Source organism: Esox lucius, chromosome 4, assembly GCF_011004845.1.
Source record: "Esox lucius isolate fEsoLuc1 chromosome 4, fEsoLuc1.pri, whole genome shotgun sequence".
NCBI lineage: Eukaryota > Metazoa > Chordata > Actinopteri > Esociformes > Esocidae > Esox > Esox lucius.
The window spans coordinates 3,842,512-3,986,690 of NC_047572.1; the positions used below are offsets into that span (position 1 = coordinate 3,842,512).

General features: G+C 41.1%; 1 protein-coding gene across 3 annotated transcripts; it reads left to right on the plus strand.

The window, feature by feature from the left end:
* The first annotated feature begins 33,077 nt into the window (after window positions 1-33,077).
* On the plus strand, window positions 33,078-96,739 carry LOC105029316 (cytokine-dependent hematopoietic cell linker). Of its 3 annotated transcripts, none has more exons than XM_010902609.3 (17): window positions 33,078-33,353; window positions 65,316-65,348; window positions 89,837-89,990; window positions 92,616-92,668; window positions 92,792-92,846; window positions 92,983-93,045; window positions 93,440-93,474; window positions 93,938-93,957; window positions 94,060-94,137; window positions 94,520-94,541; window positions 94,725-94,749; window positions 94,830-94,911; window positions 95,009-95,034; window positions 95,503-95,600; window positions 95,829-95,906; window positions 96,161-96,316; window positions 96,500-96,739. In XM_010902609.3, the coding sequence occupies exons 2-17, from the start codon at window positions 65,346-65,348 to the stop codon at window positions 96,650-96,652; spliced, it is 1,101 nt and encodes a 366-aa protein (XP_010900911.1). In that variant the 5' UTR covers window positions 33,078-33,353; window positions 65,316-65,345; the 3' UTR covers window positions 96,653-96,739. The 3 variants fall into 3 exon arrangements, with proteins under 3 accessions (XP_010900911.1, XP_010900913.1, XP_010900912.1); XM_010902611.3 differs by having other exon boundaries at window positions 94,905-94,911; XM_010902610.3 differs by lacking the exon at window positions 65,316-65,348.
* The last annotated feature ends 47,440 nt before the right edge of the window (window positions 96,740-144,179 follow it).

Here is a 144,179-nt window from a genome sequence, read left to right on the forward strand (position 1 = left end):
AGGTGGACCATCCTAAAGCACCACATCAAAACAACTGTGAAATCCTGGTCGGATACAAGATGGGAAAGTCGCATTGACAGTGTACAGGCTGTGAGATTCCAGACAGCGGAGGTGAAGGAAGCCCTTCTTAAGGTCAGGCAGAAAGCCATAGATTCTATGATTAAAATTGAGTCACAGTCTTTGGCTGAAGAGGTTGGATCATACCGCTTCTCCATTTGTAGCGTTGTGTGGTATGACATGCTGGCCAAAATTCATCATGTCAGCAAAGCAATTAAAGTCCATGTCTATGCAACTGGATGTGGCTCTGAATCTCCTGAAGATCACTGAAACTTCTCTGGTCAGCTACAGAAGCAGTGGGTTTGTTTCTGCTCAGGTATCTGCAAGAGATCTCTATGAGGAGATGAATGTGGACACTGTCCTAAAGCAGAAGAGGCTGAGAAAAAACAAAAGACAGTTCTCTTATGAATCCTGATGAGCCAGAGGGAAATACGCTAAAGAAATTGGAAATTTCCTTTTTCAATGTCATTGTTGATGTGTCAGTTACATCACTGCAAGAACGCTTCAAGCTCTTGGGTGATGTTGAGGACAAGTTTGGAATGTTGGTGAACTTTCCTAATTTGCCAGAGGAAGACCTTGCAAAGGAGTGTGAAACCCTCAGCAACACTCTGAGCCATGGTGACCATAAAGATGTTGATGGGAGGGAACTGGCACTTGAGTTGAAACATTTCCCAGTGTTGCCAAAAGCTGGCATGACGACAATGGCAATTTGGAATTACTTGAAGGAGAAGAAACTTGAAGAAGTTTTTCCTAAAATGTGGGTGGCCCTAAGAATTGCTGTCACACTACTGGTGACAGTAGCTTCTGCTGAAAGAAGCTTCTCTAAATTAAAATTACTTAAGACCTACCTGAGGTCAACGATGAGTCAGGAACGCCTCAATGGGCTTGCACTGATGAGCATCAACCAAGAGGTCTCAAGTAAAATATAATTTGATGATACCATCAACGAATTTGCCATTAGGAAGTCCAGACGAGTCAAATTGTAATGCTGCGTCAATTTTGAAGGTGAAAGCCGAAAGGGACTTTTGTTTGTACAGGGTATAGTTTTGCACAGTTATTGGAGTTTATTACTTAATTTATGTAAATATCCTCGAACATGCTTTGCAGCATTTGTGTATGAACAATTTATTACTGTTTATCCTTATAATTTGCTTGTTAAAGTGTTGCAGAGACTATTAAAGCATTTTTTTTTTGTTCATCCATTGTTTGAGTCATAATTAAATGTCCTTGAACATTTTTTGTAGTATATGCAACTTATTAGGTGGGGGGGGGGGGGGGGGGGGGGGGGGCGCAAAACTCAATCTCGCCTAGGGCAACCAAAGGGCTAGAGCCGGCCCTGCTGACACCACAAGGCGTGGGTGTGATCACCATAAAGTTGTATCAAAAGGCAGTGAGAAAGACAGGAATCTGCTCACACAAGGCCCAAACAAAAACATTCCACCACAGAACGGTGCGGGACATAGAAATAAAACAAAACAAATTGTTAGGCAGAGTCAAACGGGAACTATCCCGATAGACCTCAACCCAACAGAAAACAAAGAGGAAGCCTCCGATTGGAGGCAAACCCAGGTTGTGGTATATTTAGAGTCATCACTCATACCGTTCCCCAAACGGAGCTACGCGAGAGAGAACGTAACAGAGAGAGAACCCACCAGACAGCCGCTATTTGTAGAGGCCCAACTGGGAATCCGCATAACAAACAAACATCTAATACTCTGAGTCCATGCAACATAATGCGCCAGGACGGGGCACAAACAGTGCAGCCTCTCCTACTCACCCGCATGGGGAGGAGGAAGAAAATATTGCAGTTCAATCACCCTGGACTGATAAGAGCTTGTAAATAACTTCAGGCGTAGTGTGGCACAACGCGGATCCTCTCTGTTGGACAAGCATCCAGGGTGCACGGAGAGCCCATGCAGATCGCTCACTCGCTTAGCAGAGCACAATGCGAGGATCAAGGCCGTTTTCATAGAGAGCGATTTGAGAGAGCTCCAAGGGCTCAAAGAGAGGTGCACAGAGCGATCTGAGCACCTTGGAATGATCTGAAATGGGGGGCACCAGTCCTGGCCACAGGTCGGAGATGGTGCGTACCCAAAAGGAAATGCCTAATCAGTGGGTGGCTGAAAACAGTGTTACCAGCAAACCCCTCGTGACAAGCTGAGATCACTGAGGCATAACCTCTAATAGTAGAGGGTGATCTCTCTCTGTCGAATAGGTACTGTAAAAAGGACAGAATCACTTTGACTGGACAACATAGAGGGTCTAAGGAAGACCGCTCACACCAAGTCACAAACATGTCCCACCTCGTGGAATACAGTTTGAAGTAGATGAAGCCCTAGCGCCCTGTATAGTGTGTACTACTGCAGTAGACAGTCCCCTTCTAATCAGCCTGTCCCATTCAGGGGCCAGACCATGAGGGTCCCTAACAATGACAGTGGGTCACTGTTAGGTACTAAAAAGATCCTAAAAAGGGAGGGAGCTTGCGAAACTGATTCAGATAACCTTTTCTGATCGTTCGATTGAGCCAAGCTGACAGTGTACAATGACGATTCCACTCCCAACAGCGCTCTGAGAGAGGACGAGCTCAAAGTTGAGGGGCGTTCAGCAGAAAATTAAAGTAATCCTCTTTCAGCCTTCAACTTTGTGCTCGTCCTCTTTCAGAGCGCTGTTGGGAGTGGCCACCGCCACTGGTCTTGCCCGAGAAGGGAGAGATGAGATCCATGGAGAGCGAGGTTCAAAAGGGAGCAGAAAAAGAGTCACAGTCGGGACACAAACCCTGATTTCCCAAACGAGAGTCGCGAACGCTACTCGCTAGAACACAGCGGCTCATAACAGGAGAGGCACTCATACTGTTAGAAGGTGCAGATCAGCTATGCATGGAACCCAGCATCTGCATACATGGGACCTTAGCTGCTGTCACACAAGTGTTGTCATGGTGACATAGTGCAAGCGCTCTAAACTGTTGTCACAGAGACCAAGAGCAGGAGAAGCTGGCGGCGGCGCCGTGCTAATCACTGAAGATGCTGCCCAGTGTTTTAATCTACCTGAGTGAGCGGGAAGAGAGGCTGGAATAGTTGTCTATAACATCCCGGGAAGCCTTGGTAGCTCACGAAAAGGAGATATATTTAAATTCTCTAACCCTACTCGCAAAGTGGAGGGTACGAGAGCACCTACAGTAGGGAGAACAAGTATTTGATACACTGCAGATGTTGCAGGTTTTCCTACTTACAAAGAATGTAGAGGTCTGTAATTTTTATCATAGATACACTTCAACTATGAGACAGAATCTAAAACAAAAATCCAGAAAATCACATTGAATTATTTGCATTTCATGCATTACATAAGTATTTGATCACCTACATGTGGAGGGGAAGAGGGTCTGCCTGGGTCAAGGGAGTCCTCCCCCTCCCCAAGGTCTCTAGCAGAGGCGTCGTCATCGCTGGAGGACTCCAGGACGTCGTCTAAATTGACCTCAGGTTAGTGCTCTCTGAGAGACAAGGAAGAACAGTCGGAGGTTCGGTAAGTCCTGCATGAGTGTGCACAGGTCCCAGGCACGACACACAGAAGTTGTATCTCCACTGGTGTTCAGGTCAGTGCAGCGGCAAGCGGCGGCAAAAAACTTGTTCATTGTAAAATCTGCATTAATCCAAGATGCCACTTTTCAAGAATAACCGGCAACAATTATGTGGCTTGTGCAGTGATGTTCAGCTGTGCTGAACAAAAAAGGAAGGGGGTCCTATGGGCACAGGTACCTTTATAGGGGCAGGCGTGCCCCAATTGGCTGACGCATGCGCATACATTTTTCTTTTCAGTGACGGCCGCTAACGCGGCAGGGGTAAACCACTTGGAGTTAAGCCCTCTAGGGTGCAGAGCTCCACAACATATAACTACAACAATGCATTTTAGGATAATACAATATAAAGTGCCCTGAAAAGGGGCTCAATGTCACACTATAGTGGAATAATGCAGTCTGAACCACATTATATTTGAACTAACATGTTAACTAATGTCCTTGTGAAAATACAACTTCATATACGAAATACAAATTACAATAAATCACCTGTAATGAGGAGGTGATGTGAATGACATTTGAATCCCCAAGGGATATTAACAGCATTCTTAAGAAAGATACATCTTCAGTTATAAGGTTTCATAATTTTGCTATCATATAAACATGGACATTCTCCATACATCTGCAGTGGATTTCCTAACATCCCAAACATTCACCATTAAGTGCATTAGACAATGTAATCACCGTAGTCAGCCAGGAGATGGCAAATAACCCATTTTATACAATACATGTTTTCAAATTGTTACAGTAGCCAACACTGAGACACATGATTCTGTCAATTTTTTATGCAAAATGTATGCAGTAGTCAGGTGCGAACCTTTTTTATTTAGCATGAGTCCAAGATGTTGATCTTCCATAGTTTTACATATTCTCCAATAATTATAGTTAACACAGTCTTTTATGCCAGGACACATGGGTGTGGTCATAGCCAACCATTAAACAGTACATTATCATCCAATAAAACGGTTAATCCTACAAAATACCCTCATATTGTATTTTCCAACCTATGGTCCATGGGGCTATACATAGAACCTATGACAGTCACATAGACAACTCCTATCAGGAGGTATGGATAGGATGTGTGAGTCGGGTGTGTGGGGCCCAACAGTAACGGGCATCACAAACTATCTATTGTCCTTTGTTCAGAGTTAGTCAGCACGTATGCGTTGTGTTAAGTTCCTCATGCCCATATTCTATCACACATGACTAAAACGTAACTAGTCATTGCAGGGATAACCTGATGAAGAGTAGACAGAACATCTCATGTGATCACCTGTATATTAATTGAGTGTTAATTGATAAAACATTTAGCCAGGGCTCATATTATTTTCCCAAACAGTTTAATGGTTAAGAAAGAGTGATGAACTATTGTTCCCATGGTCAGTGCAATGAGTGGTTGTTGTTATCTCATATTGAGGACAGAAGGACCTGTAGCTTGTCCTTGACTGTCTTGGCAAAATCTTGGGAGGATGAGTGAGCCCATAGAGGAAATCTTTCCATTTCAGAGAATATGCTGAATCATGATGAGTGATTGGGGGAGCGAATCCCAGAGGGTTGTGAAAAACATGATGGAAAATTCGAGAAGGATCCATCCAGAAATTAGCATAATGGGAGGACCTAATATCATTGTATAACCATAATGTATAAAAAGGTGTGTTTAATGTTTGGAAGTCGGTTGTTCTGCAGACCAACATGGCTTGGTTGCTCTGCAGATCAGCACGGCTTTATGACGTCAATAAAGTCTACTTTTGGATTCGAAGGCTCCTGAGTCTTTGCATCTTTCTTTGTCTGGAAATCTGAAGTGTTTTCCACGACATCATGTACACCAATAAGCCATAAAATTATGACCACCTGCCTAATATTGTGTAGGTCCCCCTCCTGCCACCAAAACAGCCCTGCATCAGTACTAGCATTAACTTTTTCAGCGATTTAAGCTACAGTAGTTTATCTGTTGGATCAGACCGTACAGGCCAGCTTTCGCTCACACGTGCATCAGTGAGCCTTAACCACTTTTCCTTCCTTGCACTACTTTTGGTAGGTACTGACCACTGCAGACCGGGAACACCCCACAAGGGCTGGAGTTTTGGAGATGATCTAACCCAGTTGTCTGGTCATCACAATTTGGCCCTTGTCAAAGTCGCTCAGATCCTTACGCTTGCCCATTTTTCTGCTTCTGACACATCAACTTTGAGGACAGAATGTTCACTTGCTGCCAAATATTTCACCCACTGACAGGTGCCATGATAACAAAATTATCAGTGTTATTCACTTCACTTGTGTCATAATATTATGGCTGATCAGTGTATGTTGCCACTTCACCATATAACTTTAGTTATCTAGGCTAACTTTTACTCATATTTACGTTAGCATTCACTTATGTGCTAAGTCCAAATAATATTTATAGAAGACCAACATGTTATCAGTCCATAATTTGAATAGAATGATAGCTTTTTATTTGACCTTTCAGGATAATGGTCATAATGCTCTAACCACAAGGCTACCTTCCAACTCAACCATTTCCTACCCCTGCTCTGAAACAGCTGGAAAAGCTGCTGGTCCAGCTTTTATTCCCAGCACCAATCTTGGAATCCAAAAACAAGTCTTGCTTGTACAGGCCAGCTACCCAGTCTGTCACAAGTGACTATCCACGAACTGAGAACACCCCCAGTTTAAAATGATCCACTAATCTAGGTCTCCACTAGCTCTCCAGGACCTACTCTTGATAGGGAGATCCCTGCTGTACAATATGGCTCTGGTCTGGTTTCAAGTCATTTTTATCACTCAGTTGGAGTACATGCATTGCTTAAGAAACAGTGGAATGCAAATCCATGGAAAGAGAAAACAGAGGACTTAAATCCTACACTCCCTGACTCTATCTGCCTTCTTAAATTAATCCTTATGCCCCAGCCTTTCATCTTCACTCCCCATCCCAGCAGGTCTGTGAATTTCAAATGGGTATAAATGTTTTTTTTGGTCTGATTTTCTCTCAGCGCCAGGTTAACTATCGGGCCCCATGCTGCAAATGGTACCTCTGAGAATGGGGCCAACCTTTCTTCCTCTGTGGAGGGCAAACAAAGTAAATGTATTTTCTCTGGTGCTGTGGTTTCTTGAATGACAATTCCCTACTGTTAAAGAAGCTGGTTGTGTGGAGCTTCTCCCATAACAGGAGGCTCGCCTGTAACATTGTGGTCTATTATGGGTGAGGATTGAGACAGAAAAACACAAATGTGCACTTCAATTTGCACATACACACACACACCAACCTTTGAATTCCATAATGCTCCTGCAAATACATGGGAATTCTAAACCATTAGGTTAAAATTTCCACCACAGATTATTGTTTAATTTCAATACTTCTTGTTAACTGAACATTATACACAGACCTGAAGTCACAAAGAAATTAGGTGTGTTATGATTTTCTTTTAACAAAAGATAATTGAGACAAAAAACTGCACAGGAAAGGAGAAAAAGGAAGAACACAATGTCACCATTCAACACAATCATGACCTTGACATTTTCTCATCATCAGAGAGAACTGGTAACACCGCTTCCCTCTCATACTGTATCTCAGTGCCAACAAATATATTTAGGTATGTCATTTCCTTCTGTCTCTTTCTACCAAATCATTTTTATGGAATATCAGCCTCTTCTCAGAAAGCTGTCAAGGCGGTTCATATTTTATAAAACGCCTTATCTTGTTTCATGACCAACGTAACGTTATTTATACCCTGCAAACCGAATGGCTACCGAGTTTTCGATCCAGATAAGGGCCTCTGTTCCACATTGACCAGAGTGACAGAAACTTGATTACAACACAGTGATTTACTTTATTTATTACCATGACCTAGAAAAAGTGCATTTTCAATCCACCGTGTTGTTCCATGCACAGACAATCTGATATACTATGGCTCACTGCATCTGACTGAGTGTTCCTAATGCATTATTGTGAGGGAGTGTGGGGTAACTGGAGTGAAAGGGTAGTTGAGTCACCCCTTGGTCCTATGAACCTAGAAAAGTAATACATTCACTGAGTCTGTGAAATAATAAACTGCATAAAACGTGGTTCCAAGTTCCAAAAACTGATTTTCACAAGTTTGTGTTACGCAGTTTTTTTGTTGGTCTGTATGGATTTGGATATATTTTTCAAACATGTAAAGCAAAAAAAAAAAACCCAGAGGATTACTAACAAAATAGTTTTGGCTTTTGTCCTAAAAACCAGCAAAACTGAAAGCCTGAAAAAAACAACCTAACAGATCACACAACAGCGTTAAGTAGCTTGAATGCCATTTTTTTTGCCAATATAATTTGTTGTCAAGCCAAACATTCTTGACTTGAACAATGTTTGGTTGTCGAGCCTGGAGCTATTAGGAACTGAGGCTGATAATGGAGTATTAGTGGCATTATCATAGGATTCTCAAAGTTCCCACATTGGCGATAAAAAGCACAGTCAATAAATGTTTTTGGGGCTAGGTGTTTTAGGTCTGAAACCTGCAAAGTTTCAGGGAACTACGTCATGAAAGAGTAGAGGACTATTGATTGGTATTCTTGGCACCCACGGGAAACTAACGTGCTAAGAGCCTTTTAGAGTGTTGCTGAAACACTCCGACTCACTTGTACGGTCAAATATGCACAAGCTCACATGCGCATGTGCAAGCTTTCCTTCACACATACAATGCACACAGACAGAATATTCCTGTATGCTTAGACTTCGGGTAAATACACACAAACACACATACAGAGCTTTTGTGTACAGAATGGTTTGGGTAAATTTAAATACACACACACTCTACTACAGGTGGACACACAGACACATTAATATGAAAATGTTGACATGCACACAGATGACTGACAACTGGTCACACAACCAATTATGAAATAATTAGATTAGATTCAACTTTATTGTAATTGAACACTATAAGTACAGTACAACGAAATGCAGTAAGCATCTAACCAGAAGTACAAAGAGGGCAGAAAATGTACAAGTATTAAGTATATGTATATTACAGGTGGAATGTGTAGATATGCAATGAAGGAAAATGCAGTACAAATGGCAATATGTGCAATAGGGCAAATAGAGGAGGGCGGTAAGTTTACAAGTATTAGGTATAGTGTATGTTCAGGTAGACATTGTACAGGGTGAAATTAGACCACCAGGGGGGCTTATAGCACACTCGTGTCTGCAGTGTTGTTGGAAAGCCAAGCCTGCCATAAGCAGTCAGTCATTGGGCCGACTCAACAGTGTGTGAAATTAAGAGGGAAATGGAAGTAGGCAGACATTAAGCCACCCTTGATCTCCCCCTCCCATAGCTCATACAGACCATACAGTGGTTAATATCAGCCCCCAGTGACTGCTATCAAACACAAACACGTCTGGACTGCCATTCCTTATCATTAAGTGGAGTTTTAAAGGGATAGTTTGAGATTTCTGCAATGAGGCAATTGATATAAGGCTGGGTGTTTTTGTAAAAGCACTTTGTGACAACTGCTGTTGTAAAAAGGGCTTTAAAAAAACATTTGATTGATATACTATCCCGTTTCCGAAAAATTATTTTTGTTTTTGATCTAAGACTCTCTATGTACACAAAAGGCCTATTTTTCTCAAATATTGTTCACAAATGTGTCTACATTTGTGTTAGTGAGCACCCTCTCTTTTGCTTAGATAATTAATCCACCTCACAGGTGTGGCATATCAAGATGCTGATTAGACAGCATGATTATTGCACAGGTGTGCCTTAGGCTGGCCACAATAAAAGGCCACTCTAAAATGTGCAGTTTCATCACACATCACAATGCCACAGATTTCGCAAAGTTTTGAGGGAGCGTGCAATTGACATGCTGACTGCAGGAATGTCCACCAGAGCTGTTGCCCACGAATTGAATGTTAATTTCACTACCAAAGGCGTTTCAGAGAATTTGGCAGTACATCCAACCGGCCTCACAAAAGCAGACCATGTGTAACCACACCAGCCCAGGACCTGTACATCCAGCATCTTCACCTCCAAGATCGTCTGAGACCAGCCACCCGGACAGCTGCTGCAGCAATCGGTTTGCATAACCAAAGAATTTCTACACAAACTGTCAGAAACCGTCTCAAGGAAGCTCATCTGGATGCTCGTTGTCCTCATCGGGGTCTCGACCTGACTGCAGTTCGTCGTTGTAACCAATTTGAGTGGGCAAATGCTCACATTTGATGGCGTCTGGCACTTTGGAGAGGTGTTCTCTTCACGGATTAATCCCGGTTTCACTGTACAGGGCAGATGGCAGACAGCATGTATGGCGTCATGTGGGTTAGTGGTTTGCTGATGTCAACGTTGTGGATCGGGTGGCCCATGGTGGCGGTGGGGTTATGGTATGGGCAGGCATGTGTTATGGACAACGAAAACAGAGGTGCATTTTATTGATGGCATTTTGAATGCACAGAGGTACTGTGACGAGATCCTGAGGCCCATTATTGTGCCATTCATCTACGACCATCACCTCATGTTGCAGCATGATAATGCAGGGCCCCATGTTGGAAGGATATGTACACATTTCCTGGAAGCTGAAAACATCCCATTTCTTGCATGGCTACATTACTCACCGGACATGTTACCCATTGAGCATTTCTGGGATGCTTTGGATCGGCGTATACGACAGTGTGTTCCAGGTCCTGCCAATATCCAGCAACTTTGCACAGCCATTGAAGAGGAGTGGACCAACATTACACCGGCCACAATCAACAACCTGATCAACTCTATGTGAAGGAGACTGCACTGCATGAGGCAAATGGAGGTCACACCAGATACTGACTGGTTTTCAGACCCCCCCAATACAGTGAAACTGCACATTTCAGAGTGGCCTTTTATTGTGGCCAGCCAAAGACACACCTGTGCAATAATCATGCTGTCTAATCAGCATCTTGATATGCCACACCTGTGAGGTGGATGGATTATCTCGGCGAAGGAGAAGTGCTCACTAACACAGATTTAGACAGATTTGTGAACAACATTTGAGAGAAATAGGCCTTTTGTGTACATAGAGAAAGTCTTAGATCTTTGAGTTCAAAAACAAGTGTTGCGTTTATAATTTTGTTCAGTGTATATGCCCACTTTGAAGTTTATACCAGGAAATAGTTTTCAAAAAAACAGGTGCAACAAAAGACTGGAAAAATTATGTAATGCAAAAAAGCATGATGGAACATCTCACAACTAATTAGTTAATTGGCAACAGGTCAGTAACATGACTGGATATAAAAAGAGCATCCCTGAAAGACTCCCTCTGAGAAAAACTCATCCTGCACAGGCGAATAAACTAAAATTGCAAAGAGTTTGGGGATCTCATCATCTATGTTACATAATATCATGAAAAGATTCAAAGAATCTGGAGAAATTGCGGTACGCAAGGGACAAGGCTGAAAACCAATATTGGATGGTCATGATCTTCGGGCTCTCAGGTGGCACTGTATTAAAAACAAACACGATACTATAGTGGACATCACTGCATGGGCTCAGGAAACCTTCCAAAACCCACTGTCTGTGAACACAGTATGTCGCTGCATCCACAAATGCAAGTTAAACTCTATCATGCAAAGAAACCATATATTAAAAATATCCAGAAACACAGCCGCCTTCTTTGGGTCCAAAATCATTTAAGATGGACTGCGTGAAGTAGAGTGACAAATAAGAAGCTACCTGTTGTGTTGATAGTGAAGTACTGACTTCATGTATTTAGACAGTAGGAAAATGCAAGATGTGCTAAGACAGAGCTAAACTAATCAAAGGAACAAGCCTAGGCTGATTGAGACCATAGATATTTGTTAATCAAAGGTCAGTTATTTGATCTTATGTCAGTGTCTTTCTGTCTGTATTTGCAAATATTAATAAACTGTATGTGTTCAGGGTTCTTGCAGTATTTTTAAAGTCAAATTCAATGCTTTTTAACACCTCAACAAATACAATTTAAGACCCAAAACATTTCTGAACAATTTATTTGATAGAAAACAGACCTACTTGAGTCCTACTTTAGTATACGTTTTTGTAACAGTGTAACACAATACTTGTGTTGCATTGCCATCAACATCACGTCAACCTGACATTTTACCAGCAACACAGAGTGGGTGAAGAGCAGACGACAAATGTTATTTTTAACCAGAAAAGGAACCAGGCAAGTCTAGTTCCGCCGGCCCACAATTAAAATTAATGAATACGGTTGCCCACACCAGAGTCAAACCTGAGAGGCACTGTCATTAACCACTACGCCACGGCACTACATACTTACCCAGAGGCTAGACACCATCAAGCACTGTGTTAAATTCACTAACGTTTCTTAGTAAGTTTACCTCCACCACAAGCATCTTTGAACTGTATGGCATTTGCCACTGGCCATTTTAACAGCGTATTAGCCTGTAATAGGTTAACAGTATCTACTAACTTACTAATAGTCATAATTGAGCAATTTCTAGCGAGACTGAACTTTACAACTATTTCATTTCATGGCATAACTATGTCCTTTTTTCTTTCATTCGTGAATTACATTGATAAAAAATAACTATCAATAAAGATGCCGATAACTTTTTCATCAAGTGAAAAGATGAGAAAATTGTGGAATCTACCAGAAATATTCACAATGCTGTATAACCATAAACAGTTGTAGTTTCGGCTTACCCTGAATGTTGTAGCAAGCTACGTTTTATTGGAAGCCTAAAATGAAACCGTTTACTGTTTTATTGCGAACATTTCTGATGGATTTTGGAAGTACATTACAGGCCAAAAGTTTGGACACACCTTCTCATTCAATGCGTTTCCTTTATTTTCATTACTATTTATATTGTAGATTCTCACTGAAGGCATTAAAACTATGAATGAACACATGTGGAATTATGTACTTAACAAAAAAGTGTGAAATAACTGAAAACATGTCTCATATTCTAGTTTCTTCAAAGTAGCCACCCTACACCACATGATGAAAAAAGTCTAAATGAAGTATCAACTTGCCTCAGCATAAGCTATTACCTTGTATGCTTTTCAAATGTATTAAATTTCATATAATCATTTACAAGATCTGCAATGAGAGATTCAAAATGAAAGGACAATGATATGCTTGGAAACCTACTATCTCAAAATACTACCTTCTGTTGCCAAATCTCAGTTAAATAATGTTATTGTTCAGACATGCTACAGAAAGCAACAACCTCCTACAAAAAGGGTTTATTTGTATAGAGTACTTTCCTTTGTCTATGTTCAGGGTCATAGTACTGCAGTAGAAAATGGTTTCACTTTGTGTATCAAAGAAGTTATCTGTTAATAGTCTTTTATGAGACCTTCTGCAGTTTTGTATTTTTTTTGTCTCTTGCTGCAACAGTTGACTTTCAAGGGTAAAGCATATACCTGCGCTTGGTGGCTGTATTTGGAATGAGCAAGTTCTTTTGATAATTGGAGTTGGAGTTAGGAATAATCTATGTAAAAAATATATTTGTATGGGTTGTAGACATATACAACTGTGGCCAGTATTTTTTTTCCTCCAAACTCTGATCTTTGTGTTTGAATTGTGTCACAAGAGACCACAGAGAAAAACACCAAAAAGGCAGCAAAACCTTTATATTGTGAAATCATTACAGGGCTCCAAAAGAAATATGAGAGAGAAAGATAGACAGTGTGTGTACAGTATATGCGCCTGTGTTTGTGTCATTCAATGGTGCTCACAACAGCGGAAGAGAAGATTCATCTCAGTTCACTCTGAACAGCATAGTTCAAAGTAAGCGTCATCCTTGCTTACAAAACCTCAGAGAAGTGTGGTGCAAATATGAGATTGTTGTTTGGATTCAGGGGCTTTTTATTGGGCCAGGGTTTAAAAAAATCTGGCCCAACTTGCATCTCCAAAATGTTCTTTGTAATTCAACTGTGTTAGCTCTCCTGAAGAGGTTAGAATGGGGAGTTTTATTATCATAAACCTGGTGCATATAGTTTCTAAAAAATATAGAAGCACTAAATTAAAACCAGTTTTTTGTTTTCCTAGTTGAGCATTATGTCAGCATCTGCTTTTGATAGCTCAAGAATTCAACCTCAGTATTTAGCTTGGAATGCCTTTGAATGCTTGGAACAAAAACATATGTATGGTAGATATGTCTACACAGACCACATCTAAATCTTTACAGTCTGACTATAGAAATGTAACCAGAATCAGACTTTAAACTTGAAAAGGTAATCTCACCCAGTGTTGAATTTACAAAGGTCCACCAAACAATGCCACAATCCAAGCTTCTTTCAAGATGCAACTGTTAAAAAGAAAAACAGCTGTTTACATTGATATAGTTGAGTCAGCAATCCCTTCCTATTTTATGTGCTTAGGGAAAACCTGGGTTGGATTTAATGCTTTATCCTATAGTGTGTATTTCTAAGAATCAACATATTTTAAGAGATCATTTTCAGCTTTAATAGCAAATCCAAGGTCTTCAATTTAAGTGGAAAAGATATTGATTCTGATCTTATTACAAAATTGAGTATATTTAAATGCACACTACTCATTTGACTAAAGTGGCAGAAGGTAGCTGAAGTAGTTTGCAATCGCTGTTTAAACCATGGATTATATTTTCTCTTGAATAATTCACTATCTTACAAAATGAGCAACCCTCTGAAGTTGGATGTCATTATAAATGCGTGCAGCTAACTGAGAAATGCCTAATTCAATGTGGAAGCAGTGCTATAGATGCTATATATGTTTCTTTGTCAAGATCTTTCTACATTGTGCATACGACAGTCAATAACCAACGATTCTATTACTATTTCGGAGAAGTCTTCCCTGTGCACATTTTCTCTTCAAACGACATATTCTGAAAACATTTGGCCAACACATTTACTTCAAAGGGAGATGCACAAAGAGCTTGGGGTATGCTTTATACTGGCTGCTGGGCCAGCTCTAGACATAAGCAATAATTTAGGGCCACCCAAGCCAATTATTTATTTTTCAGTTGGGCTCTGAACAGAGATGGACTTTAACGATAGCGATGGTTGTAGCTATGGGAGTGAAAGCTAAGCTTTGAGTTAGGCTAGTTTCCGCTTGCAATGCAGCTTTAGTTTTTTTTTACCCACAGTTTCAAATAATGAATTTGGACAATGCTAATTCCAGGTTGAGACAGAGATGATCTGACTTGCAGTGAAAAAGGACTCCATGGGCCTTTAGGAACATCTCGGGTAAACTTTATTTCACCCAAATATTATTTTTGGTTGAACTATTACTTTAAGGACCCATGAGGAAATAGAAAGCCCTAACTGACAGTGGCATTGTCCCTAAAGTATATGGTTCTAATGGAGTTGATAAGGTGACACGCAACATCACATGTGTAGGAGAAGGGTGAAGGATTACCACTTAGAACGTTACTGAGGGGAAAATTAGTGCAGGAGAATTTAAAGCTGCACTAGGTTATTTTTCATTGAAAATAAAATGTTTTGTCTATATAAACATGGTGTCTAAGTTAAATGAGGTCCTGTGAGAAATGGTAAACACCTTTGACAGCTTCCCGCCCCTGGAATCCCACTCAGAAAATAGTTCCTTGGGTAGTAACAATGCCACCAATCCTGTTCCAGCCAATCGGCGAGGCTTATCTCCGTTTGGGAACATACATACAGCCTGGAAGTAAGTGTTGCCAACTTAGCGACTTTGTCGCTAGATTTAGTGACTTTTCAGACCCCCTTAGCAACTTTTTTTCAAAAAAGCTACTAGCGACAAATCTAGCGACTTTTTGTGGTGTTATTCGCCTTATTCACCCACGTCACTTCCTTTAAACCAAAACGAGGCTGTGGGGTACGGAAGTAACGTTGGCTCGCCCATCTGTAGGCTTCTGTCATAACGTTACCTACAATGCCGCCGCATTGTTGTGTTCCCAAATGTACATATTCAAAGTGAAAGAAATCCTATACAGGTCAAACCTTCCATCGTTTCCCCAAAGATAATGTACTTTGCCGTGAATGGATTTATAAAATAAGAAGAGATCCCGGTCGCCATTTCAAGGTAAGATATTAACATTAGTTTACGATGCTAACGTTAGCCATATTTACGTTAACTGTCATAGAGATAGCCACGAACCGGTCCTTTTTAAGTTATAACAAGCGAAGGGCTGATTCGGGGGTAACGTTAAGCAAGTTGTTGCTCTTTTTACTAGCCTGGGCAGCTAACGTCCTGCCGCCGTGTCTTACAGCAAAATATAAATAAGACGTGATGTCTGCCTGTTTATGATAATAACCATTGCTAATCAAGACCATGTTAAGCACACAACTACGTATAAACAGTAACATCCATTTTACTGGGTTTGTGCATCCCAGTAATCGACATTACTGATTCGTTTTTAGCATCTGTGTTACCTGTGAGACCTGAATAGTACCTTCTCCAACCCTACGTAACATCGCTATGTGAACTGAGTAACCCATGCCTGTAAACAAATTAACTTATACTTAATATTTATTAATTTTAATAACCAACAGGAGCACCCTGCCTTGCTTTGTAGTGACACATTGGAAAGAAGCTATTTTGACTGATGGGTCCAATACACTTTTAGCTAAAGATCACATCAACTGCACATAACATGTTATTTTTAGTCTAGCATGGAAAGATGAACTGTTGATATGAACGATCAAAATGAACTGTTGATATGAACGATCAAGATGAACATTTGAATGTTTAGCTAGTGTATTTGTTCTAGCAGTGCCACCACTCCGCAAACTGAGCAGTTTATCCCATAGACTGTATATATAATGGACGACGCCCTTTCGCTCTTTTCCATTGGTGAAAAATGAAGCCACCAGTGTCCTGATACGGCGCTGACATCTTGGACTTGCGTCTGCGCAGATAGCGATCTTGGGACCAGTTCTGCGCAGTAGTTATGCGCAGTAGCGAGAAGGAAGTAAAGCCCTAAAGCCGCGAAATCAACGGCCCCACCCCTGTGCCCCGCCCTCACTCTCCCTCGCAGAATGCGCATACCGTAATCAATCGCAAGTCCAAGTACAGTACAACCTTTGCTTGTTAAACCTAGACGATATGTTATAGCCTAACTTACATCATGTTTAACCTTAATTTAGAATAGGCATAATACAAAAATAATTGGTAACTTCTAGCTAACGATCACCTGCTAGCTATTAACATGGCTATTAACGAGGCTTGTTGTCTTTTAGCTAACGTTAGCTAGCCCATTACATTTATTTACTAATTAAATAGCTTATAAATTTAACTTACCGAAAAAAATTCAAAGATCGATTGGAAATGCCAGATCGGTAAGCACAATGTACTGCAGAACAACCCATTATGTCCGTGTGAAATTATAGAAATTTAGAGATTAAATGTAAAGTTCCAATCTCCTCAGTCCTCCGAAGATTCAGTGGCTCCTCGGCTCAGATAGCTGTTAATCACAGCTGTGAATCACGACGTCACACCACCGTTTTTAGAGCATTAAATAACTAACTAAAAACAAACTTATTTTAAAAACAAACTCTTGAATTTATATTAGGGTGATACAAACTACAGTAAATGACAGAAACCAGCTTCGGAAAAAATATATTTGAAGGGTAATTTAATTGTTTAGTTGGTCTCGCGTCCCATTGAATAACATGGGGAGGGCGGGGTTTATGACCTATACTGGGACCACTCACCAGGGGGCGATCGAGACGTTTTGGCTTCACTTTTCAGGGCTTGTGCGGCACGCTTGGTTTATCCACAGTCATGATACCTGAATGTTGTAAGGTGCCTCGTTTTTTCGCATTGAGCGAAAAGACTTAGCTCTCACACTGACTGTCTCGCTCCTCTTGACTGTCGGTAAAATAATTTTTTGTTAACACTCAAAATAACAGTCAGTCTGGTGTGGTTAATATATCTTAACAATGCTTAGCATCAGCTTGTAATGTTGTCACGTCCTGTTGTTTTATCTAGCTAACAAGCTAACTTTAAAAGTAACGTTAACTAATGTTGATTTCAGAAAAAAAGCTGTGATCGTCTGTGCATTACCTTCCACGTCGTGCACAAATCCCTCAAACCAGTTGCTGTATCCTTTCAGCAAAACAGCCCGGGGAATCATGCAGTCCTTATTGGCCCATTTTTCGACATATTCCACTGTTATTTCGGGAAGACATGAAAGATTTGATGTCCACACAGGTATTTCCCTGTTGACAGACGCCCGCTGCTGCGCTCTGTCAATGAACTTCCGGTTTAGAGTGTACCCCCTAGCCTCGTTTTGGATTTCAAGATGGAGGCGCGGTGAATAAGGTCAATTGGAGACTTGTTCTCAACGAGCAGCGTGTGCCGCCGTGGGCCCCTCCCCCATCTGAAAGCACTCACAGGCGGCCCAGTCCTCACACAGCAGTTCCTCCGAGCTGCAGTCAGAGCAGGACAAACTCCTTTGCGTCCAGACTGAAAATTAATCACGCATGTGGGAAGCCCCTGCTGGCTTTTCCCGCCCATAATTTAAAATGTAAATGTTCTTTGTCTTAATAAATCACTGCAGTTCTCTTAATCCATGACCATGATGATACCTCCCCTTGTGTGTCGCTCTAAATGTAAAATAAAATTCTAGTCTTTTGATTTTGACTTAAATAGCGCCCCCTTTTTTGATTTGTTCTTTGTTTTTTGCTCAGGTGATTATTTATTGTACATGGACAACATTTGTAAATACGCATGTATATTCTTTTCCCCAACGAGAGTTTTGTATGTTCATTTTTTTAAAATAAATCCATTCATGATGCTAATGGGAAATTATGCAACTTGACGTTGGTGATCACGTCATTTAGCGACTTCTAGCGACTTTTAGGAAAGCCAATAGCGACTTTCCTTACTCAGGAGTTGGCAACACTGAGTAGAGTAATGCTACGTGCACACGGTTGCTTGCTCAACTTGAAAAACTTTCAATCTCTGGCGAGCTGTCGCTGAGCTGAAGCTAGTGTGCACACTGCCCACTCGGACAGGGCGTATCTTTCCTAATTTATGCCAGCGACAACCAGTCACCCAATATAGGGGAAATATCCGTCTCTATAAATAGTAGTAAGTATTTAGTATTTGGGTGACTCCACTACTAAAAATGTATTACGACGATACCAAGTCAATGATTTGTCCATGTTCAAATAGCAATTTACTCATGCACTCACCCGTGATCCCAACGATCTCTGAAAACTTCCATGCATAATTCTTTTTGGATTATATTTCTGCACTAAGCCAGAGAAGCATCATAAATAATGAGGAAACTGGACACCTCAGTTAAGAGTTTCTCTCGCGTCAATTTATTGTAACTGGCGAATAGAAAAGAGAAGAGACTTCAAGATGCAGAGTGCATCTGCCTTGCCATTGGTAGTCGCCCGAACTCCGTCACTGCCTGCTCGCTGGAAATTAGTATAAGGTTGAACATTTCTCAAGATGGGTGATCCCACTGATTTTCTTTTTGATCCGATATCAAATATTTCCAAGGACAGTATCCCGATATACCAAGTCTTTTGTATGTATTTGCCAGTTGTAATGAAAGGAAAGGACAGTCAAATATGCTTGGAAATCCAAATTTCTGTTGTGAGAACAGCACTGTTGTAAAGTTGCCCTTGTCTTTATACAGGTCTACAATTGTACCCTGCATCAAGTGTTTTGCGGCTTGGGATTTTATAGTACCAATCAAGGAACTTTACAAATACCTTAAAACAGGGCTGCCCAACAATGTACCTGGAGATCTATTGTCCTGTAGGTTTTCTCTCCAACTAATTTAGCACACCTGAATCTTATAATTAGCTTGTTGAAAAGCCTAACCCGGTTAGTCACAAAATGGGTTTTGAAGAGAAAACCTACAGGACAGTAGATCTCCAGGAACATGGCTGGGCCACTCTGCCTTAAAACCTCCGTCTTCAACAATCTAGATTGTCTGGAAGTCCTTTACATTCATTTCTCCCAGGATTCATGTATTCTCTGCTGCTCTTTGGTAGTCATCTATTGGAAGAAAATTCTACAAGCTAAATGTAATGTTTTTTAGTGTTTTTTGGATTTTTGTTTTAGATTCCATCTCTCACAGTTGAAGTGTACCTATGATAGAAATTACAGACCTCTACATGCTTTGTAAGTAGGAAAACCTGCACAATTGGCAGTGTATCAAATACTTGTTCTCCCCACTGTATAACGTTTATTTCTATAACAATATTTGACCACATAACCAATGGGTAAATCTATGCCGAGCGTGTTTTCGACTTCAGGCAACTAACTTAAGCACAGTTAGTTATGTCAGCCTACATCTGGGGTATAACAATTTGAACCAAACCTTTTCTGTCATTCCATTTGCACACAGGCTGATTTCACCCATAAGAGCAACACAAACATTTTAAATCCACTATTGCACCTGGCAAAGTTGAAACCAGATCCCATTTCAAAATAATGACAAATTGCTTTAGTGTTTTTTACTGTCCTAATTTTTTTTATTTATAGCCGCCTATAGACAATAGCGCAGACCATTCAATGATGGAATTTACTTTCATGCTTTTATTATTTCATTGTGATGATGTACTGTTCTTTTCCTTTATGTTTTTCAAATTAATTTATCAGACAATTATCTTTACATTGTAGCTAATGTATTGCCTTTGTGCTGGTAAGTCTAACCTGATCAATAGAATTTTGCAACCATGCATGCAGTCTCAATGCTTTGCGCTGGTATGCCAGTGAGCACTGAGCAGAATGAATTAATACTATTGTATACCTTGCACCAATTGTTGATTGCCTAGTGCAACAAAAAGCCTTACACTCCCAGTCCAGTTTTATGTTGGCTTAATATTAATGAGAAAGAAAATGGAAATTAGACTAAAGTGATGCACCTGCCCACATTGTGGCTGTTTGATATCAAAACCTGCATTGACAGCTAAAGGCTAATTGGTGTTGGCCTCCGTAGCTGCCAATAAACAATTATTCACAGTATTGTTCAGAACCAGCATATACCAATAAATATCCAAATATATCGGTATTTGTTATTTGCGCACTGCGTCCCCAAACTCTAATTCAAGGCCAAAGCTTCCCAAAATAAAAACTATTTGGGCATGCGGCCAAACAAGCCTTGTCAGTTGTCACGTACTGGGACGGCACGTCCTCTCTCCCTCATTTAGATCACAGACACCTGTTTGTTGTTATTGCCCTGATCTCTGTCCCTATGTACGTTTCTTCTTTCATAGTGTGTATCTTGTTGGTCTTTGTATTGGTGCACCCAAATGTAACGTTCTGTTAAGTCTTGTGATTTTGTTCCAGTTTGTTATGTTCGAAATATTTTATTACAGTTTCTCTGTTCTCCCTGTTCATGTGTCCTGGCTCCATGTTTTAACATTACATCCGTAGGCTATTAACAAGCACACATTTCATTACTGTCTGAACTATTTGGGGAGGACTCTAACTAAGCAGAACATTAATGAAAAGCCTTTCTTAGGCCTAGTTTTTGTAGCAGGATACCTTTTCTATCTGTCACTCCAGTGAAAGTGGCCAATAAGAGTTCAATAATACAAACTTGATTGACTGAACCTGGGCAACAAAAGTTAAACTATCATAACATTACCGTCATAACACTACACAGCAATTTTGAAGGAATGTTGTGTCCACAATTGAATCAAATTTCACTGAGTCTCTTGAGTGTTAATTGTCTTGACCTCTTGCCTCAGAAAGCGACATGAATGAATGGCTGTGATCGTTGATTGGCCAGTTAGTATAGTGGGAAAGAGAGAAAAAGAGAAGACCATGTTCCATGGAGAATTAATATATTTTTTCACATCTACTGAAATCTGTACACCATATGGATGTCATTAGTTTGACCATAGCGCATACTAATCATGCACTTTTCATATTTGCAGTATCCATGTATTGTTTTTAACAAAATGTATTTCACAAACTTAACAATGCACAGACTATTTTATGTCAATATGTCAGCTCATTTTTAAAGTTGCTCACATAGAAATACATGTGGTTTCTACTTCAAGCACTATGATGGGATTGATGCTCGCTTGCTTGTTTGTCTCTTCTCTCTTATGTTTCATTACCTGGTCAGGAAAAGCACACCTAGTCTTACAAGTCTGCTAAAACACTGAACTGCCGGAAAGACAAATAATACATATTATAAGTCTCCAAATTACATTTAGCCTTTTTTGCTATTGAATTTGTGCAAGTCAAGAACTGCAAATATCTTTTGATTATTGTGAGTTTTTTGCAAATCGTTAAAATATCTTAAACTGTGTGTTGTTCATTTTCCCTAGTCTATTTAAATAAGCATGTATAGTTTTTCGGGGGTTTTGTACTTCAAAATCTGTACTAATAGATAACTTTCATGTCATCGGTATGATATTGGATGACATTAGTATATGAGGGAAAGAACGGTAATGGAAAGCCTTGAGTACCTTTGTTATTTATATTGTAATTGTGTACTTCAATAAATATACAATGAAATTATGAATGTTTGATCATGTACAATTCTGATCATTTGAAATGAAGGTTTCCAGAGTTCTGTAGCAGTTAATGAGTTAATCAACACCGGTTCCCACACAGCTTATGGTCAATTTATATAATGGATGGACTGGCAGTGATGTAAAATGTTTCCATAGAAGTATAGCAGGAAATAAATGTCAGGATGTTTAGAATTTGTATTCCATTGTCCAAAGGGCCTAGACCCTGAAATATAACCTGTCAACTGATTTTCTCAGGCCAGATCTGATAGGACACATCCTAAGGGATGCTTTCAGCCCACGTGTCTGTGCCCTGGAAAATACATATTGCCAAACAGGGCTTAGCACCATCATTCCCACAAATGGATACCAGAAATAAAATCAATACACATCACTACAACCACATACCCGTTAATTTAAATTATCCTACATCTTATAACTACATGAATAGGTGTATGTACAACATTGCTTTACATTACACAACTTGCCGAAGTGCTTGCTGTGAAACCTTTGTCCTACCGCCAATTTGTTTACCAACATGCCGAGGGAGGAGGAAGAGAGACAAACATGTCAGTATCATATGTAGATCTTGGACAAGATACTGCAATCCGCCATTACCAAGCATTTTACTCACAAATGTTCAATCCCTACAACAATCCTGGACTTTGCGAACTGTTGTGTGCTAGCGTTTGTTTATGTTGGATCCTATGGTGCCCGACTCAGCCATCACTCCTGCTGGTTTTTCTATCTACTTGGCAGAATAGAACTTCGGAGTCAGGTAGATGTAAGGGTGGAGGGATCTGCAATATGGTTAACTCTTGCTGGGGCACGAATGTTGCAGTATTTTCAACCCACTGTTCACCAGACCTAGAGCTGTAAAGCCCCTTCTGCCTTCCGCAGGAATTTAGCTCCGCCAAAATCACAGTCTACATACACCCGCAGGCAGATAAAACGTGTGCACTGAGGGACCTACATGGAGTAATAAATGTTTTACCGAAATACCGAAATACCACCAGCACATTAAGCTGGGTGGGGGATCAGACTCTTGACCATTATAATTCACAAATTAGAAATAGCTACAAACCCATCCCCCACCCAGCTTTTGGTAAGGTGGATCACAGTTTGATTTTGCTCACCCATCCTAGAGACAATGCCTAAAACAAGATAAACCGTTTTTTAGATAAAAAGATAAAAATGTCATTGCTGAAATGAGGGTTCCATTACCACTCTACAGGAATGCTTTGAAACAACAGATTGGCAGATGTTCTGTGATGCAGCCAATGGGAACATTGATGAATACACAGACTCTGTCTCAGCATATACAGCTCTGGAAAAAATTAAGAGACCACTCCAAATTTTCTTCAATTAGCATCTCTACATGTATGGCAGCCATTCCATTCCAGTGTCTGTGAAATTCCAGCACAGGCACATCTTATTTTACTTAATGAGTTACTGATTAGGTGATAATCTTGCAATAGGGCAAGCTGGATGGCAAAAACAGTACAAGTAGTACCTCAAATGTAATTTGAATAAAAAAATAACTATTCCGCATTACAAAAGCGATAAAAAGAAAAGCTTTGTGTGAGGAAAAGAAGCTTTGTGTGAGGATGGCTGAAATGGGTTTTCTCAGAAGGGTGGCTGGCTTCTCCCTTAGGGATAGGGTGAAAAGCTCAGTCCTCCGTGAGGAACTCGGAGTAGAGCCACTGCTCCTTTGCATCGAAAGGAGCCAGTTGAGGTGGTTCGGGCATCTGGTAAAGATGCCCCCAGGACGTCTCCCTAGGGAGGTGTTCCAGGCACTTCCAGCTGGGAGGAGACCTCGGGGTAGGCCCAGGACTAGGTGGAGAGATTATATTTCGACACTGGCATGGGAACGCCTCAGGATCCCCCAGTCAGAGCTGGCAAATGTGGCTCGGGAAACAGAAGTTTGGGGTCCCCTGCTGGAGCTGCTGCCCCCGCGACCCGATACCGGATAAGCGGATGAAGATGAGATGACAATATTTCTATTTGGGAGTAATGTTGCCAGTAGTTTATAGAATAAAACAAAACTGTTCATTTTACTCAAACACATGCCTATGAATAGGAAATCAGAGAAACTAATACTTTTGCAGTCGTCTCATCATTTTTTCCAGAGCTGTATCTCCAAGTGCATTGATGATGGTAATTCAATTCAAAATTGACACTTCTCTGAGCTCTTCTCAGATCCACATTTCTGTATTATACATTTTTTATTCTAATATTTTGAGATAATGGATTTTTGGGGTTGTAAGCCATAACCAAAAATATTGAAAACAAAAAGTCTTGAAATGTTTCACCCCAGGTGGTGAGAATAAACAATCTCACTTCCTCTGCACTGAACCTGTGCACTGGAGCCCCCCAGGGCTGCATACTCAGTCCCCTGCTTTACTCCCCATTCACACATGACTGCGTGCCCACACAGCTCCAACACCATCCTTAAATTTACGGACAACACAACAATCCTGGGTCTCATCTCCAACAATGATGAGACCGCTTACAGAGAGGAGGTAAAGAACCTGGCTACATGGTGCCAGGACAACAACATCTCTCTCAACGTCTGCAAGACTAAGGAGATGATCATGGACTGCATCCTACTAAAATTGCTGCTAGTTTACATTGTTATATATATTATTGATACATTTTTAAAATATATTTCTTAATTTGTATTACATAAATGTTGTGTGCCATGTCACAAGAATTTAATTGTCGAGGATGAAGCTGCGTTATTTGGTGCATTTGACTGTAAATAGGCCTATCCATACTGAAACACTTCATCCTACCTGTATTGGAATATCCAAAATTAATATTCAGAATTACTTTTACTGTCATTTCGGAGAAAACATTCAGATGTTTTTCATTTTATAATTGTAATATATTTAAAATACACCTGGAAAGTATATTCAAATACTAAAATCCACCGACAAATACATTCCCACTGTACTTGAAGTAAGTATGAAAATATATTAAAATGCAATAGACTGAAATAGTTGACATAATCCATAACCCATAAAGCTTAGCGGCAGAATGTAACACTACTTTTTTTCACATTTTCACTCTAATTTATTCTCTAAGGAATACATTAAAGTTATAGTTAAATAATGAATATGGGCTGAAAGTGCAGTCACTCAGCTTTAATTTGAGTATTCACATTCAAATTGGAGGAAGGGTTTAATGTAGCCCCCTCTTTTTTAAGGGGACCAAATGTAATTGGACAATTGACTCAAAAGCTGTTTAATGGACAGGTGTGGGCTATTCCTTCATAATTTCTTCATTAATAAAGCAGGTAAAAGGTTTGGAGTTGATTCCAAGTGGGGCATTCGCATTTGGAAGCTGTTGCTGTGAACCCACAGCATGCGGTCAAAGGACCTCTCAATGCATGTGATATTGGCCATCCTTAGGCTGCAAAAACAATCCATCAGAGAGATAGCAGGAACATTAGTAATGGCCAAATCAACAGTTTTGTACATTCTGAGAAAAAATAATGCACTGGTGAGCTCTGCAACCAAAAAGGCCTGGACGTCCATGGAAGACAACAGTGGTGGATGATCGTAGGATCCTTTCCATGGTAAAGAAAACCCCCTTCACAACATCCAGTCAAGTGATAACACTCCAGGATGTAGGCATATCATTATCCAAGTCTGCCATGAAGAGAAGTCTTCACAAGAGCAATTACAGAGAATTCACCACAAGGTGCAATCCATTCATGAGTGGAAAGGCCAGATTATACTTTGCCAAAAAACTGCTAAAAAAGCCAGCCCAGTTCTGGAAAAGCATTCTTTGGACAGATGAAACTAAAATCAACCTGTACCAAAATGATAGGAAGAAAAAAGTATGAAGAAGGCTTGAAACGGCTCATGATGCGAAGCATACCACATCCTCTATAGAACACGGTGGAGGCAGTGTGATGGCATGGCCATCCATGGCTTCCAGTGGCACTGGGTCACTAGTGTTTATTTATGATGTGACAGAAGACTGAAGCAGCCACATACATTTTTAAGTGTACATTGGGGAGAACAAGTATTTGTTACACTGCCGATTCTGCAGGTTTTCCTACTTACAAAGCATGCATCTTTAAGAAGCCCTCCTGTTCTCCACTCATTACCTGTATTAACTGCACCTGTTTGAACTCGTTACCTTTATAAAAGACACCTGTCCACACACTCAATCAAACAGACTCCAACCTCTCCACAATGGCCAAGACCAGAGAGCTGTGTAAGGACATCAGGGATAAAATTGTAGACCTGCACAAGGCTGGGATGGGCTATAGGACAATAGGCAAGCGGCTTGGTGAGAAGGCAACAACTGTTGGGGCAATTATTAGAAAATGGAAGAAGTTCAAGATGACTGTCAATCTCCCTTGGTCTGGGGTTCCATGCAAGATCTCACCCAGAACTACACGGGAGGACCTGGTCAATGACCTGAATGAGAGCTGGGAACACAGTCTCAAAGAAAACCATTAGTAACTCACTGAATTAAATCCTGCAGCGCACGCAAGGTCCCCCTGCTCAAGCCAGCGCATGTCCAGGCCCGTCTGAAGTTTGCCAATGACCATCTGGAAGATCCAGAGGAGGAATGGGAGAAGGTCATGTGGTCTGATGAGACAAAAATAAAGCTTTTTGGTCTAAACTCCACTCGCCGTGTTTGGAGGAAGAAGAAGGATGAGTACAACCCCAAGAACACCATCCCAACCGTGAAGCATGGAGGTGGAAACATAATTCTTTGGGCATGCTTTTCTGCAAAGGGGACAGGATGACTGCACCATACTGAGGGGAGGATGGATGGGGCCATGTATCACGAGATCTTGGCCAACAACCTCCTTCCCTCAGTAAAAGCATTGAAGATGGGTCGTGGCTGGGTCTTCCAGCATGACAACGACCCGAAACACACCACCAGGGCAACTAAGGAGTGGCTCCGTGAAAAGCATCTCAAGGTCCTGGAGTGGCTTAGCCAGTCTCCAGACCTGAACCCAATAGAAAGTCTTTGGAGGGAGCTGAAAGTCTGTATTGCCCAGCGACAGCCCTTAAACCGGAAGGATCTGGAGAAGGTATGGTAGGAGTGGGCCAAAATCCCTGCTGCAGTGTGTGCAAACCTGGTCAAGAACTACAGGAAACGTATGATCTCTGTAATTGCAGACTTTAATAGCAGTCATTGCCTGCAAAGGATTCTCAGCAAGTTTTAAAAATGAACATTGTATTTATGATTGTGTTACATTTGAGGCCGTGAAATAAGGGGACTGTTTATGAAAATGGTTGCAATTCCTTAATATTTCATATAATAATGTTGTTCAACCCCTTGAATTAAAGCTGAAAGTCTGCACTTCAATTGTTTCTCGGTTGTTTCATTTCAAATGTATTGTGGTGGCTTACAGAGACAAAATTATGAAAATTGTTTGTCCATCAGTGTCCAAATATTTTCAGACTTAACTGTACATCACAAATCCCAGAGATGTCTTATTGCTTGTATAAACCAACGTAATTAGAGCAATAAAAGTGACGTGATGTCATACCTGTGTTAAACAGTGTCATATATAGAGTCAATCAGCCAACCAGCATTCTGGTTTAAACCACCTGGTTTATAAATATATTTTATAGCCTTCCTGCTCTCAGATACCAAATGCAATGGGGATTAACTGCTGAAGTTAATAGGGAAATATTGGGACCAGCATGATATAGGGGACCTTATACAGGACACTACTGAGTGCTGGTCCTCTGCACTGTTGAGAGATGGATTACTCCCCATTGTTTTATCACAATTGAGCTGAGTGGAGGTGTAAGGACTGGTGAAGCCCAGCATAGAACTCATTCGGGCATACAGCTCATCCCAAATAGCCCCATATTCCCTTTAATAGGCACTACTTTTGACCATGGCCCAAAGACAGACACTTTAAACTGAATTGTGTGCCATTTGAGATGCACCCTAGCTAATTAACCTGAGCCAGAGACCTGCCATCAGTTACAGTTGCTATCTGCACAATTGGTGCCGTTAAAGCTGAGCACTCACTACTGTCACCTTAACCATTACTGTAGCAAGTGACTCACTGGTGGAAGCAATGGTTGTATAGTAAAGTGTGTGGGTGCGTGCTGTGTTTATGGGTAAATAATGTATGAGAGTTTTGTTTGTTTGGTAGAGTATTATTCAGTGGTATTATTTAGTTTTGTTTATCTCCCTTGCACACATGTGTTTAAAATATAAATGTCAATCTATCCTGCTGATTGTCACAGCTTATAGTATTTCACTCCAGTAGAAAAAAAATCATGAACTCAATAAAATCTGTTTACCAACTGCAAGCAAAGGAGAATTTAAATGTTAAAACACAACAAACCATACCTGCTCCAGGAAAAGCCTATTTTCTTTTTGAGGTTTAGCAGATTTGTATCCCCACTTTCTAAGAAATTCTTTTAGAAACCGTTTTCTCTTTTCTAAAGAACTGTGGTTGGAAGGAAGCAAAACTTTTTTTCTTCTTTGAAGTTGACCTAGCATAGCAAACATGTAATATTTTGAATGTTTCACTCTATTGTTGTTCAAGTTTAGTCTTTGTAAGTGCAGAGAGTGTAAAACTGTAATGACCCATGTACATATCCTCCAGAAATGCATTGAACATTTTCCAATCTAGACATCAAGTTAGACTACTTTGTTGATGCTAAAAGCACAGCATTTGAGCCTTGGAGCTGACTTGCAAAACACGATAAAGCATTTAGCGAAGGCTTGCTCCAAATGCACCACAGTGAGTTAGTTTTAAGGTCACATTAACCTAGATTAGTGGTTTTCAGCCTATGGTCTGGAGACCCCTGACAGTCTGTAATAAAATGTTTGTCCATGACATTTTTTTCATAGAAAAATAATTACAATGGGGTAAAGGGGTTGCAAAATCTGTCACTTAGACATTTCTTCCACTTTTAGGTCTGCCAGCTGAAAACCTTTTCCACTTAGGCCCCCCTTTTATTATTTGAGAACAGATTTCAATGCCTGATTTTGAACGCTATGTTTTCCTGACTGTCAAACATGACCTTTTTCTGAAAAACATGACCTTTTTCTGAAAACATAAAATAAACATTTAAATATTTATTTAAATTCAATACTTTTGTGTTTCAAATGGCACAGCATAGAAGAAATTACCAATTACAGTCTGAAACCTGACAGTCTGAATGTATTAAATACATTAAAGGTTTTGTTAAAAATGTATAATCAAGCAAACTAGACAAATGGCACTAGCATCAAGCAATTATATTTCAATAAACACAATAAAAACATGCATGTTTCTAATAAGTTTAGAGAAAAGATCCTGAAATATTTTCTTGGACACAGGGGGGCCTTTGCGGCAACAACTTTGAGAACCACTATGGTAAATTAGTAAAATGTCAAATGTAATAGAAAACAGTCTGCAGTCTGAATATTCTGTTTTGTTAATGAGTCTGAGTATAGTCTGTGTAATGTGTGTGTCAATTATGTTGTGATGTAAGATATTGGTTCTCAAACTTTTTGTCTCCAAGGGTGCCCTATGTCTAATTAAATATTTCAGGACCCCCTTACATGAGATATGAAATCATCTGTATCTTCTGTTCTCTAAAATTATTACAAAAGTGCCTGTTCACTTAAGATTTGGGATCAAATTACCTGAGGGCCTCAGTGTTGGATGCACTTTTATTTTGTCCTTAAAAGAGCTATTTCATGAAAAAACATGTGAATCACATACCCACAGAAATGGCAACAGTAATATTTCCTGCAGATATTCATGTATTTTGTGCCATTACCTAAAGGTCAGACAAAAATAACCTCTCAGACTTTACTTTCAATTGTCATACTGGTCTGTGGACAAAAGAGTCTGTGGAAAAAAACATGTCATCAGAAATTTAAATCAACAATGAAACCCAGTGTTGAAATGACATATAATATGGTATCAGACCCCTTCACTTTTCCACATGTTATTGTGTTTTAATTTCCTTTTTTGCCATCAATCAACACACATTACCCCATAATGAGAAACGGAAACACATTTTTGAAACGTACCATGAAATTGAATAATTCAGACACTTTTGTTGAGATACTTATTTTTTTTACTAGGTACACTTTTCTTAAAACATGTTTTTGCTTTATCATTAGAGGGTATTGTGTATAAGCCGAAGGTAAAAAGAAAAAATATATATATATATCCAATAACGAAACACAATGTGGAAAAAGTAAAGGTGTCCGAATAATTTCTGAAGCCACTTTAAGCTGGGATGATGGATTTGGTGAGGCAGTTGTTTCTAGCTGTAGCCTATAAGCTTCTGCTAAATAACTTAATTTGGGTTCATTTTCATTTAAGCATCTTACTCAGATTTTTTACTCAATATAGTGTAAAATGCAATACTGTGCAGAAGTCTTAGGCACCTGAAAGTTATCTAAAATAATTTATTTGGACAGTGTTTATTTGTAAAAAAAATAAAATAAATAGGATATAAAAAGTCTACACACCCCTAAAATGCTAGGTTCTTGTGATGTAAAAGAATGAGACAAAAATAAATCATGTCAGAACTTTTTCCACCTTTTATGTGACCTATAATGTGAACAATTCAATTGAAAAACAAACTGAAATCTTCGAGGGAAAAACATTTAAAATAAAAAACTCACAATAACCTGGTTGCATAAGTGGGCACACCCTTAAACTAATACGTTGTTGAAGTACCTTTTGATTTTATTACAGCACTCAGTCTTTTTGGGTAGGAGTCTATTAGCATGGCACAATTTGACGTGGCAATATTTGCCCACTCTCCTTTGAAAATCCCCAGTTATAAGAGGGTGTGCAAACTTATGCAACCAGGTTATTATAAGGTTTTTATTTTTCCCCCTCAAAGATTTCAATTTGTTTTTCAATTGAATCGTTCACATTATAGGTCATATTAAAAGTGGGAAAAGTTCCGACATGATTTATCTTTGTCTCATTCTTGACAAAAACCTGGCATTTTAACAGGTTTGTGTAGACTTTTTATATCCACTGTATATTATATATATATATATATATATATATATATATATATATTCAAGTATTTATATGTGTATTTATTTATATACAATTTTATTTTTGTAAAATACTTAATACCTAAATAAATGGTCTTAATTCAACTTTCAGGTATCTAAGACTTTTGCACAGTATTATACACATACATAAGAATAGTCTTAATGTTGGCTAATAAGACCCAGGGGAAATTAGGAGATTCACAATCTTTCCCTTTTGTATATTTCACCTAAGCATTTCCATGACAGCTTTACCGCATTAAATCATCTTCCTACAGTGTTTTGTTGATATCAGGGAAAGTTTTTTTAACAATACTATAAGGACTGTAATGCAAATATGACTGGTTTACTGGTTAACTTCCATTGTAGGCTTTGTCAGTCTTGGCAATTAAGCCATTACCATCATCCTACGACCTTGACCATGCAACTCTGAATGACATGAGAAGGGTAGAGTAATGCTGCTACAGACGCATTTATCTCCCCTCTTCCCTGTGCCTACCCTGATACTCATCCAACAGCATCCGACCCCACTGTCTACAGATCCTTATCTCCACACCGTGTTAATTATTCACACTGCTGAATCACACAGTCTTATTAAGGTTCCTGCCCTCCTGCTAATACACACAGACACAAGAATGTGTCACATACACACACACATAATCACTCAGAAAAATAAAATTTAGGAATGGAATGGCGGGCTGTTGCTAGTAGCTTGTGAGATGAAAAAGAACCCACCTTAGCCTTAGCAAATACTTTGTTTCTGTGTTTTACTCACTAAAACTGAGAGCCAGTAATTTGAGACACAGTTCTAGGAAATATGATTTCAACATGGGCATGTAACACTTCCTATAAAACACCCAGGTATAATGTTTATACTAATGCTTATTTGCAGCCTAGAGGTTAGAGCATCCGGCCACCAAACCATAAGGTTGCTACATCTAAACCTTAAGCAGGCAAGGTGCCTTTCTGACGTCTTATCTTATAATGGTTTTTAGACCATTTTGAGACCATGGAAAAAGTGCATTGACAACATAACCATGAACCTAACTTAAGCTTTATTATAAGCCAGTTGGTTCGAAACCCAAATTCTGAATGGTTGAACAATTTTGAACATCTTAATGAATTAGTTGACACTGTTATCCAGAACGACTTACAGTTAATGCATTCATCTTAATACTGCTGGGGGGGACAACCACATAACCCAGTAATAGGCAGTACACTACTCAATTAGAGAAAAACTAAGTTGCAAACGTTAGTTTATGAAAGGCAACCACTGGTGACAAGTTTAGAAAAACAATATTAGTGTATGGCCAATACTACACTGCGGCTGTATCTGCGGTGTCATTTATAAGAACAGCCCTTAGCTATGTTATATTGGCTATATCATGTTTTATTGGGATACGTTATTAATAAAATGCAAATAAATCATAATACCTTTCTTATTACTTTCTATGATTTGTATACGTAAAGTTGATCTGAATCGCCTAATTAATCCCAATTCCAAAGCGTGCTGGGTATTATTACTCTAATGAGTTCCACCCTTGAAAAAGACCACTAGGAGGCTCTGTCAGGAGTCAGGACTGTTAAAACATGTATTCTGTATAAGCATTGGACTGTTATTTAAGCCAGGAAAATACAAAATTGTCAACTGGCCCTTAACAACGGTGAGTCAGCTGTTAATCTTGTTATCATCTGTAACTGAGTGTAGCTATGTATATCTGTAAACTTAATGTTAATGTATGCATGCATTTAATCATCTCCATCATGTACATCCCTTGTAACTGGTTGTAACATAACCTGATATGCACTATAATGTGGAATCTCAGTTCTTTAAAGCTTAAAGAGATGGCTCAGATGTTTTCGCTAATTTAATATGACAACACTGATATGCTTTATCAGGCCAAACTCGTCTCCCATGCTTATCAACGGCCAAACTAAAAACTCAACTTACTCTATTAATGAGAGAGGACCTGCCCCCTGCTCTGTTGAGGGCACGGGGTGAGGTGCAAGATTGAGAGGCCAATGAGCGTGTTGTGTGTGTGAGGGGGAGCACACAGATCACAGATAAGCATCAGTGAGAAATTGAGAGGCTTGATGGTAATCTTTTTCGAGGAAGTGAGGCTATACAATCACAAAGGAAACCACAGGAGAGAGAGGCTGACCTTGTCGGCCTGCACTGCAGCTGCCGAGCTTTCGGGTTACGTTAAAACTGCTCTCATCAAAAAACAGGGCCAAAAAGTTATATTTGAAGTTAGATTTACTGTGTCTGATTTTCATTTCACATAGGCAACAGTTGGCATACTTTGCGTCTTTCTAATAAGGTAAGCCTTTTTCTTACACTACAGGCCTAAATAATAAAAGTACTTCAATTGTAAGATCAGCCTATTCATCTTTCTAACCATTATGTGAAATATACATGTGTTGTTGGCCTAAATGTCAACCTACAGTTCCTTGCTTTGAGGTACTCTGGTGTGCTTACGAAAGCTTTCTCATGACTTTCATACTGTTCCTACAAGCAATTAATCCCCAGGCTTGAATATACAGTCCTTCATAAATGTGTAGGAGTTTATGGTTTTGAAACAGATGTATAAAAACAAATGGAGAGTTCATCTAATGAGATGAGCCACCCTTGCACTTTTGAGAGCAGATATTTCACAAAGCTCCGGCTAAAATTATGAGCAATACTTTTTGCAAGGCTTTAGCAGGCCCTTTATTTTCTACCCTTATTACTAGACATTATGTGAACTGGGAAATACAATCTGAAGAATATATTAGTGGAGAATGGCTCTCAGTAGAAAACATTGTTGACTTGGCTTCTGTATCAGATCAGCAATTAGTTTGAACAATTGTTGATCCAGCACTGTCATTGGTGCTCGAAAGTTACTTTTGGTAGCATTTTATATGAAGCATATCAATTAACAAGATATCAAGTAATAGCAGTTGACATAACAAGTCATAAGCTCTCATAATTGTGTTTAACAATGTCATGACACATACAGTATGTAGCCTTGTTATGACATATTGCAATTGTGTGATGGTTATGACAACTACATAAAAGTGTCATAACCCACAAAACCTACCATACAAGGCAAACCAATCCATTATCCCAGATTTGTAAACAGTATGTTTCTTTATTTAGTAATTGACTATGTATTAATCCCAACATTGTACATTTTAAGTACATCTCAGTCTTATGAAACTGTGTTGTGGCTGTCCATGGCTTCCTGTTATATTTACGCAATTCATTTACCAGTAAGTATTGAGTACATACTCTTTTATATTGTAAGATTCAAACACACAATCCTGGCATCACATAGGTACACATTTATTCTTTTTGTAAAGTATACATAGTGGTAACACTAGCTGGTGTGCATATGAGCAGTGATTGTATCCTACAAATGAATTTACAGTAGATATTCATATTTATAGTTCTCGTAAATGCCTCAAGAACTAACCACCATCTCCACAGTTTTGTCTGTGATGAGTTCCAGGTTATTTTGACAAAAACAGGTTACCAGCTGGTTGACCCATCTATGCTACATGGACTGACTAATATGTTGAGTACCGGATGCATTGTTGGTTATACTATCTTTGGTTATACAGTGCCTTTATAAATTACTCACTTTAGTTGGTCCCATTCACTTTTTTCACATTTTGTTGTTATAGACTTAGTTTAAATAAAAACATAAAGTATCCTATGTATGGAAGTATACAATACTTTGTAGACACACCTTTGACAGCAATCACAGCTAAATGTTCTTGCCTGTACCAGCTCTGAACACCTGGATTCTAGATCCTCTCAAGCTTAATAAAGATTGGATGGAGAGCGTTTGAGAACTGTAATCTTTAGGTCTCCCCACATGCTCATTAGGGTTAAAACTAGATTGCTAGTTGAAGCTAAAGTTATTGAGATTACAAAATGTTTAACTGCGTTCTCAACGCTTGAATTACATTCAGATTATTAGCTAAATAAGAAGTCTACCTGTCGTTCTCATTATATCTTGTAGTTTTGTCATCCCCCCTGCTCTGCCCAGGACAGAAAGTATAGGGTTTTGAAACATGCAGAAAATGTTGATGTACACGCTAGCGGCCTACACGTCTACATTGTCATAATGCACAATCGGAATTATAGATGAATAGATCAGGGGCTTTTATTTTATATTATTTTTTGTCAATTTGAGATCTGGGGCTATTCATAAAAGATCTGGGGCTATAGCCCCGGACGCCCAGGCCTAACAATGCCTCTGGTTGATCCTGTCTCATAATGACTGACTAAAATTTCACTCCCGTTCCTTGTAGAATTGTTCGGGCTTGCAAGACCTGCAGGAGTCCGTGGGGTGGAGTTTAGCTTTCTCTCCCATGGGTGCGAACCATAGCTGCAGAGGCCCCCACCCAACCCTCCGCCACTAAAATCTTAATAGTGCTACATGATTTCCCAACTAAAAGATGGAGGCAGATAATATTGAATAGCCTACTCCCAAATAAAAAACATACATTTCATGAACTGTGATTATCAGATGCTTGGTATTTATGGCAGGCCAAGATAGTCACAGTCATTAGCGCAAGATGCCATAATGAACAAAAACACATTTTGGCAGATGACACATCACGTTATGTTATGGAAACACGCTTTGCTAGATGACACGTCACGTGACGTTATGGAAAAACACTTTGACAGATGACACGTCAGGTAACATTATCGAAGCACACATTTTGGCAGACGAGATGTCAGGTGACGTTATCAATGCACACAAGTTTGAATGGGTCATCAACATATTTAATATACTAATTTCAAGGAATCTTCTCAATCTTTTTTACCACAAATTAACTTGTACATTGGAATGACAGAAAACAGTGAATTCAATTTTGATCTACTTACTGATCGTATATAGTAGATTGTTATTAAATAATCTGATTTCCCATTACTTTTTAATCCATAATCACTTGTTCTATTGGGTTGGAGCGATTTTACCGAATGGAAACACAATGAAAGACAAAGATATTAGTTTTACAATAAATCAATTATTTCCTTGTTTCCTGTGTAACTATGCATTCCTTCTCTTTATACAAACCCGGTTACAAAATAGTTGGGACACTGTACAAATTGTGAGTAAGATTTTGAGTGTGGCATGGTTGTTGGTGCCAGACGGGCCGGTCTGAGTATTTCACAATCTGCTCAGTTACTGGGATTTTCACGCACAACCATTTCCAGGATTTACAAAGAATCATGTGAAAAGGGAAAAACATCCAGTATGCGGCAGTCCTGTGGGCGAAAATGCTTTGTTGATGCTAGCGGTCAGAGGAGAATGGGCCGACTGATTCAAGCTGATAGAAGAGCAACTTTGACTGAAATAACCACTCGTTACAACCGAGGTATACAGCAAAGCATTTGTGAAGCCACAACACGCACAACCTTGAGGCGGATGGGCTACAACAGCAGAAGACCCCACCAGATACCACTCATCTCCACTACAAATAGGAAAAAGAGGCTACAATTTGCACAAGCTCACCAAACTTGGACAGTTGAAGACTGGAAGAATGTTGCCTGGTCTGATGAGTCTCGATTTTAGTTGAGACATTCAGATGGTAGAGTCAGAATTTGGCGTAAACAGAATGAGAACATGGATCCATCATGCCTTGTTACCACTGTGCAGGCTGCTGCTGGTGGTGTAATAGTGTGGGGGATGTTTTCTTGGCACACTTTAGGCCCCTTAGTGCCAATTGGGCATCGTTTAAATGCCACGGCCTACCTGAGCATTGTTTCTGACCATGTCCATCCCTTTATGACCACCATGTACCCATCCACCATGTACCCATTCCAGCAGGATAATGTCCCAAAGCTCGAATCATTTCAAATTGGTTTCTTGAACATGACAATGAGTTCACTGTACTGAAATGGCCCCCACAGTCACCAGATCTCAACCCAATAGAGCATCTTTGGGATGTGGTGGAACAGGAGCTTCGTGCCCTGGATGTGTATCCCACAAATCTCCATCAACTGCAAGATGCTATCCTATCAATATGGGCCAACATTTCTAAAGTGCTTTCAGCACCTTGTTGAATCAAAGCCACGTAGAAATAAGGCAGTTCTGAAGGCGAAAGGGGGTCAAACACAATATTAGTAATGTTTTCCTAATAATCCTTTAGGTGAGTGTAGATAACATATTGAATGTTGAAAGTGAGACATTTTGTAATGTCATGCCAAATATTGGCTCATTTTGGATTTCATGAGAGCTACACATTCCAAAAAAGTTGGGACAGGTAGCAATAAGAGGCCAGAAAAGTTAAATGTACAGATAAGGAACAGCTGGAGGACCAATTTGCAACTTATTATGTCAATTGGCAACATGATTGGGTATAAAAAGAGCCTCTGAGAGTGGCAGTGTCTCTCAGAAATCAAGATGGGCAGAGGATCACCAATTCCCCCAATGCTGCGGCGTAAAATAGTGGAGCAATATCAGAAAGGAGTTTCTCAGAGAAAAATTGCAAAGAGTTTGACGTTATCATCATCTACAGTGCATAATATCATCCAAAGATTCAGAGAATCTGGAACAATCTCTGTGCGTAAGGGTCAAGGCTGTAAAACCATACTGGATGCCTATGATTTTCGGGCCCTCAGACGGCACTGCATCACATACAGGAATAATACTGTAATGGAAATCACAACATGGGCTCAGGAACACTTCCAGAAAACATTGTCGGTGAACACAATCCACCGTGCCATTCGACGTTGCTGGCTACAACTCTATAGGTCAAAACAGGATCCAGAAGCGCAGGCGTTTTCTCTGGGCTAAGGATAATTTTGGAAAACTGGGACGCCATGTTATCCGGACAAGGACAAGGACAACCCAAGTTGTTATCAGCGCTCAGTCCAGAAGCCTGCATCTCTGATGGTATGGGGTTGCATGAGTGCGTGTGGCATGGGCAGCCTTGGTTTTATTCACAATTTTACAGTGTCCCAAGTTTTTTGGAATCGGGTTTGTACTTTCTACCAGTGCTGTTTAAAGATGGTAATTTCAGTTAAAAACCTAGATCTCTCACTGATAGGTGAGGAAATTAGGATTATAAGGATTACAATGTGCTTATGGATAAATTTTTAGAGGTGTCCTTAGGCAATGACTAACTTTGTTTACATTGCACAGTTAAGTAAGTTTTACTATTGGAGGTGGAGAATAGTTATCCATGGAGGCATTGATGTCTACAGTAGGCTATAGGGGTGTAACGATTTCGATTCTAGGTCTAAATTTCTATTCTAGATTCTAGAAATGTTAAATGTAATAAATAAAAATAATTCAGGATTCTGTAATTAAGTGAGCACACGTCATTATTGTGGACAGCTACCACCTCCCACATCCACATGTTGGCTTTAAATGAAATGCACTCACAAAACTGTTAAAAACGATACCGCTCCACACTTGCAGGCCTATTATATAGTAAATTATTTATTTAACTTCGGCAGCAACAATAGACTCTGCATTAGAGATTTGGCAGCAACAATAAGACCTCCGGTTTTCGTATTTTGCCTTCAAAATAAAAGTTTGCAGTGTGTCTATAGTGTGTAAAGACAAAACTATGTGGGTTTGGGTTAAAATATAGGAACGAAACAAATTTACTATTTCAATTATACTTTACATAAGTTAAAGAATATTATAGAAATAGTTAGAGCTTAAGTAAGTTAATATATAGAACCACACTATATTTTCTATCACCCCACTGTAATGTACAAGGGATACTTTTGCGGAAATCTGTTCTGTGCCGCAATGTATTGTACACAATATTCAGGAGTGTTTGTAAAATTACAGATATAATATGAAATCATGGGGCACTGTGTGCTACATCCTTCAAAATTATATTTTCTTAAACCCCAAATGCAACACACTATGCTGTACATGGAATCCATATTGTCTCATTAGTTAATAGTTAGTGGCTCTTATTAGGAGTCTGGTAGGTGATTCATGAACAGTTTTAGATCTTGCATAATTGAAAGTGAGCATCACAAAGAAATAAGTGGAAAGAAAACCTTCACTCAACCTACTATCCCAACTACATTTTGAGCCAAACTACTAATGAACTTGACTTGAGTGAGTAAAAGAAGGGTTAAAATTAAGAGACCACTGCAAATTGAACGCTTCTGTTCCTAACTCAAAACCTTCCTTTTCAACTTTTTTTGGAAAGGAAAGAAAAAGGTGCAGTGGTCTCAAAGACATTTCCGGAGCTGTAGTTATATTAAAATAGGCAACAAGAGCTGGACAGAGTTGACACCAATTAAAAAATTATGTTACATTGTGCAACTGATCTATTTTGTGTTCTATTATGTTCTATTTTTGAGAGTTGTTCAAGTTTGAGTGTTCATTCAAATGTTCTATATTTTTGTTATTATTACATTGTATTAAAAGTTGTTTTAATAATAAGCTATTGTTTTTATTTACAAAACAGGGCCAATAGTCTTAACAGCAGTGCAATCAACACAGAAAAATAAGATAATTGAAAATCAATTTAAATCGTGACCTAAAAATTGAAAGTCAAATCGAATCAAGGATTTGGAGAATTGTTACACCCCGAGTAGGTTAATAGTTTTACTTTGTGCCACAGACATCAACCGCAGCAAAACTGTTCTGGAGCACTTTTTGAATGCCATTGGCAGGTACGGTGTCCCTTCTAGAGTGCGGTGTGACTTTGGTGGGAAGAACAATGATGTCTGCATCTTTATGGAATTATTTAGTGGATTTGGCATGGGCAGTGCTCTAAAAGAGGCACAAGTACACACAATCAGAGGATTCAAAGGTTGTGGGGAGACGTTTGGCATGGCCGCATGCCAAACATATCAGTGTCTACCATGATATTCTCCTTCCTGGAATCAGAGGACATTATAGGCATTGACAATGAGATGAACCTTTGGGCTCTGCATTATGTCTAAATTTCCAGAACAAACGGGCTTGAGGATAGACTATCATGGTCTACGAACAGAGGGCAGACATTCACCACTACAGCTGTTTGTTCGGGGAACCCTAGCTTTTTAGGGTAGGCCGCTGACAGCAATTAAGGTTTTTTTTGCAGAGACAAACAAGGCATGGTTCTGATGCAGGGGCAACGGAGGCATGGAGAGCTGGTTCTGATCCAGGGGCAACGGAGGCATGGAGAGCTGGTTCTGATGCAGGGGCAACAGAGGCATGGAGAGCTAATTCTGATGCAGGGGCAAAGGAGACACAGAGAGCTGGTTCTGATGCAGGGGTAACAGAGGCACTGAGAGCTGATTCTGATGTAGGGGTGTAGGAGGCACTGAGAGCTGGTTCTGATGCAGGGGCAATGGAGGCACGGAGAGGTGATTCTGATGCAGGGTGATGGAGGCACAGAGTTGGTTCTGATGAGGACGCAGAAATTCAAATGCCCTGGGCACAAGAAGTGCATGTCCCTCTCTTCTCTTTGGAAATGTTCACATGAAGCAACTTTCATAGCTTGTTGACCCAGTTGTTAGTTACAGAGATAGTCTAGAAATGGATGTTCTTCAAAGTGTGCTAAGATACCTGGAGACTGTTAATTCAAATTAAAACTGATTTGCCAGCACCTTTTAAGTTTCATGCTGTGACAAATAAGTTGAAGTCCTTATATCCTAATCATAATATTAGAGTTGTTCATATTACCCAAAAGCTTTAATCAAACAGAATCTGAATAGCTCTGCTGTTTAGGCAGAAAGTAAACAGAATATTTGATAATTACACAGCTTATAACATTAGAAACAGCTACAATACATCACACTACACACATTGTTTTTCAGTGAACTGTACATTCTTTTTCTTTTTGGAGTTCTTAAAGCTGAATACAGTTCAATGTTGATGAAAGTAAAATGCTGTGCTTGTGTAACAGTAAGTAATAAAACCTTGATTACAAAAGTAGAAATACATACATCCTTGAGTTTGGCACACACCTGCTTGTATTGGGGCAGACAAAGTGTTGATTGAGTTACATAACCAATAAAGACAAGTGAGGCAGTTCCAGTGGGAGACATACATGCCCATGCCTTAAAAATATTAAAGCCACATAAACATTTTCAACAGTTCAAATCCTTAGCAAATGTGTGTAAAGTGCTTTTACAAATCACCCAGACTAAAACCCCAAGGACCAAGAAACAACAATGTTGAAGCACAGTGGCTAGGAAAAGCTCCCTAAGAGGGGCTGAAATTTAGGAAGAAACATAGAGAGGAACCAGGATCAGTGGGGTGACTAGTCCTCTTGTGGTAGCGCTGGGTGAACATTTTAAGAGTACATGTTGTAATAATAAGTAAATGCATTTGGGTTGTGTCCTGAGTCTATAAAACCTAATCCAGGTCAGAAGCATGACCAGATAGACAAGGACAGGGACAACCGGGTATATTCCCCAAAACATCAGTTGTCCTGAGAATTTCCTTAACCCCCCTGACCTGGGGTCAATGGGGCCACTTGAATATTGTTACGGGGGGAGCCGCGAGTGGACCCAAGCACACAACACCAGACACATAGAGAAACAAAAGGGGTGTTTTAATGGTGGCTGGGATGGAAGGACTGAGGCCAGGCCGGAGGGGTTGGGACTGGGCAGGTAGGTGGGTAGGTTGGGCGAGGCAGAGACAGTGGGTAGGCAGAGCAGGTGGCTGACAGGTGGGCAGGTGGAGGTGTTTGGAGGCTGGGTAAGGTGGATCTTGGTAACGGGGAATAAACAGGGTTAGTTGGGAGGAACAACTAAACTGGATGCTCAAACTGTGGTTTGGAGCGGCTGGGAACGTTACTACCTAGTAGTGAATAACAACGATATAGCGCCGGACAGATGGAAACCAGGGTATATATAGGCAGGCTGATGAGGAAATGAATAGCAAGTGTGGAGACTTGGACAGACAGGAGAGAGAGAAAGCCTGGCCCGGACTATGAGGAGGTGGATGCGGAGGGCGTGACAAATATTTTGATCCTGTATCGCTCGACACGTTCACTAAATTAGTAATGAGTTCTAAACCCACAAATTGTCAACTAGACCCGATCGGGTCAGCCAATGTTGAACATAATTAATTGCTCCCTATCTCCCTATGATGTGTACCAAACTCACTAAAAATAGCAGAAATCAAGCCTCTTCTGGATCCAGACATATTCAACAATTATAGGAATCTCCCTTTCCTTTCAAAAATCTTAGAAAATGCATTTCCCAACAACTGAATGCCTTCCTGAAGACAAATAACATTTATCAAATGCTCCATAAATGTTATTTATCAAATGCTCCAGCCGAAATGAGCTTTCTCCGCAGGGTGGCTGGGTGATCCCTTAGAGATAGGGTGAGAAGCTCGGTCACCCGGGAGGAGCTCAGAGTAGAGCCGCTGCTCCTCCACATCGAGAGGGGTCAGCTGAGGTGGCTTGGGCATCTGTTTCGGATGCCTCCGGAACGCCTTCCTGGGAAGGTGTTCCGGTCCCGTCCCACCGGGAAGAGACCCCGGGGAAGACCTAGGACACGCTGGAGGGACTATGTCTCCCGGCTGGCCTGGGAACGCCTCGGTGTCCCCCCGGAAGAGCTGGAGGAAGTGTCTGGGGAGAGGGAAGTCTGGGCATCCCTGCTTAGACTGCTGCCCCCGCGACCCGGCCCCGGATTAAGCGGAAGATGATGCGATGCGCAAATGCTCCAGTCCAGTTTCAGACCCCATCATAGCACTGAGACTGGACTCGAGAAGGTAACAAATTACCTTCTAATGGCCACAGACAATGGTTCTGCATCCATCCTGCTTCTCCTTGACCTTAGTGCTACCTTTGACACTCCCTTCTCTTAGAAAGACTGGAAACCCACATAGGGCTACTATGTTCTAGCCTGGTTTATATCTTATTTATCTGAAAGAAATCAGTTTTATATGTGTGGATGGCATATCCTCTGATCAATCAAAGGTATGTTTTGGTGTTTGTCAGGGAACCAGTTTTGGGCACCTTATTGTTTTCACTATTTATGCTGCCTCTGGGTGATGTTATCAGAAAACACAATGTCAATTTTCACTGTTATGCTGATGACACACAGTCGTATATTTCAATGAAACTTCGAGACGCCACAAAATTAGCTATTTTGGAAACATGCGATTCAGATATTAGGAAATGGATGATTAAACTCAAGAAAAACAGAAATGCTTGTTTTAGGACCCAAGAAACAGAGTTTTGTTGGCAGATCTCACTGTGAACCTGGACGGCTGTATGATCGTATCCCAAAAAACTATTAGAAACCTCGGCATTACCCTCAACCCTGACTTCTCCTTTGCTGAGATAATCCATCCACCTCACAGGTGTGGCATATCAAGATGCTGATTAGACGGCATAATTATTGCACAGGTGTGCCTTAGGCTGGCCACAATAAAAGGCCACTCTAAAATGTGCAGTTTCACTGTATTGGGGGGTCCATGGGGGTCCGAAAACCAGTCAGTATCTGGTGTGACCACCATTTGCCTCACGCAGTGCAACACATCTCCTTTGCATAGAGTTGCATCTCCCTAATGTGCCTACAGGGCCATATGTGAACACCAATGAGCTCAACACCACAGATCCATTCTATGACAACAACCTTAATAGATAAGCATGGACACACTAACACTCATAACCATCTATATCAATCGATCCAGCACAAAAATATGACCTATGCACGGACCAGCACCACAAAAGAAGGATGATAAAATATGAGGTGGCACGGCGGTTCTTCCTCTGGGAATGAAGTCATGTAGCTGCTGAATCAGCTGGCTTTCGATGGACAACATGGCCAATGCATTGAGTCGCGGCTGTCCCATGGTATTGTGAGTGAAGGTTTTTACCCTCTTCAAGGTGGAAAAGTTCCTCTCTGACTCGGATGTCGTCAGCAAAAGCCTCCTCTACGTTGTTCTCATGGGTGGATCTTAACAGAGACAGGGCCGTCTTACCAGAGTGAAGCTCAGTGTGGCGGTACAGTGGTCAGCTCAGACTTCAACTTTTCCTTGTTTCCTAGAGGCCATAGTTTCATCGCACAGTCAAACTCAGATGTAGGAAATTACAGGACAAATTGTGGGAAGAGCGAGATGTCAACCAGCTTGGCAGCAATCAGGGGGTCACTTTGTGAAAACCTCTGCACCACCTGGGAGATGACTGTGTCGCATGCCTCCTTCATCGCCGGCGTGTGTGTTGGTTACTTGTCTGCCTGTCTCGTCTGTTCCATTGTGAACAGTGGCAGCCCATTCATCAGTTTGCTTCCGCATATTCTGGACATTCTCCTTGAAACGGGTGAGCGCACTGCTAATCCCAGATGCATCGATTCTCCGTTTTGATTGACGTATAAAACATAAACTTCTGGCATAAGGAAGAAACAAAATTCCAGCAGCTGCAGAAAGTCTCGGTCCCTGAGTTTTTTTGAAAGGCCGTATGCCTCACTTATGGTGGCCTCATCCCATCCTGGTTGTGTGCGTATGTCCTCCATACACAGGAGAAGCGCAGCTCGGTTTTCCCAAACTGCATTGACAGTTCTGCTTTTAAAGTTCCTTCGTACATCGGGTGGTCTTGGAATGCGTCTCTGTGTTACCTCAGCAAGTGCAGCAACACCAGAGAAAAATTTGGTAAAAGCAGTTAAATCTGCAAACACCTTCAGGATGCTCATTCTTGCTGAACAAAGTTGCTGCAAGGTCAGGTTCAGCTGGTAAGCATAGCAGTGAACAAACTGGGCATGTGGGTATGTCTCTTTCATTAGCGTCTGTACCCCTCGGACGTTACCACTCATTACAGCCGCACCATCATAAATCTGAGCGATCACCTTTTCTCCCAGCTTCAGTGGTTCAAGCACATCCTTGATGCTATTAGTGAGGCCGAGTCCAGTTTTATCTATGACTTCCACAAACTCCACAAACTCCTCTCTGTCACTGTATTGTCAGGCATGTATCGCAACACAACCTCCATTTGTGATTTATAAGAGACATCAGTTATCTCATCTGCCTGTATGGGAACAAATGATGTCTCGTCCACTTGTTTGGCTATCTCTTCCCTGTACACTTCATACATTTAGTTAGTTTTGTACCAGCTGTTTGAGTGATGACAATATCCGGTGGCTGATGGGCACCAAGTCGCTTTACTTCAAGTTTCTCCTCCAAATTAAGGGTTTCAAACCAGTGCTTTAGTATAAAATCCACTTTATAATTTTTCTATAATCTGGCTTTTGTGAAGCTAACAAGCTTGCTAAGACAATCTACCCTCCTTGCTCTACTTGTTGACTAATGTTGGCGCCAGACAGACAGCCAGACAGACAGACCATCAGGTCTGAAATATGAAATTACGCTTTAGTGGGGCTACCGGCTGTCAGCTCCACTTGGCATCAAATGTGTATGATCTACATTGATCACACTAACATTCTGAGCATGCATATTGTTATTTTGACACTTACAATGTACTTTGCATTGTGAGAGAGGGGCTAGCCCCACATTCATGCTTAGCCTATGGTCTACTACTGCGAACTCGAATTGGCAGTCTGAAGCAGCAAGGCAGGGACCAATGAACATTAGATAAAATCCTAACACAAATTATATGCAATTTAGGAAGATGCTATATTCATAGATAATAAATTATAGGTTGTAATCTTCGAGAAATAAAAATACAAATGTTGTGGTTCTTTCTGTTGACAACAGGTGAGGCTGTGCCCCACCTCCCCCTAATGACCAATCGCCCCTGCCTACATGTAACCTTAGATCGCAGGACGCAGTCTTTCTAATTGTACCAAGAATTTCTATACAAACAGCTGGAGGCAGGGCTTTCTCTCATAGAGCTCCAATACTGTGGAATGATCTACCAATTAAGGTTAGAATTGCACTCGGCGCAACTTTCAAGGGACTACTAAAGACTCATCTCTTCAGCATGGTTTATGATTAAGTGCAGTCTGGCCGAAGGGTGTGAAGGTGCCCGGAAAGACTTGATACTCTCCACCCTTGCTGTCTTGCCAGGTGGGCTCTCATCACTACTGGGATGACCTCCCTCCAATGCCATTCGGGGGCGGAGTGACTGGCTTGTTATTGTCTCCCCGTTGCGCCCATCATGCAACTTGGGTTGAACTCGACTGGCAATACTTGGCCCTTATTTCAGGGTGGATGTGGTTAGTGGGTGTCCCTTTGGTTGATGCTTGGCAATGTGGGTGGATTGACTTCCTGCCTGTTGGGCCCTGTCCGGGGCCTCACCTGGATAGGGCCACAGTGTCACTGGAACCCCCTGTCTCAGCCCCAAGGTTTTACACTGCTATATTATTGTGCCGTGGGAGTAGGGTCATAAATACAGGGGCGTAGGTTTCTTTTTTATTTATTTAATTATTTTAAACAATTCAAACAAAAACAGAGAAGCAGGGCAACAAACCACCTGGTCAACCTGGTTTTCCAATCCAAGTATTAACCTTAACTTAACAATATCCTCTTTACAATAGAAAAAAAAAAAAAGCTCATGACCATAGGTGAGAGTAGGAACGTAGATTGACCGATAAATCGAGAGCTTCGCCTTGCGGCTCAGCTCTTTCTTCAACACGACAGACCGATACATCGACCACATTACTGCAGAAGCTGCACCGATCCGTCTGTCAATCTCCCGTTCCATCCTTCCCTCACTCGTGAACAAGACCCCTAGATACTCCTCCACTTGAGGCAGGCACTCTCCACCAACCTGAAGTGGGCAAGCCACCCTTTTCCGACTGAGGACTATGGCCTCGGATTTGGAGGTACTGATTCTCATCCCCACCGCTTCACACTCGGCTGCAAACCGTCCCAGTGCATGCTGAAGGTCCTGGTTTGATGGGGCCAACACGACAACATCATCCGCAAAGAGCAGAGACGAAATCGTGTGGTTCCCAAACCTGACACCCTCCAAGCAAAACACACACACACACACACACAAATTACACTGGTGGTGCTCCTTAAGTGAGCTGTTGAAAGAGAGAGAAAAACAAATAAATATATAATTTATCATTCCATGTTAGATTTACAAACAAATAAAATAGAGTACAAATGAATTAAGTAGAACTAGCGTTGGTCTTATTACAGAGGGTCAAATATTGGTTTCTGCACAGTGTCAAACATTACCTCTAGCTAAGTATCTCCCATAATGTATGAATGAGGTAGATTTTTACTTATCAGAGTGTTTTTCTAAAACCATTAAGGTGTAGTTAGGCTTATATATGAATGATAATATTGATAGTTGCAAAATATATATTAGCTTGCCAACTAACATAATTCCGCTAGCTAGCAAACAGTGTACATTACACTAGGTTCACCTCACTCACAGCTAGCACCGTATGACACCAGCCAAGAAAATACTGAAGTTAGACAAATGGGCTATTTATGCAAAGACAAAGTGAGTAGTACAGCTAGCTAGCTATGAGACATTAGAAGATATAGCTAACTAACTAGCTTAATAGTTGCTTAGCTTAATATTAGCTTAAAAAGTTGGCTAACATTGTATTTCACTACATAAGTAGCTGCATTTGACATTTCAACCTAATGTAGGTCATATAGATCAAACATCACCATCTGGTTCTGCAGGCATCAATGTAGCTCAAGTTGTTCATCTCATATTATGTCTTGCATTTTAGTAAGATCAGATGGTGACCGTGAAAAGATCTTTGTCATAGCAGAATCAAACAGCCAGTGAGAAAAGGTCAGCTGTGGAGCTGAGGTGAAATTTGTCTTTAAAGGTGGATAACTTAAATAGAATTTGTTATATTATGTATAGCCCATATCTTGAATGTTCCTTTTTATTAGCAGAACCAGAAGGATGTTGAGTCAACCAGTGTAATCATGCAAGAGAATGTTGGAGCTTGGGAGGTGAGGTTGTACAGTACAGGCAAAATGTACATGTAGATCACATCAGCCACACACATTGAAATACAGAGGTCTGTAGTAGCTCTTCACTAAGAGCACACATCATAGACAATCTGTTAACTAAGTAATATTACTGAAAGCTGTATTTTGTTGTAGCAGAATCAATGAGATGTTGTGTCAATCAGCGCACATACAGCATATGGACAAAAGTATGTGGACACCCAACCATCACTCCTATTTGAGCTTGTTGGCCATCCCATTCCAAAACCCTCGGCATTTGCAAAAACCTATTTGTCCCCACTGGCGTAGCTATCCAGGGTGTGGTTGCACCAGGGCCTGCAGTGGGTGAGGGTCCCGTGCTTGACCTCTATAAAAATGTTTTTTGTAATTTTATTTTATATTGTTTTGTTCCTATTTGGTTATCATAGTCAGACAACAGGATAAGCTATCCATGGGTAGATTTGGCTTCACAATGTTTCATCCTGGGGAGGGGGGGATCCATGTAGGACAGCTTGCAGCCTGGCATCACCACACTACACCAGTGTTTGTCCCCCTCACATTTGAAATCAAACCTACTCCCCTGTATGTATATATATACAGTATCTCACAAAAGTGAGGACACTGCTCACATTTTTTATATTAAAAGCAAATATTTGATTATATCTTTTCATGTGACAACACTAAATAAATGACACTTTGCTACAATATAAAGCAGTGAGTGTACAGCTTGTATAATAGTAAATTTGGACATTTTCACTTATGGGTGTACTCACTTTTGTTTCCAGCAGTTTAGACATTAATGGCTGTGTGTTGAGTTATTTTGAGGGTACAGCAAATTTACACTTTCATACAAGCTGTGCACTCACTACTTTACATTGTAGCAAAGTGGCATTTCTTCAGTGTTGTCACATGAAAAGATACAATCAAATATTTGGAAAAATGTGAGCGGTGTCCTCACTTTTGTGAGATACTGTATATTTGTATATATATATACACACACATATATACACACATAAATATATATAAATTGGAAAAATACTTATTGTCAATGACAACCTGGCCAAAGGACAGTACCACAAGAGGACAGTACCACAGACAGAACAATATATTCACTATATGCATACAAATAAAACAATATACAAGGACAATAAACATCAACATCAAATTACACTATACACAGCCAGACAAATTTACAAATACGTTTGACAATTCAGGATGTGCACTAAACAGATTGCCGCTTGGCTAGTTAGTTTTTTAAGGAGTTGATGAAAAGTGTCAATTTGAAGGACCTTGCTATTTGTTCCAGTCATTGGCAATGGAGAACTGAAACAAATGACATTAGGAGTAAACAGTGTGAGTAGTATACCAGAGTGCAGTGCACATTGAAATAATAAACAGTAGACAATTCAGCTTGTCAAAACTAGTTGATTACTCAGATAATCAAAGTAAATCAAATGTCAATTAAAAAACAAATACGTTCACCTGTAGCATATTTGTGCAGAGCTATTACTATTGAGGACAAGTCACTGCAGCCTAAGGCAACAGTTGCTAGAGTTTCTTCACTTTTCAATTTGTCAGTGAGAAAGGAAGCCATTGATGTTGTCGGTAAGGCAAATTTCTGGTTCATATCTCACCACTGCAGGAAGTGATTATTCGTTGAAGCATGGCTTTGCTAAAATTAGCCATGTAGACATTCATGCAAGCTGGGTAATGCTGCTACAGGCAGAGATGTACACAGATATTAAGTGTGTTTGAGAGGATCGAAACCTACACAAAATAATATGTTGTTTTTAATGGTGCATCAGTCAGTTGCCTGCATTAAATAGATCTTTTAAACTGGTTACAAATATAAAAATACTCTAAAAACCAATGTAAAGTATAAATTAAGTGATTTACTACAGAGATGGGAACATATGAATGTACTTAAAGAATGAACATAGGATACACAATATATACAGTTAGGTCCGGGAATATGGACACTAACACAATTTTCATTTTCCACAATGGTATATGAAATGAAACAATTGAGATGAAACTGAAGGGCTGACTTTCAGCTTCAATAAAGGGGTTGAAAATAAATATTGTATGAAACGTTTAAGAATGGCAACCGTTTTCATACACAGTCCCCTTATTTCAGGGGCTCAAATGTAATAGGACAAACTAACACAATCATAATTAAAATGTTCATTTTTAATACTTTGTTAAGAATCCTTTGCAGACAATGACTGCTTAAAGTCTGAAACGCATGGACATCACCAAACACTGGGTTTCCTCCTTTGTGATGCTTTGCCAGGCCTTTACTGCATCTGTCTTCGGTTGTTGTTTGTTCGTGAGACTTTCTGCCTTAAGTTTTGTCTTTATCAAGTGAAATGCATGCTCTATCGTGTTGAGATCAGGTGATTGACTCGGCCATTGCAGAATATTCCACTTCTTTGCCTTAAAAAACTCATGGTTTGGTTTCACAGTATGTTTTACATCTGTAAAGTGAAGCGCAGTCCAATCAACTTAGCTGAATTTGGCTGAATCTGAGCAGACAATATATCCCTATACACTTTAGTCACATCATCAATAAACACTAGTGACCCAGTGCCATTGGGAGCCATGCATGGCCATGCCATCACACTGCCTCCATTGTGGTTCACAGATTAGATTAAACTTTATTGTCATTGAACAATACAAGTACAGTACAATGCAATGCATTTAGCATCTAACCAGAAGTGCAAATAGAAGAGGGCAGAAAATCTAAAAGTATTTACAAGTATTAAATATATGTACAATTACAAGTGGAATGTATAGAGGTGTAATGAAGGCAAATGCAATGCAAATGTCAATACTAAATGGGAAATGAAGGCAAATAGAGGAGGGCAGAAAATGTACAACCATTAATTATAGTGTATGTTACAGGTGGGATAATAAATTTGTGGGTACAGATTGTCCACAAGACCATCGAAGTGGACGGGAAGGTAGCTGTGATCATGTACTAGGGCAGGAATGTCAGCAAACGGGGATGGAAGATCTTCTCCTCCTGCTGCAGAAGACACATCTACAGTTGACAGGCTTGTAGAGGTGTTGATGACAGCTGGTAGGGACTCTGTGTCATCCTGTGCCGTCACATTGCCTCTGCATGGTTTAACAACCCCACACTGGGCCATCAGCTTTACATCCTAAAGATGTACTTGAACTGGCTGGCATTAGGGTTGTTATTAGGGTTGTTATTCATAAAAAAATTTAAAAAAAGAGTATAGTACACAGATATTCAATACATGCTTTAAAATGTTTTATGCTTAAAACATTTTTACAAAAAAAAGACTAATTAGAACTAGCCACCCTGGATGATCTTTCCACATAAAATAGGTTGAATGACATTATCATACAATTCAGACTGTATCAGTGATGTTCTGCAAACAAATAGTCAAACACAGGCATTTTTCTAAATACTCAAAATGGTTTGTGACACTTCCAGGTATTGTGTATGTCTTAGGGTTAGGGTGTATGTCTTCAGAAAACACAAAAAAAACAGATGGACTTACAAACTGAAAACCATACAAGCATTTGCTGACACTGTGTCATTTAGTGTTGCGGCTGGTAAATATCAATTATGAACCCTACCAGATGCTCCGATGGAGTTGAAGAGAAGCTCCAAGTGGTCCTGGCTGAACCTGTAGGTCAGGACATATTGCTGTCCTTCAAGCAGCACAGGAACCAACCGGATTGAAAATCATGTGCAACTTTGCTGGTTAGCAGCTAAACTGTAACGTTAGCTGCCATAGGTCTCAATCAAAGCTTATTGTTATTAGCCAGCAAATAACTACAACCACATCCACAAATATTGTAATTTAGACAAAAGATTAGTTGTCATAAAATCGTTATTGGTGTCAGTAAAACCTTTATAATCGAACAGCTCGTTTGTGATATCTGCCTTGATAACTTGCACAAGTAGTCGTGATCCAACTATGCTGCACGATTTAGACGTTTTTAACATTTTCAACATTTTCAAACATTCAGAATTATAGCCACGTCAATAACGTTTGTAAGAAACCAAACCATTTGTAAATCCTTCAAGGTTTCAGCGAGATAAGAGTATTTGTGTTAGTGCTGATCACTCACCTTACATCAGGTACCACAGAGCCCGCCAGGAAGCCTGCCTGTGACAAGATGACCGCCAGTGATGCCGGAAGTGACTGCCCCTTGAGACGTCTAGCCTTTATGTATGATGTCTATGATCAGGCCTGCAACTTAGGGTTGGGAGAGTTGAGTGCATGAGTGTGATTGTGTGTGGGCCCACTGTATTTCCTTTGTAAGTTGTTTAGGCTAATGTGCAGACACATTCATTTAAGTTTGGTGAAGTCTGAATATTATACTTTTGCATGAAAGTTATTTGTTATTCTGTAAAATTCTGTATCTTTCCATATACATAAAATATATAATTTTGAGTGCAGAGAGTGTTGGGAAGTAATTATACTAGTTTAAGTTGTAGATTTATCGAAACACTCGTTTGTTGATGTCACAAACTACTAACTTACTCGGGGCTCAGCCTGTTTGTAAATAACAAGTTGAATAGTACTATTTTAACAGTAGTATAGGACTGTAAAAATGCAAGCATGATGGCAGTTCTAAATGTGCAAAGAGGCAAACTGAATGTGAAAGGTGCATATGCAACTGAGGGATAGTAGCGATGAGGTTCCCGATGTAGACACGTACCTGTAACAACTGAAAAGTTTCATTATCAGACATTGCAAAGCAGTGTCGGAGTAGTACAAAGGGAATAGTGCAACAAGTTCCCTGTGAGGCGGGGGGTATGGTTAGTGATGGTTACAATAGATGGGAAGAAACTGTTCCTGAGCCTACGGGTGCAGGAACGAAGAGACCTGCACCGCCTGCCTGATGGTAGGTGGGCAAAAAGTTTCTGGCACGGATGTGAAGGATCCCTGATGACCCTGCGCACCCTGCGCATACACCACTTGTGCTGGATTTCTATGATGGCAGGAAGCTGGGCCCCAGTGGTGTGCTTTGCGGTTTTCACCACCTGTTGCAGGGCCATTTGGTCAGTTATGGCTGTGGTGTTGAGGGTCCAGGAGAAGACCTGAGAATACACCCAGGAATTTGAAGCTGGACACACACTCCACCTCAGTCCTATAGATGGGGCGTGACTGCACCCTTTTGACTTCGTGCAATCCACAATGAGCTCCTTGGTTTTCTATGTGTTGGGGGCCAGGTTGTTGTCAGCACACCATGCTACCAGGCGCTTTAACTCCTTCCTGTAGGCTGACTCGTCATTGTCACTGATCAGGCCTACCACCATGGTGTTGGCTGCGAACTTAACGTTCGTGTTGGAACTGTGTACTGGAACGCAGTTGTGTGTGAAGAGGGAGTACAGGAGAAGGCTCAGAACACAGACTTGTGGAACACCAGTGTTCAGGATCAGGGTGTAGGAGGTGAAGCTGTCTAACCTGACAGACTGGGGTCTCTTGGATAGGAAGTCCAAAGTCCAGTTGAAGAGAGAGTGTCTGATCGCCAGGTCATGGAGTTTGTTGACCAGCCTAGAGGTGATGACTGTGTTGAATGCTGAGCTGAAGTCTATGTATAGCATTCTCACATAGGTGTTGGTTTTGTCCAGGTGGGTCAGGACAGAATGTAAAGCTGTGGAGATGGCGTCCTCACTAGACATGTTCGAGCGGTAGTCAAACTGGTAGGGATCCAGTGTTACAAGGAGGCATGGTGGGCCAGAACTAGTCTTTCGAAGTACTTCATGATTGTAGCGGTGAGTGCGACAGGTTGGAAGTTATTCAGGCTAGATGCAGTCAACTGCTTCGGCACTGGCACAATGTCTTGAAGCACATTGGACAACCGCCTGGGCCAGTGACAGGTTGAAAATATCAGTAAAGACCACGCCCAGCTTGCTCAGCACATGCTCTGTGCACACGCCCGGGGATGCCATCAGGACCAGCAGCCTTGCGTAGATTTACCCTGCTCAGTGCAGACGGCAAATCTGCAGTGGATAGAGGGGGGTTGTCGGGGGGAGTTCACCTATAATGGCTGGCTCTTTGTTGTTCCTGTCGAAGCCTGCGTAGAACCTATTTTACTCTTCAGGGAAGGAGATGTCACTGGCTGTGGGGGTAGGGTTCGATCATTGAATGGTTTGCACCTTGTGGTGAATCCTCTGTTTTTGCTCTTGTGAAGTCTTGTCTTTATGGTAGACTTGGATAATGATACATCCATCTCCTGGAAAGTGTTACTTGGCTTGATGTTGTGGAGGGGGTTTTCTTTACCATAGAAAGAATCCTACGATCATCCACCACTGTCGTCTTCCATGGACGCCTAGGCATTTTGCATTACAGTATTCTTTTTAAACGTTTTCTAGAATGTGCTAAACTGTTGATTGTTCCACTCCTAATGTTCCTGTTATCTCTCTGATGGATTTTTTTTGCAGCCTAAGAATGGCCTTTTTCACTTGCGTTGAGAGCTCCTTTGGCTGCATGTTGTGGTTTCACAGCAACAGCTTCCAAATGTGAATGCCACACCTGGAATCAACTCCAGACCTTTTACCTGTATAACTGATGAAGAAATAAAGGAATAGCCCGCACCTGTCCATGTCCAGCTTTTGAGTCAATTGTCCAATTAATTTTGGTCCCTTGAGAAAGAGAGGGCTTCATATTTAAGTGCTGTAATTCCTAGACATTTCCTCCAATTTGGATGTGCATACCCTCCATTTAAAGATGAGAGACTGCTCTTTAAGCAAATGTGCATTATTTAACTGTACCTTGAATATATTTTGGTAAAGAGCCAAAATAACAAAACTTGTGTCAGTGTCCAATTATCTTTCGACCTAACTGTGCGTCACTGTCATTTGATAAAAATGACTTTCATCAGTCAATTAATTAATTAATATATAATTAATATATTCACTGTGAAAATAAACCTAATACAGAGCACACAGGGTAATCATATAGCTGATAATGTCAAATTAAAATGGATGATAACCAATTTGCTTTAGATCTTAATTTCTGCCATCTTACAGAACAAAAAAAGGATGATCGAATTACCACGTCTCTGTTACTTACAGTCATTAGTGAAAACTCTGTACGACATGACAGCAGGGTGAATATTACGCAAAATCAATTGGGACAACACTTTACCTGGGGTGAGAACTGCTATTGTTACTGTGTAGTCTTTATTGTGGTTAATTGAATGCAATTAACTACCAGGTAGAATAAAATACCAACAGAACTTGCATTCAATGTACCATCAGGTAGTACCAGGTGAAATACTAAAACTTACAGTGAAAAGGCCTGGTTAAAAACCAGTGTTGGTTATTCTACATTCCAGAAAGGCATTTGAGAGACATATTTCTGGAGGTTGCAAAACATAACCTTCTTCTAAGTGCCCCCCATGGACTAAATTACAGGTCGCAGTTGATTCTCATTTATTACGTTATTATAAAAATGTTACACCATTTGTAACTACCTAAAATATGTCAGGCTCCATGGCCCTAGTATTGTTGATGCTAGGGAGGTTATACAATGCCTGGATAGCAATTTATCATGGGTAAATTGTTACTGACTGAGAACTTAAAAGGTGTCAGTGAAAGTCAAAGAATTCATTATTCTGAAAAAAACTATTAATCGAATATTGAAATAAAACTTTAGGTTTACCAAAGATAACATTGTGCAAGGAATAATGTTTAGTGTAGTTTGCCTTACATACTCGTCATATGAAATACTAATAGTAATACTTGAATAAAGTTAAATAAATTACAATTAAATCTAGCATTGACCTCTTGGTGGATTTTTCAGATCTTTGTCCTGGACTTGTTTTGAAAGCTCCTTTGCCATCATGGTTTAGTTGTTTGGACATGAGCTGCAGTCCAATCACAAGTTATTAAGCCCAAGCCGTTGCCACTTTCCCATCCCCATTGAAACTGGATACGGTTTGATTGCCATCTTAATCGCGGTCCAATTAAGAAAAGCTGTCTCCTCTGCTCTAGATTCAGCTTGGGGAATGAATGAACTTTGTTCACTTGCAGGGTTGTTATAGCTCTCTCTAACGCTAAACATGAGATGTGAGCTTGTTAGCTATACTAGTTAGTTCACTCCAATCATCACTCTTCAATGCTTGTGCAAGTGCACATGCAAGTAAATATCATTCAAGGGCTGAAGGTGTAGTGCTGAGGGGCCCCCTCCAACGTCCCCTCCTACACCACCCTAGGACTGCCATTTGCATGTTCACATGCACCTCCAACACTTACAAAATGTCCAGAAATTCTTACAAAAGAATGAATAGGCATGCCCAATTATGTGAAATGTGCATTTGATCACATATACCAAGCGAAATATGTTCCAAATAAAATGGTCAATTCTCAATAACCTAGAAACATGTTAAAGTTGATGCATTTATTAACCCCTAGCTCTTCCATGGAAGCCACTCAGTGTTTTGTTAGTAACACGTGACCACAGAGGGAACTCCAATCAAGTGTGTAGGGGATAGAGGTCGGTTTGAGATTTCCAGAGGGACTAAGGTCCTGAGAAAGATGAGCATTTTCAGACATGCAGTATTTCAGCTTTAAAGCTCTAGTGTGACGACTCCAGCTTCCTGTATGCCCCTCCCTTGGGTGTTGCGCTTCAGTAGGTCGATGTCATCATATATACTCCTTCAGTTCTGGGGTCGGTGTCCTATGTTGATTTGCTGTACGTTCCATTACCTATGTGCAGCATCAAATCCGAAGAGACTTGCTTTACTGTCTTCTCTTGTCATTTTGAGGCATATTTCGCTGTTGAGTGTCTTTACTTTTGATCCAAGAGCTGTGCTTATTAAAATACCTCTGGTTTATCTCTGCCTGCGTTTGGGTCTCCCTTTTTGGAACATCACACCTAGAGGTCTAAAACCTTCATCCACTTTTATATCTAATATAATGGTATCTTTGATTTCTTATTTGTTTGGCCAGTACAATATATAACCACAACTAAATCTTTTTCCATATTAGTGTTTCTTGATATGTTCACTGATTAACAGGATTTATTGCAGGTTGTAGGGAATTCAATTGTATGTCTTCCTTGTTTTCACTTTTTCAACAATTTAAACTGCCTCTACATAAGACACATAAATAGCACATTTCTTGCTGTTTACACTTCCTTCATCCTTATAGTACAATACAGGTATCTCTGAAATGTGGTTGACTTCACCTTTCCAATACGTGCTCCACCATTTGTGAAAAACATCCTTATCCATCCATCTAACAAAGAAGGAGGCATCATTTGCCTATACTTGTTTTCCTTTTAAATGTTTGCCCCTTTATTTTTCAATGACAAATACATTAACCCACTTCCTTTACCTTATTAGACTCAAACATCACATCTACCAGCCTGGTCTCTCCCTTGTACTCGAGGGCCTTCCAGAAACAGTTCATATTTAACCATATAACTCTAACACAAATAAAGTATTTTTAACGCATTATGAGACGCATAGGCCATTTGCTTCAGCGAAGGGCCTGAATAGTTGTGCTAGCAAGGCTTTAGTTTATTGGTGTTAGATATTTTAATATGAAAACAGAGTTTTACCAGGCATTCACCTTTGTGTAATTCAGTGACAGTAACTCTCAGTTAAATGCAAGTTGTAAAACAATTTTTTTTGAAAAAGTCCTTGTGGACATCAATACTTACATGTTAAAAGCAGGAGCTGCTGTAGCAAAACATGATTGATGGACTCTAGTCCAAAACAGATACGGAAACAAAGACAACAGAGAGGCTTTGAAGACACACAGCAAAATATAATTTACAACCCAGGGCTTTTAGTCCACACTTTATTATGTTTAAGGGCCACGTTGCTGCACGCTCTTGAGAGTGTGTAGTTGTTTTTACCGCTACATATTCAATTATTCCGCTAATATCTTTTACTCCAATAGTAATCTGGATTCTGGAAGAAACTCACTCTGGTAGCCTGGGGTGGTCCAGTCGTTTGGGACTATGCCTCAGGTGCGCATTTGCAGCTGTGACTTAGGTTTTCGTCTGGTCCTCAGCTCTTTTAGTAACTAATTATAAAGCATAGAAACGCCTGAGCAAAAATATTTACAAATAAAAGATATCTGAATTTCCAGTCATGGGGGGGATCAGATGACGGATTGAGACGATCTTGAAAAGTACAGCCAAATAAAATGCAGGCTTTGGCAAAAAGAAGAAGTAAAGATAGATGGATTACACCTGTCAAAACCTGTCCAAAACCAGCCAATTCTATGCTTTAGCAGATGTAAGCTTGTGCTGAAGAGACTCCCTTTGTTAGGGTGGAGATAAGATCACCTCATCATTAAATAGGGATCTCTGCTTTGGCTGTGCAACTTATGTTTGTGTTTTTGCCTGGGGAGATGGAAACCAATGTATTATTAGGTAATCTTTAGTTGCGCTAGTTTCTGAGATACATAACAAGCAATCACAATGGACAGTGACTGCTCTCTTTCTCTCGCTAGCTTGCTAAGGTGTTGTGTGTGGAGCTAATTGAACTTGGCTGGCCAGTTGATGTGCCCTGTATACTAAAGATCTAGACCAGACTATTTAGCGAACCAAAACTTTGTTCCTCTGCCTATTGCTCACTTCTTTTTCATTCCATATTAAACATTAAATGGTCATTCAAATGTAGACCAAAAATCTCAGTACAAATGTTGATTTTGATCAAAGGGTATTGATCTGTGAGTTTCTCTTGCCTATTCAATTTACAGGCTTCAGTGGTACTCAATACCTAACATTATGCTCATCATGTCTTAGAAGTATCAAACTCTGCCTGACCCTGCTGGGATTCCTGTCAGCTACGGGAGACAAGTCTGATATGAACCTGAGGTGAATTTCATATAGTAAACATTTCAGTGAATCTATAAATTTTTGTATGTTTCTCGAGTTAAAGTAGCTCAGCTTGGATATGGGAATCTGTGTAAAGGTAATTTCAGTTATTAAAGCATTGATTCCATTCTGGTTATTTTAAAATGTACTTTAGAACATGGTTAAAAGTATGTATGTATATACAGCACCTTTTTCTTTCCTTTCCAAACATTTTGAAAAGGAACGTTTTGAGTGAGGAACAAAAGCGTTCAATGTGCAGTGGTCTCTTAATTTTAACCCTTCTGTCGGTCACTCAAAAACTTCCTTTTCTACTTTTTTGGAAAGGAAAGAAAAAGGTGCAGTGGTCTCTTATACATACACACATTATATATACATACACACATTATATATATATATATATATATATATATATATATATATATATACACAGTGGGGAGAACAAATATTTGATACACTGCCGATTTTGCAGGTTTTCCCACTTACAAAGTCTATAATTTTTATCATAGGTACTTTTCAACTGTGAGTGATGGAATCTAAAACAAAAGTCCAGAAAATCACTGTATGATTTTTAAGTAATTAATTAGCTTTTTATTGCATGACGTAAGTATTTGATACATCAGAAAAGCAGAACTTAATATTTGGTACAGAAACCTTTGTTTGCAAATACAGAGGTCATACGTTTCCCATAGTTCTTGACCAGGTTTGCACACACTGCAGCAGGGATTTTGGCCCACTCCTCCATACCTTCTCCAGATCCTTCAGGTTTTGGGGCTGTCGCTGGGCAATACGGACTTTCAGCTCCCTCCAAAGACTTTCTATTGGGTTCAGGTCTGGAGACTGGCTAGGTCACTCCAGGACTTTGAGATGCTTCTTACGGAGCCACTCCTTAGTTGCCCTGGCTGTGTGTTTCGGGTCGTTGTCATGCTGGAAAACCCAGCCACGACCCATCTTCAATGCTCTTACTGAGGGAAGGAGGTTGTTGGCCAAGATCTCGTGATACATGGCCCCATCCATCTTCCCCTCAATACGGTGCAGTCGTCCTGTCCCCTTTGCAGAAAAGCATCCCCAAAGAATGATGTTTCCACCTCCATGCTTCACGATTGGGATGGATTTCTTGTGGTTGTACTCATCTTTCTTCATCCTCCAAACACGGCGAGTGGAGTTTAGACCAAAAAGCTTTATTTTTGTCTCATCAGACCACATGACCTTCTCCCATTCCTCTTCAGACGGGCCTGGACATGCGCTGGCTTGAGCACGGGGACCTTGCGTGCACTGCAGGATTTTAATCCATGACGGCGTAGTGAGTTACTAATGGTTTTCTTTGAGACTGTGGTCCGAGCTCTCTTCAGGTCATTGACCAGGTCATGCCGTGTAGTTCTGGGCTGATCCCTCACCTTCCTCATGATCATTGATGCCCCACAAGGTGAGATCTTGCATGGAGCCCCAGACCGAGGGAGATTGACCGTCATCTTGAACTTCTTCCATTTTCCTAATAATTGCCCCAACAGTTGTTGCCTTCTCACCAAGCTGCTTGCCTATTGTCCTGTAGCCCATCCCAGTCTTGTGCAGGTCTACAATTTTATCCCTGATGTCCTTACACAGCTCTCTGGTCTTAGCCATTGTGGAGAGGTTGGAGTCTGTTTGATTGAGTGTGTGGACAGGTGGCTTTTATACAGGTAACAAGTTCAAACAGGTGCAGTTAATACAGGTAATGAATGGAGAACAGGAGGGCTTCTTAAAGAAAAACTAACAGGTCTGTGAGAGCCGGAATTCTTACTGGTTGGTAGGTGATCAAATACTTACAGTGAGGAGAACAAGTATTTGATACACTGCCGATTTTGCAGCTTTTCCTACTTACAAAGCATATAGAGGTCTGTAATTTTTATCTTACCTCAACACTTCCTCTATGAGAGACGGAATCTAAACCAAAATCCAGAAAATCACATTTTATGATTTTTAAATAATTTATTTGCATTTTATTGCATTACATAAGTATTTGATCAACATTTATCGTTTGTAATTGCGGGCCGGCTGAACTAGGCTTGTCAGGTTCCTCTTCTGGTTTCATTATTTTGGTTGTTCTATGAGTTGTCTTGTCATCATTAAAATGTATTTGACCCAATCATCACTGAAATGTTTTACCAGCATCTTAACCTTGCAACTGAAGGTGACAAAACTCTTATTTGTTCACTTTTAATAAATAATGGATACAATGCCCTTCAAGTTAAGCTTCAAGTTCCTCTGTGTCCACATGGCAGATCCTCAAAAAGGTCTGCAGCTGCACCATTGAGAGCATCTCCATAGGCCGCATCACTGCATAGTATGACAACTGAACTGCTCTTTCTCGCAAGGCACTTCAGAGGGTACTGCAAAACTGTTGTCTTCATCACCAGGGCCAATCTTTCTCTCATCCAGGGCCTCTACAGTAGAGAAACACCCCATGGATAGTAAATGACCCCAGTCACCCAAGCCACAAAATACATTCTTTACTACCACATGTCAGACATGTCAGGTGGTACTAGTTCCTCATGTCTGTACCCCAAAAAGATCCTGCTTCAACCCCCAATCCATTACACTTACACAATACTGCCAAATGAAAACCAAAATGACTTCCGGGCTATTTGCATTTCTATCATTTTTACAGTGTCCCTTTAGTACTATTTTGCAAACACACTTAACTCTACCCACACACTCCCTTAATAACACATAATAATACTTCAACATAATCCCACACTTACACAATTCAATGTATGACATGAACTAAGCTTCAACTTATGTCAAACCAATGCACATGCAGAAACTTCACATTCATTACAAACATTGCTGCTGCTGCTTGTTATCTGTCTTCTACATATATGTATATAAACCAAAATGATCCTGTACCCCGCACATCAGCTTGGTACTGGTACTCCCTGTAAATAACCAAGTGATTGTTATTCATATCATTTTGTATTCACCCTTTTAAATAGTTTTTCGTATTACTGTGTGAAAATACACAGTATATATTCCTTGTATGGCTATTTAATTGTGCACTTTTGAAAAACAACATTTCAGTTGTCGACACGTACTATCCAGAATGAAATGTATTTCATCTGCAGTTCTAACTCTCAGTTGGCTACAGTCTACCATTTCATTATTTCTTTTTCCCCTTGAGGTTCTCGATGAAAGGTCAAAAATAAGGCTTAATATAGTTTCCATCTGTTTTCCATTCAATTAAAGACATGTCAGAGAACCTTAGAGTTCATTTTGGGACTTTTTTATGAGGTAGTCTGACTTATTAAGTTACCGCCACTGTTGATAATAAACGTGACCTGAAATCCCTTACCTATGTCATTCAAAACTTGATTGTTAATACTTGACAAGAAAAAAGCCTTGAAATTGAAATTGTAATTCACATTTATTTTTTATTTGTTTTCAAAATCCTCAGAGTTTTTTAGAAAATAGTTTTTTGCAAATTATTTGCAGAACTTTAATCATGCACATCACAGTAGTCATTACTTACAATAACATAGGAAGGCCAAAGCGGCACTGTGGTCTATACTGCCTTGCTGTACAGTTCTGTAATTGCGGCCAGGGGTTTCGATTCCTGGTCACAGAATACCAACAATGCCAAGTGGACAGCATAGGGTGGTGCTGTTTGCCGCAACTTTTGTTTGCTTTATTAAGCTGAACATGTCTCTATCCCTCACCTGCTATAGAGATTTTGCACCAAAAAAAACTTTTAGGAAATTAGAAGGCGAGGTGGTGAGAGAAAATGCTTCAAAGGCTTATAAGTGTACAGACAAGCTAAAAATCTGTCTCCCTTGATAAATATGATCACCAACAACTGTAACAAATAACTAAATAAACACTGTGCTATAATGCATGACAAATATAAATATTTCAACCAGTGCTCTTGCAAAAACACCATGGTCAAAATGTATGCCACCCCTTATTACTATACCTTTCAATGTAACATTAAAACAACTGGGTCTTGACCTGGTCTAATTGCAGAATTAATGTCAAATATACTCAGTATCAGCCAGGACACTGAAACTTCATATTTCTAAATGCTTCATGCTGTCATTTTGTTAGTAATTTCTAAATTTTTCACCTGATAAGGATACTCTCAAATTAAAGTAGACAGAATGCACTTTAACTCCATACTCATTGTATAATTTCAAATCCAAATTGCTGGAATACAGACACCCCCACCCTGAAAATATGTCACAGTCCAAATACGTATTTCAAATGATGATGTATCCCCAATAATCTAATCAACTTGACTAATTGCATAATGTCACTAAATATGTAAATGAGTTTTTAGAAACGTTAGTGCCAGCCATTGTGTCACCTTTTCAATTACAGCAGGAGCCACATTTCACAGAAAAGGTGCTTATGCAAATTTCTCAACTTGTCAAACTGCTCATGCACATAATAAAGCAGAAACATTGCCTTTGGAAAGTATTCAGGATCCCTTCATTTTCTTTTGATTATTCATGGGAAGTCTGTAGAACTTGATTGGTGTACACATTGCGAATTTAGCTGATTGGACAGGACTTAGAAAGGCACACTCCTGTATGTCATAGCAAAATCCAAGCCAAGCCATCTGTAGACCCCTAATATAAAACTTTGTTTGGGGAAGGTTAAAAAGTTGTTAATGTAATGAATGTTCCCAGGAGTACAGTGGGCTCCATCATTGTATAATGAAACACCAAGACTTTTCCTAATGCTGTCTGTCCAGCCAAACTAAGCAACCAGGCAAAAAGGACCTTGGTTTGGGAGTTGACCAAGACCCCAACGGCCACACTTACAGAGCTTCAGAGTTTCTCTGCAGGGATGGGAGAACTTGCTAGAAGCACCAATATCTCTGCAGCACCCCATCAATCAGGCTTTTATGGTAGATTGGCTAGATGGAATCAATTCTACCTATAATAGTCCCTTGATGACCTAATTCTGTACTCTGATCCAATTGCCAAATAGCAGAACTCAAAACTGAACTAATCATGCAATATACTTTAGATGTAGTAGCCTAGGACAAAAAATGTAGCTGAAAAATCAAGCTCATTGATTAAGCTTGATTTTATTTCTGTGTCCATGAAACCAGGCCGCCCAATATATTTTTTCTCCTGAACGGTGTGATCCAATTCCACCAAGTTTTTAATATAACATTTTGGCACAAATTTCAAATATTCTAATACGCTACCTTAAACAATGTGACTGCTATAAGCCTGTGATCTTGCATTATTGTTAATGTCCCATAAATATTGTTGGCTGATTCATATGCATTCATAAATTCATAAATGTGATCCAAAACGATGTAAATGTTTATTGGTCGGTAGTGGCCATGTTATTTGTCAAATTACTCTGGAAAATACAGACAGTTCCAATAATGCTCAATTTCAGTTTGAATCAGATTTGTCACTCAGAGCTAATTCATTTGTGTTTTAGGTGTTTTTCACAAAATTCCAAACATACACTGTAGTATCACTGTCACACAAATGGGGGGCATCAGTTAGCATTTTTTATTTGCTATTATAGCACCATCAGGTGAACAGTTGGCGCGTTGCGGCATTGCATGAGAGGGTGTGTTCCATGGACCTTCCCATTATGCAAGACCACACCATCTCACATTAATTTGCACATTTCACCCCCTAAATGATTTAAAAATCACAGTAGTGAACAGGAAGAAATATAATAGTGTTTTCACTATCTTTACTGCCTGATCCCTTAAGAAGCTCAGAGTCCAGTGGTGCATCATGAGGCTAATGAAAGTTGTCTTGCAAACTTAATATACAGGCTTCATCTCAAATAACACCCTATTCCCTAATGTATATTTTGCTTTTATTAGGGTCCATACAGCAGGGCTCAAGTTAAAACTAGTGCACTAAATACTCATTTGTGCAAGTTAGAGGGTTTCAAACGGGAGTCCACTAACCCACATTGGTCTCCAGAGAGGCCAGAACATATTTCTAGGATAATTATGTTAAATTGAAATTATTATATTTATTATCCACCTCAATGAAAATCCTATTATTTGATTAATATGCAAAAAACTGTTGCACTTGCCTGTCTCACTTTACACACCAGTGTGTAACCTGGGTCACTGGCGTAGTGTGGTGAAAAATTAAGGTGCGGTATATATGCGTGTAAAGCCAATGCTGGAGTAGATTAACCTCACAGCCGACATCTGACTGTGATAACCACATAGAAAAACACAATATAAAATAAAAAGACTAAAAACATTTATTACAGAGGTCAAGCACAGGCTGCACACCCACTGCAGCCCTGGTGCAGCCGCACCCATGCACCCTCGATAGCTACGCCAGTGATCAGGGTCTTTTACTCACAAGCACATAGTATGTGCTCTGGGGTGTTAACCTTCCGACCAGGCCCCAACAAAATTATTATTATGACCAGTGGTAGATGGACCCAATAAAAACGTACTTAGGGGCCCGAAAAGCTGGTGCTGGCCTCGCTCAAATAGCATATTAACATAGTATAAGCCATGAGAAAATACATCTCAGATTACAATACCATTTTGAAAGCTGCAACTGTACTTCTACATGTCCTTGGTGGATGAAATGCTGTTAGGACTGGCTGCTTTTTGACACACAGCCTTCTGTACAATGCCAAGCTAATTATGTTTTTTTGTTGTATTTTTGCCTCCTTGTTAACTCAACAGAGAGGGAACAGCTATGAGTATGCTTCGATAATGGTGAGTAATGTGTTACCTATTGGCTCCAACTCAATAGACCATAGACCATTGTTTCAGAGCTTGCAAACCTTTCTGTAATTCGGCCTGAACTGATACAGATGGCTCTATTCACACTCGGAAATAGAAGTACCGGTGTGTACTTACAAGGGTACAAATGTTTGTCACTAGGAGGGGGGGTCCTTTTTGAGAGAAAATTATGTACCCTTTAGTGCCAGTCCATTTTTGTACCTTATCAAATTGTACCAGCAAATGACCTACACCCGTTTTCAGTGCTGCAGGGTCTAATGCAGCCCCTCCCTTTCGGGGATGAAATGGTACTAATTAGTTATTTTTCTGTTAGTCAGGGTGCTCTTCTGTCCCCATAAAGACCAAAATTGTACCTTTGATGTACCTATAGGTACATTACTGTTGTTGTTTTGTACCTCCATTTTTGAGTGTGTAGCTGGAGCTCCGTAATGGAACACATTGTGTTCTACCTGAAGCCCAAAAATGGTTGTAGTGGACCCAAAATATATCTACCTGGACACAGAGGTTCAGCCAGGAACCAAAAATGGTTGTACCTCAAACCAAAACATTTATTTTCTCCAACAAGTACACAGTTCTTTCCCCCTGTATAGTGTGACTTATCAGTCTGACTGCCCGACTCAGTCCTTCCATCTGCTTTCCCAACTTTCTGTCCCTGTGTCTGTGTAGCCTTATTTGTGAGCAATATGAATTCATTTGGAAGAGGCTCTCAAAATTCCTCACTACCCACACTGCTAATCTCACAGTCCATTACACAGTGTTTTAGCTGACTAAAGTGCCAGAAGTGAATGAAAGACAGTTATTTCACTTAAAGTTAAGCCCAAAAGTATTCACAACCATGCCAAATTTGTAGCCATAGTGAATTTATATTTGACCAATTGGTTTCTTCTGGCTGGAAATGACATAAACAAGTGACAAAACACGGTAAGACATTGTGCTGGAGATACAAATGAAAAACGTAACTTTGTAATTTCTGTTTTTAACCATGACTTGCAGTTGACTACTAACTGACTACAGAACTACTGCTGTTCTGCTGTTCTCAATTCATAGGTGATTAGAATGCTCTCTCGTGCTGGAAATTACAAGACCATTTTAAAGGGTATAGAAACTTGTGCAACAATTTCATGGCATTTTTTTACAAAAACAGAAAGTTGTGTCATTCATTTGTATCTCCAGCACAATGTTTTGAATCCAAAAATGTAGGAAGTCCCTGTAACATAAAAATAAATCCTAATCTCAGTAATGGCCAGGCTCCAACCCAAAGTTAGCCCATATAGAGCGGCAATGTATCTCTTCCATAATAGGTGGTTCGATTGCCGGCACCACACAAAACCTATAAACCATATGTTCTATTCCAGCCTCTGTCTCAACTATTGTTTCGGGGAATGGTATGGGGCTACATCTATGTACAGGGTTTTACACTAGAACCGCCAAATGCCAATGCCATAGATTTTGTAATTAAAATAAAACAGCCATTTTGAAAGCTACACCCTCCTTCCATTACATTTTATAAATAGGTGTATATTACATTGTTCCAGGTCAGAATTATAAACTCACAAACCGATTTCTTTTGTTGAGATTATTCACTTGTTTTTTTAACCACGTTTTCCAAATTAATCAGCCAACAGCCCACAGCACCTAGCGTTGGTACCCAGGCAGCCACTAATGGTACCCAGGCTCTTATCACCCCTCACTGAATGAATAACGTCTATGGATGAATGTGCACAATACTCACAGATGAATGGTCAGAGTCTTGGCGGACTTTGAATTAACTTACAAATGAAATACTAGATGTCCATGACAATTCAACAACTTAATTAGGCTATTATTTCTAAATAAAGATAATACAAACAATATAGGCTAAACAAAAATATCACACTTTATAATTTTTCAATAGGAAATTCAACTTCTTGTGTAGGCTAATTCATCAAATGTAAATCTAAAATGTAAATATTCTTTACCAATCTCCAATGACCAATTCAACATAATACACGTTACTATTTTTATTAGGAGAGAAACAGAAACAAAATATCACGCATCCTAGGCTATTATCTCTCTTTAATTTTCTCTGGTTATTTAACTGTAGATTCATATTCTACAAATGTATTAAGCTAAATAATTATTCACAAAACAAAATACCAACAACATTCTTTACCAATCACCAATTACCAACTCAACCAACATATTACACTTTACTGTGTTTAGTAGGAGAGAACGACAAACAAAATATCACATCCTATTGTCACAAACAGTGGTGTAGTGCAGTGTTGCATGGACAAGGAACCAGGTGCAGGCAGGGGTAGTCGGTGTGAATTCTTTAATTGATAAGAAAGAAACAAACACCGAGCACAAAACACACAAAGTAAAGGGCTGACTAACGCAGCAAAAAACGACAATATGAAATAACACAAGTACTTACAATAACGGCAACATACACGACATCCAAACATGACAAGCACAATGAGCCACAATGTGGGGAGCAGAGGGGAAACATACATACACATACAAATAAGCTAGATTGGGACCTGGTGTGGAAGATTGGAAACATGTGACAGTCCGGGATGTGTTCGTGAGAATAAGGGAACTTGTGAAACTATGGTACGGTGGCGCTGCTGCTCACCGCACCATGACACCTATCATCCCTCATTGAATTTGCTCTGCTTATTGTACTGTAGATTCAGATTCTTCAACTGTATTGCATTAAATAATTATTCACGAAATGAAATAACAAATATAGTTTTATCAATTCAACAAACGTATTACACTTTACTGTTTTTCATCAGTACAATCAACAAATTACTTTTCTATATTTTCATGTAGGCTACTGTAAATAATTTTTTGAATGTTGTTTATATTCTTTTTCAGTTGTTACATGTTGACCTCGGGAACCTCATTGCTGCTATCCTATTATACTGTACTTATTCAATGACAATAAAGTTAAATCTTATCTAATGAATATGAGTGACATCAGTGGATGATTGCACGATAAACCCCTGATCAACCCAGCATGTGATTGAAGTGTAATGATAAAGAATTATGATAAGGGTAGAAATTGTATATAATCTGAACTCGTTGAGCAAGTCAGACACAACTCAGACACAATTTACAGCGTTTAGTTCACAATGGCAAAATGAACAATTCGCTGTCCTGACAGCATTGCAGATGCTGCTAAAATTTGATGAGATGTAGTCAGATGGAGGATCAGAAATATATCCCAAAATGTGTCGGAGGTCGGTTTTTCATCTGATTCTGGTAATGAGTTGCCACCTCCAATGCCTGAGCCTCATCGCAAAAAAAAAGTCACAAACCAAAAGCGACCACAAAAGTCCCTGGGAGACAATCTGTACGATTCATTCATTGGTTATCCCACAGTGAACAAGGTGACGGATAACCAATACAGCTCCCATTTTCTGTTTTCTGTTATTTCAAACTGGGAGAAATGTACAGACATCACACTATTCACTCTCAGTTTCTCACTTAGAATAATGAAAAATCGTGGAAATCGCTAAATGGGAAAGGCACAGAGATTGTAGATTATTTTCACAACTAAAGCTTTATTCAAGATTTGCAAACCTGGAGCAGTTAACACACTCTCAGCAGAGTGAGTTCAAAAGCTCTCCATTGAAGGTTGAACTCAGGCCTATATACACTCACCTAAAGGATTATTAGGAGCACCATACTAATACTGTGTTTGACCCCCTTTCGCCTTCAGGACTGCCTTAATTCTACATGTCATTGATTCAACAAGGTGCTGAAAGCATTATTTAGAATTGTTGGCCCATATTGACAGAATAGCATCTTGCAGTTGATGGAGATTTGTGGGATGCACATCCAGGGCACGAAGCTCCCATTCCACCACATCCCAAAGATGCTCTATTGGGTTGAGATCTGGTGACTTTGGGGGCCATTTCAGTACAGTGAACTCATTGTTATGTTCAAGAAACCAATTTGAAATGATTCGAGCTTTGTGACATGGTGCATTATCCTGCTGGAAGTAGCCATCAGAGGATGGGTACATGGTGGTCATAAAGGGATGGACATGGTCAGAAACAATGCTCAGGTAGGCCATGGCATTTAAACAATGCCCAATTGGCACTAAGGGGCCTAAAGTGTGCCAAGAAAACATCCCCCACACTATTACACCACCACCAGCAGCCTGCACAGTGGTAACAAGGCATGATGGATCCATGTTCTCATTCTGTTTACGCCAAATTCTGACTCTACCATCTGAATGTCTCAAAAGAAATCGAGACTCATCAGACCAGGCAACATTCTTCCAGTCTTCAACTGTCCAATTTTGGTGAGCTTGTGCAAATTGTAGCCTCTTTTTCCTATTTGTAGTGGAGATGAGTGGTACCCGTTGGGGTCTTCTACTGTTGTAGCCCATCCTGGCTCAAGGTTGTGCATGTTGTGGCTTCACAAATGCTTTGCTGCATACCTTGGTTGTAACGAGTGGTTATTTCAGTCAAAGCTGCTCTTCTATCAGCTTAAATCAGTCGGCCCATTCTCCTCTGACCTCTAGCATCAACAAGGCATTTTCGCCCACAGGACTGCCGCATACTGGATGTTTTTCCCTTTTCACACCATTCTTTGTAAACCCTAGAAATGGTTGTGCGTGAAAATCCCAGTAACTGAGCAGATTGTGAAATACTCAGACTGGCTCGTCTGGGACCAACAACCATGCCACGCTCAAAATTGCTTAAATCACCTTTCTTTCCCATTCTGACATTCAGTTTGGAGTTCAGGAGATTGTCTTGACCAGGACCACACCCCTAAATGCATTGAAGCAAATGCCATGTGATTGGTTGATTAGATAATTGCATTAATGAGAAATTGAACAGGTGTTCCTAATAATCCTTTAGGTGAGTGTACATTCAATAGAGCCCACTGTGTCCCCCTCCTATGCATGGTTAGTCTACATGTCTCACCAGCTTCTCTGCGGACTTGGGCTTAGAAAGATAAGATATTTACAGCCCTTGAGAAGTTCAAACAAAACTATAGCTATCTGTTGTAGCTGAGCAGAGTTGAAACACATAGTAGCCTTACTAAATGACTGGATTATACTTAGAATAAGCAATATGATATTAATGTACTATAGAATAAGAAAATGTCTACCACAATACCTACTTCTGAGAGTAAGTCTCAACAAGAATACATTTTAAACAGTACATTACATTAATCAACATTAATGTAATATTGATTGGATGCAAAACAATCAACAATCATTTATTAATGCATAAACATTTCTTCCCATATCGTAAGGAAAAAGTACTTTATTATTCATGTTACAGTCACAAAAACAATTTCAATTAAAGCTGCAAGCAGCATTTAGTGGGTTTCAGCATTAAGCTATTAGTAGCCAGATTGCAGTTTTTCCAATAGGACACAAATCCAACTCATGTCCATAGCTGTATGGTTTTTACTTTTCACTAGTATCCCCATGTGGCCAAATGGAATCATCTTTCATATAAACTAAACTCACAACCCAGATCATGTGTACCAAATGTAATCACATTCAACATCGGTCATTTTCTGCAATAGAAGTAGTGTTTGAAACATTTTTCACAAATTCTAAATGGCCTTCAAACAATTAAAGCAAAGTTAATGAGTCCCAATTGCAAATATGTTACTCATGAGGAGATGGACTTATCTACCTCCTCTCATAACTGTATCTCAAATGGGGTGAGCATGGTGACCTTGCTTATGTGAAAAACCTCAATAGCACCACTGTGTGTTTAATAAAAAAATCCTTGCAATAATTTTTTCGTATAGTCCTTGTCAACATACGTACATACATAAAACTAGCATTATTATACAATTATCCCTGTAGGAGATGTCTATATATGTGCAAATCACACCCCATCACATGTTCATTGGTCAATAGCATCCATGTTTTTTGACATGATGGTCTGGCTGATATAACTTTTGAAGACCATGGTCCCTCAATGCCAAATATCAAAATACGTGAAGATCGGCCATTTGGTGCCAGAGGAGTACATTTTATATGTTTTTAAAAAAATCAAAAATGGCAGACTTTATTGGTACCATTTGCAAAAAATGTTGTTATGAAGAGCCAATTTTCAAGACTCTAGGTCACAAGGGGTGGGCATGGTGACCTTGCAAAAAGAGCAACTTTGGAGGCTTGTGACAGCGCCACCATGAGGCCAAAATGCATGTCACTGCACCAGAAGTTGCAGCCCTTGGCCCTTTACTAACATAAAAATGTGGGCTCCTTTAAGCCATTTTATCTCAAGGGAATTTGCAAAAAACACCCTTTTTTGCCAGAATAATAATAATAATAAATATAGCTGCAAGCAGCAATTAAGGGGACCAACTAATGACAAAAGGAAACTTTCAAGCCCCTTGGAATGTATATGTTACTGTAACTAAGCAATTGTCTTTACATTTCCAACTTCAATTAAAGCTGCAAGGAGCATTTAGTGGGTTTCAGTATTTGGTTAGCATGAAAATGAGGCAATATTGTATGTAGGGTAAAAGACAAACAATTTGCTCTGCAAAGACAAAATGTGTACAAATATTAACCCAATGTTTTTTCCTGTCCATGTAGTTTTTTTACAACACTTGAAGATCTTCATACATAGATACCAAATGTCAAACTACATCAAGATTGGTCATTTGCTGCCATATGAGTAGTGTTTTTGCCCCCATAAGGCTTGTGCCTCCATAAGGCTGATTGGCATGTCCACTGCACCAGAAGTTGTGTTTCTCGATGCTTTACTATATTAATTTGGGTACCTTTACACCATTTTAACTCAGAGGAATTTGCAAAAAGGACAGTTTTTTGCCAGAAGAATTATATTAGTTAACAGGAACAAACATAATAGGATTGACATCCTTTTGAAACCCGAATGACACACATTGTAAATTGACTTTGATTGTGGAATAGCTTAGATTAGTACAACAAAAAATTCTCAGCATCAGTGTAATAAAAGTAGATAGTTGATGAATGTCACACTCACAGAACATCTTGTATAGTGAAAAGCTAAATGTTTCTAAGCTACACATTGAAAATGGAAATTACTATTTGAAAGGTTAAGTTAAAAGAAATATTAAAACTATCCGGGCTAGATAATGTAGGTAAAAAATGTGAAAATTAATAACAATCACACCATTACCAGAATTGAGTAGTTATGTCAAATCATTTTTATTGCTAATTTAGCAAGTTTCTAATAAAGGAATCCATTTCCATTTGTTTTACTCCACTTTGAAGATTGTAAATAAAAATATTGTGTTTACAGACAAATCAAATGCATTAATATAAAATATATGTACAGTATACATTTTAGTCATTAGCAAATGCTTTTATCCAGAGTGATTTACAATAAGTAGAGGTACATTTTCCTGGAGAAATTTGGGTAGGACACCAACATTTGGCTCAATTGGGAAACAAACAGAACTTCACAATTACAAATTTCAATCTACCTATAGAGTCACTTGAACACACGCACAGACACGCACAAAAAACTCAGCATGAATCCAGGTTGGCGTGGCATCCATAAAACAAATAATATTTTTTGTCAATTTGAAATACATTTTATGGAAACCTTTATTTTAGCCATGGAATTGATCTGAAATCTAACAGGAGAATAAAATTATATACTGGGCCAAAAGTTTGGAATAATTTACAAATGTTCACCAACATTGCTAATGTGGTATATACAGTGGTATTCAACTGATCACAATATAGTCGGTATATCAATGATGTAAAATCATTACTATTTAAGTATTTTTGATTAAATCTACACAGGCCTTATTTCCTATAACCATTACTCCAACTCCTTATCCTTGAGTGATCATGCCAAATTGCTAATGTGGTACTAGAACATCACTTAATTATATCAAAAACAGCTTAAAGCTATTTTCTTGTACCAAACAAGGAGGTTACAATCATTTAAGGATGAGGTGTTGTAAAAACTTCCCTTAGTGTCTTTCAGAATTCACCTAGCAAATGTACACACTGAAAATGGAAAACACTATTGCAAAGATACTTTTTTATCTATTTTAAAAACTAGCCAAGCAACTTTGACATTTAAGTTAGTAAAATACAGGGTTGGAACTTTTGTTTTTTTAAGCGAGGGTAAATTTTTTTTGTAAAGCTCCTGAATTCTCAAAATGTACACAATTGAATTTTCTGCTGAGACATAGTTCAACAAGTCATTTAGGCTGAATTACCATGGCAGTGAAACATATAGAACGTTACTACAGCTTGACAAAATGTTTTCATTTTAAAGAATCTGGTAGATAGCTACAGAATTTTTGCTAGCTACAATAACGCATAAAAAACAGCTGTAAGATATTTGGTCATTATCTGCCATCAACCTTGTTTGAAACAAGAACTAGCTCGCTATATCAATGAGAGAGCGGGCAATGTATGCTTTACCTGCACAATGTTGTGAGAAATAAGGTTGCTAACTAGCTCAATCAAACTCACCTTACTATGCGATATAATGCTTTGCTTCAGGAAAACTCACGCGCAAGCAGCTTCTGTTGCAAATAAGTCTAGCTGCACACACAAGTACCAGAAACGATTATGAAACAAAGAGGCGATATGTCAGAGTTTGATACCCTCTGGCTCTGAGTATTCTTTTGTTGCCTTGGCATGCCTGCCTCTCTGAAATTAGTGCCAGGTGCTGAAGCACGTTGTCCTAATATTTTCCCAATAAAAAGTGGAAGAGGGGGACAATAATGCAATTTCCAAATGTGGAGGGGACAAGTCCCTAGTGAAATGCCCGTCTTCGTAAAATACCATTTACATTTTTTTTTTCCAATAGCTTGTTTAACAGTTTCCATTTCCAGTGTACACGCTACATTAGATCACTTTTGACAGGAAATGTTGCAACAATTAGGCCTATTATATCTATTAACGTTTCCAAAATATACAACAACAATTTACAGAATAGGCTAATATCCCCATTACAATACCTAGCTTTATTTGAAACGTACCCACAAATCCAACAGGCCTACTTACGATTTGAATACACAGTGTTGTGTACTCTTGGAAAGTTCGTAATCTTCCGAAATACTACCACCTTTCGAAAGGGAGCAGGTGTGACCTAACGAACAATTTAAGCTGTCGTTGGGATTGGACGTGACAAGGTCATTGATTATTAATTGACAAATGAACAAGTCACATAAAACCTGACCAGCTGCAAAAGTAAAGTCTTACCAAGAAAAATTAGAAAAAAGATCGCATCGCATCGCATCGCATCATCTTCCGCTTAATCCGGGGCCGGGTCGCGGGGGCAGCAGTCTAAGCAGGGATGCCCAGACTTCCCTCTCCCCAGACATTTCCTCCAGCTCTTCCGGGGGGACACCGAGGCGTTCCCAGGCCAGCCGGGAGACATAGTCCCTCCAGCGTGTCCTAGGTCTTCCCCGGGGTCTCTTCCCGGTGGGACGGGACCGGAACACCTTCCCAGGAAGGCGTTCCGGAGGCATCCGAAACAGATGCCCAAGCCACCTCAGCTGACCCCTCTCGATGTGGAGGAGCAGCGGCTCTACTCTGAGCTCCTCCCGGGTGACCGAGCTTCTCACCCTATCTCTAAGGGATCGCCCAGCCACCCTGCGGAGAAAGCTCATTTCGGCCGCCTGTATCCGGGATCTTGTCCTTTCGGTCATGACCCAAAGCTCATGACCATAGGTGAGAGTAGGAACGTAGATTGACCGGTAAATCGAGAGCTTCGCCTTGCGGCTCAGCTCTTTCTTCACCACGACAGACCGATACATCGACCGCATTACTGCAGAAGCTGCACCGATCCGTCTGTCAATCTCCCGTTCCATCCTTCCCTCACTCGTGAACAGGACCCCTAGATACTTAAACTCCTCCACTTGAGGCAGGCACTCTCCACCAACCTGAAGTGGGCAAGCCACCCTTTTCCGACTGAGGACCATGGCCTCGGATTTGGAGGTACTGATTTTCATCCCCACCGCTTCACACTCGGCTGCAAACCGTCCAAGTGCATGCTGAAGGTCCTGGCTTGAAGGGGCCAACACGACAACATCATCCGCAAAGAGCAGAGACGAAATCGTGTGGTCCCCAAACCTGACACCCTCCGGCCCCTGGCTGCGCCTAGAAATTCTGTCCATAAAAATTACGAACAGAACCGGTGACAAAGGGCAGCCCTGCCGGAGTCCAACATGCACAGGGAACAAGTCTGACTTACTGCCGGCAATGCGGACCAAGCTCCTGCTTCGGTCGTACTGGGACCTGACAGCCCTTAGCAAAGGACCCAGGACCCCATATTCCCGAAGCACCCTCCACAGGATGCCACGAGGGACACAGTCGAATGCCTTCTCCAAATCCACAAAACACATGTGGACTGGTTGGGCAAACTCCCATGAACCCTCCATCACCCTGTAGAGGGTATAGAGCTGGTCCAGTGTTCCGCGGCCTGGACGAAAACCACACTGTTCCTCCTGAATCCGAGGTTCTACTATCGGCCGTATTCTCCTCTCCAGAACCCTGGCATAGACTTTCCCGGGGAGGCTGAGAAGTGTGATCCCCCTATAGTTGGAACACACCCTCCGGTCCCCCTTCTTATAAAGAGGGACCACCACCCCGGTCTGCCATCCCAGAGGCACTGTCCCCGACTGCCACGCGATGTTGCACAGGCGTGTCAGCCAAGACAGCCCCACAACATCCAGAGACTTGAGGTACTCAGGGCGGATCTCATCCACCCCCGGTGCCTTGCCACCGAGGAGTTTCTTAACCACCTCGGTGACTTCAGCCCGGGTGATGGACGAGTCCACCTCTGAGCCCTCATCCTCTGCTTCCTCAATGGAAGACGTGACGGCGGGATTGAGGAGATCCTCGAAGTATTCCTTCCACCGCCCGACGACATCCTCAGTTGAGGTCAACAGCTGCCCACCTCTACTGTAAACAGCGTTGGTAGGGCACTGTTTCCCTCTCCTGAGGCGCCGGATGGTTTGCCAGAATCTCTTCGAGGCCAGCCGATAGTCCTTCTCCATGGCCTCACCGAACTCCTCCCAGGCCCGAGTTTTTGCCTCCACAACCACCCGGGCTGCAGCCCGCTTGGCCTGTCGGTACCCGTCAGCTGCGTCAGGAGTCCCACAAGCCAACCAGGCCTGATAGGACTCCTTCTTCAGCTTGACGGCATCCCTTACTTCCGGTGTCCACCACCGGGTTCGGGGATTGCCGCCTCGACAGGCACCGGAGACCTTACGGCCACAGCTCCGAGCGGCCGCTTCGACAATGGCGGTGGAGAACATGGTCCACTCGGACTCAATATCTCCAACCTCCCTCGGGATCCAGTCGAAGCTCTGCCGGAGGTGGGAGTTAAAGATCTCTCTGACAGGAGACTCGGCCAGACGTTCCCAGCAGACCCTTACAGTACGCTTGGGCCTGCCGAGTCTGTCCAGCTTTCTCCCCCGCCATCGGATCCAACTCACCACCAGGTGGTGATCAGTTGACAGCTCCGCCCCTCTCTTCACCCGAGTGTCCAAGACATACGGCCGCAGGTCAGATGAGACGACAACAAAGTCGATCATCGACCTGCGGCCTAGGGTGTCCTGGTGCCACGTGCACTGATGGACACCCTTATGCTTGAACATGGTGTTCGTTATGGACAAACTGTGACTAGCACAGAAGTCCAATAACTGAACACCACTCGGGTTCAGATCAGGGGGGCCGTTCCTCCCAATCACGCCCCTCCAGGTGTCACTGTCGTTGCCCACGTGGGCGTTGAAGTCCCCCAGTAGAACAATAGAGTCCCCAGTCGGAGCACTTTCCAGCACCCCTCCCAGAGACTCCAAGAAGGTCGGGTACTCTGCACTGCCGTTCGGCCCGTAGGCACAAACAACAGTGAGAGACCTATCCCTGACCCGTAGGCGCAGGGAAACGACCCTCTCGTTCACCGGGGTAAACTCCAACACATGGCGGCAGAGCTGGGGAGCTATAAGCAAACCCACACCAGCCCGCCGCCTCTCACCATGGGCAACTCCAGAGTGGTGAAGAGTCCATCCTCTCTCAAGGAGTGTGGTTCCAGAGCCCAAGCCGTGCGTAGAGGTGATCCCGACTACCTCTAATCGGAACCTCTCAACCTCACGCACTAGCTCAGGCTCCTTCCCCGCCAGCGAGGTGACATTCCACGTCCCTAGAGCTAGTTTCCGTGTCCAGAGATCGGGTTGTCTAGGCCCCTGCCTTCGACTGCCGCCCGATCCTCTTCGCACCGGCCCCTTATGGTCCCTCCTGTGGGTGGTGAGCCCACGGGAGGGCGGCCCCACGTCGCCCGTTCGGGCTGAGCCCGGCCGGGCCCCATGGGGGAAGGAAAAAAGATCTGCTAGAACATATATCTATGTGTATAATAATATATGATTTGTGTAACATTTAACGAGAAACTAACCTCACTGGACACATACTCTAGACTATATATATATATTATTTTTTTACAAAAAATGTAACGAATATTAAAATAAAGGTCTTCTTTACAAGGGAAAAATAAAATGATAAAATTGACTTATTTTTAATAATAATTTCAATAGGGTTAGAATTTACACAGACATTTATCATCCATAGCCTAAACCTTAAAATGGTTTGCACTGGAATCTAGCTTATGGCAGCATCAATTTCAACTGCCAAGACCAACTTACTGTTCAAGGAGATTTACAAACAATTAACATTTGCTCTTCCTAAAATAAGAGTTCCTTCAAAATAATAGTCCAATATAAACAAAAAGATAACATTGAGGACTGAATGCTGCCATGCTCTCTACACCCCACCCATTCCGCATTGACTGACAGGCACTGCCATGGCTCCTCCCATAGCTTCAAAAATAGCCCTCCGTAACTGCTGATAGAATCACCAACTCCAACTCAACATTCTAGCAGATTCACACAATCATTACATCAGCTCTTCCTTCAAAATAAGAGTTCCTTCAAATATTCCAAAATAGAGAAAGAAAATAACACAAAACGTTGGGGAATGAATGCTGCCATATTGTTTGAGATATACATTTTAACATTTAAATATCCTTTTCCAAAGAACCTTCACAAGCAAACAACATGCCAATCCGTTCAGTAATATCAGAGTAGATGGTGTTTAGGTGATTTTACTTAATTCACTTATTGCGGTCAAAATTCCAAATAATTAAATTGAAGATACTGGTCCCAGGGTCCTTCTCAGCAGATGGCGTTCCGTTCAGTGGTCTCAGAAGAGATGTCCTTTGGAGTGTGTATTTTACAATTCATAAATGCTCAAAGTTGTCAGTGTCGTTGTACCGCCCCCTTGAGGTCTATTTGGTTGATACCGCACAGCTCCATCCATGGACCTGATGTTTAGTGCTATGTTAAAGGGTGTAAGTCTCGGATATTCCTGACGGGATATATAGCCTGACAAAGTGCCACACCCATGTAAAAGTAATTAGCCTATTACGTGCGCATTGTTTGAGATATCAAAATTCAAAAAATTTATATTGAAGATACTGGTCCCAGATTCCATCTCAATGAACACACCGTTCATTGAGATGGAATCTGGGACCAGCACATCCGTTCCACGGTTTCCAAAGAGATGTCGTTAACGAGTTTTTCACAAAAGTAAAATGGAGGCCATATTGTTTGAGAGAGCTACTTTTCTTACATAACTTTTAAAGACAATGGTCCAGTGGTCCTTTACACAGATTGTCAACCAAATCTGTTCAGCGGTTTCGGAGGAGATGTCGTTTAGTGTGTTTTTGTTAACAGCGAAATCGAGAGAAACATCGTTTTCTGGTTCATGCCTAACCTTTGCAGGTCTTTAGACTACAGTGGAAATGCACAGAACATTGGTCTTAAGAAACCTTTCAGTTCCTTGAAAAGTAGTTCCAGGAAACACTGCGTTAGTCACTGTGCATCAACTGTTGTTGCTTGCTCTTTAGCATTTGGGTATTTGTAGAAGCACTTTGTGACAACTGCTGATGTAAAAAGGGCTTTATTTACAACTATATGAATGAATTCCCCTTTAAGTCAGGGGTAAAACACTTACATTTGAATAATATAGAATGTCCTTATTCATAAGGATGTACAGTAATACGTGCGCTGTATTAAAGTAGGTGAAAAAGCACAATAGAATCATTGTAATTAAAACCTCCAAAGAAATGCATCAAATAGATTATAAGATTAAAATACTTGAATAAAGACAAATTAATTTGTCCAAATATGTTTGGTCTTTAAAAGATAACTGCTACATAACAGCCATCAGTGTCGGGCATTGACGTAGTCTTCGAGAGGAACACTTCTTTCTAAATCAATTCTTCAAACTCAATCAGTAGCTAGTTACACTGCCCATCAAGTATCATGTCCAATGGCAGCATCCAAGCTAAAGAATTGTCAACCTGTTCATTCTGTCTTGTGAATGGAAATAATGACAGGAAAACAATTGACTTGGATGGGTTTCTGGTATATCAGGTAAAACATCCTCTTGACAAGATGCTGATGTCAGGGTGCTGTGTGTAAGGGGAGTTGAAGTGTAAAGGCCTTTACACATCAGGAGCGAAACGAATAAACAAAACAAAAAAACGGTTTAAAATAATTTGAATTCCCTTCTTGTCTATTGTACCTTGTACATCAAACGAGAACTTTCGTTTTTTACAGCACTTATTTTATTCGCTTCAATGTTGAATTTTACAGCTAAACTTTTTGCTTGACCAATCACGGTTGTACCTTGACCTACGCCAGACGAAGTAGTTAGGTTATATCCACAGCACCAAACACCCATTAATCACAAGGCAGCAGTGTAAAATCCACTAATAGCAGTGCCCTATTTAACTTATTTTAAATTACCTTCATAACCAAACCTGTAAACATGCCCTAATTGGTCTTTTCCTTAACTATTGAGTAGCCAAATTAACTATGATTATGTTTTACCTAAGACTAGCTGTGAGGCGCTACTCCGGGTCAATCGGCAGGAGTGCCTCCCCAGCAAGCAACACGCCAGTGGCCCACCAGCGTTTTGTCGCTGCGGCTGTCGAGCGTTTCTGCAAAGCGTTCAGCAAGCGGGCCACCGGCGGCAGACGCCTTTTTTTTCACCGGTGGGCCGCTTTCATGACAATGCCTTCTAACAATACCCTGATCAGCGGCTCACCAGTGGCCTGACGGCAGCTAGCCACTTTTATGCAATAAACCCAGCGGGAAGCCTCACGCCCCAATATTAGGTTTTTATTTATAATAATCCTTTATAATAATTTTGGTCATATCACAAATGACAATTAACTGAATAAAATCTAAACAATTTATTTCAAATAGTGCAAGATGCATACAAAAAAACATTATACAGCAAGCATACAAAATAAACATGTGCAAATGAATTGAAATTAAAATGTTACCAAATCAAATAGTGCAAGAAAACATGTCCAGCAACAGATAGTAGAAGTACATTATTTGACTTTGAAAGTACAAAATAAACATAATACAATACAAAATAAACAAGGGCTAGAATGGCAATAATATACATAAGTATGACCTAGCAGCAATCAATAGTTTATATCAGATACATCAGTGATATAAGCTTATGAATGGTGGCATAACACTACAACTAGTCAGAATTAAGAACATTCACACAGAGCTATACATATATTAAGAGGATAATGCAATCATATATATATATAACTGTACATAGCAGCAGTAAAAAAAAAAAAAGGCTACAGTACTGCAGCTTAGCAGCAATATTGGTTGTGCTGGAGATGTCATTCATATTCACAGCAGGTCCCTTGTACCGCCGCAACATCTCCCACCTGCACGGTCAGCTGCCCCTTTCTGGTACCTGGGGACTCCTCCGGGGGCAGCAGTCTAAGCAGAGATGCCCAGACATCCTTCTCCCTAGACACTTCCTCCAGCTCTTCCGGGGGGACACCGAGGCGTTCCCAGGCCTCATTTCGGCTGCCTGTATCCAGGATCTTGTCCTTCCGGTCATGACCCAAAGCCCATGACCATAGGTGAGAGTAGGAACGTAGATTGACCGGTAAATCAAGAGCTTCGCCTTGTGGCTCAGCTCTTTCTTCACCACGACAGACCGATACATCGACCGCATTACTGCAGAAGCTGCACCGATCCGTTTGTCAATCTCCCGTTCCATCCTTCCCTCACTCTTGAACAAGACCCCTAGATACTTAAACTCCTCCACTTGAGGCAGGCATTCTCCACCAACCTGAAGTGGGCAAGCCACCCTTCTACGATTGAGGACCATGTCCTCGGATTTGGAGGTACTGATTCTCAACCCCACTGCTTCACACTCGGCTGCAAACCGAAATTGTGTGGTCCCCAAACCTGACACCCTCCAGCCCCTGGCTACGCCTAGAAATTCTGTCCATAAAAATAACGAACAGAACCGGCGACAAAGGGCAGCCCTGCCGGAGTCCAACATGCACTGGGAACAAGTCTGACTTACTGCCGGCAATGCGGACCAAGCTCCTGCTTCGGTCGTATAGGGACCTGACAGCCTTTAGCAAAGGACCCAGGACCCCATATTCCCGAAGCACTCTCCACAGGATGCCGTGGATTGGTTGGGCAAACACATGTGGATTGGTTGGGCAAACTCCCATGAACCCTCCAACACCCCGTAGAGGGTATAGAGCTGGTCCAGTGTTCCACGGCCCGGACGAAAACCACACTGTTCCTCCTGAATTCGAGGTTCTACTATCGGCCGTATTCTCCTCTCCAGAACCCTGGCATAGACTTTCCCGGGGAGGCTGAGAAGTGTGATCCCCCTATAGTTGGAACACACCCTCCGGTCCCCCTTCTTAAAAAGAGGGACCACCAGTCTGCCATCCCAGAGGCACTGTCCCCGACCGCCACGCGATGTTGCACAGGCGTGTCAACCAAGACAGCCCCACAACATCCAGAGACTTGAGGTACTCAGGGCGGATCTCATCCATCCCCGGTGCCTTGCCACCGAGGAGTTTCTTGACTACCTCTGTGACTTCAGCCCGGGTGATGGACGAGTCCACCTCTGAGCCCTCATCCTCTGCTTCCTCAATGGAAGACGTGACGGCGGGATTGAGGAGATCCTCAAAGTATTCCTTCCACCGCCCGACGACATCCCCAGTTGAGGTCAACAGCTGCCCACCTCTACTGTAAACAGCTTTGGTAGGGCACTGTTTCTCTCTCCTGAGGCGCCGGACGGTTTGCCAGAATCTCTTCGAGGCCAGCTGATAGTCCTTCTCCATGGCCTCACCAAACTCCTCCCGGGGCCGAGTTTTTGCCTCCACAACCACCCGGGCTGCAGTCCGCTTGGCCTGCCGGTACCCGTCAGCTGCCTCAGGAGTCCCACAACCTAACCAGGCCTGATAGGACTCCTTCTTCTGCTTGACGGCATCCCTAACTTCCGGTGTTCACCACCGGGTTTGGGGATTGCCGCCTCGACAGGCACCGGAGACCTTACGACCACAGCTCCGAGTGGCCGCTTCGACAATGGCGGTGGAGAACATGGTCTACTCAGACTCAATATCTCCAGCCTCCCTCGGGATCCAGTCGAAGCTCTGCCGGAGGTGGGAATTAAAGATCTCTCTGACAGGAGACTCGGCCAGACGTTCCCAGCAGACCCTTACAGTACGCTTGGGCCTGCCGAGTCTGTCCGCCCCTCTCTTCACCCGAGTGTCCAAGACTTACGGCCGCAGGTCAGATGAAATGACAACAAAGTCAATCATCGACCTACGGCCTAGGGTGTCCTGGTGCCACGTGTTCTGATGGACACCCTTATGCTTGAACATGGACAAACTGTGACCAGCACAGAAGCCCAATAACTGAACACCGCTCGGGTTCAGATCAGGGGGCCGTTCCTCCCAATCACGCCCCTGCGTTAATATTTTCATTAATGCTAGATGTATTTCACAAAGTTCGTTCTCATCAGTTTACTGAAGTAGTTTCATTGCTTTTCTCTCCCTCGGTTGTGCTGTTTCCAGTGCAGCTCAGGTAAATCAGAGCTTTTATCCAAACAGGACGTAATGTAGGAACATCTAAGATTTATTTAAAGGGTTCACATGGCACCTTAGCCTAGGGCTTAGAGCATCCTAAGCCCAGGGCTAAGCAAGTGTTTAGCAAGTGTTCACACTTGCATATTTTGAAGTAGGAAAGCTTAAATTGCGAGTCTGATCCTACGCACTTCAATTAGCCCATTTCAATGTAAGGACTCCTGGGACAGATCTGCAAGGCTGTGCTGTTCTCATCTCAAAAAACCATTCTCTGACACTGGACAGCTAACAGCAGAATAGCTTGTTTTGCTTTGCTGCATGCTTTTGGGGCTTTTCCACTGCATGGTACCAGTTCAACTCTACTCGTCTCACCTCTACTCACTTTGGGAGCTTTTCCAGTGCATGGTACCAGCTCAACTCAGCTCTACATGCCTCGACTTTTTTGCTTTTCCACTGGCCCAAAGTTTGGATAGTACCTGGTACCAGATACATTTTTTTTAGTTCCTGCTCTGTTTGAGGTTCCAAGCGAGCTGAGGCGACATCAAAAGTTGACGTGAAAACACAGTCAACTTGATTGGACAAGAGTGACTTAAAGGCGTGCAGCAAAGCAAATTTAGGCTGTTCTGTTGTTAGCTGTCCAGGGTCAGTGAATGGTTTTATGAGACGAGAACGCTGTCTTGTCTCATAAAAGATTTAAAAATACCAAATAGGTTTTAGGGGTGAGAACAAACAGTCGAATTGTCGACATCTCGACAAGGATGGCATTTATTGACAGGTGAATCGAATTTTCGAAAGTTTCACTCACTTGGCGGCAGTAATGACAGGTTATTTCTTATAAACAAAACAAATCTTACTAACAGCCAAGTACAGGGAATTACCACGGTTAGCAAAATCGGACAGCATCTGTACAGGCTGAAAGGGTTTTCTTGCCTGCGGGCCTGATAGTCAACAGACTCCGTACAGTAAGCCTACTTGTCTACTCCCGGAGCATGTGGACATGCAAACTATTCTAAACAAGTATAAATTATAATAATATACATACATGAAATAATATTCCCTAATGATTCTTTATATTTTTGTTAACATCTTGCATCTGTGATTTTGTTTGGTTTTTGTTCATTAATTTAATTGATTCCTATTAAGCTTCCTTCCTAGGATTCAAATCTTTTCTTCACTGAAACTGGAACGCATCGGTAGGTTTAAGGGACCCTATATATAAAATAACTGGTAAGATGGACTAATACATTTTGTATTTTGTTGTTATGGCCAGAAAACTATGCCACAAAGACGTTAGCTAATGTAAGGCAATTCATACATACAGTGGGGAGAACAAGTATTTGATACACTGGCGATTTTGCAGGTTTTCCCACTTACAAAGCATGTAATTAATTTTTATCATAGATACTTATCAACTGTGACCAAAAACCAAAATCCAGAAAATCACATTGTATGATTTATTGAATGACATAAGTATTTGATACATCAGAAAAGCAGAACTTAATATTTGGTACAGAAACCTTTGTTTGCAATTACAGAGATCATACGTTTCCTATAGTTCTTGACCAGGTTTGCACACACTGCAGCAGGGATTTTGGCCCACTCCTCCATAGAGACCTTCTCCAGATCCTTCTGGTTTCGGGGCTGTCGCTGGGCAATATGGACTTTCAGCTCCGTCCAAAGACTTTCTAATGGGTTCAGGTCTGGAGACTAGCTAGGCCACTCCAGGACCTTGAGATACTTATTACGGAGCCACTCCTTGGTTGTCCTGGCTGTGTGTTTCGGGTCGTTGTCATGCTGGAAGACCCAGCCATGACCCATCTTTATTGCTCTTACTGAGGGAAGGAGGTTGTTGGCCAAGTAGTGTGGTCCCAGCTCTCTTCAGGCCATTGACCAGGTCCTGCCGTGTAGTTCTGATGACTGTGGTCCCAGCTCTCTTCAGGTCATTGACCAGGTCCTGCTGTGTATTTCTGGGCTGATCCCTCATCTTCCACATGATCATTGATGCCCCACGAGCTGAGATCATGCATGGAGCCCCAGACCGAGGGAGATTGACTGTCATCTTGAACTTCTTCCATTTTCTAATAATTGCGCCAACAGTTGTTGCCTTCTCACTAAGCTGCTTGCCTATTGTCCTGTAGCCCATCCCAGTCTTGTGCAGGTCTACAATTTTATCCCTGATATAACGAAATACAGTTAGCATCTAACCAGAAGTGCAAAAAATGGTGCATGTTATAAGTGGGATGTATAAATGTGCAAATTGAAGGTGGCATGTACAACTGAAATGCAGGGATAGCTGCAAAGAGGTTGCCGAGGTAGACATGTACATGTAACAACTGAAAAAGAATGTAAACAACATGTACACAATTTCAAAGAAAGATTTACAGTAGCCTACATGATATAGAAGTAATATGTTGATTGTATTCATGAAAAACAGCAACGTGTAATACATACCATACCATACCATCTTCTTCCGCTTATCCGGGTCCGGGTCGCGGGGGCAGCAGTCTAAGCAGGGATGCCCAGACTTCCCTCTCCCCAGACACTTCCTCCAGCTCTTCCGGGGGGACACCGAGGCGTTCCCAGGCCAGCCGGGAGACATAGTCCCTCCAGCGTGTCCTAGGTCTTCCCCGGGGTCTCCTCCCGGTGGGACGGGACCGGAACACCTTCCCAGGAAGGCGTTCCGGAGGCATCCCAAACAGATGCCCAAGCCACCTCAGCTGACCCCTCTCGATGTGGAGGAGCAGCGGCTCTACTCTGAGCTCCTCCCGGGTGACCGAGCTTCTCACCCTATCTCTAAGGGATCGCCCAGCCACCCTGCGGAGAAAGCTCATTTCGGCCGCCTGTATCCGGGATCTTGTCCTTTCGGTCATGACCCAAAGCTCATGACCATAGGTGAGAGTAGGAACGTAGATTGACCGGTAAATCAAGAGCTTCGCCTTGCGGCTCAGCTCTTTCTTCACCACGACAGACCGATACATCAACCGCATTACTGCAGAAGCTGCACCGATCCGTCTGTCAATCTCCCGTTCCATCCTTCCCTCACTCGTGAACAGGACCCTTAGATACTTAAACTCCTCCACTTGAGGCAGGCACTCTCCACCAACCTGAAGTGGGCAAGCCACCCTTTTCCGACTGAGGACCATGGCCTCGGATTTGGAGGTACTGATTTTCATCCCCACCGCTTCACACTCGGCTGCAAACCGTCCAATTGCATGCTGAAGGTCCTGGCTTGAAGGGGCCAACACGACAACATAATCCGCAAAGAGCAGAGACGAAATCGTGTGGTCCCCAAACCTGACACCCTCCGGCCCCTGGCTGCGCCTAGAAATTCTGTCCATAAAAATTACGAACAGAACCGGTGACAAAGGGCAGCCCTGCCGGATTCCAACATGCACAGGGAACAAGTCTGACTTACTTCCGGCAATGCGGACCAAGCTCCTGCTTCGGTCGTACAGGGACCTGACAGCCCTTAGCAAGGGACCCAGGACCCCATATTCCCGAAGCACCCTCCACAGGATGCCGCGAGGGACACAGTCGAATGCCTTCTCCAAATCCACAAAACACATGTGGATTGGTTGGGCAAACTCCCATGAACCCTCCATCACCCTGTAGAGGGTATAGAGCTGGTCCAGTGTTCCACGGCCTGGACGAAAACCACACTGTTCCTCCTGAATCCGAGGTTCTACTATCGGTCGTATTCTCCTCACCAGAACCCTGGCATAGACTTTCCCGTAATACATAATACATGTAATACATTTGCTTAACTGATAATTGGTGATCATTGGGATTTCGTTTTGTGAATAATTATTTAGCGTAATACATTTGTAGAGTCTTAATCTTTAGTAAAATAAGCAGAGAAATATAAAGAGAGATGATAGGATGTGCATTCGATTTTGTTTCTCTTTCCCGCCAAACTCTCCAAATAAAAACATTAAGGTGTTATACGTTTGGTGAATTGATAATTGGTGATTGTTGATATTTTGTTTTCGTGAATCAATATTTAGCATAATACATTTATAAAATCTTAATCTTAAAAAAAAAAAGCAGAGAACATTAAAAGAGAGATGATAGGATATGCATGCAACTTTGTGTTCTCTTTTTCTCCTAAGATAAAGAGTAACATGTAATACCTTAGTTGAATTGCCAGTTGGCGTTGGGTAAAGAAGGTCTGGTATTTCGTTTCTTAAAATAATATTTAGACTTACATTTTACATTTACATTTGATAAATTAGCCTACACAAGCAAATTAATCTCATACTGAAAAACTGTATCCTGTGATATATGTTGAATTATCTTGTAGCCTATATTGTTTGTATTATGTTTCAATAAGAGACTAATTAAATGGTTGAAAGGTCATGGAAATCTTGTATTTCATCTGTAAGTTATTCAAATCCAACCAAGACTCTATCATCCATCTGGGAGTATCCATCCATTGCATGCATTCAGTGAGAGGTGATTAGTAACTGGGGACCATAAGCAGGCTGCATGGGTACCAAAGCTAAATGTCGTGCTCCATTGGCCCATTATGTTGTAAAACAGGGTAAAAAAAAACAGGTAAATAGTCTCAAAATAGTTTTCCGTTTGTGAGTTTAGAATTCTGACAACGGAACAATGTAATTTACGTCAAGTATATGTAGGAAGGTAGAGGGTATCATGGAAGGAGGAGGGTGTAGCTTTCAAAATGGCAGTTTTATTTTAATTATAAACTCAAATGGCAATTCCCATAGGCATTTGGCGGTTTTAGTGTTAAAAGACACACAGGGTGTAGATGAGTGTTACAGAAAGCAGGAAAAACATTTTCAAACAACCCTAAAACCAAAACTTAAACAAAACGTTACACAGCAAACAATAATGATTACATTTGGTTAAAACACTCCCTATACACTGATAGATATTGAGCATGAAAGTAATTGAATTAAGCATGACACAATGTATGAGAGTACTAGTAGGACTAGTAGGACACTAGGTAGGAAATGTGATGTCCCATTACTGATGGGTCCCAAACACCCTGTCCATACCACCTGTTAGGAACTGTGTATGTGACTGTCATAGGACTCTCTGAATAGACCCTTGGGTCATAGGTTGGAATACGCCATACAAGGGTATTTTGTAGGACTTATAATAGTCTGTGTAATGGTTGGCTATGAACACTGACCACCTCCTATGTGTCCTGGTATAAATGACTGTGTTTACGTTGTAAGCATTTGGAGAGAACAATGAAAGAACTATGGAAGGTTATCATCGTAAACCTCATGCTGAATAAAGGCTCTCCCCTGACTTCTGGTTGCATTTATTTTGTTCATGGATCAAACTTGGACAGAATCTAACAGCAACACCCTGTGACAGAAACTGTTCGGTTAATCCTTCGGGTCTTTTCACATATGTTTCAAAATAGGATAATGTGGGTTTAAAAACATATTTCCTCAAATCTACCACTAGCTGCAGTTGCCCAAGCATACTGAGTGAACAGGAAAAGACAGGATCATCCCTTGTGGCGCTCCTGTGGTTTTTGTACTGCAATCTTACAGTGTTGTCTATTGGACAAAGAGCTAAACAGTCCATTTTAATTATTTGGGTTTACACGTCCTTTAGCTTTTGGACCATGACTTGGGGTTCTGTGATACATAAGGCACTTTCGAATACAAAATACATTCATGTCCTCCTAGTGGAGGAGCTAGAGCAAAAGCGTGTTTAAGGCTGCAAGCAAAATGCAGTGTCCATTTAGGCTTACGTCTTGGCCTCTGGTCATTCAGTGCAGTGGTTTCAATGCAGTTCCTCCTGATTTCTTTTAGATGTGCAACATGCTGGATGTTTTCTATTTAGCAGGACTATCTATGTTTATCAGTGTTGTACTGATACATGGTTGCAGCTTCTTTTTTTAATACATTTTTAACTAACAATGTATATACGCCTCCCCAGAATTTCAGTTGCCTTAAAGGTTATGATGGTATTAAACAACATAAAAGAGACAGAATACACAATATGCAATATGAGCAACATTTTTATATTGCACACATTAAATCTGATGTCCATGAACAATTCTCAATCATGTTTATTCTGTCTAAGACATCAGTGAGCTATTATAGAACTCATATGGCATCCGTCTGGTCAGCAAAACGCTCAGAATGGACCAAGAGCAGTACTAACACCATGGTATACCCAGCTGCAGTACAATAACAACTATTATAATTTTCTGAGATACTGAATTTGGGGTTTTCATTAGTTGTCAGTTATAATCATCAAAATTAAAAGAATTATCACTTGAAATATATCAGTCTGTGTGGAATGAATGTATACATTATACAAGTTTCACTTTCTGAATGGAATTACTGAAATTAATCAACTTTTTGATGTTATTCTAATTTTATGACCAGCACCTGTATACTAATGTGTCAATGTCTAATGGTGCTTTGTGTGGGGGGGGAAACTCTTGCTTAACAGTCAACATTTTTATGCAATTTGTGTCTACAGTGTGTTTCATTCAATTTGGGTGAAGTATTCGGCGACTGCAAATCACACGTTAATACATCTCCTCATTCTCCACAGGAACCCTTTATGAGAAAAAACATGACTAAACAGGAACATGGTCGCTATAGCAATGTGGATGAAGATGAGTATCATGTCCCAGACAACCATGTGGAAGTGTTCCCTGTGCAAATCCACCCTGCCAGATCACATCAGTGCGACAGAGAATACGCAGGTGGGAACTGTAGTCCCTGGCAATCCATTAGTTATAATTTCAGCAATAAGTCAAAATTAGGGAGCCACAGAGAAGTGGCTCCTCCATCTGGATCATTGAATGATCAACCATCCAGCCCCAAAAAATAGAGAACAATAATAAACTTCAAATGTTGTTTCAAAACATATCTTTCCGATTTTTCCTAGTTGTGTATTTTACTCCCTAATATCATGTAGTGTTAAAAACATTCGATTCTAGAAAATATTCAAATAGAGATGTTACCAGGAGCTCACTACTCTAATTGAATGGAAGATGGTTAAGTGCTGGCAAGAACAAGTGTTACACCCCAAACTAAGGTTAGACAGACTGACGAGCCTGGAGCTTTGAGATCCTGCACTGCTAAGAGAGGCCTTTCAGTGGGTCTTTAGAGCCACCTGTCTGCAAATCCAATCCTCACTGTGGGAGTGATGCAATTATCCGGGAAAAGAAGGCATGAGTAGTGTGTGTCAACTCCTCCTGGCTGCTCTGGATGTGTGTCAGTGCAACAGTTAAACACATGAATATAAGAACAAATTGAACTGACTCAAGTCAGTTGTTGGTCAGAATTGTTGGACATGTGGCTACTGTGAGGGTACTCACAGTAGCAAAGCAGGGAGTTAAACTTCATAAATACAGTTGTGCTCATAAGATTGCATACCCTGACATTTTGGCATTGATTTTGAAAGTATGCCTGATCATGCAAAAAATATTTTATTTAAGAATAGTGATCATATGAAGCCATTTATTATCATATAGTTGTTTGGCTCCTTTTTAAATAATTATGATAATATAAATTACCCAAATGGTCCTGATCAAAGGTTTAAATACTCTAGAATGTTTGACCTTGTTACAGACACACAAGGTGTCAAACACAGGTGAAATGGCAATTAAAGTTGAATTTCCCACACTTGTGGCTTTATAAATTGCAATCAGTGTCTGTGAATAAATAGTCAATGAGTTTGGTAGCTCTCACGTGGATGCACTGAGCAGGCTAGATACTGAGCCATGGAGAGCAGAAAATAACTGTCAACAGATCTGTGTAACAAGGTAATGGAACTTTATAAAGATGGGAAAGGATATAAAAAGATGTCCAAAGCCTTGCAAATGCATGTCAGTACTGTTCAATCACTTATTAAGAAGTGGAAAATTCAGGGATCTCTTGATATTAAGGTCAGGTAGACCAAGAACGATTTCAGCAAAAACTGCCAGAAGAATTGTTTGGGATACAAAGAAAAACCCACAGGTAACCTCAGGAGACATACAGGGTGCTCTGGAAAAAGAAAGGTTGTTTCAAGGAGCACCATACGACGATACACAAAATGAGCTTCATTGTCGAGTTGCCAGAAAAAAGCCTCTACTGCATGAATGCCACAAAAAAGCCTGGTTACTATATGCCTGACAACACCTTGACACGCTTCACAGCTTCTGGCACACTGTAATTTGGAGTGAAGAGAGCAAAATTGAGCTTTATGGTCACAACCTTAAGAGCTATGTTTGGAGAGGGGTCAACAAAGCCTATACTGAACAGAATACCATCCCCACTGTGAAGCATGGTGGTGGCTCACTAATGTTTTGGTGGTGTGTGAGCTCTAAAGGCACAGGGAATCTTGTGAAAACTGATGACAAGATGAATGCTGCATGTGATCAGAAAATACTGGCAGACAATTTGCATTCTTGTGCACAAAAGCGGCGCATGGGACGCTTTTGGACTTTCCAGCACGACAATGACCCTAAGCACAAGGCCAAGTTGACCCTCCAGTGGTTACAGCAGACAAAGGTGAAGTTTGTGGCCATCACAGTCTCCTGACCTTAATATCATCGAGGCACTATGGGGAGATCTCAAACGTGCGTTTCGAGATCGAAAAAGGCAAGCAAAGACTGCATGACCTGGAGGCATTTTGCCAAGACGAATGTGCAGCTATACCACCTGCAAGAATTCGGGGCCTCATAGACAAGTACTATAAATAGCTGCACGCTGTCATTGATGCTAAATGGGGCAATACACAGTATTAAGAACTAAGGGTATGCAGACTTTTGAACAGGGCTCTTACTTGATTACATCATAAATGCTTAGCTGTCATTCAATTTCTTTCAATGTTTTAAAAAGAATCTGCAGCCAGTTTATGACTCAATTTCCTGGCTGCTTCTTGGTCACATTTTCAATGTTAATCTATGCAGGTCCCATGAACATCATTCTCAAATATTTCCATGTCAAATCTTTGTCATAACCTTGTTTTGTTGAACTTAAAACCAGGAAGTGCAAACAGAAAGCATGCCCATCAATCTGTGCTGTAATTTGTTTCAATGAAATTTAAATTAAAGCAACTACATTCCTTTGCATGAGTCAAATCAGCTTGCATCATTTGAATAAACATTCCACATTATCATGAAACTATTATATCTCAATACCAGATGGCCAGAGTACCCATGAGTTCACCAGTCAAATTACCATGATTAAATAAGCATTGTGAGAGACTCTAAAACAGATTTACTTCTAGCTTTTACTATTGTTATGAAGAGTTATTAATGTATTTTAAGTGGGGAAAGCATACTATACTTCCATCTAGTGGTACAATTCGGGAATAATAACACACACTTCTTTTAAAGACAGGGACCTTTCCAGATCATCCTCGACTCAAAGCATCCACTCTGGATCAAGTGTAAATCATTTTCTTCCTTTTACATCACACATGTTGACAGTTTACATCCACTCTTCTCAAAGGTTAACACCTGTTGTTTAAACTTGTAATGTAATGCATATTCATGTTTTGTCTTGGTTTTAGGGAAGCCCTGTCATACCTCCAAGATTTCAGAGAGGAGGACTCCCTTGTACTCCAAGTAAATTAAACTTAATCTGAGATTTGTGAAATGTACCCAGCTTAATCCCAAAAAAATAATTTGTGGGGTTACAGAATGGAAATGCTTACTGTAAAAAAAACTTTCATATGTGGATCGCTTGCATTGTTTTGAATAGGACATACTGGACCTCCTGTCAACCGTCAGCTGAAGCCAGGAAAACAAATCAGGACCCAGTTAGGTAATATATTCTCATTCACAACTAGTCCTAATTAGTTAGTTTATTTCTAAATGGTTGGTGACATTAACATATGGAAGAATCAGTTAACAATAGTTTTGATTGGCTTAATTGGTGCATTCAAAAATGATGTAAATAATTTCCATTAATAAACATGATAATGTCAAGATAATGTACATTATATAAACTGGGTGGTTCTAACCCCATGTTTTTATAGTATTGCTAACATATAACAGCTAAGGGCTGTATCTGGGCACTCAGTGATGCATTGTATCTAAGAGTTCTTAGATAAGAGTTCTTAGAGTGGTACATTAGTTTTATGTCAAAACTCTTCATGCTTTAAAGCTTCATTAGCACAGTTCAAAGAATCAAGCTCAAAACATGTTTGTTTTTGCAGATGAGAGAATGCAAGCCAAGGAGTCAACAGAACAGGTAGATCATTTGCATTTCAGTACACGAAACAAGGGATCCCTAAATTTTAAAGTGGTCTTACACGCTGCCTATCAGTACATCTACATCATTGCTGCCATGGATTAAAATTCTGGAACCCCGGGCACTGTCATATACCGACAGTGACCGGGGTTCCCACGGAGGGCGATGCAAATTGGCTCCTGCACTCTCAATCATGTTTATTGGCTGGAGAATGCCCAGTTCTCCCAGTGCATTTACTGTATAGTGGAGAATACTTCCTAGCTGAGCGAGCAGTGTGATAAGCTGAATGGCTTTGTGAGATTTTGATCAGAGGACACAACTCTCCTGAACCTGCTGTGGAGCTGTAGCAACTAGCGACATCACTGAATTGGAGAACAAACATGGGAAGGTTTTTATTTCTTCAAACTATACCAAAGTGTGAGAAAACACAAACATTTATTGTAAAAATATTCTATTTTTGCAGAACATGCAACCCACACCAAGGTAATAGCTGGTTTACTATTTTATGAAACTGGCACATTGTGTTTGTAAGCAGTATGTATTTAAAAAAATATATATCTATGTTAACAACTTAATTCAATTAAGTTTCAGGTCGCTAAAACCCTTAGCCAATGACCTTGTAAAAAAGTCTGGCCTGGACCTCGAGAGGCCCTGCAGGAGAGAGTGAGACCTTTTTCCATCTAATTTACACTAAGGGGACATTTGGCAACCTTATACAATGTAATATGGAGTAGTAGTGCCACCTCTTGGTTGATTGTGATTTTATCCTAGCCCAGCTCAGAAAGGCTTTGTTACCAAAATATACATCACAGTTTAATATTTATTAATGTTTAAACTACTAGTTTCATGGTTGTAACCATCAACTGACCAATTAACAATCAAACATTTCTCTAGTATACGCTACTTGTAGTAATTAAAGATAGCAGCAAAATCTCTGCTGTAAGTGTGGTCAGTTGATATGTTTTATCATCTAAGCTGTGTTAATTAAGATGCCATAGGAATATGTGCTGCATATTTTTTAATTGTTCTGTCTTTTGCTCAACAGCAGACAAAGAAGAACACAAAATGTAGGTTGAAATATCATATACTGTATGCATAGTATTACATTATGATTTGTGATGTTGTATTATTTGCTGCATCCACAGTGACTTCCTTTATGAATTGAGGAACCTCTGTAAATGAATAGCTTCATGCTATCAGGTCTTGCTTCCCATTTATTATTAACACTACATGCTTTGTATTCATTATAGGTGGAATGCAATATCCCACTTGAAGGTCAGTAATATTTAAATATATAGTAAAGAAACCATACATTCGAGATTATACTATTCAGATGCCTGTTTATCATTTTATAGGTCAGTGTTTGGTGAGACTGCCACTTAACCATAACCAAAGATATTCTCTTGACCTTGAGTCTCAACTGCCCACAGACATAAGGTACATGGAAACATTTTCATGTTGTCTTTTTGACCATTTGGGTGTGGTTTACTGTTTTATAATGTTAACATATTATTTAATCTTGTTTGATTTTTAGGTTGCAGGAAAAAGACAATTCCACAGGTAAATATGGTCTTGCAATATCAATGTCTCATATAAAACGCATTGTATGCATGACTGGCCTGGGTTCTCTGAAGGTTCTTGAAAAGGAAATCCTTTTTGATTCCGGGTTGAAATGTTGGTTCAATCTGAAAGGAGAGGGTACTATTTGGGGTTCCAGGTAGCTAAAAATAATACAACTTAGAACCCAAACCCAAAAAGGATTATTTAAAATGTTTAAAAGTGGGCATTTCCACAGCCAAATATCCATAGCCAAATATCCATATTTAGGAAACAGATATGTAGGAATATCTTATTTCTGATTTCCAAGAAAACAAGGAAAAAAGATTTCCTGAACCATGAATTCTGGAAAACCTAGAGATTTAGAAAAATGTACCAGATTTTTGCAACCCAAGATGTGTACCAAAATAAGACTGCATCTGTTCCGATAATAGGTGCAATTTCATGGCTGTCTCATTTCTTGCAATGTAGCACAGTCTTCAGTGAAGCGCCAACAACACCATGAGTGGCCTCAGACCAAAGATGACCAGGACCACATTGATTTTGTCCCCAAGGAAAGACCTTGTCAGGTATTCTACATAAGTAAACTCCAAAGTGTTCAACTGTCATGACAGACTGGTAAAAATAATGAAAAAATCAATAAGCTGGACAGCAAAAGCGTTTAGATCAGATTCCCTTTGAAGATATGACTTGATAGTAATGGACTACAAATTATGAATTGAAAATGGGGAAATAACAACAACAGCACACACACATTTATCTTTTATGCAAATGCATTATGCTTATTATTTTGTCAGATGTATAATGACGAAGACTGGTACATAGGACCTTGCGATCGAGTAGATGCTGAACATGCCTTACACCTAGTGAACAAGGTACGTGATGTGGGGCTGTTACTATAAAATCATCTTTTATTATTTATTATTATTGATATAAATTTTTTGTGATAAATGTCAATCATGGGTTTTACATTTTGACTTTTCTAATATCTCCTCCATATACGGCTTGTGGGGCCAACTGGACATGCCAAACAAACCGTGTTTGGATTATCTATGGAATATCTACAGGTGGACTTCATGACTCTCAAAATACATTTTAACCAGATATCCTGCAAATCTTTCACTAACAGGATGGTGCTTTTTTGGTGCGGGACTGCTCAAGGAACATTAACAGCGAGCCTTTTGTCTTAGTGGTGTTTCATGACAAGAGAGTTTTCAATGTTAAAATCCGGTTCATTCCAAGCAAGTCCAAATATGCCCTTGGGACTGGTCAACGTGCAAATGACGTAAGTAGACGTTCCATTAATTTACTCTACTTTAGTATACTTTAAGTAACTTGCCTTTAGTACACTACTTGGGTTACTTTACTTCTAGTAAATTTCACCATAAAATATTTCAAATAACTTTACTAGATTGATTTTACAACTCCAATATTATCCTTATATTTTAACGATTTCTTTCCTTCTCAGATGTTTGATTCAGTAGCAGATATTGTCAAATTCCACTCGATTTTCCCTGTAGTCCTGATAGATGGAAGGAACCAGTCAGCCAACCGATACCAGGGGAACTGTGTGTTGACATACCCAATCACAAAAGAGGATGTAAACCAGTTGTTGGCATGAAAAGCCTACCCTGCTCCGGCTGGCAATAATATATATTTTTATTTTATTTGATCTGTTGTTAGTTAAAATAAAATGTTTTTGATGGACTATTTATCTAAACCATATTCTAAATTGTCACAATTCACCCTGTGTTTTAAATAGACTCAACATTGGTTTGCCTCAAAATTAGAACATACCATACCATACCATCTTCTTCCGCTTATCCGTGGGCCGGGTCGCGGGGGCAGCAGTCTAAGCAGGGATGCCCAGACTTCCCTCTCCCCAGACACTTCCTCCAGCTCTTCCGGGGGGACACCGAGGCGTTCCCAGGCCAGCCGGGAGACATAGTCCCTCCAGCGTGTCCTAGGTCTTCCCCGGGGTCTCCTCCCGGTGGGACGGGACCGGAACACCTTCCCAGGAAGGCGTTCCGGAGGCATCCGAAAAAGATGCCCAAGCCACCTCAGCTGACCCCTCTCGATGTGGAGGAGCAGCGGCTCTACTCTGAGCTCCTCCCGGGTGACCGAGCTTCTCACCCTATCTCTAAGGGATCGCCCGGCCACCCTGCGGAGAAAGCTCATTTCGGCCGCCTGTATCCGGGATCTTGTCCTTTCGGTCATGACCCAAAGCTCATGACCATAGGTGAGAGTAGGAACGTAGATTGACTGGTAAATCGAGAGCTTCGCCTTGCGGCTCAGCTCTTTCTTCACCACGACAGACCGATACATCGACTGCATTACTGCAGAAGCTGCACCGATCCGTCTGTCAATCTCCCGTTCCATCCTTCCCTCACTCGTGAACAAGACCCCTAGATACTTAAACTCCTCCACTTGAGGCAGGCACTCTCCACCAACCTGAAGTGGGCAAGCCACCCTTTTCCGACTGAGGACCATGGCCTCGGATTTGGAGGTACTGATTTTCATCCCCACCGCTTCACACTCGGCTGCAAACCGTCCCAGCGCATGCTGAAGGTCCTGGTTAGAAGGGGCCAACACGACAACATCATCTGCAAAGAGCAGAGACGAAATTGTGTGGTCCCCAAACCTGACACCCTCCGGCCCCTGGCTGCGCCTAGAAATTCTGTCCATAAAAATTACGAACAGAACCGGTGACAAAGGGCAGCCCTGCCGGAGTCCAACATGCACTGGGAACAAGTCTGACTTACTGCCGGCAATGCGGACCAAGCTCCTGCTTCGGTTGTACAGGGACCTGACAGCCCTTAGCAAAGGACCCAGGACCCCATATTCCCCAAGCACCCTCCACAAGATGCCGCGAGGGACACAGTCGAATGCCTTCTCCAAATCCACAAAACACATGTGGATTGGTTGGGCAAACTCCCATGAACCCTCCAACACCCTGTAGAGGGTATAGAGCTGGTCCAGTGTTCCACGGCCCGGACGAAAACCACACTGTTCCTCCTGAATCCGAGGTTCTACTATCGGCCGTATTCTCCTCTCCAGAACCCTGGCATAGACTTTCCCGGGGAGGCTGAGAAGTGTGATCCCCCTATAGTTGGAACACACCCTCCGGTCCCCCTTTTTAAAAAGAGGGACCACCACCCCGGTCTGCCATCCCAGAGGCACTGTCCCCGACCGCCACGCGATGTTGCACAGGCGTGTCAACCAAGACAGCCCCACAACATCCAGAGACTTGAGGTACTCAGGGCGGATCTCATCCACCCCCGGTGCCTTGCCACCGAGGAGTTTCTTGACCACCTCAGTGACTTCAGCCCGGGTGATGGACGAGTCCACCTCTGATACCTCATCCTCTGCTTCCTCAATGGAAGAAGTGACAGCGGGATTGAGGAGATCCTCGAAGTACTCCTTCCACCGCCCGACGACATCCTCAGTTGAGGTCAACAGCTGCCCACCTCTACTGTAAACAGCGTTGGTAGGGCACTGTTTCCCTCTCCTGAGGCGCCGGATGGTTTGCCAGAATCTCTTCGAGGCCAGCCGATAGTCCTTCTCCATGGCCTCACCGAACTCCTCCCAGGCCCGAGTTTTTGCCTCCACAACCACCCGGGCTGCAGCCCGCTTGGCCTGTCGGTACCCGTCAGCTGCGTCAGGAGTCCCACAAGCCAACCAGGCCTGATAGGATTCCTTCTTCAGCTTGACGGCATCCCTTACTTCCGGTGTCCACCACCGGGTTCGGGGATTGCCGCCTCGACAGGCACCGGAGACCTTACGGCCACAGCTCCGAGCGGCCGCTTCGACAATGGCGGTGGAGAACATGGTCCGCTCGGACTCAATATCTCCAGCCTCCCTCGGGATCCAGTCGAAGCTCTGCCGGAGGTGGGAGTTGAAGATCTCTCTGACAGGAGACTCGGCCAGACGTTCCCAGCAGACCCTTACAGTACGCTTGGGCCTGCCGAGTCTGTCCAGCTTCTTCCCCCGCCATCGGATCCAACTCACCACCAGGTGGTGATCAGTTGACAGCTCCGACCCTCTCTTCACCCGAGTGTCCACGACATACGACCGCAGGTCAGATGAGACGACAACAAAGTCGATCATCGACCTGCGGCCTAGGGTGTCCTGGTGCCACGTGCACTGATGGACACCCTTATGCTTGAACATGGTGTTCGTTATGGACAAACTGTGACTAGCACAGAAGTCCAATAACTGAACACCACTCGGGTTCAGATCAGGGGGGCCGTTCCTCCCAATCACGCCCCTCCAGGTGTCACTGTCGTTGCCCACGTGGGCGTTGAAGTCCCCCAGTAGAACAATAGAGTCCCCAGTCGGAGCACTTTCCAGCACCCCTCCCAGAGACTCCAAGAAGGTCGGGTACTCTGCACTGCCGTTCGGCCCGTAGGCACAAACAACAGTGAGAGACCTATCCCCGACCCGTAGGCGCAGGGAAACGACCCTCTCGTTCACCGGGGTAAACTCCAACACATGGCGGCAGAGCTGGGGAGCTATAAGCAAACCCACACCAGCCCGCCGCCTCTCACCATGGGCAACTCCAGAGTGGTGAAGAGTCCATCCTCTCTCAAGGAGTGTGGTTCCTGAGCCCAAGCCGTGCGTAGAGGTGATCCCGACTACCTCTAATCGGAACCTCTCAACCTCACGCACTAACTCAGGCTCCTTCCCCGCCAGCGAGGTGACATTCCACGTCCCTAGAGCTAGTTTCCGTGTCCAGAGATCGGGTTGTCTAGGCCCCTGCCTTCGACTGCCGCCCGATCCTCTTCGCACCGGCCCCTTATGGTCCCTCCTGTGGGTGGTGAGCCCACGGGAGGGCGGCCCCACGTCGCCCGTTCGGGCTGAGCCCGGCCGGGCCCCATGGGGGAAGGCCCGGCCACCAGGCGCTCGCATACGAGCCCCAACCCCGGGCCTGGCTCCAGGGTGGGGCCCCGGCTGCGCCATACCGGGCGACGTCACGGTACACATAATTTTAATCATCATTAAGGGGTTTTTGAACCGCTCTTAGTCTGACCCGTCGCCTAAGACCTGTTTGCCTTGGGAGACCCTACCAGGGGCATATAGCCCCAGACAACATAGCTCCTAGGGTCACTCGGGTACTCAAACCCCTCCACCACGTTAAGGTGGCAGTTCATGGAGAGGAAAATTAGAACATGTACAGACTAATTGCATTGTCATTAACTTAAATTAAAGTTTTGAAGAAAGCAATGAGAATTGGTTTTAAGTTGCAGAAGTAGAATTAGAAATGTACTTTTAGGAAAGGTGTACAGGCACATTTGTAATTAAAATTGACTGTTAAGAAAAGTATTTAAAGTATTTAATGTACATAGAAAGTATTCAGACCTTTTATTCAGTACTTTGAAGAAGCGCCATTGGTAGTGATCATCATTTCAGGCTATGATATATGTTTTAAGATACATTTTCCAAGACATATCAAAGAAGACTCGAGATAATACATTATTTTGTTGTGTAGACTTGAAGGTGTCAATAGCTTGAGATGCCACCTTCTAAGGTAGCGTACGCAGGGCTCCAAACTGCGACTAAAATGGTCGCATTTGCGACCAAAAATATTTATTTGCGAGTGAAATTTCTGCCAAAGTCGCCATTGGCGACAATACAAATGTACTCCCTTTGATTGTAAAATTTGCATCCTACGTGCATGTTTTATAACCAGTAGCCTATCGCTTCATTTGTTTTGTTAACGTCATTCATTTGTACATAGTCTGGCCCCCTTCCACTATGGCGACAACTAAAAATGTTCTTGACCGACCGCCAAGCCTCATTAGCCGGTTGAAACCAGTTAACCGATTAGTTTAAGATATGCTCTATTTGAAATAACAGCTATTTCGAGCCGCGCCTGCAATTTCCGCTCTGTTTGCGCCTCTTATATGCTATTGTCTATGGTTTGCAATGAGACATTTTAATGGTTTATTAATAAACAAGTGTTTTCTGTCGGCTGCAAAGATTAGGTTGACGATAGCCTACTGACTTGAGATCTTTGCAGTAGGCTAGTGATAGCGCAAGAGAGAAATGCACATTTCCTACGGATTAGGATATATATATGTTGTGATTATTTATTCGCCTGCTTTATACATTTGTTATGTATTAAATCCAGGATTGTGGTTAATGAAAAATCTGCGTAAATGTTTTTAATTTGACTGTATATAGTTCATAAGTCGGAAGAGGAGAGACATGCCCACAACAAGGTGAATAAAAGTGAGTGCATTATTATGTGGCTCTTAAAAAAAGTATGTGGTGCCTGTTTTTTTCCCCTATAGGAGCCAATGGCTCCTTAATTGTTTTTTTTTGTTTGGAGCCCTGAGCGCCAGATTTTTGATCAAACCATCCTGGAGATTTGCAAGTGTGAAGACAATTGTGTCAGAACTGTAACAAGTTTCAAAGCAGAACACATGCGTATTGCTCGATTTCCCCTTGATTTTTGTGCACAATCCTGCGTAATACGTCTCGAAATTGTGGGTGTATATTAAAACTCTAAGGAAATTATTTTGCAAACTAAGATACATATATCTAGTGTTTTATTCTCACTCTTGTGATATAAATAAGTGCTTTGAGTCTTCCTCTATTAGATTTGCACACTGGGATTTGGGCCGCTTCTCACATTCTGCATTGTCACCTCCCTGAACAAGGCCCTTCTTGCTGGGTTACATAGTTTAGCTGAACTTCTAGGAAGATTCTTAGTTGTGGCAAACTTCCATTTCACAATGAAGGAATGATTTTCCAATTATTCTCAGAGGTCTGCAAGCAATGTTTTATCTCAAAAGTCTACTGAAGGTTCTTTGGACTTCTCATACACTGAGAAGTTTGGGACCTTACAGTAGCTCAAAATATTAACCCAGCTTGAACTTTTCCACCTTTTATAGAGGTAAAACATGAAATCCAAATGGATATAATCAGGTTTTTGCCACTGATTAGCAGAATAATGTCCATAATGTCAATGTAAAAAAAAAAAATCAACAACTTTAAGGGACTGATCGTTATTTATGACATGGGTTATCTGAGGATAAAACCCCGCAAAAATATGAAAATGGTTGACCGACCCCAAGGAAAATGTATTTTCACCTCCCCCTCAAAAACATGACACTCCCCATTCAAAATGAAGATAAAAAAATAGATTGAGCGCATTTGGCCTCAAAGCAAGCAAGCAAATTTATTTATATAGAACAATTCATACATCAAAGCAATTCAATGTGCTTTACAAAGAAAAATATATGAAAGGTATGTGAAAAGAGAAGTGTTTTTAACCTGGATTTAAAAATGGATAGGTTTGGGGCACGTCTAAGATCTTCTGGTAGTTTAAGTGCTAAATAAGTGCTAAACGCAGCTTATCCATGTTTAGTTTGGACTCTGGGCTCTACTAGCTGACCTGTGTTCATGGATCTAAGAGCCCTGCTCGGTTTATATTCTTCAAACATCAGAAATGTATTCGGGTCCTAAACCATTCAGAGATTTATAAACTAAAAGCACCACTTTGAAATCTATTCTGTAACTGACTGGAAGCCAATGCAAAGATTTAAGAACCGGAGTGATGTGCTCTGTTCTCTTGGTCCTGGTTAACATTCTAGCAGCAGCATTCTGAATGAGCTGCATCTTTTTTACAGTCTTTTTCGGGAGTCCAGTTAAGAGGCCATTACAGTAGTCAACCCTACTAGAGATAAAAGCATGGATGACCTTCTCTTGGTCTTTTTGGGACACCAAGCCTTTGATTTTGGCTATATTCTTTAGATGATAGAATGCTGTTTTGGTGACCGCTTTGATATGACTGTTAAATGTGAGGTCTGAGTCTATCAGAACACCAAGATTACGGACTTGATCCCTGGTTTTAAGTGCCTGAGAATCCAGCTCTTTACTAATACTTGTTCTTTTATTTTTGGGTGGCACTTTCCTGGCTACACAAACACAATAATCGTTTATCTTGGTTTAATTGTAGACAATTTTGGTTCATCCAGGTATTTCTATGCTCTATACAGTGACACATACGGTTCGAGGGCCATATATATTTGAGTATCATCAGCATACCTGTGGTAGTTAATGTTGTTGTAATGTAGAATTTGGCCCAGAGTTAGCATATAGAGATTGAACAAAAGCGGTCCCAGAACTGATCCTTGTGGAACTCCGCATGTCATAGCCACACTATCAGATTCATGATTACCAATGGCGACAAAGTAACTCCGGCCATCTATATAAGATCTGAACCAATCAAGGACTGTCCTGGAGAGTCCTACCCAATTTTCCAGCCTATCTATAAGTGTTCTATGATCTACAGTGTCAACTGCTGCACTGAGATCTGGGTCTGGTCTCTGTTCATTAGTTTATGGTCATCACTGAATGGTACCAGTAGGTAATTGGGTCCTCCATCAATCTGTTTGTCTGTTTAAACCACCTGTTTATCTGGTCTATATGTTCATCTGTTTGCTCTTTTGTTCTGCAAAGAGAAAGCCCAAGGGCTCTGGGAATGGTGGTGACCCACTGGGGTGACTCCTCTGGGAAGGGGGGTGACTCCTATTTAGCCAGGGTCTGAATATCATTCAACAACCAGTATTGGATCTGAGCCTAACCACTGTTTCCTGCAATTGCTGTATGATAAAGGTTCCATTTGAGTGTTCAGACTTTTCTGCATAATTTGAAATTATTTAAATTATGGAGAAATAATTTCCACGACACTAATGACACATACAGTTAATCCCAAAAGTATTCATACCCATGCCAAATTTTGAGCCACAGTGAATTTTTATTTGAACAATGAATAACGTAACTATTTTTTTCACATGAAAAATGCTATGTCCAACATTATTATTACTCCTTGAAATTGTTGTTGTTCTTGTCATTTCCATCATGAGAGAGCATTCTATAATTGAGAACAGCTGAACAACCATAGTTCTCTAGTCAGTTACTAGTCACCTGCAAGTCATGGCAAAAAACAGAAATAGCGATGTTATTCATTTGTATCTCCAGCACCAATGTCTTACCGTGTCTTATCACTTGTTTATGTAATTTCCAGCCAGAAGAAACCTATTGGTCAAATAAAAATGCACTATGGCAAAAAATGTGGCATGGGTATGAATACTTTTGGGCTTAACTGTATATTTTGAAATATTATGACAATGTGTTTTTTATGACTGGTTATGACACTATGCATGTTTGACAAAACATAAACCATTCTGTAACACCATTCTTCTTATAAACAGTATTTTTATATTACATTTCATAATAAATGCTATATATCAATATAATTATCCATGAAGTGATGTCAGATATTTACCCCAATGCTTTGTTTCTCATGACTAGGATGCCAGCAGTAGATTTCAGGAGAAGGACATGACATCCTCTTTGTGACTAATGACCAACATAAGTTGATGTCGTTTTTAAATAAAAATGAATATACATTTATATATAAAAAATATAATTCCTGTACATAATATCATTAATTAATGATAATTCATAATTTTATATAATACCTAATTTTATATAATGTAGGCTACCTTTTTTTTATGAGAAACTGGGTCCTTGGCCTACTTGGTAAGGAAAACTGGGTGATGTCAAAACATTTGTTTCAAGTGGGTACAGTGCAATGACCATGCTCCTGATCTAAAATAAGTTATGTTTTTTAGGTTAGTCAAGTGTGTAAGAATACTGTAAACCCTAATGAATTTCTTACACAAATGTTTCTACTAAGTGTAACTCAATGTTAGAGAAATGTTTCTAATAACTTAAAACATTTGCAGTGGGGAGAAAAAGTATTTGATACACTGCCGATTTTGCAGGTTTTCCCACTTACAAAGCATGTAGAAGGCTGTCATTTTTATCATAGGTACTCTTCAACTGTGAATGATGGAATCTCTCAATGATACTCGCTTTGACATCATTTCCTGTAGCAAAATGTTTTACAGTGGGGAGAACAAGTATTTGATACACTGCCGATTTTGCATGTTTTCCTACTTACAAAGCATGTAGAGGTCTGTAGGTACACTTCAACTGTGAGAGATGGAATCTGAAATAAAAATCCAGAAAATCACATTGTATGATTTTTAAGTAATTAATTTGCATTTTATTTCATGACATAAGTATTTGATACATCAGAAAGGCAGAACTTAATATTTGGTACAGAAACCTTTGTTTGCAATTACAGAGATCATATATTTCCTGTAGTTCTTGACCTGGTTTGCACACACTGCAGCAGGGATTTTGTCCCACTCCTCCATACAGACCTTCTCCAGATCCTTCTGGTTTCGGGGCTGTCACTGGGCAATATGGACTTTCAGCTCCCTCCAAATACTTTCTATTGTGTTCAGGTCTGGAGACCTTGAGAAAGCTTTATTTTTGTCTCATCAGACCACATAACCTTCTCCAGTTCCTCCTCTGGATCATCCAGATGGTCATTGGCAAACTTCAGACGGGCCTGGACATGCGCTGGCTTGAGCAGGGGGAACTTGCGTGCGCTGCAGGATTTTAATCCATGACAGCATAGTGTGTTACTGTGGTCCCAGCTCTCTTCAGGTCATTGACCACGTCCTGCCTTGTAGTTCTGGGCTGATCCCTCACCTTACTCATGATCATTGATGCCCCATGAGGTGAGATCTTGCATGGAGCACCAGACCGAGGGAGATTGACAGTCATCTTGAACTTCTTCCATTTTCTAATAATTGCCCCAACAGTTATTGCCTTCTCACCAAGCTGCTTGCCTATTGTCCTGTAGCCCATCCCAGCCTTGTGCAGGTCTACAATTTTATCCCTGATGTCCTTACAAAGCTCTCTTGTCTTGGCCATTTTGGAGAGGTTGGAGTCTGTTTGATTAAGTGTGTAGACAGGTGTCTTTTATACAGGTAACGAGTTCAAACAGGTCCAGTTAATACAGGGAATGAGTGGAGAACAGGAGGGCTTCTTAAAGAAAACTAACAGGTCTGTGAGAGTCAGAATTCTTACTGGATTTTTGTTTTAGTTTCCGTCTCTCACAATTGAAGTGTACCTATGATAAAATGACAGACCCCTACATGCTTTGTAAGTAGAAAAACCTGCAAAATCGGCAGTGTATCAAATACTTTTTCTCCCCATTGTATGTTATACTGACTTGTTTAAAATGAAAATGTTCCCAGCATGCTCTGCTTCAGGTTGATATTTTAGAATTGAATTAGAATTTATTATTCTTTTTTTGCATGTACAGTGACTGATTAATTCATCTTAGCTACACAAACATCAAACAAATACATTTGTCTAAAGTAATCCAATCATGTAGTAAAACAAATATTTTGCACACATTATAACAAATACATAAAAAAAATTCCTGTCAAAACTTCAGCTGTATTCCAATGGGAATTGTGTGTTCCGTTTTGCAAGCCAATGCCTTGTGAAATTCTGGTAAATTTCCCAGGTTATCCAGAAAAAAGGGATTTCATTTTTGGAAATTTTTGAATTTCCTGAAAGTTTAAGGTATTTTAACCAAGGCTTTCTGGCAAATGGGCTAGCATTTTAATCTGACAGCATGGTGTATTTGAGGGCATCTGAAATTAATAGTCCATGAGCTGGGTAAGTACCAAGGCTTCAAAATAAGGATTTATGGGATATGATAAGTATTGAGAGTTGAGTATTTTATAACAGTGAAGAAAGTGAAATTATAGAGAATAAATGTGTTCAATAACCATGTCTCTGTCATTAACAAAAATAGTCATGGGTGGCACTTTCATGGCAACACTCACAACTCATCAACCATATACACAACATTTCGGTCCATGGTCATAATTCTGACTCAGCTGTAGTCACCCAGGGTTCCGTTCTTGTGCCCCTGCTCTTTATCATCTACTTCAACCCCTGTTGTTAGATCCTCCGTCACCTTAAACTGGACTTTCACTGCTATGCCCCTCAGATCTGCTTCAGCACTAAAACCCTCACCAACCCTCCTCTGTCTCATACTGAAACTCTCCTGGCAACAATAAAAACCTGGTTGCAGCAGAACATCCTCTAGCCCTTGGTAGCCTATGGGGATTTCGGCCGGATTTCACTACTTGGACATTTTGGGTCCTAGATTCATTTCTGTAACAGATACAACCTATTATGATGTATCCTGGTAATAACAACCCCTCTGGCTACAATAAGAACACATAAAAACAGACTTCTGGGTCACTATTTATCAAACTCATCTGTTTGAAAGGCAAAAAAATTGTTTTCAGAAAACATTTCTGCCATTCAGCATCAAGATTTTTTTTTAAAGCATTATGAAGTTTTGTGTCAATGGTATTTCCTCATACTTTCATGCCTTTACTAGCGAATTACACTGTAATTGGGTTGAAAATAATGAAATAATAGAAGGTAAAAAATATAGGCACCCCCAAAAAATTTAAAATGAATAAAATGAAAGATAATTATCTTATCTCACTTTTTTTTGTGTGTAATGACGCAGCACTAGATCGCTAGTTACGTTTGGATATATTTTATAAACTCAAGAACACCCACAAACTATATTGACTAAATATTTATTTTTATATCATATTTATAATACAAACGATGTATTATGGTTCAAAACATCATATATAGTGATGTACACCCTTGTAATCCCTATTCTTGTCTACACATTAGCCTTTCTAAGATGCATAGTCAATGTCGTTGACTGGTGAAAAGTTCCCATAGCAACCCAAACAATACACAGACAACCCAAATTATACACGGACAACCCAAATTATACACGGAACGCTTCACGAAAGTGGCTACAAATAATATACCATTGGAATCGGACGATTATGGCGATTCTATTTTTCTAAATATTTATGCAAATGAGCACTGTCCCCGGATCCGCGGATGTCGACTTTGTATGGCTAGCTTAACAAAACTGAACTTCTACTACTTGGACAAACTCCACACTAACCAAAGCCAGCACCTTCACCCTCACTGTTGATGATTCTGTTGTATCTCCATCCCCTTATGCACGCAATCTCAGTATCATACTGGACTCCTCACTCAGCTTCGAACAACACATAAAACAGAAAGTCAAATCCTAATTCTTCCACCTCCGCAATATTGCCAATTTACAGTCTTCCCTGTCCAGCACTGCCGCTGAAACCCTAATACATGCATTCATTTCTGCCCGTCTTGACTATTCTCTCCTTTCTGGCATTAACTCTTCATCTCTCCATAAACTACAACTAGTTCAAAATTCAGCAAAAATTCAGCACATCACTCCCATCCTACAAGAACTCCACTGGCTCCCAATCTCTAAATGCATTGACTTCAAAATTCTTCTCACGTATATAAGGCCTCCACCAGCTTTTTCCACCCTATCTCTCTGACCTTATTCCCCAATAGAATTAATCCAGATCACTCTGCTCTGCCACTGCTGGCCTCCTTATCATCCCTCGATCCAAAGGAGCTTTGGAGAGAGGGCTTTTTCAAGGGCTGCTCCAAGACTTTTGAATGCACTTCCACAATTCATCCGTGACTCTAAATCTGTTGCCATCTTCATCCACCGACTCAAGTCTCATCTGTTCAAACAAACCAAGCCAAGCCCCACCCCAGCCCTATTTTGTTTGACCCACCCCCTCTTTTTGTTTTTGTTTTGTTAGCTACCTTCTCATTGTTTGTTATGTATGTATTGTAAAGCATCTTTGGGTCTTTGAAAAGTGCTATATAAATGTAATGTATTATTACTATTATTAGAGTTCACTTGAAAGGGCAATGCATATTGGGAAATTATACTGTAGGTGTGGCATAGTATATTACTCAATTCCTTTAAGCAAATACAACTCAAATTTGAAAACTTGTTTAAGTTACATTTTTCTTTTTTTTTTGTTCTGGGAACCAATTGAGGTTTACAGTGTAAGTGAAGTATTACTAATTTCTTTTGAGGCAAATCAGTAAACAAGTTTAGAACCAAAAGGTTTTGAGTTATTAAAATCATAACTTTTAAGATTTATATTAGTTGTCTTTACTTAAATTATTTAATTTCCTTTAAATTACTGTATAAGTATGATGAACACATATAGAGTGAGTTTTTCCAACATTAAATAAACAGTTACTCTTAAAATACTTAGAATAGTTTAGCTGTATTGACTTAATTTTATTAAGTGAGAAGTTTCAGTAATTGAAAACAATTCAGTTGACTTTTTTAGCCATTCAATTGACTTGTAATCAAAAAGTACATGTAATAGTAACACCAATTATACAAGTTACACAAACAAATGGCTTCTGATTAAATAAACGTATATATTTTATGGCAATCAGTTGACTTCATTTTTTTTGTTCTGCTAACATATTCGGGTTATTAGGGTACAATTTTAATGAGGATTGTGAGTGCTAGGGCAAAAATAAAAACGTGCAAGCCTTTATAGAACCAGGAAACTCTGACTAGCATTTGTTGTAAGAAATGCAGTTGGGTTATTTTCAAAGCGATTTTATTGAACAGTCCTAAACAAAGTCAACATTTTCCAGGTATTTTAGGGTTTCATGTCAACATGCAATCGAAGGAAGGGGTATATTGGCCAATCATAAGCTCTGAATTTGTATAGACCTGTAGCCTATGTCAATTTTGTATTGACTGTAAATGACTCATCCAGTCAATTATAATGTTTTTGCTCCTGGCTGGCATTAAGTAATTTAAGGTAAGTAAATAAGCTTGTGGTATTTTTCCGCAACATAATCTATCTAGATAAGCAAGCCACACACCAGTGGCCCACCGGCGGCCAACTAGCTTTTTGCAAAGCGTATGGCCAGCGCTCTTCGCAGTCGGGCCTCCGGTGGGACGTTTTCATTGCAATGCCTTCCAACAATACCCTGATCAGCGGCTCACCAGGGGCTAGCCACTTTTATGCACTAAACCTAGCGGGATGCCTCATATAGGTTTTATTTACAATAATCCATTACAATCATTTTGTATCGGTCTGTCATGGTGACGAAAGAGCTGAGCCGCAAGGCAAAGCTCTCGATTTACCGGTCAATCTACGTTCCTACTCTCACCTATGGTCATGAGCTTTGCGTCATGACCGAAAGGACAAGATCCCGGATACAGGCGGCCGAAATGAGCTTTCTCTGCAGGGTGGCCGGGCGATCCCTTAGAGATAGGGTGAGAAGCTCGGTCACCCGGGAGGAGCTCAGAGTAGAGCCGCTGCTCCTCCACATCGAGAGGGGTCAGCTGAGGTGGCTTGGGCATCTGTTTCGGATGCCTCCGGAACGCCTTCCTGGGAAGGTGTTCCGGTCCCGTCCCACCGGGAGGAGACCCCGGGGAAGACCTAGGACATGCTGGAGGGACTATGTCTCCCGGCTTGCCTGGGAACGCCTCGGTGTCCCCCCGGAAGAGCTAGAGGAAGTGTCTGGGGAGAGGGAAGTCTGGGCATCCCTGCTTAGACTGCTGCCCCCGCGACCCGGCCCCGGATAAGCAGAAGAAGATGGATGGATGGATGGACAATCATTTTGGTCATATCACAAATGACAATGAACTGAATAAAATCTAAACAATTTATTTCAAATAGTGCAAGATTTATACAAAAAAACATGCATTATACAGCAAGCATACAAAATAAACATGTGCAAATGAATTGAAATATATATATATATTTAATCAAATAGTGCAAGAAAATTTGTCCAGCATCAGATATAGTAAAATTACAGTATTTGAATGTGAAAAAGTACAAAATAAACCTAATATAATACAAAATAAACAAGGGCTAGAATAGCAGTAATATCCAAAATGTAACCTAGCAGCAATCGATAGTTATTGAATATTGTAGATACATCAACGCAATAAGCTTATGAATGGTGGCATCGCACACTACAACTACAGTCAGAATTAAGAACATTCACACACAGCTTTAAATATATTAGGAGGTTAATGCGATCATATACATAACACTGTACATAGCAGCAGTTTAAAAAAAAAGTTACAATAAAAGATTACTGTAGATTAGCAGCAATATTGGTTGTGCTGGAAATTTAATTTCACGTCTTCTCCCACCTGCACGGTCAGCTGCCCCTTTCTGGTACCTGGGGACCTGGTTCGGGATGGCCTCGTCGGCGACAACACGGTTGGAAGGATTCTTCCTTATGGCTCCTGTAATACAGAATTCAGATATTGTACTTCAATGGTCTGACATGATTTAGAGAATTGCATGACATTCAAGATAAATTAAATGTTTCATGATGACAACATGCTAGCGTAACCATATTCTTGTTTTTACCTGATTGTAGAGCCAGCTGTGCCCTCGGCTTGACATTCTCTTCAGTCAGATGTTTATCAGAAGCTAAAAAGCACAATGAAATGTCAATAGCTTAATAGTGAAATAAACATAACTGTCATATACATGTCATTTCTGAAAGGCTGTACAGCAGGGGTGCTCACTCCTGCTCCTGGAGAACTACCATCCTGTAGGTTTTCATTCCAACACTAATTTAGCACAACTGGTTCTATTAATTGGTTGGATGAAGAACTTGATCAAGTTAGTGTCAACTGGGGTTGGAGAGAAGACCGACAGGACAGTAGCTCTCCAGGAGCAGGAGTGGGCACCCCGCTTTACAGTATTGCATTTTAGTAAAGGGCACACGTTCAGACAAATGCAGTTTCATGAAGACAAGATGCTAGCGTAACTATAGATTTGTTTTTACCTGATTGTAGAGCCAGCTGTGCCCTCAGCTCGACCTTCTCTTCAGTCAGCCGCTTGATCTTCTCCAAATGTTCTGAAAGAAGACAGACAGTTAATTATTCAGTCCTAAATATCTGGTTATTTTACAGTCAGAACGCAAATCGTATTGTCCGCCAAAATGTTCATTCATACCTTCATGTGCGGAGCTAAAACTTCCCCAAACTCTGCCTTCTTGCCCTTCTTGCCAACCTCTGCTTTCTTTCTACAATCCACAGGGTGTTGTGGTGTAGATATGCGTCCTTGGGGTGGTAGGGGCCCACGCTGGAAGGGCTCCTCTGGCGATACACACGTCCGGTCTCTCACATGTCTAGGAAAAGTTAAGGTTTTGTAAGCATTTACCCGGCAATACATATTTTCATTCAAAGTTTCAAATTGTTCTGGCAAACCTGTCGTGGCTGAAAGATTTCCTGCTGGTGATGCTGTGTGGTGGCCAGTAGCAAATTCCCATTTGAGCCACAGGCTTGGAACTACTGCCACACAGTCATCCTCCGGGAACAAAACTTGAGAAAACGTCATGACCTGAAAGCAATGTTTAGAAAAGAGGTTTATAAAACCGGCAGCATAAGACACACACAGGCTAGCTAAGAACAATGTGGATACACAAAGACACACAAGACACATCAGTAACGGAATTGTAACAAGTTCAGGTTTAGCTAGTCTAGCTAAATGTTACTGCAATGAGAAACGTTATCCACATGATGTGGATAACGTTACATAAAGAAACACAATATAGCTAACGTTATGTATCAGTTGATAAAAGTTACAAGGAATAAGCACATATATTATGACATTCTAACTTGTTGATACCATTTCAGTACAGTGAACTCATTGTCATGTTCAAGAAACCAATTTGAAATGATTTGAGCTTTGTTATTATATTATAGATTTGGTATTTGTCCTAGGGGGGCATCCTTGCAGATTATAGGGTTAATCTTAAATCTGCCCATCTGTATAACCCTTTAGTGTCTCTGTTGTTTGTCCAGATGCTTAAGGTCCCCCTCAAGGGTTGAGAAAGTTAACCAGATGGGGGAGGACAACATGTGACTTGTTTGAAACCTAGGACATGTGATAGAACAGGGGGAGTGTTTCATTGACAAGACAGATGGCTAACAACTTACCACACCTCTTTTCTATGTGATATATACGGTTGAATGAGATATATTGAGTTAGAGACTCCTCGGATTATTATGTCTGTAAGCGGTTGACGCGTCTCTCTCATGTGCAAATGATTTAATAAGCTGTTAATTTGTGCCAAGAGTATTTCGTCTCTGTACTTCCTTCTTAAAGAGTTCTGATCGATAAAATTGCCATCACAATTCTCATTCTGTTTACGCCAAATTCTGACTCTACCATCTGAATATCTCAAAAGAAATCGAGACTCATCAGACCAGGCAACATTCTTCCAGTCTTCAACTGTCCAATTTTGGTGAGCTCGTGCAAATTGTAGCCTCTTTTTCCTATTTGTAGTGGAGATGAGTGGTACCCGGTGGGGTCTTCTGCTGTTGTAGCCCATCCGCCTCAAGGTTGTGCATGTTGTGGCTTCACAAATGCTTTGCTGCATACCTCGGTTTGCTGCATACCTCGGTTGTGATCTTCTATCAGCTTGAATCAGTCAGCCCATTCTCCTCTGACCTCTAGCATCAACAAGAGATTTCCGCCCACAGGACTGCCGCATACTGGATGTTTTTCCCTTTTCACACCATTCTTTGTAAACCCTAGAAATGGTTGTGCGTGAAAATCCCAGTAACTGAGCAGATTGTGAAATACTCAGACCAGCCCGTCTGGCACCAACAACCATGCCACGCTCAAAATTGCTTAAATCACCTTTCTTTCCCATTCTGACATTCAGTTTGGAGTTCAGCAGATTGTCTTGACCAGGACCACACCCCTAAATGCATTGAAACAACTGCCATGTGATTGGTTGATCAGATAATTGCATTAATGAGAAATTGAACCGTGTTCCTAATAATCCTTTAGGTGAGTGTATGTATGTACCATTAGTAGAGAAAACCATTAGTGAGTGAGCAATCAAAACACGTATTTTATTTGTTATGGGAGTCACAATCAACTGTAGGTCATAACACAATGGCACAATCATAAAACAAAACATGGCAAAAAAGAAAAAAATTACCTGATCCCTGTTCTAAAGTATGCATACCTTTAGTTCTTAATACTGTGTATTGCCCCCTTTAGCATCAATGACAGCATGCAGTCTTTTGTAATATGAGGCCTTTAATTCTTGCAGAGTGGCTCAATGATTTTAAGGTCAGGAGACTGTGATGGCCTTTCGAGAACCTTCACCTTTTTCTGCTGTAACCACTGGAGGGTCAACTTGGCCTTGTGCTTAGGGTCATTGTCGTGCTGGAAAGTCCAAGAGCGTCCTATGCGCAGCCATCAATTTTCACAAGATTCCCTGTGCCTTTAGAGCTCACACACCCCCAAAACATCAGTGAGCCACCACCATGCTTCACAGTGGGGATGGTATTCTGTTCACAATACGCCTTGTTGACCCCTCCGAACATAGCGCTTATGGTTGTGACCATAAAGCTCTATTTTGGTCTCGTCACTCCAAATTACAGGTGCCAGAAGCTGTGAAGCGTATCGTCGTATTGTGCTCCTTGAAACAACCACACCATCTTTTTCCAGAGCAGCCAATATTTCTCCTGAGGTTACCTGTGTGTTTTTCTTTTTATCCCGAACAATTCTTCTGGCAGTTTGTCTGAAAACTTTCTTGGTCTACCTGACCTTGGCTTGGAATCAAGAGATCCTTGAATTTGTGAGCTGGGGAAAGCCCCGCTCCTTTCTGCGATATTACTCTGCCCAGAAAAGAGACCTGCGTCCTTACCAGCTGTAGCTTTTCTTTTGACACCTTGAACCCTTTCTCAGCCAGTCTGGTGAGGACCGTCATCGTAGCTTGGATGCAGGCGGCCACCATCGGGGCCGCCAGCAGCAGGTCGTCTATGTACTCTCAGTACCTGGTTGAATATACCAGGGGAAAGCGCAAACCCCTGTGGTAGTCTTGTGTATCGCCATTGTCGACCCCTATGTGTGAAGGAAAAAATATCACGAAGTTCCTCTGCTAGTGGGAGACAGAAAAAACATTAGCAAGGTCAATGCAGGTGAACCATTTTTACATCTTACAGCTGTGTGAGTACCATACATTTGGCACCTGAGTGAGTGTCCAATCAGTACATTTGACCGCCCATTTAACCATGGGCCCCAGGTCTTTTGCTTGGTGTTTAGGATGCAGGGCCAGTGACACATGCGGGACGGACTCCTCCGCCATCATGTACCACTGATCCTGCTCCTCTGTCAACTGTACATCTGCCGCTACCCCTTCAGGGCCTACATATTTGAATTTAGACCCGACCTGGCACGTGTCCCCACACACTACATCCCCAAACCCCTCTCTATACACCTCATCGCCCTGCCGATCATAAAATAGGGTTACATGTGGGGGGTCTGGCGGAGGAAAGTACAGCTCGAGGAGGGAGATCCACGGCCTCCACTTGAAGTACTGGGACAAAATACCCTGTTTGTCCGGCTTTTCCGGTATCAATAGTTCCCAGTATATCTCCACTATTTCTCCCTTCACCGGTTGAACCAGGTACTGCCCTTTGCGTGTGGTTTCAGGTCCGCACACCGCCGATGTCCCGTCTGGTAACGTGACAGTTAGTCCATCTGGAGACCGTTAGTCCTTGCAGTGTTCTGTGGGCAGTCTCTGGACCAGTGGTTCGGGTCACCACACGTAAAGCAGGTTCCGTATGGGACTTGGGCTCCTGGAGCCCCTCTGCCCCTTCTAAACCACTCCTGCTGCAGACCCCCCTTCCCCGGGTGGTGCCCTGTGTGTTTGGCCCATGTTTCTTTACATGCTTCTAGATACTGTCTAGGGTGTTGCTCTTTTTCCCAAGGTAACTTGGGCATCGGGACCCCAGCGGGCAAGGGAAATCATTCCCTCAGGGCTGTGGCTATTCGCCCAACCACCTGACTGAAAGGGGTGTCGTCAGGGCCCCTTTTTCTATCTCAGTCATAGCCTGGGCGGACACGGCTCGGGCGGCTACTGCCCTCCAGTCCCCCAGTGCCAACATTTGACCGGCTGTGAGTTTATCATATTGTCACAACCATAGTCCACCACCCTTTCCCATCGGGGGTAATTTATCTACCAGTGCCTGTACGTCTCCCAGCCCCAATGGTTTATATCGCGGTCCGCCGTCTCCCACTCTAAAGAGAGGCAGCTGAAACCCAGCACAACTAGCTTCCCTTGCTTGTGACCGCGTATGAATTTTATTTTGAGTCCTTTGAATCAATTCTAATGCGTCATGGTGTAGTTCTTGTTCTGGTGGGGGCGAACGCAGCAGAGGGTATAAGTCTGCGTCTCCCTTACTCCAATCTCCACTACTGTCTGTGTCGGTCCATCTCCCTACTGCTTTCCCCGTGAGTAACATCCGTCCTCTATATGAATTTCCTTTTTTCTGCCTAGTTTTTGTCCTTCTCACTGTGTCACTATCGTCCGACCCCGACTTTGAGTCCTCACCTAACCTGCTTTTAGTACGGCCTGACCTTTTCTTTCTGGCCCCTGTAATCTCATCCTGTTTATTCTCTCCTAGTTGTCTCCCCTTCTCGCTCCTCTCCTCGTACCTCCCGTACTCTCTCTGCCCTTGCCTTGAACAGTTTCACCTCCCCCTCAGTGTCTGTCTCGCTCTCTGATTCCGCCTTCCTACTCAACTTTCTCTTATCTTGCTTTCCTGTGAATTGAGTTATGGGCTTGCTGTTCTTTGTGTCTAAAGACAATATCCCACTCTCTAAACGTAACACTGGATATAATGGTGCACGCTCTGTACCAAGCACCAAGTCATCTTCATATGCTGGGGGTTATATCTCTCCTCCCTTTTTCTCCTCCTTAATTTTCTGTTCCTTTTTCTCTTTGTTCAAATGGTCTACGCCCTGACACCACACTGCTAATTTACACCATTATTTTCTGTGCTTTTCCCATTCCTTCTCCTTTTCTCTATATCTCCCTCTCTTGACCAAATTTGCTGTTTCCTTCTTGTCTCTAACTCTATCTCGATTTTTGGAACAATCCTTCTCCTTATTCCACAAAATAACATGTAATGGTCTCCTTTCCTCCATCCTTAATCCTGCCTCACTCACCACTTGTCGCAATTTCTCTTCTATCCCTTCTTTTTCTTTCTGAATTGGGTCCATCCTGCCTACAACCGTCATTACATTTGCCACCTGTATCCCCAATTGTTTCCACTTTCCCGTACTTGGACCCCACCCATCGTCATCAACTTCTCTCTCAAACTCCCCGTCCATTTATCCCTGACTTATCTTACTGTGAGTCCCAGACTCAGAATGATTAACAAATGACTACTAAAGAAGGGAGACTAGAGACTACCCAAGAAAAATTCTGATTGGATATCTTGGATATTAACCCTTCTTTTTCCAACACAAACTAATGAAATTTAATGGCAAGATCTTTACAATTAAGACAAAACAAAGCCGTCGGCAGCTAGAAGAGCTGCTGTTACATTAGTAAAAACTAGCTTCCCGTGGGATCGCGAAGATGTGTTGAATGGATTATACGTGGAACGCTATTTGCAGTGGTTTCTGTATCAACTCCAAACAAAGGACGGTGAATGAGGATTAAAGGGATCCTGCTCGCTGTAAGTTGGCAACGTGGACACAGGACGGAAAAAAATGAAGGCCGGTGGGTGCTGTTTACTTTGTTTAAATGCTTCATATAATGGAGTTTGAAGTTTGAATTAAACAGAGACATGCTGCGCTTATATTACGTGCTGGTTGTATTGTTGTTTATGGATGGAAAGGAGAAATCAGATTCTGAGATGGCTACTGGTGTTGATGGTGGAAATGTTGTTCGGAAAAAGGTTGCAAATGATGATTGTGATGTAGATGAAAATGATTCGCAAAAAAGAGTGAGAAAAATTACTCCTAAGGGGGTTACTCTGCTATTTGAAAATTTGCAAAGGACTAGAAAACAGACGTTAAATCAAGTGAACAAAATCAAACAAAAGGTGAATGATCTGTTTTCTCTCAAAATCACATGTCAAACTATAACAGATGTTGAAAAACAAATTAAGAAGTTTGATAAATATTGCAAAGAGGCCGAAGAACTGCATCATTCAATTGTTGAAATGCCGATACCTCAGGATGAGTCTGACAAACAAAACAAATGGTTTTGTGCTAAAATTACTGCAAACCAGGAATTTTATAAAGATGTCAGAGAATGGTTGTCTGATACTGGAAACTCTTTGAATGTGGATAAAACTTGCGATGCTTCATCTATAACAAGCAGTGAAATAGGATCTGATGACAGTATTTCAAATGTGTCCACAAAATGATCTCATCATAGCAAAGCATCAAAAGGTTCAACTACTGCTTCAAGTTCAACATCTTCTGCACGGATAAAGGCCATGGCACAAAAAGCTGCATTAGTACAACATGCTGCTGCTATGGAAAGTAGACATGTTTTGGAGGAGGAGGAAGAGAAACTTTGCATGCAAAGTGAAAGACTCAAGAAACAAAAGGAACAACTCATGATGAATGCAAAAATAGCAGCCAACGATGCAAAGTTGTCAGTTTCATCAACCATGCAGGATGGAAGTAGTAAAAGAGCACTCTCTGATGATTCAAAATGCAAAACATCACATTCACTGAATCACATTCGACAACTACAGTTGCCCAAGAATTCTACTCAAATTCCAATGCACTGTTCAACCACACAACAAACTTCAGGTATGCAGAATGGGGCAGCTGCTGTTCAAACTAATCCAGTCTCTCATTATCAATCACAAGTTCATTCTTCACAAGCTTCTCCACAAACTGATACTGGACAAAATATTTTGTACATCATCATGCAGCAACAGGCAAATATTACAGCCCAGCTTGCTCATCAGGGGAATGTGGCTTTTTACCTCCTCGAGTTATTCCAATCTTCGATGGAGATCCATTACAGTTTGCTGCTTTTATTCAAACTTTTGAGCATGGAATTGAAAGAAAGACCACAAATTCAAAGGATTGCTTGTATTATTTAGAACAATATACTAGAGGACAACCAAAAGAACTGGTGAGAAGCTGTCAGCACATGCCAGCTGAACAAGGATTCAAAAGGGCCAAGGATTTGTTAAAGGAACACTTTGGTCATGAGTTGAAAATTACAGCAGCCTATATGGAAAAGGCTTTGAATTGGCTTCTAATAAAAACTGATGACAGCAATGGTTTGCAAGCGTATGCCTTGTTTCTAAGAGGGTATTTCAATGTGATGATAGATTTGCAGTATATGGATTAGATTAATGTTTCATCGAATCTTAAGAACATCATGTTGAAACTGTCTTACCTGTCTTATCTCTGTTGCCCAGATTGAAGAATTCCTGGTTGCACAGTATAATCATGATTTCAATGAGAAATCTCTAGAAGATGACTTCAAACCATCTAGAGAGGATCAACTGTTTATGGAGATAATGGAGCAGTCCATTACGACAGAAAATTGTCATTATTGTATTGACATGCCCTTTAGGAAGCACAATGTTATCATGCCTAACAATAGGTGTCTGGTGGAACAGCGTTTAACAACCTTGAAAAGAAAGTTCATTAGGAACCAGGAGTTTCAAGAACAATACTCGGCCTTTGTAACTGATGTTATCGACAAGGGGTATGCTGAAGCAGTACCAGAAGATCAGTTATTACGGGATGATGGAAAGGTGTGGTATATCCCACATCACAGGGTATACCAAACCTAAAAAAAAAGAAGATTAGAGTTGTGTTTGACTGTAGTGCAGTCTTTAAAGGAATGTCCTTGAATTCCCAATTACTGCAAGGCCCAAATCTCACCAACACATTATTGGGGGTTCTGACCAGGTTCAGGCAAGATCATGTGTCTTTGATGGCGGACATCGAGGCTATGTTCCATCAAGTAAAGGTTTCACAGAAGGATGTGAACTTTCTTAGTTTTTTGTGGTGGCCAAATGGTAACATTACGCAAAGCTTTAAAGAATTCAGAATGAATGTCCATTTGTTTGGGGCAATTTCATCACCAAGCTGTTGCAATTATGCCTTGAGAAAACTTGTGGAGGATTACAAAGATTGCTGTCCAAACACAGTCTTGAATACCATCTTGCATAATTTCTACGTAGACGACTGTTTAACATCTGTTCACACTGAAGGAGGCACTTCATATGGTTAAAGATTTAACTGCAGTTTGTTCTAAAGGAGGATTCCAGTTATCCAAGTGGATGAGTAATAGTCGTAAGGTACTAGCAAATATCCCAGAAGAACACGACTAAAGACCTCAACCTGGATAAAGACAACTTACCTGTGGAGACAGTGCTTGGGTTACACTGGTGTGTGGAATCTGATGCATTCAAGTTCAAGATTGCCGTAAGTGAAAGACCATACACAAGACGAGGCATTTTGTCTGTTGTTAGTTCTATTTACGATCCTTTGGGATTTCTTTCACCATTAACACTGCCTTCTAAGTTACTATTACAGGAACTATGTAAAAGAAACATCGGATGGGATGATGAAATGCCACAGATTTTGGCATGTCAGTGGTCAGAGTGGCTGCAAGATCTCAAAAGTTAGTAATGGTGAAAGTAGAAAGATGCATTATGCCAAAGGATTTTGGAAAGATCAAGATAGCTCAATTGCATCACTTTTCAGATGCATGTGAGTGTGGTTATGGAACCAAGAAGGTAAGATTTTCCTTTATGCTTGGAAAATCCAGAGTCACTCCTTTAAAACAAACAACAATACCCAGACTTGAACTTGCAGCTGCTGTTTTAGCAGTCAGAGTTGGCCAGATGCTCAAGAAGGAACTTCAAATGGATTTGGACAAGTCAATGTTTTGGACAGACAGTTAAACTGTCTTGAAGTACATTGCCAATGATGCAAAGAGGTTCCATACATTTGTGGCAAATTGAGTGGCAGTCATCAGGGACGCAACAGAAGTTGTACAATGGTACAATGTTGGAACAAATCCAAATCCTGCTGATGTTGCCTCTAGAGGCATGTCTGTTGAAAACTTCTTGAAAGCCAATAGATGGATACAGGGTCCAGATTTCCTTTTGGATGCTTTAGAAGAATGGCCACAATTCTATTGTGACCAGGTCTTGAAGGATGATCCAGAGGTTAAAACGGACACCGTAGTAGTTGCTGCCATTTCCAAATGTTTAGACACTGCTACTAATCAACTTTTGAAAAATTTTTCTGATTGGAGAAAATTGAAAATTGCAGTGGCATGGATTCTAAAGTTCAAGGATGTGCTCTGGAAGCTCAAGGAACACAGGAAACTTATTCAGTCCTCTGTTACTTCTGGAACGAGTGATTTTATATTGGAACAGGACAGAGTTGAAGAGGAAATGAAAAAGTTCCGAACAGGATTCCATTGTCAAGGTCTTAAGCCAATTGATCTTTCTCAAGCAGAATCAGCAATTATTGGATTTTCTCAACGTGATTCATTCAAACAGGAAATTTTTTCTCTGCAAAGTGGAACATCTGGAGTTAAAAGGAGTAGTAGCATCTACAAGCTTGATCCAGTATTGATTGATGGTCTACTTCGAGTGGGTGGAAGACTTAATAGATCAGAAATGCCTGAGGAGGTTAAATGCCCGGTTATCCTGCCAAAGAAACATCATATATCCAAACATATCATGCAGCATGTTCATAAACAACTAGGTCAGGATTGTGCCAGATTTGCCTACTTTTACTAATACTGGTGTAGACTACTTTTGACCTATTGAGGTGAAAAGAGGTCGCAGTCTTGTGAAAAGGTATGGAGTTCTGTTCACCTGCATGACTAGTCGAGCAGTACACGTGGAAGTAGCCTACTCTCTGGATACAAATTCCTGTATAAATTGCATTCGTCGTTTCATGTGTCATCGTGGGCAAGTAGTTCATTCAAGATCCGATAATGGAACAAATTTTATTGGAGCAGAGAGGGAGCTTAGGGAAGCTTTGAAGACACTGGATCATAATGAAATTCAGCGTACCTTTCTATCAGAAGGCATAAAATGGACCTTTAATCCTCCTGCAGCATCCCATCATGGAGGCGTGTGGGAAAGGCTCATTCGCCTTGTAAAGAATGTTTTGTACTCCACTCTTTGACAACAAACCTTGGATGATGAGAGCTTTCACACTATTCTTTGTGAAGTGGAAGTCATTCTTAATGACCGACCTGTCACAAAGCTTTCAGACGATCCAAACGATTTGGAAGCACTCACGCCCAACCATTACCTACAATTAAGATCAAAACCACTTCTTCCACCAGGACTTTTCCAAGAAATTGACTTCTATATCAGACATAGGCGGCAAGTCCAATATCTGTCTGATCTTTTCTGGAAAAGGTGGATAAGGGAGTATCTTCCATTGCTTCAGGAATGGATGAAACCACGTAGAAACTTTGTTGTCGGTGATATAGTAGTCATCATGGATCCAACAGCTCCACGTGGCTCATGGTCATTAGGCAAAATCATCCAGACATATCCTGACAAAAAAGGATTTATTCGCTCTGTACAGTTGAAGATAAAAACGGGCCTACTGGATAGACCTGTTTCTAAGATCTGCTTGCTGCTTGAAGATATAAAGGACTGATCTTCGACCAGAAATACACATGCTCCTTTGATAATTTAAGAAGTAATTGTAGTTACACCAACAATTATGGGGCCGGTGTGTTGGTGCCAGTGCCAATGTATATGTATTTCGGGTTGTCACCAGGTGGGGGCAGTATGTGCACAGAATGTTTTTAAACCGGTGATTTACACATAGAGGTACTGGGGCTTGGTGTGGGAACGCATACAGTTTATACCACACACTAAAGTGGATATTCACAGCCTCAAGTATGTTTAATGTTTGCATTTTGTAAATAAAGAAACAGAAAAGTAGATATGGACTACAAGACTGTTGATGTGCGTAAAAAGGGCGTTGTATAACAAAGCCGTCGGCAGCAAGAAGAGCTGTTGTTACACATTCTATTGGAAAATAGGGTGTGTGATCTCCGCTTTGGTAATTATTTCATGCCTACGTGATATGCAGCAGAACTGGTGTAGTCATTAAGATTTTCAGTTAAAAAGGTTTCAGTTAAGCAGACCTTAAACAAGAGGTTAAGAGCATGGTTTGACCAACTGATTTTGATGGTATGAGACAATTATTTGCAGGAGGTCATGATAGAGATGGCATACATGGTTTCTATGGAACTTTGCAAAATAATGGCCTATTCGTTTGTGTTGTATCATTGTATTGCCTGTTTATTTTTTTATTGTTTAAAGTGTGTAGCTATTAACCATTAATTTAAAATAAATGTTTAGAGTTTTATTTGATATTGGATCTTTTTTACTGAGGGGTATAATAAGTCATTTACTGCCATAGATGCACATAGGCTCCATATCTCTCAAGCTTCCCAGTGGGGGAATTTTGACTCCAGAGGCATATATTGTTCAATACAATTCATATTTTTCATTGCATGACCTAATCAATCGGCTTATTCTTTAATGGTAACAGTCACATGATCACCCTATTCAAATTGACATAAACCAACAACATTTAGTCTTTCCTTTATAATCTGTAATTCTTGCTTTCAATTTCTTCTTTGGAACTCAAAGATTGATAAGCCTACAGAATTGCTCTTTGCTCAAGTAAACAAAGTAGTATACTTAAAGTGTATTGTTTTGGAACCACATGTTAAAACAATGTCGTTTACTAAATATATGTCAGTGTGTTAAAGTGGACCCACTTATTTCATAATTAAGTATACTTATACTGATGTTAGGAAATAGGATTTTGGTAAAATTTTGTACAGGACTATATACATAAATATATTATAAGTACACAATACTTTTAAATAAGTGGGTCCATTTTAACTAATTAAACTGTTTCAATACTAATTCTAAAGAACGACAAATGTGGTTCCAAAATTACACACTTTAAGTATACTGCTTTCTAACTTTAAGTTGCCTTCTGAGTGTAACTGTTGAAATTAGAATGAGAACCAAAGACAAGTGTGTAGTGTAATAAGAAATGTCTGTTCAGGAAGAGTGTGTAGTGTAATAAGAAATGTCTGTTCAGGAAGAGTGGAAGGGTATTCGACGAAGAGGTGCGTCTGGCCCCACCAAGTCTCCAACTTGGTGATGTTAATCAGGGGTCCTGGATAACAATTGCTTCTCAAAAGATCTGGAACACCAGGTGTGCATGATATTGTGGACATTTATCTGTAGTGTTTGGATTTTCCCTCTTCCCCGTAAAGGGCATAATAGGCTGATATGTACTGTACGGGTTATGGGTCAAACTTCAAAAGAACATTGTAGAAATTATTGTCAGACATGTCAGACAACAACTGGCAGCAATGCCCTGTCCATTGGATAATTTTGCATTAAGTGGGACAGATCCTGTCCTTTGCGTTCATTGTGTTTGCCAAGGTTTGCCAAAGTAATGCTAATTACTATTTGGGGGAGTGTTTTAGATACGTCAGATTTTAGGATAAATAGCCATGTCACCAAAACGTTTTTTGAGTTTGTCCTCATTAAAGAGACTTCCCAACATGTTGTGTTGTATTCATATTTATGAGTTTGTCATTGTTAAATAGACCAATCGACACGTGTTGTAGTCAAATTTGGTTGTCTATCTTTAACAGAAGCTCCTAACACACCTTTGTGCTATAGTGACTGAAAAACGTATGGTATAATTAGTAGACCGTTAGGCTGGTTGGGAGGTGTGATGGTAATTTTATCGATCAGAACTCTTTTAGAAGGAAGTACAGAGACGTTCTCTTGGCACATTCTAACAGTTTTATTAATATTTGCAAATATGAGAGACGCGTCAAACGCTTACAAACATAATCATCCGAGGAGTCTCTGACTCAAAACATGCCCAATCCGTATTTATAACATAGAAAAAGGGGTGTGGTAAGATGCTGCCATCTGTCCTGTCAATAAAACACATTCCCTTTGTTCTATCACACAAGTCAAATGCTGTCCTCCCCCACCTTATCCTTCCTGCCATAACGTTTACTTTTGTGTTTACCTAAACATCCAATTGATCTTACTTCCTCCCAAGGACCACATTCCTGAGGAACAAAAGACTGACACCCTTCTTTGTCTAGGCAGGAGGACATGGCCCAAATACCTGTTAATCCTCTGATATTATACAGACGTGTGTCACAATCAAAGTAAAGATCTACATATCAGCCAAATGGAAAGACAGACATTTCTCAAATGCACCTTAGTCAAAAAGTTCCATAACAATCCATCCTCTTGATACCATGTCAAACCTTGCTATCAAACCTGAAACAGTTCACTCATTAGGATGTAGACTGCAACACAACAGTACTCTTTAACAACATAACCCAGTCAATATCATTACCCTTAATGATTAGTGAACGGAACGAATCTTAAATGTCAAATGACATTCTTCTAAATCATTACCAAGATCACACATTGTGATTATACAGAATCATAACATAGTACAGCAAAACCTTTTATGTTAAAATCATCATAAATACCCATCACTGAATACATCTTTCAATTAATCACTGCTACAAAGTCCTCTCATGCCAATTAGATGTTCTTCCAAAGTCATCACAAATGTTCTGCTCCTCCAAACGTCAGACAGTCAGTTATGAACCATTTCTTTGGCAGGCCGGTGTAACAGAACGTAAAAGTCAGATGAATATTCCAAGGTGTTGTCCTTCTTTCTAGCTGCTTTATCACCCAGGCCAGAATAATCTGTGTGTTCTCCTTTGTGAATGCCAAGATGACCAGTTTTAGCTAAAGGTTCTATAGCTAAAGGCCAGGTAAAAGTCACTGGTTACTAGTACCAGAATATTCACTTTTCACCCAGTGACTTCAATTCACTGTGCCTAACCTTTAAACAGCGAAGCCCTCCTGTAGCGTGTGTCGTCGACCCCAGGTTCCTCTCTCAGCTACCTGGACAGCAGATGAGATGTACACAATCAGACACAATCAGCGTAGCATGATGTCGTGCAGTAGATCTTTCCGCCCCTGTAAACGTTGTCCAGAACCGGAGCTTTCCTTTGCCTCAATCCTCTCGGCCGGAGGTTGCCTTCTCCATCACATTGCAGAACCGTCAGGACTCGAATCAGTCCAGCTCACAGGAACCCAGCATCCTGTAGACGTGAGGCACCTAGAAGTGCAGCGCCCCAGAGTAGACTCCTCTCTCAGCTGTAGGACAGTCTGTCTGTGAGATTCATCTCATCTCAGCCACCTCACAGTTGTCCTTTACAGCCAAGCTCAGTCTCTCTCTGGGCTCCAACAAGTCCTCTATTGCCGAATCACTTTCAAGTGTCCTGTATCTGAAGTGTGAATTATCCTTGAGAAGATTAGTTACAACCGCACAGTACACCATCACAAATATGTCCATTACATTAGCTTGTTGCATCTCGCTGATACATTAGAGCCAAACACTATCAAACACTCAAAACTATATTTCCAATGTCTTTCTATTTCCTTTGTCTAAATAGATTAGAACAGTTGTAGACAGTAACATTAACATTTCTGGTGCTTATGTTCTGCTAGTATAGCAAAATAACAATTCCACTCTTTTCTATAGTTGGTTTAACAACCAACACAAAGAACAGAAGAACACAATGTCTCATTTTCCATTACTGTTTCAATAACTCATCAATTAAGATAGTTTGCTTACATTGAAGTACCACTCTCTAAGAGTAGTTCATGAACAATTCTCAGTTCACCATCTAACCAGATCACAGTTGCTATATAAATTACATCTGACTGTATTGTATCGGAACTACAATCAAATTTACCATTGTTTCACATAAAGGATCAAATACCTTATTGCAAATCAAAACATTTCACACCATCTTGAAGGTCAGCTAACATAAGTTATTTAGCCTAATTTTTCTACAAGATGTAACTCAGTGTGAATTCTCCAAGTCTCTTCTTATTTTCCTAGCACATCAAAGACACTTCTGTAATCCTGTCATAAATCATGACCCCCCCTTTTTGTCTTATCACCTCAGGGCTCTCCCTGGAGTGGGGGGTGGTCTATTAACCAAAAAACAGATCCAATCTCATAGGACAGAGTGGTGTTATCTTGAAGCCAGACAATAGCAAGCAACCTTACACCTCAGAAGCATCTGTTAACCATTAAGATTCCAATGATTGCATACTAGGACAGAAATTAAATTAAAATTAGAATACCCAATTTTGATAATGTAACCTGGTTTTCTAGAAATATAACTTGATGCAGAATTACTTTCTCAGTATCAATTAAAACATGGCAAAATTTAGTAAACATGTAAGGAATAACAAAATGTGCTCCCTTCACGTTTTTACCCACTTATTCCATAATGCATGAGATTAAAAGGATTACTTCTAATCAAATATCAAACAAACGGAACAATCCCATCAAATTAGTTATTTCTTAGCTAAACCATTTCAAAATGGTAAGAGGTATTCTACTCAACCATAACCATGTTAAAATTTGTATAAAACAAACTTCTCAAAAACCCAATTAGACAAACACTGCGAAGGGATGTTGATTTTAACAGATGCCAATTTTCTGCTATAACTTTTGGAAACAGAAAAACTAAATTCTTCACGTAACTCTCTAAATATCTATTTAATTTGCTTTGAACTCTAAGTTCAACTCTTTATCATCATAGATAATCATTTCATACAATCACCCCATAACTGTAATGGTCTCTTCCTAAAGGGGCCATTCCACTTCGTGTTTTCTGTGTGTCCTTGTCTTGTCCTTGTATGGTCTTTCCTGTTCTTGTTTCAGTTAATCGGTATATTCAGTTCACCTGTGTTTTAGCCCCCACCTGTTTCTGTTCTCCTCGTTTCTCAGTGTATTTAGTTCAGCCCTTTTCTCTTTGTCATTGTTGGTCATTGTGTGTGTATATGTTATGTCGTGCGCCTGTGGTGCGCCTGTGGTGCGCCTGTGGTGCGCCTGTGGTGCGCCTGTGGTGCGCCTGTGGTGCGCCTGTGGTGCGCCTGTGGTGCGCCTGTGGTGCGCCTGTGGTGCGCCTGTGGTGCGCCTGTGGTGCGCCTGTGGTGCGCCTGTGGTGCGCCTGTGGTGCGCCTGTGCCACGGACCCATTGAACTTTGGGAATTATTGTAGTGCTCGGCACTCCGTTTAGTTTTCTTTATTTTTGTTTAATAAAAGGGGGAAACCCTCGAGCTTCTGCGCTTGCCTCCGTCTCCATATCTTCAAACGTGACAGAATGACCAACCTAACAGAAAGGAGGCAGCAGAAGTGGACGGTAGGGGAACTCCTCGGATGGCCGGATTCAGACTCCGAGGAGGAGGACCCCTACCGTCACCCCCTGGACCGCTGGATCCCCCGGTGGCCTTCACCGAGCCCAGGCCTGCGTCAGCCACGGCAACGCCGACGCGGGCAACAGACCACCAGAGACTCATTCCGGCCTGCCCCGGTCCCCACTCCTAACCCGCGGCCTGCCCCGGTCCCTACTCCTGTCCCGCGGCCTGCCCTGGTCCCTACTCCAGCTCCGCTACCTGCCCCAGCCCCTGCTCCTGTTCCGCGGCCTATTGCCGTCCCACTCCCTGCTCCCTCACCCGTAGTGGACACACCAATGCCCGATAGGTACAACGGCTCCCCCGAACGGTTACTCCCCTTTTTAGAGCAGGTCCTTCAGTACCTTCAGAGCAACAAGATCTGTCTCGCCACCGGATTTGAGCCCTTAGTGCTCTCCCTGCTCACCGGTCGGGCACTCGAGGGGGCAGGAGAGCTATGGGAACGAGGGGACATCCCGTGTGTGTCTGCAGAAGTGTTCCTCGGGCTCCTAGAAGAAGAATTTGGCCTTAAAGCGCCCCCTGCTGCCCTGGAGGGGCAGCCAGCGCCCCCTGCTGCCCAGGGAGCCGCCACCTCATCCCGCGGCGCCCTCTCCTGCCCGGATACCGCCGCCACCTCAACCAGCGGCGTCCTCTCCTGCCCAGGTGTCGCCGCCTCTCCCTGCGGCGCCCTCGCCTGTCCCAGCCTCAGCGGCGCCCTCGCCGGTCCTGGTTCCTCCGCCGGCTCTCCCACGGGGTCCTGACCCTCCGCCGGCTCTCCCACGGGGTCCTGACCCTCCGCCGGCTCTCCCACGGGGTCCTGACCCTCCGCCGGCTCTCCCACGGGGTCCTGACCCTCTGCCGGCTCTCCCACGGGGTCCTGACCCTCCGCCGGCTCCCCCGGCTCCTGCTCCTCCCCCGGCGCCCTCCGCCGGCCGCTGGCCCTCCGCCGGCTCCTGCTCCTCCGCCGGATCCTACCCCTCAGCCGGCTCTCCTGGCCCCTGACCCTCAGCCGGCCCCTGACCCTCAGCCGGCCTCCCCGGCCTCGCCTGTCAAAATTAGCAGTTCCACAGGCAACGGCCAAACTAAGTTGAAACAAAACAAATATCATGACTCAATTTACCTCCTAAAGTCTAGGGAATTTACTCAACTTTAGATGTAAGTCCATGTCATTCAAAATAGTGGCAGTCAGCCAAAATTGCTACTTTCATGCATATGTCATGCAAAGACATCAAATTTGTTCTAGCAATTAACAATGTTGGATGACTTAAGGTCTCCACCCTTAATACAAGTAGGTTTCAAAATCATAAAGTTAAACATTAAAGCTATTGAGAGGAAAACTTTTTTAGCTTTCACTTAATGTTTGATTATCCAAAAACTGAACATACTAATGTAGGGGAAATTACCACGGGTGAGAACAGTCTGAACACTTGAATTTAACCCCTAGTAATAGGCTACTCTGATGTAATGGGAAAGGTTGCTACTCTGAGCTCCACCCATTTATGGTAAGCTATTAAAAAAAAGGACAAATGTTTGTTTATGGTCCTCAGACTATCCTATCAATTTAGCCGACATCTGTTGTTAACTGGAGATTTTAGATTGAGTGTCCAACCCACCTAATATTTTCGCAGTTTGTAAAAATTTGCTTATCATTATGTATACAACAACTCAACATTAGGGTGGAAATTAAGAAACTTTTAAGAATGGCAATCCAGACAGAAAACAGATGTATGACGTCACTAAAATCAAGGTACAATAAGTCATCCCAAGGAAACTCAATGTAGGCCTTAAACACTGGTACATCAGTTCACCAGGCTAGAATTTAAATGCCAGTAACGAGCATCAGGCGCAGGTCTGAAAACGCAAGTATTACCCCAGGTATCATTGTAAATACAAACAAAGTGAAAATAAATCATGAATTAACCAAATCCAATTGAACATGGGACATCGGGGAATAAACCGTCCGTGTTCATTTTACCCTCTTTTGCAGGCTATGACTATATTGGCTGAATCCAGTTTTCATGGAAAACAGCATGTTATCTTAATATTAAAAACTTTCGCTATGATCTGCAAACTTTCGCTATGGTCTGCATTTCTCTCTCCATACAAGGAGAGAGAAAACACTGTTTTAATCCATCTATTAACTTCCACAAACCCATCAAATCTGACTTACAAAAAACCAACCAGATAGTTTACTAAAGCATAGGAAAACTGTATTAAGGAACAATCTCACCGGTCGATGCTCCCTCTGGTCCGTCTCCTGTCTGACCGTCCGCACCCCCCTCCTTCAGGCGGTTCAGCGTTCCTGCGTGTTCCCGTGGGATAACTCGCGGCAAGGCCAAAGAGAAGCCGAAACTGTTCTCTATTCTTGCGGGAACAATACGTCTGTACAGCCGTTGTCTTGATTCACACAGGCATCTTCCCAAATCCAATGTCCAGTCGAATGTCTAGTGGTAGCTTCATAACTTTAAACGTAGCGGTTAGCACAGTCTCTTCCTCCGGGTCTGTAGTCTTCTTTGTTCTCAGTCGCTGCAAACACTGGAACTGATGTGTAATACCCCCCACATCTGGACCTTTTCTTGAAACGCGTAGACACGCTCAACACTTCCAAAGCGGAGCAGAAACGGCCTCCAGACGGCCCACAGCATTTCCACATTCACAACGAAAAGGTCCATAGAGCGAAACCAAACAGGGGCAATCTCGGCCTCCAGCGGGGTTGGCTACGTTGACTGTACGACTTCAACGATGCAGTGTCCCGAGCGGGCCTCCAAGGAGACCCACCGATCGGCCCAGTTGAACTCCGCGGGGTGGGGTGGGGAGAACGAGCCATCTAACCTGAGCAAAAAAAAACTACAACATAGATCAATAAACTCCACACAACTTTCCCAAAGCTTCCATCACTCCACACTTTCTACGCACCATAGCCTATGTCTTCCAAACAACTTCACATTACGCTGTCTGCAACTTCCATACGTTATCACGTCCATCTGCCCAGCAGACCACGCATCCGTCACCGAATGAAAACGCCAGTCGCCGAAAAACCTAATAACACTCAAAGAAACATTTGTTCACATGTCCAAACACCATAAACGACAGACATAATTTTTGCCAGTCCAGCGTAAACACGAGAGACCGGCAAAGATTTACCGTCGCACCTAGCCATAATTAAACCCAGCAAACCCCAAGCGTGGCGAAAACGCCGGATCCAGAGCGAACACAATGGTGAGGTTGAACCTCCACCAGTCACCCTGGTACCTCGATCAACGGGCCTAGCATGCGTTGATAAGCTCGTCAGCCCTTACGCGAGATATACCTTACACTAGTGTTTAACACAGTGGTCCAACCACCGTGCTGTTAACAGTTTTTCCTTAGGTGCTGACTGTAATGTGCACGTACTTCCTTCCAGAGGACGAAATTTAAGCCCAGGTATACCTGTACTGATCAGGCACGAGTCACAGCTCCAGTCAGGCACTCTTTCTCAGCCCGTCAAACGGGGGATACTAGAGTTCCAGAGACTTCACTCTGGCCATGCACGGTTAACCTGTTTGGAAAAGGACTCGAACCGAGCAGGATTAGGATCCCAGACGAGCACCCCAAATTGTGATGGTAATTTTATCGATCAGAACTCTTTTAGAAGGAAGTACAGAGACGAAGTTCTCTTGGCACATTCTAACAGTTTTATTAAAATTTGCAAATATGAGAGACGCGTCAAACGCTTACAAACATAATCATCCGAGGAGTCTCTGACTCAAAACATGCCCAATCCGTATTTATAACATAGAAAAAGGGGTGTGGTAAGATGCTGCCATCTGTCCTGTCAATAAGACACATTCCCTTTGTTCTATCACACAAGTCAAATGCTGTCCTCCCCCACCTTATCCTTCCTGCCATAATGTTTACTGTTGTGTTTACCTAAAGATCCAATTGATCTTACTTCTTCCCAAGGACCACATTCCTGAGGAACAAAAGACTGACACCCTTCTTTGTCTAGGCTGGAGGACATGGCCCAAATACCTGTTAATCCTCTGATATTATACAGACGTGTGTCACAATCAAAGTAAAGATCTACATATCAGCCAAATGGAAAGACAGACATTTCTCAAATGCACCTTAGTCAAAAAGTTCCATAACAGAGGACATTGAATCGTGTTGGTATTTAACTGTGTTTGGTATTGTAACTTTATTACTTGATTGGAATCAATTGTGTTACTTTAGAATATAGATTACAACGGCATTCCTCGCTCATCTCCATACTCAGGTTTTTAGGGGTACTGGTAATTACTCACACATAAGTAAGTCTAAGAGACCAGACTTGGATTCCCTGAGTCCTGGAATTCTCGAAGCAGTTTGGTTAGGCCCAGGAACACATGAAATTCTAGTCTTCCCTGAGTTGTTGGGCATAATTAACTTTCTGTTAGACCCGGGAACACACGCCATTTTACTGTATGGTTTGTGTTAAACGACCTACACCCTATGGGTGCTTATGATAACTGATATAGGCACATACACATACGTAAATCATGACCAGACTGATCATCTCTGAGTTCTCGGGTTGCTACATCTTCCCTTGTGTTCTGGACTTGGCTGATGAGGAGCATTGAGGATAACGTAGGCCGTGAAACATATGATCTTTTAAATGTTTGGCTTTTGAAGAAAGATTAGCTACCTTTTCTAAGAACGTCCAGCATATCATGGTAATTTATTTCTTATACAGCCTTTTTAGAAGTAAACTACAGTGACTGAGTACAAAAGGTGCCAACTAGAGGAAACAGGGGCTGAATTGAGTGGCCTAATGGCTCAAGCACCCAACCCTAAAATGAAATCTTCTAACTAGACAACTGACTATAGTAACAGTGAATAATCTCTAAATTAATACAGGACAATCATCAGTACTTAACCCTCCAATCTCCTGATGTTGGTAAAGGATGCCCCCTAGACAAATACCAGATCCCCCTCTACCACATTCCTTTTCTTATCAAAACATGGGGACTCAGTCCTTAAATCAGTAAGAATTCATCAGTTCAAGAAATTTCGCTGACACCTTCCTCTGAGGACAGTGGATTTGAATTCCAAGCACATGAAAACCAGTAGGACAGAAATGTCTAATAAAATCTAAAAAAATCTCAAATTGTGTAACTAATATGACAAGCTTTTAAGGACATCCATTGCTTATCGGTCAAGGCTCATTTGAATTATTTCTTGAAAGACATGATGCAGAGCAAACACCTGAAGTTCATTGTCTGGATCCAACAGGTTCTGCTTCTCCATTTGATGAAAGAGAGTATAGTACAGAATATTAACACATCGCCAAACATCAACCCACAACCTCTCAATCCTGTTGAGTTTAGATGTGCATTTGTTATATAGTGTTATGTAATAGATTTGATACAGCCAAAGAAAGAAGCATTGGCAAAGTTAATCATCTTACTTAAAAATAGCTTTATATCTTAACCGTAATAGGCAACTACGATTAGTATCCTATTACAGGCACAATTCTCATTACCTCTGATTTTGAACTGAGCGGCCAGTTATATGGCTGTGTCTGTCTGGTCCCCTTTGATGCGCCATGAACACAGTGACCCCCTCAGTTTTCTTCACCTTTCTTAGTGCAAACCCTTGATGGTAGACCATGCAATCCTGCTGTGTCCTCAAACATCATAAGCAAGGGGTCTGACCGATTGTTTTCTTCAATTCTTAGAAGGATGATCTTCCTAATCAAACTTTCGATGCCTGAAAGCCCCATCTATAAAACATAAGTTAGACCTTCATTGGATTTCCTGCCTCTATTTAGTAGCATTTCCTGCACACACAAAAGTAATTAATGCCTACCATATTTGGAACAGGTAATTCTGTTTGTTGCCCATATTGGGAACTGAGACAGTTCATATTAGTAAAGGTTTTGTTTTCCAAGTTGATTCTCATTCAGACGTTGCTGAGTCGTATTGGGATGGACTCTGATGCACTCAGCAATACCCACAGCAGAATAGCCACAGTTGACAAACCACTGAAGATCGTCGGGAGAAATTTCCAAATGTGGCCTACCAACCTCTCCACGTCTGTTGATTTGAAAAACAGGTTTTCCTGGTAAATTGGCGTAATTATTCAGATGTTGCTTCAGCCACAAGGTGGGTTAGTCTTTCATTCACAACCTACGCCCCTTGTTAGTGCATTTATTAAAAGACTTTCAAGCCATTCCAAATGAAACAGGAGAAGCATCCCCAGTACGACTGACCACAAGGTCTCTGCAAAATCAATGTTTTTGTAAAATAAATTCTTCCACACTTATATCTTGTGTCTCAACTGTCAATAATTTCAGGACAGGTGATGGAAGTTAGCTAGTACTTTTTTGATCCAGACTGAATGCACCAGAATAGGAATTTGGATTGGCTGGGTGGTCTCAGGAAGGTGAAGTTCAGTACAGAACAGACAAATTATGCAGGTGGGTGGGGCATATGATTGACACGCGTGTTCTCATGTATTTATTCTAACTGTAATGATAAAAATCTAAATAATAAAAATTGTAATGATAAAAACTGTAGTGATAAAAAGTGAAGTGATAAAAATGTAAACATGAAATTGCAAATATTTAATTCAGGTGTATTGTTATCAATTCATTTTTTAATTCAAGCATTTTAATCAATAACTATTTTAATTCAGGAGGATTTTTATCAATTCATAATTTATAAAAATGTTTTACTTTCAACCCTCATAGGCCCTGTCCTGTCTCAGCATGACTGTGACACTGTGACTTGATTCAACAGGGTTGCTGTGGAGAAACTCAATATTGCTTTGTAAATTTCAATGATGGCTTTTATTTTGAAAGAGAACATCTGAGTGCGGCCGGCATAATATCCTGCTGCTAAAATAACTAGGGATGCACCAATACCAGGTTTTTTCAGACCGAGTACAAGTATGAGTACTTGCCGATACCGAGCACCGATACTGAGTCCTCAAAGCTGCACTAGGTAGGATGTGCTCCACCTTATACTATTCTTTCCCTTATATAATGGATTATTTAAATAGTAATTTGTTACATTTATATTTTACCTGAAATCACTTTTTCTTCTGAATATATAAACAATACACACTACCCATCACAGACTTTTATTTTGAAGGCAAAATACGAAAACCGGAGGTCTTATTGCTGCTGCCGCATCTCTACAGTGTTGCAAATTTAGCGACTTTGTAGCGACTTTTCAGACCCCCTTAGCGACTTCTTTTCAAAAAAGCGACTAGCAACAAATCTAGCGACTTTTTGTGGTGTTATTGGAGACTTGTTCTTACTCTTCTCAAAGAGCAGCGGGTGCCCCCGTGGGCCCCTCCCCCATCTGAAAGCACTCACAGGCGGCCCAGTCCTCGCACAGCAGTTCCTCCAAGCTGCAGTCAGAGCAGGAGATGTTAACTCCTCCGTGTCCAGACTGAAAATGAATCGCGCATGCTGGAAGCCCCCCGCTGGCTTTTCCCGCCCATAATGTAAAATGTAAATGTTCTTTGTCTAAAATAAATCACTGTCTGCATGGGCGACTCACACAGACTCAGTCACTTACCTCACCTCGGCTTGTCCACTGTGTGTGTGCCTCTCTGTGATAAACCTCTAGCTGGCTAGCTCATGAATGATAAATAGATAGATAGATCCATAGATAAGATAGATAGATAAGACATAGATTAGATAGATACTTTTAGACATTTTAGACATCCAGTAGCTTAGACAACCATAACACAACAAACACACATACACATATATATCTCACATACATAAAAATCACTCACACAAAATCACTGATCATGTCACAGTCTAAACTGTACAGTCAAAAATACAGAAAGGAGTGGGAATCAAACCCTGAATTCAAAGCCTGGTTGAAACCATTTATTGGTGACGATACGCGTGCATATTGCCTGTATTGTAAGGCTGATTTCTACGCTAAACTCAGCAATGTTAAAAAACACAGGATGACTCAAAAACATACTAAAAAGGGAAAGCCTTATAACAGTTCCACCCCGAACAATCTGCCATTTATGTTAACTAAAATTGACTCTGCAAAAAAGGCTGAGGCCACCATCCCAGATACTCCCATTTTTTGCGAGATGCCGCCGCCGACTGCTTCATTTTCTCTGGCAGTTGCCTCGGTCTAATGGACCGTGGTTGTCCGGCGGCAAGCCGCTTTGAAATACAAGGCTACTCTCAAAATCGACCGGCCATTTTGGTTTGGACACACATTCGCATCAGTTCGTCGCTCAATCGCGAGTTACTACAGCCTGCAGTTTGCTAGCTAGCAAAGTCATCGACTACCATCGTTTAAGTAAGTACATGTTTCCTTTTAACACAATGTTATGTTTACATTGTTTTTAGTTTATATATTTAAAATCTGTAGTCATCTTTGTTCTTGCCTAACTAGTCAAGCTAAAGTAGCTTTGTTTACGCAATGTTGCTAGTACATTTAGAAATGCAACTAGCTACAGTAGGTAGCCAAAGCTTTACATCTAGAAAGACTAAGTTTAACTTTTGGTGTTTTCATACAAAAATAACGTTGTATATAGGTTGTTTAAATGATTTTATTTGCCTGAACAAGTATGCTGCTAGAGTGGCTAGCACATTCTGTTTTGCCTTTGTTAGAGTACACACTGTGGCAAGTTTTGTGCTGTGTTGCTACTGTACTGGATTTAAGGCAATTGTGATTTCTAATTCTCTGAAGTGCTGTACTTTTTATGTTTAAGGACAATTCTGTGTTCACTTGAATCACTACACTCAATGAATACATTTTATTTGTAACAATTTCACTGTTCCACATTTGGCTGATAATGCCCCCCCCCCCACAGCATAGCTACTGTATATTCCTAACGTTAACAATCCGGCTTTGTTCAGTGCTGCCCCATGCTCTAGAAGTTGCATCGATTCCAGAAAACCAAGAAAAAGTTGAGCCATCTGTAGACTTCAGAGCTGGTATGTAAAATGTATTGCTGTGATGCTTAATTTGTGATCTTGCCACTAAACTATACCCTTTGTTAGATTTTCTAATTTCTGTTCCCTCTTTCTCAGAACCAGGTTTCTCCCCAGTAATCCAGACTCTACTTCACAGAGCCAAGAGTTTGAGTATATTTAAGTGATGTTATTTGTGATGATTTTTGTCTTGGAAACTATTGCTTCTATTTAAGATGAGGAATCCTTTTAGCCATAATCTGTTTTTCATTAGGGCACTTTACTTTCTGGATGAAAGGTGTCGAGGTGTGTTGTACATTCCATTAGCTTTGCACAGTTCAATTATTGTTTCATTACTGAATATGCAATCTCTGCAGTGAAATTAAAGCTGTTATGTTTGTTCCCCCAGCTCGTCAAGTACTAAGCTTTTCACCCCCAGCAGCAAATTTGCCCTGGCAGCATATGGGTGAAAACGCTGGAGGTATGTAATATCTTGCACTAAACTAAGTGTTACATTTAAGTCCAATTAATTAAATGTATGCAATAATTTCAAACATATTTTTACTTCAATAATTATCAATAGGAGAAAGTCATCGCTTTGTTATTGGTCTCACCTGGCACCTCGTGTACAGCTTTTTTTCAGCTATGAAGGTATATTCTAGGCCTATGTCTTAATGTCCAGTGTTTTAACAATATTGAAAATAGTGCCTTTAGTTGTTGTTTTTTTATTTATTTTATTTTTTAATGTAGATTTCCAGTGACTCCAGAATGAAAACCAAGCTCTTGAGGGAGGAGAACCAAGCCCTGAGTGAAGGCAATGCACGAGCAGGTGAGAACATGCACTCTTTCTTAAGTTGTACTTTTTTGTGTGTAATGTAGGTTCAGAATTCAGCGGCTCACTTCAAGAGCAGGTTAAGCAAGTTGGGACAATGTTGAAGACGTTTGCTCGCACTGGGCAATCAGGTACAACTTGCAAACAACACCTGTGGTTGTTAGTTAAATTCCCACTGGGGCCACCTGTACATATAGTAGACCTAGATATACATGTCATAGTTCAGTATTTGAGGGACCAGGACTGACTACTTTATTCTTTTATTCTGAGAACCCCTGTAGGTGCGTTACGCGTTACCTGAAAGGAGCATCTGACCGTGAAGGCAGAAAAAGGCGCCGCACATCTGAGAGGGACCCACAGCCGACCCCTTAAACCTAGGCTGACTACTGACACCCCAGCATCACTGACAACTGGAACACTTTCTTTATCCTGCAGTCAGTAACATCAAGAAGCCAGAAGTGCCAGACTACACTCACCAAATCCACCCTGTTTACTGTGGAAATTACAATTTTTTTAGTATTTTAACTTTGGTATTGGCTTATATCATTCCGTCAATGCTTAACGATTCTATTATAGTTTGTAAATCCTATTTCATACCTGTTACTTGAAAGTGCACATTAACTAGTACCAAAATTCTACTTTCCTTCCATCAGTGTGCTTAACTGTTATTCTATTAATATTAGCTTAGAAATACTATTTCATACCTCTGATACTTGATATTGCACATTACCTGGTACCAAATATTGTACTCTGTTTTTAACATGAGCTTTTTTCATTCAGTCACAGTGCTTAACTGTTATTCAATTGTTAAATATAGCTTGTAAATCCTTGTGCCACAGGTCAGCATTGCAGTTATAATGGTCTGTTCTACTACAGTATTTACCTCAGTATTTTTATATAAATGTCAAGTTTTGTTTATCACAGATACAAGAGACACAGATCTTATTGCAGCACAGTGTAAATATTGTGCTCCAGGTCAGCAATGCCATTGTAATGGTCTATTCTACTCCAGAGCTTTACTCTAAACTATTACCACTTATCCGTTTGTTAGAAATTGCTTGAAAATGTGATGTTATACCTCAATTTATTTGGTATCCTGCACATTCTTTGGTACCAAATATCCTCATTACTTGTTATAATGTTTACTGGTAATTCTTTTCATCCCAGAGCTGACCTCTTTATGTTATTAACAATTATTGTTTAATTTTGTTATAATTTGCTTGTATGGCTGTTTTTTTTAACCAAAATGCATGTTCTGTAGTGTGTGTATTTATATATTTTTTTGGCCTGTTATTTATATTTCAGTGATCTGACACATCTTGTTTCAATGACAGTTTCTGTACTTTAAAATGTGGAATTAAAACGCCAAATGGAAATTTTTCTGGTTTGCTCAATCATTATTCTTGATAAACTGCATGCTATAAATATATATATATATATATAAAAGCGGCAGATCGCTCGAAAATAGCGTTTGCCGCGGAAGGTCTGCCTTCGGAATAACGGCAGCTGAACGGCGGTTGGCCCGCGGGCCGGCTGCAGAACGAAGGCGGTAGGAAGGCGGCTGCCGCTTTTAAAAAGTGAGCCGGCAAACATGTTTGCGATTACGACATTCTGACGCTTCTACTGTCTCTGGAGGACCGCCTCCGGTCTGCCGACTCATTGCTATCTGGGATGGCATTAGCTATGGCTGAACACTGTTCCATGCTGGCATGTGATCATATTGGAGAAGCATGTAAAGCTGCTTTTTCAGACTCTGCTGCTGCTACCCACTTCAAAATGCACAGGACAGAGTGCTCAGAAATGGTTAAGGGTGTTCTAGCACCATACTTCCTGAAAAAGTTAGTCGCTGATGTGGGTGACCAGCGTTTCAGCCTCCTCCTCGATGAGTCCACGGATGTAAGTGTTTCTAAGTATCTGGGGGTGGTGATAAGGTAGTGACACCAAGCAGACTATGGTAACCACTTTTCTGGGGTTTGTTGAGTTAGAAGGAGGAGATGTAGTCTTAAAAAAGAGAAACTCCTGGGGATAGGGACCGACAATGCCTCTGTTATGACTGGGATTAACAATGTGGTCCATAAAGTGGTGAAGGAGGAGTATGGCATCAAATATCTGGTTCTTATTCGCTGTGTGTGCCACTCTCTGCAGCATGCTGTAACTCATGCTTCCAATGACACCATTCCCTGTAGTGTGGAGTACTTGGTACGAGAGACCTATAACTGGTTTTCAGTGTCTTCAAAGCGCAGAGAGGCCTACAAGGCCATATATGAGACCATTAACTGTGGGGAGAAACCTTTACTAATAACCAAGGTTTGTGCCACACGTTGGCTCTTCATTGAACCTGCGGTTTCACGCATTTAGGACCAGTGAGTGCTGGGTGAGGTACAGTTGGCCATCAAGGCTTTTGAGGGGGAGCAGGAGGATCCTCTAAGCTACTTGACAGTTTGGTTAGCCTGATCAAGTCTGTGAGCAGCAGGGTGCTGATTCTACTGGCAAAGGTTGAAGTAGTCAAAGGGCCAATAGATGGATACATCAGTCCCAAACCCAGATGAGTGTGGTAAAAAGCAAATTGAGAAATCGGATGTCCTTGCAGACCCTTAACTCTATCCTGTACATCCAATATGGACTGAAGTGGTCTGGTGAGGCTTGCTATGAGCACCAGCTCCCTGATGATGTTTTGCAGATTTTGGGACATCAGCTGCTTACTCATTGCCATTGACAGCTTTCTCTGTCTCTTTTTGGTCCATTTAGATTGTTGTATAGTTTAGGAGAAAACGTTAAATGTTATCATTTAAATTGTTCATATTTTACTTTACTTAAGAAAACTAAACTAAGAAAATAAAAAAAAATACAAAATTACAAAAAAAAAGTATGTTCGACCGTGTCTCTATACTTCTTGTGAACGTTGCCTTTTATGTTGCCTATTAATAAAAACTATTAAAACTAATTTTGGCATGTTTTAAAATGTGAATTTAATGTCAGGTCATCTGTTGTTGCAACACATAAAACTGTAAGCTAGCTAGCTAGCTGTTTAACCTTAGCAAATAGTAGGCCTTGCCCTTGTCTAACTAGCTAGCTACTGACAAAGTCACGTAACGTTCATATTTATTTTACCATTGTTCAGTCTGCAATCATCTTTTTACAATATTGTTTGAACAATTGGTATGTATACTGTGTCTTGTTGTAGGCTCCTAAGTGGACCATAAGGTTAAAAGCCAAACCAAACATAAGAAAACTAATCAAAAAATATATACCAAATAATAGAGTGTCTCTTTTGGGTAACTTTTGCCGGTCCCAAGCCCGGATAAAGGAGGAGGGTTGGCATAAAAAAAAAAAAAAAAAAAATTAAACAGAAGAAAGTTAATATGTAGTTCTAAACATATTTAGGGTGTTTTTACTAACTTTTTGTCTCTCCTACAACGTTATTCCTCTCCTACAGGCAGCGTCCATCACGTGCAGTCGGTGCAGTTCTCTTAATCCATGACCATGATGATATCTCCCCTTGTGTGTCGCTCTAAATGTTAATTTATTTTCTAGCCTTTTGATTTGTTTTTTTGCTCAGGTGATTATTTCTTGTACATGGACAACATTTGTAAATACGCATGTATATTCTTTTCCCCAATGAAAGTTTTGTATGTTAAAAAAGAAAAAATAATCCATTCATGATGCTAATGGGAAATTATGCAAATTAGGCAATGACGTCATTTAGCCACTTCTAGTGACTTTTAGGACAGCCAATAGCAACTTTCCTTACTGAGGAGTTGGCAACACTGCATCTCTATTGTTGCCTGCATGACGCTAATCCATTGTAGCCATCGAGTTTTGACAGTTAGCTTCTTACCTTGGGTTGTCATTCAGACGATGGCTACCTTTATATCAATGTGACAGCCACTTACTGACCGTTCAACACAAACGTGTGCATGCACAGACACAGCCAGTTAAATATATCTTACCTCACGCTAGCTTGATACACTGAACGTGCAGGACTGGACGTTGTTGCTCTGACGCTTGTGCAAAAGTAAACTGTGTGCGATTCATTTAATCTTTTCATGCTCTGCTCTTTCATATTTTTTTTTGGCCCACGGGCTGTCTCTGGACATTTTATTTCGCTTCTCCGGTATTGGAGTTAGCTGTTCTTGTGGTTCTGCACTGCTAGCGTTAGCATACTCGAACTTTGCACTGTGTTGTGTCTAACAATATTTTATCAAATTGCTTTTGTTAAATTTGTGTTTTTCCTTTCCTCCTCGACAATTTAGCAGAGCAGAGCTTGTAGTCTACTTGTGTCATTACTGACATCTCCGTCTTCCCACTTTACCAATCTGATATTCTATGCTGATGTGGCCAGAGGCAACACAACCATCGAGTTTCACTTAATGTTTCCATGAGGTGGTATCTGCATATTTCTGTGAGTATGAGCACTAGTACATGAGCCCAGTATCGACCCGATACTGGTATCGGTGCGTCCCTAAAAATAACTCTAATGAAGCCTCTTTTGGCCATCACTAGTTGTTAGGAAGCATAGATTGGAACGTGTCCCTAGTTGATAAGAGCGGCAACACAATAGTCTTGTGATTCTCAGGTTAGTTCATCCAACTCCAACTAGCCTGACTGATGAATCAACAAGATGCATCCTCTCACAGAATAAACACTGCAAATGGTATATGAATTTGATATGCCCCCTAATTTATAAATATACATTTAAAAATCTCAGTTATTTCAGCCTGAAGCTGGGCCCGTCTCCACAACGTGTTCACCCCACAGCTCAACACTTGTTAGCAAATTCCAACTCAGTGGAAAACCCTCTTCCCCTTTGTAAAGGCCTACTAAATAAATAGAAATTGCCTGCTTTAACCATAGTGTCCATTATGCTGAACCAATTTTCATGATGCAGTAGATGGGTGGGGCTCTGGTAAACCAAGCATAACAAAACAAGCGAATTTCTCAGCTGTCTGTTACAAACAAGTTAATTGCCATCATATAACATCAAACATGTTATAAATTCGGAACATGACTTTCTTACAATGTATGTATTATTACCGTAACACTTTCTTTTCCTTCTGTATTCCTGTTTTAGGCAACGTTCGTATAATTATTTATTGATAGTGTCCTTAGCTGTCCCAGCTCATGATGTAGCCACATCATCAAGCATGAATTAAAGGGCTGCAATCCCCTTTTTCTCCTGTAGCATTTTTACTACTGGAGGATGTCTGAATATAAATGGTCCTGAATGCATTGTGATCCTAGTGCCTCTGCTGTAGACTTTGATCAATTCAAGAAACCAACCACCTGGGTCTCAGCACCAACTGTTAGATCTTCTACATTTTGTATAGTGGATAAATAATAGAGTCCCCAGTCAAGTCAAAGGATGTGCATTCAATTGTTTATTGGATTTACACGATAGTGGTCGTCAATAATGTTCCATGCATCATTCTCATCAGTATTCAATTCTCTGTCCCAGAGTACACTTTCCTGCATTTAACCCCAGGCCATATGATCAGTGTAAACATCACAAATCACTGAGATTAACAGTGCATGACTTCCTAATTTATTTTCTAAATACAGATGGCCTCTTGCCCCCTAGTATCTAAATTAGCTTAAATTGTATCAAGAACATTTATTTAGGCAGTCATAATACAATCAGAATACTACACAGCCTGTCTTTCTACTCATATGTCTTTTTGGTTAACATTGCAGACAGTCTGCAGTTCTTCTCGTGTTGTGTTGGTTAACCTGGGCGACACCCTGTCTCTCTGGTCCTGTTTTGTTGTTTAGGAATGGAGACATCCTGTCTCTCTACTCGTCTTGCTGGTTAGGATTGAAGACAACTTGTCTCCCTGGTTCTGTCACGTTGGTTAACATTTGATACAGTCTGTCCCTCTGGTTCTGTTACATTGGTTACCATTGGATAAAGTCTGTCTCTCTGCTGATATGTTGTTAGGTAATTTTGAAAAAGAAAAATCCTCTGTGTTACTATTGTTAGTTAGCATCTGAGACAGCCCATCTCAATTAGTGGAGATGGAAGTTACTACGGTGGATTAATGGGCACAGCCGCTACTGTGCTAAACTCCTTTTCCCACAATCACACCTCCCTGGTCTGTGTAATGAATACAACTGGATAGCAGAGTATGGTTCCAGTCACGAAAGTGCAAAGTTTATTAACCTCCGGGGACACAGGCAAAAGGTGGCACAGAAAAACATCAAGCAGGTTAAGTTTGGCAATGGGTGGTTATTCAGGTTAGGCGAAGGTACTGGAATCGGCAGACAACGAGATAATCCTCAGAACAGGCAGGCTGGTCAAAACGGAGAATCTCTAGCAAAGGTACAGATAGGAGTCGAGCAGAGCAGAGAAGACAAAAACAGGCAGGAAAACTTGGTACACCAACAATCTGAGTTAAAGGGTTTAGCGCGAATCACATGCTTGGTAAGTCAATACAAACAATACCCCACAAGGAGGAAGTGGCAGGTGT

What these genes read in the sequence shown, in the direction of transcription:
- LOC105029316 (XM_010902609.3), top strand. An exon ending in CCAAGGAGTCAACAGAACAG is followed by an intron (nt 93,475 to 93,937) that starts GTAGATCATTTG and finishes CTATTTTTGCAG; the next exon opens with AACATGCAACCCACACCAAG. An exon ending in CAACTGCCCACAGACATAAG is followed by an intron (nt 94,912 to 95,008) that starts GTACATGGAAAC and finishes TTTGATTTTTAG; the next exon opens with GTTGCAGGAAAAAGACAATT.